The sequence below is a fragment of the Musca domestica genome, unplaced genomic scaffold (genome assembly GCF_030504385.1).
Source record: "Musca domestica strain aabys unplaced genomic scaffold, Musca_domestica.polishedcontigs.V.1.1 37, whole genome shotgun sequence".
NCBI lineage: Eukaryota > Metazoa > Arthropoda > Insecta > Diptera > Muscidae > Musca > Musca domestica.
This window is the reverse complement of record NW_026712321.1, coordinates 288,162-432,340: the sequence shown is the minus strand read 5'-3', so window position 1 is coordinate 432,340 and position 144,179 is coordinate 288,162. Positions and strand designations below refer to the sequence as shown.

Genomic DNA, 144,179 nt, shown 5'->3' with positions numbered 1-144,179 from the left:
GCATAAATCGACTCAGAATGTGATTCTATGCAGATCATCAAAAGTAACTATGGGTCTATCTCGTTTCCTTCTGCCTGTTACAAACAAATGCACAAAGACATAATACCCTGACCACCTTGTGGTGTAGGGTATAAAAAACCATATGGCTTAAGAGGGTATATATCGTTTGACACGGCCAAAATGTTCCTAGTCGAAATAACGATTTTAGACCCTAACTCTCCTTGGACCAAATCCGTTTCAGGACATTTGGAGTCGATCTAGCGTCGATGCCCGTCCGTCCGTCTGTCTAGCTGAATGATGCGCACGATAATTCTCGAGGGAGTATCCGATTTGGTCCAAACTTGAGTTCGGAGATGAGCAATAACGGTTCACTTCTCCCCCGCAAAAGCTGGAAATTTTCAAAAAATATGTTGCTGCACCGGGAGAGAAATGATAACCCTAGTTTGATCCAACTTTGCAAATTCTAATATTTCCATCTGGTGTGAAAATGGACAATATCGGTCCACTACATCAAGTACCTCGCCCCAAAGGGTCCAAATTTTGAATAATTTTAACTCTTATTTTTTGAAGTGAAAGCCCGATTATCTTCAAATTACACCCATAACAATATTTTTATTAATACAAGGTCAGGTGCGAAGATAGGATATATCGATCCACTTCCTCTGGTACCTCCCCCACAAAGAGTCAAAATTTTTAATAATCGTTAAGCTCATAAAACGCGATATTAACATCCGATTCCATTCAAACTTGGTGCAATATTTCTATCAAAACAAGATCTGGTATAAAGACCATACCTACTGGTACCTCCCCCACAAAGGGTCAAAGTTTTGAATAACCAAAACGATTATAAAATCCGAAATAAGCATCCGGTTCTCTTCATATTTCACACATCCCATTATTACTACTAACAAAAGATCTGCTGTGAAGATGAGATATATTGGTCCACTCCTTCTGGTAACTCTGCCCCCCCCCCCCTTCCCCACAATAGGGTCAATATTTTGAATAACTAACTAACTAAATAACTAACTAACGATTATAAATTACTTAATAATCATCCTGTTCCCTTAATATTTCACACATTCCATTATTTTTACTAACCCAAGGTCTGATGTAAAAATGGAATATATCGGTATACTCCTTCTGGGTAAAAATTGTGAATATCCATGAAGACCATAAAACGCGAAATTAACATCCGATTCCATTCAGACTTGATGCATCTCAATATTTCCATCAACATAAGATCTGTTATAAATATGGTAGAGATCTTTCCGATCATTCTGGCACCTCCCTCACATAGAGTCAAAGATTTGAATAACAAAAATGATCATAAAATTCGAAATAAAAATCCGTTCTCTTCAAATGTCACACATCCCATTATTTCTACTAACACAAGATTTGCTGTGAAGATGGAATATATATCGGGTCACTCCTTCTGGTACCTGCGAAACATAGGTTTTAACATTTTGAAAAACAAAACACTCAAAGAAAGAGAAAAAAACATCCAATAATAGGTCAGACAATATTGCCCGTATGGACAATGGTGGCCCTTTCCTTCGGAATCTACTCCATAGAGGGTCAACAATTTGCATAATCATACCAGAAGTAAAAATATGTTTTTAATAATCGAACATTAGGTGAGGGTATACATCTGTCGGCAAAACCAACCGATACTTCTTAATATTATTAATTTTTTTCATTTGGCATTTTCATTCCAAGAACAAAAATTGAGGCCCTGTTCAAAAAAAAACTCATTTCGATGTAAATGGCGCCTAAAAGTATGCAGCGTATATGCAACTTACCTAATACAGCATTCAAACTTGTAATATTCTTATGCTTCATTAAAAAACCCTCAAATAACATTGTTTTTTTTTAATAACAAATGTTTATGTTGCAATTTAAAATCGTGAATGTCTTCTTAAAAAAATGAAAACCGAAAATAAACACCCATGGCAGAATAAAAAACGGAAAAATAAAATAAATGACATTTGGCATTTATATGAATTGCCCAACGAAGTATCTGCTGTATTTTCTGTTTTTTTCTTCCTTACTACCAATACCATTAAAATTTAATGCCCACACTCACACATATATGTATTTTTAATCATGTTATGTGACCATATTGTCGAAACTCTGCAGACAAGGATATGCGAAGATCCTTAAGAAAAGGATTAAAGGTGAAAATGTGTCGTTATGGGGTCCATAAAGTATCATAAAAAAGTAAGAAGGCGGCAGTGCAGCATCAAAGGAGAGAGGGAGGGGGAGGTGAGGCAGATGGGGAAAGAGGAAAACTTAAATTTTCTCGATTCAGGCAGGTATTTCTTCGTTTTCACCCCCGGCACACACACACATGCTGGAGCTGTTGAATGGCAAATTGTGTCGTTTGCATGGTTTTCGGCTAAGGACAGCAACTTTTTTTGGCCAAAGACAGTTTGTTGAATAAAAGTGGTTGTTCTTTTTTTTACTTGGTTTTAAATATTTAATAGAAGATGTTGTTGGGCATAACTTGAAGGCTATGAATTTTCAATTGACACATCGTTAGTTGTTGCCTTTTATTTTGGGGGAGGTCTTTGAAAAATTTAAAATGTTCTTAAAAAAACAACCTTTAAAGACCTTATTGGTTACCAGAAAAATTTTTTAAAACAATTTTTATAAATCCCCTTTTATAGGCCTTAAGAAAACTTAAAATTTAGAAAAAATCTAAATTCAGCCAAGAAAAACTATTTTATAAATCCATATTTTGGGGTCTTAAGGTGGCCTAGGGAAATAAAAAAAAAGTATTAAAAATCAAAATCTTGAGGCCTAAACAATTTTTTTTAAATACGTTCATTGGCTTTGAAGAGGCATGAAAAAAATTATTAAAAATTGACTTTTAGGTGCCTAGGCAATTTCTTTAAAAAATCCACGACAATGGTCTTGGATAAGATCTAGGAAAATTTATTAAAAATCGACATGTAGAGGCCTAGAACATTTTTTTAATAAACCACGTTAAGAGACTTCGGCGAGGCCCGAAAAATGTTATTAAAAATCCACATATAGGGGCCCAGAAAATTTTCTCGTAAAAAATCCACGTAAAGGGTATTTGATGAGGCCTTTAATAATTTATTAAAGAAAGTGTTTGCGGCACTGCAATAATTCTTGAAAAAAATCCACATTTTAAGGCATTGACGAGGGCTAAGAAAACGTACTAAAATCGACTTTAAGTGGTCTAGAAATATTCTTGAAAAAAATCCACATTAATAGGCTGTTGATGAGGTCTGGAAAATTTTATTAAAAAACAACTTTTAGGGCTCTACAAAATTACTTTAAAAAATCGATGTATCAAAGTCTAGAAAAATGATTTAAAAATTCACTTTTTTAAGGCCTTCAATAGACCTAGAAAAAATCTTTGAAAAATTCACCTTTTGATGGCTTGAATAACTTTGTGGTTCATTTAAAATTGTTAAAAAAATTTAGTTGAGAAAAAAGGTTATTTGATGAGACCTGAAAATCTTTTAAAAATAGAAATTAAGAGGCCTAGAATTTTTTTTTTTTTTTTTTTTTTTTTTTTTTTTTGAAAAAATCCACATTAAATGTCTTTGACGAGACCTAGAAAAATTCAAGAAACAATCCACGGTCTTTAATATGACCTACAAAAATTTATAAAATATACACGTTCAAAATAATTTAATTGGTCGATTTTTTTTTTTTTTTTTTTTTTTTTGAAAATCCTCTTTGTAGTGCCTTGAATAGGAAAAATCCACGTTTTTAGGTCTTAATGAGGCCCAGAAAAAAATCAACGACTTGTGAACCTAACGGGGTCCAAAGAAATGCTTTAAAAAATCCACGACTTGAGGACATAAGACTCATCGAAGGTATTCAGAAAAAAATTAAAAAAAGGTGGAGGCCTTAAAAAATCTAAAAACCCACATTCTGGACCATGAAGATATACAGAAAAAAATATATATTTAAAAAAAGTTTCGAGGTCTCAAGGAAACCTAAAAAAATCTTTGATGAATAAACGGGGCCCCTTGACGGAGCCTAGATAAATTCAAGTCTTTAGGTCTTAGGAAAGGGATTATAAAAATTATTTTAAAAATATACGTTGTAGAACCTTGAAGGGGCCAAGATAGCTTAAAAATCCACATTGGGCGTCTGTAGGTGTTCTTTTCCTAGAAATTTTCTTTATAAAATCCGCACCTACTAAAATTGCCAAAAAAAAATCACGTTGTGAGTTTTTAAGGAAGCCTAGACCAATTCTTTAAAAAAAATCCGCAACTTGAGGACCTAAGGAGGCCTAGAAATTATTTTTAAAAATCCACGTTGTAGACCTTGGAGAGATGCAGAAAAAATATTCCTAAAAGATCCACGTTTTGAGGTCTCAAGGAAGCCTAAAATAATTTTTAAAAAATACCCAAAAACTTCCACATCTTTAGGTCTTAGGAAAGCTTAGAAATATTGTTTCAAAAATCCACTTTCTGGGCCTGGAAGAAGATTATAAAAATTAATTAAAAACCCACAGTGTGGGTCTAAACGGGTCTACAAAAATTCCTTATAAAACCTACTTTTTGAGGTCTTAATGAAGCCCAGAAAAATTAAATGAAAAAATCCACGATTTGAAGCCTTAGGAAATCCTAGAAATTTTTTTTTCAAAAATCCATGTTGAAGAGCCTTAAAGGGACCTGGGGAAATTTTTTAAATATTCTCAATGGAAGAGAAAAACGTTGGTAAAAAAATCCACGTTGTGAGGTTCTAAGGAAACCTAGACAAATTCTTGAAAAAAATCCTAGAATTTTATTCTTAAAAATCCACGCTTCGGGATATTTAGATAGTCTAGAAACTTTATTTGAGGTCCTGGAAAATTTCGTTCAAAATCCTCAAAATAACAGCTAGCAATATTGTTTTTAAAATCCCCATTGAAGACCTCTCCTCCGAAGAACTAGAAAAAATGCATTAACATTCTACGTTGTATTGCCTTGAAATGGCCTATAAAACTTGTTTAAAACTCCACCTTTTGGTGTCTTAAGGAAACCTATTTTCTATACATCCACGTTTTTAGGTCTAATGGAATCATTGTCCATCTCGTAGGGTCTTCAAAAGGCCTACCAGGTTATAGGGCCTTGAAGAAGCTTAGAAAAATTGTTCATGTTATGAGGCCTAAAAAAAATAGTTTAAAAAAAATTGTAAAAAGTCTACGTAGTGAGGCCTTGAAGGGCCCTGGAAAAATTATTTTAAAAATCCAAATTATGGGGCCAAAAAAATTGCTTAAAAATCCACGGCGTAATGCCTTGAAAAGATCTAGAAAAGATTTTGAAAAGTTCAGCTTTCGAGATATTAAGGATGCCTTGAAGTATGCTTTAAAAAATCCAAATTTGCCCTCTTCTTTTCCAAACTCCCAATTAACACCTGCTGCCAATAAAATGCCAAAAATATTCAATTATTGGAAACCAATTAGAAATCTACTTATTTCCCCCCTAACCAAAATACGATTGTGGACATTTCCACAATTTCCTCCCCCCGTTCGACCATTTAACCCTTTTCCCTAGCCACTGGTAACTACAAATGAAACAAACAAGACAATTACATTCGGAATTGAATTAGAAGTGTTGGCAGGCCTGGACAAATAAAGTTGTCAAAATCCGCTACGAAAAACTTGTAGACGGACAGCCAACCAATAAAGTTTGTGACATTTGATCAACTGAAGCATTTTACCCCCTTTCGCACCCTCTTTCCGGAACATGACAAACTTTTGAATCGCCTTGTTTATTCGTTTATTTCCTTCGTGGTTTCTGCTTGGCCAGACTTAATATTTTAGCCTCTCTTATATTTTAGCCATTTGATTCAATTATGGCCAAGGGGGCCAGCAGCATTCTTGATACAAAGGACAATTGAATAAAAAATTTTGAATTTTCGGCGAGTAAGAAGTTAAAGAAGGGGAAGGGGGTTTTAGGACTTCCATTGGTCCTTTTCGCCAGGATGCCCATAAGAAAAAGTTTTATGCGTCCAAAAGTTATTTTCTCATCGCCTTTTTTCCTCAGCCATTCCTCAATTCTCTCTCTGTCGCTTTTTATGAAACATCACCGGCCATTGTTGAAACTGCAACCAAACTGCCATCCATTGGTTGTCTGATTCCGCCGGGAAATGTCCAACAATAAATGAAAATAAATGAATTTTGTTTTTCACATACAAATGTCTTTTGGTTTTTTTTTTTTGTCGAAGTGCATTCGATAAACCCAAAATAAAAAAACGCCTCATTTTTTTTTCAGTTACTTTTAATGCCGGAACTTCTCAGCTTATCCCTGGACTGCCGTTGTATTTTTTCGTCCTTTATCGTCTTCTTCTTTCCTTTCTTCTTCTTGTGTTGGGGAAATTAAAAAAATAACGCAATACTGCTCGAAAAAATTACCCAAAATTAATTTAATATTATCCCTTTGTTGAAAGTTTATGACCGGAAGGGGAAACAGAGATTGAGTCGTCATCGTCGTCCTCCGACGGTCATAATTTTTGCCCACCGGCATTTTTTTCTGTTTTTGTTTATTTGCCGAGTGCTTTGATTTGATTTCTTATGATGGCCAGCCATTTAACTAATTTTGGGAAGGGAGATATAAAGGAGGCCTAAAAAGTGTTTTTTTTTTAAAGAAAATTTGTGGGTTCTTTCGAGGGCGAAACAAGGATTTTTTGTAAAATCTTTAAAGGCCTCGATATCTCTTCAAGGCCTCTCTAAAGATTTTTAAATAAATTCTCAGAGACTACTTTATGCTTTCAAACCTGATTTTTTTAAAACAAATTTTTAAAACTTCTTTAAGTCCTTCCAATGTTGATTTTATAGATTTCAAACTGGAGCACTGGAGCAATTTTTGCGGGTCATTTCAAGGCCTTTCATGGAGATTTTTCTGCCATTTTGTAAGGCCTTAAAACGCTAATTTTTGAAACAAATTTTCCAGATTTTCTTAGGATTTTAAAGTGTGAATGTAAAACTTGATTTTTTTTAAGAATTATTCCGGGTTTCTTCGAGGGCTTCCAATATAAATGTTTTAAGCAGGAGAACAAATCGGTTAAAAAAAAATAGACATCTTCAGGGGCTTTTAAGGAGGACTTTTTTTAAAATATCCTTCAAGGAGTCGTAAAGGCCTTCTCACAAAAAAAATTAAGCCAATATTCAAAGTATCTCCATGGTCTCATAACATGGATCTTTAAAAAATAATTCTCGACCCTTTTGAAGGCATTATAGTGCGTAGGTTTAAAAAACAAAACAATTTAGTGCACAGAAAGAAAAAGGATAATCCGATTTTGCTCCAACTTTGCAAATCCTAATATTTGCATCAGAGCTTCATCTGGTGCGAAAATGGACAATATCGGTCCACTTCATCAAGTACCTCACCTTTACCAACTTGCTATATTTAAATATTTCTCTCAACCGGAAACCTGAGATATAAATTGGATATAAATGATCGATTTTCTCGTAATTTTGGCTGAGGGTATACATTTGTCGGCAAAAACCGACTTATACTATTTAACTTGTTAAAACAAACTTTCAATGCCTCGTAACGTCCTGCAAAATGGAGTTAAAAAATTTTTCTAGGTGTCCTAAAATCCTTAAAATCTGAGCATTATAAAAACATTTTATAAACCTCCTTCAGGCCTCTCAGGGACTATTTTTTAAGCCTCATAAATGCCATTTAACTTGGATTTTTTAAAGAATTTTTATCAGACCTCTTAAAGGCCACCGAAAGTGGATTTTTTAAGCAGTTTTTCGACCTCTCAAAATGGACTTTTTAAAAAATTATTCCCTACATTCTAGACACCTCTCAAGGTGGATTTTTGAAGAATTTCTAAGGGCCTCTCAACGTGGATTTCCTAAAGGTATTTTTCCAAGCCTCTGAAAGCGTTTTTTTAATTTTTTTTTTTAACTCTCAAGGTGAACTGTTTAATTATTTATTTAAGGCCTTTTCAACACCTCTCAAAGTGGACTTTATAAGAAAAAGGTTCTAAAGACCCCTCAACATGGATTTTTCAAGAATTTTTCCAGACCTCCCACAATGTCTCTCAAGGTGGATTTTTGATACATTTTTAAGGTTGAGGGTCCTTAAAAAGATAGATATTTTTAAAGGATTTTTAGGCCTGCCAAAAAGGCTTTTCAACGTGGAATTTTAAAGAATTGGTCTAGGCCTTTAAACGGGGATTTTTTTTTTACAAAACCTTTCTAGGTCCTTAACGTGGATTTTTAAATAACATATATGGATCTCTCAAAAGCCTCTTAACGTGAATTTTTTAAACACATCTTAAAGGCCTCTTAACATAGATTTAAAAAAAATGTCTGGAACTCATAAGAGCCTTTTTTAAAATTTTTCTTGACCCCCTAACTTGGATTTCCTTAATTTTGAAGGTCTCTTTGAGGTCTTCTAAGATGGACCTTGAAGCATTTTTCTAAACCTCTTTAAGGTATCTAAACGTGAATTTCTTACAGCTTTCTTAAGATTTTTAAAGAACTCTTCAATGTCTCTTACATTAATTTTTTAAACAAGTTTAGGCCTCCCAAGAGCCTCTTAATGTGGTTTTCAAAGATTTTTTTCTGGACCTCCCAACTCTCAACTTGGATTTTCTAATTTTTTTTTTTTGGAAGGGGGTTTCAAGTTTCTACTGCGTGGCCTCTCAAAGGCCTCACAACAAGTATTTTTGTACAAATTTTCCAAACCTTTACAACATCTTTAAGGGTTTTTAAAACTTTTTCAAAGAACTTGCATGTGGACTTTAAGAATATTTTTCCGGAACTTCTTATAGGCCCCTTAAAGGTCTCCTAAGACGGCATTTTCAAGTTCTCAAAACATGGATTTTTTTAAAGATTCCTAAGATTCTTTAAGATCCAAAAAATGCTTTTTTTTAATAATTTTTCGAAGTATTTTCAAAGTCTTTCAACATGAATTTTTTAAAGATCCTCTTCAAGGTCTTTTAAAGTTGATTTTTAAAAAAATTTTCTCAGCCTCTTTAAAGCCCTAGAAAATTCGACATTTTTTCTAAGCTTATCAAGGCCCTACCAGATGGATTTTCCTACAATGTGGGATCCCTTAAGACCCAAAAAATATTTTTAAAAAATCCACGCTTTCATATGGCCTTTGAAAAAATATTTTTAAAAAATCCACGCTTTCTGATGGCCTTTGAAAAAATATTTTTAAAAAATCCACGCTTTCTGATGGCCTTTGAAAAAATATTTTTAAAAAATCCACGCTTTCTGATGGCCTTCGAAAAAAATATTTTTAAAAAATCCACGCTTTTTGACGGCCTTTGAAATAATATTTAAAAAAAAACCACGCTTTCTGATGGCCTTTCAAAAATATTTTTAAAAAATCCACGCTTTCTGATGGCCTTTGAAAAAATATTTTTAAAAAATCCACGTTTTCTGATGGCCTTTGAAAAAATATTTTTAAAAAATCCACGTTTTCTGATGGCCTTTGAAAATTATTTTTAAAAAATCCACGTTTTCTCATGACCGTTGAAAAAATATTTTTAAAAAATCCTTGAAAAAAATATTTTTATTTTTAGAGCTTGAAAAATTTTTTTTAAAAATCCACGTTTATAGATAGCCCTTGAAAAAATAGTCTCTTCAAAGCATCACACCCTCATACTACATGATGGATTTTTGGACTTTACTTGACCACTTGAAGAACTTTCAATACGGATTTTTTAAAGATTTTTTCTAGTCCTCTTCAAACTCTTCAAACCCCTTCAAGATAGGTATTACCCATCTTACATTGACTGTTTTTTAATACTTTTTTGAACAAGTCGCATTTTTTTTCTTTGGAATTAAAAAAAAATATTTCTAGGGTTCCTAAACCCCAGAAGGTGGAGTTTTTAAAATTTTTTTTATTGATTTTAAAACGTGGATTTTATTGGAATTAAGCTTGACTCTCTCCAAGCTACCAAACCTTGATTTCCAAAGATTTTTTCTTGGGCCATCAAATGTGGATTCCTTGAGGCTACTTTGCTCCCTGATAGAGCTGAACTTTCCCCATAAAAAAAAAACTAATTTGAGATAAAAATAATTTCTCGCTTAAAGTTGGCAAACGCTTAATTCCAGCTAGTTATAACTTTCAAAAGTTCTGGCATGTGAGCTTCCCAGTATGTGAGTTCGTGTGTGTGTGCTCTGGTGTTAATTCTAATGTTAGAGGCGAAACAACAAAAAACCGATTCCCCAGCTCTCATATAAATATCTTCAGACTCCTTGGGGAAATTTTGAAAATCGCACTCCATTTTCATTTGTTCATTCATTCTTTCGTTCGCTCCTTCATTTATTTGTCGAATGGTGATATTGTTGTTGCTCTTTTTGTTCCATCGGATACCAGAAAAAAAAACAAAACACTTCGAATGTGTGATGATGATGAGCATGATACGGCAATGTTTCCTTCTTCTTCTTCTCGCTTCCATATGGAAAGGATACTGGGGCCAGGACTGCTTCATTTCAATGCTGGTGTTCTACTCCAAAAACAAATCTTCTTTTCATCTGCTATTGGATATGTGTGTGTGTGCGGTTTCTGTTTCATTATTGTTATTATTGTAATGTGGTTGTTGTTGTTGTTGTTTTTTTTTTTTTTTTTTGCTCATTTGGAAGGGAGCAATTCTCCAAAAATTACCGAGGAGGAGGGGTATGTTGATAATGAGGTGTTGGATGGAAGTCTTCTTTTGGTGTTGTTGCTTCTTTGTTTACTCTCGTAAAAGTCATTTGATTTAACAAGAACAGCAAAAAAGGAACTGCTCCTAGGTCCTTTTTCTGTCCTCTCCCCCCCCCCCCTAGAATACAGTCGTGGAATGAACAGCAGCATCTCTTCTAAATGAGCAAAAAATATTGCGAAAAATAAATAACACATTCGCCGAGGTTTATTACACCATGTAAATGTATTTGTACAAGGCAGATAGATAAACAGACTGACTGACTGACGGAAGGACAGACAGACATAAAATAATCACACATTTTCTTTAGTCGATTTGTTTTACTGTTTTAGTTAGTCGTTTTCATGGCTGATTTATTTTTTCCCCAACTACCCCTGGCCTAACCCACACCGAAGTCGTCTAGCTGTAATTAAAAGAGGCGTGAAAATTGCATTTATGGCACGGGTAGATGATAATGTTGAAAGGGGGCAAAGGGAGGGGGGGGGGGATGGTTTAATGAGAAGTTGCTGAAAAATAGATTTGGATATTTATTTTGGTAACAGCTTATTTACACATCATGTTAAATTTGTATGTAAAACGAAATGTTTACAGTTTATATTAAGAATTTTTGTAGCATACTTTCAGGCGTTCTCAATAACTTAAGAAAAATAAGAAAAAAAATAAGAAAAATTACATTAGACCGAATTTATATTGGGCAAGGTTTCCAGTGGCGATTTTTTGTTTGTAGAAAAGAGAGTTAATTGAAGAAAAAATTGGTTGGCTGTTAGACCTTTTGAAAATAATCTTTAAAAAATCCACGTCTCTTGGTCCTTGAGAAAATATTCTTCAAAAAAAAATCCACGTCTCTTGGTCCTTGAGAAAATATTCTTCAAAAAAAAAATCCACGTCTCTTGGTCCTTGAGAAAATATTCTTCAAAAAAAATCCACGTCTCCTGGTCCTTTAGAAAATATTTTTTTAAAAAATCAACGTCTGTTAATTCTTTAGAAAATATCCTTTTGAAAATCCACGCCAGTTGATCCTTTAGAAAATATTCTTTTGAAAATCCACGTCTGTTGGTCCTTGAAAAAATATTCTTTAAAATGGTGGTGGTGGTTTTTTGGCAATTCCTTTGTTGTTTTTTTTATAAAATATAAAATAGCCTTAACTCGTCAAATATTTAGGCTCGAAATATACCGAATTTTATGAACAATTTTCAAATCATAGTTTTAGGCAAAAATCAAATTTCTTATAAAATATTTTAAATGCTTTTAAAAAACAACTGCAAGCTGTCCGTAATAAGTCCTAATTGTTGTTGTTCTGCGTAATAAGTCCGTTTTTAGAAAATCGTTTTTCTGAGGTCTCTCTGGGGCCTATGAAAAATATTTTAATGAATCCATAAGTCCTTCGGAGTCCTCGACAACATTTTTGAAAAACAAAAAATTTTCAAAGATCTTTAAAACCGTCCTAAAATTCATAAAAAAAATCGACAATGTGGGGCATTGAATACGACTGGAAAATTTGTGAATATTCCATTTTAGAAGACTCCAAATAAAGGAGAAAAATATTTTATAAAGAATTCCAATTGTAAGATTTTGAAGAGCCTGGGAAATTTTTCAAAAATTATACGCTGTAAGTCCCTAAAGATACTACGAAGAAATCTACAAAAAATCCTAAAAATCGTGGTCCTCTAAAGTACCCAGCTACCCAAAATATGATATCAGATATAAAACCATAAAAAATCGACGTTGTAAGGCATTGAATAACAGAAAATTTTTATAAAATCTCCATTTTAGAAGACCCCAAGAGAGAAGAAAAATATTTTACAAAGGGTCCAGAGATTTTTAAGAGCCAGGAAAAATTTACAGAAATTCTACGTTGTAGGTTGCCAAAGATTTTATTATTTAATGGTCATAAAATATTTTCTTGAGAGAAAAAAAGTTTTCGTTTTTTGGATTTAAGAAAAGGCAAATATTTTTTCATAATTTTTTGGGGGCCTTCAATGCCTTACGACAATTTTTCTAAACATGACACGTCGAAGTGGATTTTTGAAGAGTTTTTTCATGCCCAAAGCCATTTTTCAATAATTTTTTCTAGACCTCCAAAGAGGCATTTAAACGCCGATTTTAAAACGTTTTAACCCGGCCTTTTTTAAGGACTTAAATTTAATTGTTCTGGGCCTCTTCAAGGCCTTACAACGTAGATTTTTAAACAAACTTTTAGTTTATTGCCAAAAAATATATTCTGTAGAGAACAAAGTTAATTTTTTGAAATTATGATTTTTTGAATTTTTTCGGAACTTTTCAAATCATTACAACTTTGAATTTTTAAACATTTTTCTAAACATCTCCATGACATGTCAAAGTGGATTTTTGAAGAAATTTTCTAAAATTTGCCGGAACTCTTCGAGACCTTAAATCTTGGAGTTTTTAACATTTTTTCTAGATATCTCCAGAGAAGAACAATATTTTATAAAGGGTCCAAAGATTTTTAAGAGCCTGGGAAAATTTACAGAAATTCTACGTTGTAGGTTGCCAAAGAGACCATGAATAAGTTTAGCAAAATTCTTAAAAATCGGTGTCAAAAGTCCTTCGCTTATCCTTAAAGTAACCAGCTAAAATTTCAGATTAGAATGCCTCAAGTAGATTCTAGAAAAATTATTTAAAAACCAAGGTTGGAAGCTCTTAGGGGATTCTAAAAAATATTGAAAAAATCCAGGTCATAACTGGGTCCTATAAAAATATTCAACTTTTGCTTAGAAAAATTCTTAGAAGATTTAGAAGATTTCAGGGCGTTTTAAAAAATCTTTAAAAGATCCTTGTAAGTGGGTCTAAACAAAATTTTAAAAATCCATGTCAACAGAACTTAAGGAACCCATAAAAAATTTAAAAAAAATCTAGTTTAGGGGGCCTTAACTGGGGTCCAGATTAATTGCCCTTAATTTTCTCCTAAAAAGCCTTGAAGAATTAAAAAATAAATTATATTGCAAGGCATAGAAGAGGCATAGATTTTTTTTATTCTCAATCCACAATGAGAGACATTTGAAAAGTCTAGAAAATAATCTTTTAAAAATCCACATTGATAACCCTTTTGGAGGAGTCGAAAAAAATCTACAAAAAATCCACCCTGAAAACCCTTTAAGAACCCTTAATAAATTCGAAAAAAAAATTCAAAATTAAAAAAACAAAAAAACTTGTGAGGTCCTCTGATTTAAGGAATCCTCATTTTAAGGCCTTGAAGAGTAAATTCCGATAAAATTGAGAGGCCTCAAAAAATGTTTAAAAAATTAAGAGGCTGTAAAGATTTCAGAAAACAGGTTTGAGTCCTAAATTAGAAGCCTTTAGGAGGACTGGAAAGTGCTTCAAAAATTCACGTTGAGAGGCCAAAAAAAGGCCTAGAAAAACTCTGAAAAAGTCATTAAGAGGCCTTTAGAAGTCCTACAAATTTCCTTAAAAAAAAACAAATTAAGAAATTTTTAGGAGGCATAGAAAAACGCTTTAAAGCTTAAACGTTGCGAGACCGTTAGGTCCTTAAAAAAGGCATTTACAGGGCCTGGAAAAATTCTTCAAAAAGTCCACTTTGAAAAGCCTAGAAAATTCTGAGAAAAAAAGTTGAGAGTGCTTAAGAAAGATTAGATAAATTACTTAAAAAATTCTCTATGAGAAGCCTTAGGGAGGCCTAGAAAAATTCTAAAAAATCCATGTTAAAAGCCCTTTAGGAGGCCTAGAAAAATTATCCATATTTACATGCCTTAGGAGGCGTGGAAATTTTTCTTTAAACTAGAAAAAATCCGCATTGAAAGGCGTAGGAAAATACTCCACGTTGAGAGGATGTAAATATTCGTTTTAAGAGGGCAAAAAAAAAAAGAAATGGAAAGCCTAAAAAAATGATTTTCAAAAATCTACTCTACATTGTTTTTGAAGAAGTTTAGAGCTTCAATTTGAGGTCCAAGAAAAGTTTTTTTTAAATCTTCCTTAAAGGAGTTTTAGGAATCCTAGAATCTATAAATAATCCACGATGAGAGACCTTTCGGAGCCCTGGACAATTATTTATTATTACCCCATTGTAAGGCATTTAAGAGGCCTGCAAAAAAAGTTTGAAAACCCTTGTTTTAAGTCATTTAAAAGGCTTGGAGCTATTCTTTAAAAAATCCACTTTGAGAGGCCTAGACAAATTTTAAAAAACTTACTTTAGAGAGGTTTTACGGGGCTTAGAAATTTTTTTTTAATCCACACGACATTTTAAGGCTTTGAAGATGTCGAAATATTTTTTAAAACTTAAATAAGGCTTTGAAAATAACTTCTTTTGTTTTTGTTTATTTTGTTTTTTCGAATCATAAATATTCAATTGATTTAATGTCAAATAAACCTCATTGTCAATCCAAACAAGGCACAGCAGGATACCAACCACAAATTGGGTTTTATTTAACTCTCCCCCTGGTTCACTACCTTTCCGAACAAAGTCATTGTTTGTTGTGTTTTTTTATAAAAATAAAATCTCAACATTTGCTTACATTTCTTTATTATTCAATTCAAAACCAAAACATCTCACATTTGAATAAAAATTTAGTTTTGAGATTTGTCATTCAATTGTCATTCAAAATTTCGCTTCTTTTGTGGTAAAATATTTGGGAATTATGGCTAGGGCAAAAGGGGGGGTGGAGGACTCTTTGTGTCTATCCTCGTGATTGATAAAAGCACTTCGATTAGCTTTACAACAAACAGGCTATCATTTCAAGGAATACATCAATAATCGGCATGGCAGAATGCCAGACCACCCCTCACCCTAAGAATCTACGGCCACAGCGAATGGGAATCCTTGGGAAGGAGTCCATTGTTAAGAAGCGTTACTTTGTGACATGGTTACACTCAATTGAGGAAAAATTCCCAAAATTATTGAAATGAGACACAGGAATAACAACAGCAACAACAACACATTTGTCATTCATACCAAACACCCAACCAACCAGCAGATATTCAAACAACGAAACTTCCAACCAACCAACCAACCAGCCACTCATCGTTTCAGGTTTTGCATTTTAAGGTCCTTATTTTCTGTCATTTCCATGTCTTTTCTTAAGGAATAGCTACCTTAAAATGATATGGAAAATCTATCGAAAAATTTGTCACACACATCTTCACAAGGAGGACCTGAAGAAACCCAGAACATACACTGAGATTCATGGTTCTTCTTCTCCGCCATCGTTCTTTCATTCATTCATTGACAAAGTGTTTGGGGATTTGCTGTTGAATCTCAACAGGTTTTAGCTTTTAAGCCTTTTATTTGAATGTTCCTCTCCCTCCCCTCTCTCCAAACTTCACCCGTTAGCAGGCTATTTGCTTACTTACCCCCTTACCACCAATCATCAATAACATCATCGGCATTATCAGGCGGCAAGGAATTGAATTGTCATCCGTCTTCAACTGCAAAGCCTTTTGTCAAGGATAATTTTGGTATTACGGAGGATATGTGTGAGTGTGCGAGAGAGTATGTCTGTGTCAGGATGTTTCTTAAAAGGATATAGATTTATTGATCTGGGCTTTTACGGATTTTAGTGTTTGATTTTATTATTCAATGGTCATAAAATATTTTCTTGAGAGAAAAAAGTTATTTTTTTTTAGATTTAAGAAAAGGCAGATATTTTTTCATAATTTTTTGGGGGGTCGTCAATGCCTTACAAACATTTTTCTAAACATCCCCATGACATGTCGAAGTGGATTTTTGAACAGTTTTTTCATGCCCATTTCCAGGGCCCTGCAAAGCCATTTTTCAATATTTTTTTCTAGACCTCCAAAGAGGCATTTAAACGCCGATTTCAAAACGTTTTAAGGACCGACCTTTTTAAGGACTTAATTTTTAATTTTTCTGGGCCTCTTCAAGACCTAACAACGTAGATTTTTAAACAAACTTTTAGTTAATTGCCATAAAATATTTTCTGTAGAGTAAAAAAATTATTTTTTTTGATTTTATGAATTTTTGAATTTTTTTTTCGGAACTTTCCAAGTCCTTACAACTTCGAATTTTTAAAAATGTTTCTAAAAGTTTTCATGAATTAACGAAAAGTGATTTTTTAGACAAATTCCCCAGGCCCCCACAAAATCATTTTTAAATAATTTTTTAAGACCTCCAAAGGACCTCTAAACGTGAATTTTTTAATATTTTCTACAGAGAAAAAAGTTTATTTTTTTAAAGTTATTGAAAGTCATGGATTTTTTAAAATCTGCCGGAACTCTTCGAGGCCTTAAATCTTGGTATTTTTAACATTTTTTCTAGGCATCTCCAGAACCTCCCGAAGATTATTTTTAAATATTCTTTCAATCGCAATTCATGACCTTACGATATGGATTTATAAAACAAAATTTCCCAGGTCCCTACAAATACATTTTTCAATTCATTTTTCTAGACCTTTAAAGGGCCTCTAAGCGGGAATTTTTAAGCTTTTTGCCCTGCCTTTTTAAGAACATAATTTGTAATTTTTCTAGGACCCTTCAAGACCTTACAACGTAGATTTTTAAATAAATTTTTCGATAATAGTCGTAAAATATTTTCTGTAGAGAAAAAAGTTTTTTTTTTTTGAATTTGTGGAAAGGTAGGGATTTTTTAAAATTATTCCGGTGGGCTGCCAAGACTTACAACTTGGAATTTTTAACATTTTTTCTAGGCATCTCCATGACCCGTCGAAGTGGATTTTTGAAGAATTTTTCCGAGCCCATTCATGGGTTTTTAAAACAAAATTTCCAAGCCAATACAAAATACATTTTTATATCTCCAAAGGACCTCTAAACCTAATTTTTATAACTTCTGCTCTGCTATTTTAAGGGCCTTACAACCTTTCACATGGATTTACTTTCAAGAATTCTATTAGGTTAGAACTTTACCCCATGGATTTTTAATGAATATATCCACTATGGGTTATTTAAAAATTTTCCTAGGTCTCCTGATTTTTTTTAAGATAATTTCTTAACCCCCAAAAAAGGCGAATTTTTAATAATTTTTTCTAGTCCTCTAAGTAGTCTCTCAATGTAAATTTTAATGATTTTTTTTTCTCAGCCTCATTAAAGACCCTTAACGTGGATTTTTCAAATAATTTTTCTACACATCCTAAAAGCCCCTCAACGCTGATTTTTATAGAATTTTTCTATACGACGTTGATTTTGAATAATTTTTCTAGGCCTTACAACGTAGATTTTAAAACAATTTTTTAGAACTCCTGGAAGCCTTTGACAGGGATATTTTTCAAGAATTTTTCTAGGTCAGAACAATACCCTATGGATTTTTAGAGAATAGGCTTAAAATTTTACACTAAAAAGAATTATCCTAGGTCTCTTGAAAGCCTCTCAATGTGGATTTCAATGATTTTTTTCTCGGCCTCACCAAAGACATGGAAAAGATCTGGATTTTTTTAAATAATTGTTCTCCTAAAAGCCCCTCAACGTTGATTTTTAAAGAATTTTTCTCGATTTTCGTAGGCCTTTTGATTTTTTGATGAAATTTTCAAAGCCTCCACGAGGCTTTTCAGCATAAAAAGTTTCGTAGTCTTGTCTTCCCAAGGTCCTTTTAATGTGAATTTTTTAAGTATTTTTGATACCTCCTAAATGCCTCCCTATATGATTCCCAACGATTTTTTCTAGACCTTTTCAAGACCTTGAAAAGTGCATTTTATAAAAAATATTTCTGGCCACCTAAAGGCATCTCAATATGGATTATGTTTTTATTAGGAATTCTTCTAGACCCCCTAAAGGCCTCTCAAAGTAATATATTTTTTAAAAATTTTTCTAGACCTCTCAATGCCGATTTTTTAAGATTTTTTCCTGGTCCTCCTAATGGCCCCTCATGGTAGATTTTTAAAAGAATTTTTATGGGTCCCCTAAAAACCTATCCAAGCTGATTTGTTTAAAGAATTTTTCTAAGCCTTTCAATGTCGATCTTTAAAATATTTTTTTCAAGGCCTCTTAAAGGCCTCTTTTTGAAATTCTTCCAAGGCATATAAATTTGAAATTTTTAAAAAATTGTCTAAATTTTTCAATTAATTTTTCTAGGCCACTCAACGTTGATTTTTCAATACTTTTTCTATGGTTTCCAAAGGTATCTCAACGTGAATTTTGTTATAGAAATTTTATGGGCCTCTCAGAGTCAATTTTTTATAGAATTTTTATATGCGTCTCAATGTGGATTTCTTAAAAGAATTTAGCCTTCCAAAATGCGTCTCTATGTGGATATTTTAAACTATTTTTCCTAAGAGTTCTAATTTTTTAAGCAATTTTATAGACCTCGATTTTTGGGAGAATTTTTCTAAGCCTCCTAAAGGCCACTTAAAGGCCTCTCAATGTTAATTTTTATAGAATTTTTCTACAGCTCTTAACTTGGATTTTTTTTTAAGAATTTTAGGCCTCCAAAGGCATATCAGTTTAGATTTTTTTAAGAATTTTAGACCTCCAAAAGGCGTCTCAATTTGGATTTTTAAACAAATTTTATAGAATTCTTAAAGGCTAATCTTTAAAAAAAATTCTGAGCTTATCAACCTGGATTTTTTGAGACTTTTTCTAAGCCTCATAAAGGCCACTTGAAGGCTTCTTAATTTGAATTTTTCGAATAAATTTTCTAGGCATCTGCAAGGAATTATGTTTAGGATTTTTTTAGGTCTCCCAAAAAATAAATATTTTCATATTTGTATGTCTCTGTAAATATCTCTCTTATATTTATTTATTTATTTATATAAATTTAATAGATTAATGTATCTGCAGCCAGCCTATGTACATTTTATCACATATGGGCTCACATTATTTTATAGCCCCAATTAAAGCCCTTGTAACACATGAGAGTTATTTGGGTTATAATGAACTGCCACTGCAATCCGTGCCCCCCATCCATCCGTCTGTCTGCCAGGGAATGGCCAACAAATGTCCTTGCTAATGCACAAACAAAATAATGCTACCCATGCCAACAAAACAAAAATTACAACAACAATAACAGCAACAACAAAAATAAAAACATTACCGGTATAATAAAGACGCCGACTGGTAAAAAGGTCATTCGCCAGGAAAAAGGGTTCAGATAATGACACCCACATCCCACATTTTTTCAAAGGACTGCAGGCTATGTTTGGTTGGTTAGTGGTTGAGTTTTTTGTTGTTCTTTTTGTTTTTTGGAGAGGGGGAGAGAGGGTTGTCTCTAATGCCAATTTTTTGTAACTTTAATTTTTACTGGCCATCAAAGATGTCCAGTCGACATTTACACACCAACACACACATGCACATAAATTACTCAGCCATGGACCGAAAGGATTCTGATAATTTACGAGATAGGATTCGAATATGTTTCTCTGGCAAGGGTTTTTTTCTTTTTTTGTGGGGGATATAAGTTTCCAAGGTTTGCCTGGCCGAACTAAAAATGACATTTTATTTGTTTTTATTTGTTGCTGTTGTTGTTGTATTTTGTCTCAGCCTAATTCTTTGGGGAAAACCAAGTAGCCGCCTGGAATGCTTTGTTTGCCTTGTGTCATTTTTGTCCATCCAAGGACACATTAATTGTCAAAAAACCCATACATATGTAAACAGTGTAAATAAGCTGGCAGCAGTATCCTTTCTTCCTTTGGCTGGAGAGAGAGACCTATTGAAAAGCTATTAAGCCAAAGGAATTATATTTTAATGAAGATCTAATGTAAATATTAAAAGGATATTGAGATTGAAGGATGTTAAGGACACATGTATTTCAGGGGGGGGGGGTCACTTTGAGGATAACGATTGATTGCGGAAGCTGGAAGGAAAATAAATTTTGGAATTTAAAAAAAATTGGGGCCTCTCAATTTATTTTTTAAGATTTTTTTCTAGTCCTCGGAATGATGTCTTAAAGTGGATTTTTAGCGAATTTTTCTAGGCCTTCATCAAAGCCATTTTACGCAGATTTTTATATAATTTACTACGCCTCCAGATGGCCTCTCAACTTAATTTTTTAAAGAAAATTTCTGGTCCTCGGAATGACCTTTCAAAGTGGATCTTTATGGAATTTTCTAGGCCGTCTAAAAAATTTTTAAAGAATTTTTCTAGGGTTTAACAATGCCATTTAACGTGGATTTTTCTAGAGTTTTCTACACCTCCTAATGGCCTCTCAACTTCGATTTCTTCAATTTTTTCCCTGGCCTCCTAAAGGCCTTTTAACGTAGATTTATTAATACATTTTTTTATGCATTGAAACTTGGATTTTTAACCAAAATTTTCCAGGCCTCCTAATGGCTTCTAAAAAAATTTGTTAAAAATTTTTTAGACCTACTAAGGACCTCTCAATGTAGAATGTTTAAAGGCCTCTTAACGTGGATTGAACAATTTGTTAAAATTTTTCTAGACCTACTAAGGACCTCTCAATGTAGAATGTTTAAAGACCTCTTAATGTGGATTGGTATAATAATTTCTAAGCCCCTTAACGTCCTCTCAGCATGGATTCTTTTAAATAATTTTTCAGGATATTCTAGATTCGTCTCAATGAAGTTTTTAAGGATTATTTCCAGGACTCATAAAGGCCTTTAAACGTGTATTGTTTAAACCATTTTTCAAGACTTCTCAACATAGATTTATAAAATAATTTATGGGCCCCCTAAAGTCCTCTTAGCGTGGATATCTTAAAGAGTTTATATCTTAAGTACCCTTCAATGAAGATTTTTTTTGCATTTTTTCCAAGCCTCCTAATGGCCTCTACAAATAGATTTTTAAAGAATTTTTCCAGGCCTCCCAAGATGAATTTTTAATAAATTTCTTGGGCCTACTGATGGCCTTTTTTAAGAACTTGATAAGGCCTCCTAAACATTTTTTATAGACATGTTCCATGGCTCTCAACTGGATTTTTTAAGAATACTTCTAGACCTCTCAAATTCTTCTGAATGTGAATTTTTTTTCTAGGATTTCTTGAATTTTTTTAAGGCCTCTCAACATCGATTTCTAATGATTTTTTTTTAAGTCCTCATAAGGACCTTTCAACGGTGATATTTAAAAAATCTTTTAGGTATCTTCAAAGCCTACCGACGTAAATTTTTCAAAGAAAATTGTAGGCCCTCCAAAGGCCCTCTCAACATGGATTTTTAAGAATATTTTTGAGGCTTCTTAATGTGGAACTTTCTAGGAATTATCCAGACCTCTCTACTCATATTTTTAAGGATTTTTCTAGAACTTCTCAAGGCCTTTCAAAGCCAAAAAGTTCTCTAGTTCTCCTAAAGACCTCTGAACTTCGATTTTCTAACGAATTTTTCTAGGCATTTTCTATGCCTCCTGAAGGCCTTTCAACGTAAAGTTTTATAGATTTTTTTCAACCCTCTTAAAGTGGATTTTTATAGTTTTTTTTCTAGTCCTCCTAAAGTTCCCTCAACCTCGATTTCTAATGAATTTTTTAAGTCCTCATAAGGGCCTCTCAACGTGGGTCTTATTTTTTAGGTTTCGTCGTCTTACCGGCGTAATTTTTTTAAAGAACTGTTTAGGCTCTTTAACGGTCCTCTGGACATGGAGTTTTTAAGGGAGTTTTTTGAGGCCCCCTAAAGGCCTCCTAATGTGGATTTTTTAGGAATTATTTAGGCCTTTCTACGTAGAAGAAATTTTCAAGGTTTGGTCAAGGTCTTCCAGCGTTGATTAATTTTTAAAGAATTTTTAGGGTCCCCATAGAGCGTCTTAACATTAATTTTAAAAGATAATTTTCGAGGCCCCCAAAGGCTTCCCAATGTGAAATTTTCTTGGAAATATCTAGGCCTCCCAACTTTTTGAAGATTTTTTTTTTGGCCCCAAGAAAGGCCTCTAAACTTAGATTTTCTAAGGAAATTTTCTAGTTCCCCTAATGACCTCTGAACGTCGGTGTTCTAAAGAATTTTTCTAGGCATTTTCTTTGCCTTCTAAAGGCTTCTCATAGTGGATTTTTTTATAGATTTTTCTAGGTCTCCTAAAGGTCTCTCAACCTCGATTTCTAATTTCTAGAAGTCCTCATAAGGACCTCTCAACGTCGATATTTTAAAGAATTTTTCTAGACTTCTTCAAGGCCTAACGAGGTAATTTTATTAAAAAAAAAACTGTTTAGGCCCTCCAAAGTGGTTCCCAACGTAGATTTTTAAGAAAACATTTCACGGACCCCTAAAACACTCTTAATGTGGTATTTTCTAGGAATTATCTAGGCCTCCCAACTTATATTTTTTTTTTTTTGAAGATTTTTCTACAATTTCCCAAGGCCTCTCAACGTGATTTTTTTAAGAAATGTTAAGACCCTCAAAAGGCATCTATACCTGGATATTTAAAAAAAGTTTATAATTCTCCTAGCTCTCGATTTTCTAAAGAATTTTTCTAGGCATGTCTCCTTAAAGCCTCTCAACTTAGAAATTTCCCAATTTTTCCTCTCAAAGTGGATTTTTCTAGATTTTTTCTAGGCCTCCTAAAGCTCTCTCCACGAAGATTTTTAAATAATTATTTTTAGGTTTTTCAATGGCTTCTCAACCTGGATTTTTATCGAATTTTTTCTTGGACTCCCCAAGGCATTTCAAAGTGGATTTGTATAATGAGTTTTCAGGCCCTCAAAGGCCTCCATAGCTGGATTTTTAAAGAAGTTTTCTAGTTCTAACGATTTCTAAAGAATTTTTCTAGGCATCTGAGGTGATATTTTTCTTGTAGATTTTTTCAAAGTTTTTCCTCTCAAAGTGGATTTTCATAGATTTTTTTCTAGGCCTCTTTAAGGTTTCTCAACAAGAATTTTCTAAATAATTTTTCTAGACTTCTAAATGACTTCTCAACGTGGATTTTTATAGAATTTAAAAAAAAAATTTTTTCTAGTTTTCTTAGTTCTCGATTTTCTAAAAAATTTTTCTAGGCATCTGAGGTAATTTTTTTTTAAATTTTTCAAAGTTTTTCCTCTCAAAGTGGATTTTAATAGATTTTTTCTAGGCCTCTTTAAGGTTTCTCAACGAGAATTTTCTAAATATTTTTTAGGCTTCTAAATAACTTCTCAACGTGGATTTCTATAGAATTTTTTCTTGGACTCCCCAAGGCATTTTAACGTGGATTTTTAAAAGAATTTTTAGGCCCTCAAAAGGCCTTCATAGCTGTTTTTTTAAGAATTGTGCAAGGTCAAGTAGGGATTTTTCAAACAAAATTCCTGTAAACTTGGATTTTTTTCAAGGCGATTTCCAGGTCTCTTAAAGACCTCTGAACATCGTTTTTCTCAAGAATTTTTCCCGGCATCTTCTAGGCCTCCTGAAGGCTTCTCAATGTGGATTTTCTAAATAATTTATTTTAGGCTTCTGAATTCTGTTTTATATATTTTTTCTAGGCTTCTCAATGGTAACGGAGAGTTTTATAAAATTTTATTGAACTCCCTTAGGCCTTCTATCATGGATTTTTAAGGAAATTTTCTGGACTTTTTTAGGGCCTTCCATGGTCTCTCGGAGGAAATTTTTGCGAATTTTTCTGGATCTCTTAAACACCTCTTGGTATTGATATTTTTTTTTTGTTTTTCTTTTGAATCGGATATAAAATGATTGCCATTCTATTCCTTTTCTTTCCTAGACTTCATCTTTGTCTCATTTCCAAAACGTCATTCCATCTAATTAACTTTGACACTTGAATGCCAGCAACTTATTTATTATAAACACAGCAGAAAATATTATTCTCTGGCAGATATACACTCACACAAACACAACTATTGATTCTCAATACTAATAATAATGAGACCTCGCCGAGATTAGACAATGAAATGCCATTTTGAAATAAAAACCGAAATAAACTTTTGTTTGTTTGTTTTATCACCAAAGGAATTGACGCAATAATTAATCATTTCTGCAATTAATTTTTTTGGGAGAATTCGAAATCACAACAGCACCAACAAAAATTGGAATATTCGAAATGAATATTGGAAATGAGCAGAAAATTTCTAATTATAACTTCTCATGTTTGTGTGTGTATGGACGATGACTATTATAATAACCAGAACCACTACAACAATCAGGACAAAGTTTATTTACAGGTCATTGAGAATCTCAGAGAATCCTAGGGGTTGTATGACTGATATGTAAGTACGTACATATACATATGTATGTATATATGTGTGTATGTATGTATGTATGGAGAGAAGTAAAGCTGGGCGTCGAATGTGAAGTTTTGAATGAGCTTGTAATCACTACCCTCATAATTATGGCATTTTCTCACTTCATGGTGGTGGGGTGTAACGAATAATAGCCTACATGAATTGTGGGAGGATTCAGGAATTTTAACACCCTGCCTTCGGTAGTAAATTAAATGTAGATCGATGATGGATGAGCAACGCCTATTTTTTAAGGACTTTTTAGTTAATTGGAAATCTGGATGGATTTAAAATATATTTTCAGAATTTTTCAAGGTTCATTTCTTAGGCTAAAAAAATGAGGTAATTTTCAATTAAAATCTGAGTTCGATATAATTTTTCTTATAGCCATAAAAGCCATAAATTTTTAAATAGATTTTTTTAAATATTTTTTCAGGAACTCCTTAAAACCCATCAATGGAGATTCTTTAATACAATTTTCCAGGTCTATCAGTGGCGAATGTTTATATAATATTTTAGGTCCTCTTAAGACCTTGAAACGAGGATTTTCGAATAATTGTTGAGGGGCCTTTGGAGGCCTAAAACAATAATTAATAATTAAAATTAAATAATTTTTCTTCTCAGTGGAGATTTTTTAATGTGTTTTTCTGGGCCTCCTAAATGGGCGTCTCAATGGCGGAATTTTCAAATAATTTTCTAAACCTCTTAAAGACCTCTCTACATGGGTTTCAATTTTTTTCTAAGCCTCTCACAGCGGATTTGAACAGTTTTTTTCTGGACTCCCTGGCGACAGCTAGTCAATATGAACTCCCCGGCCTCCAGTTCGTCTATATTGACTCCAGCTCGACTATATGGAGCTCATATCTTTAACTTCACCTATATAGACTTCCTGCCTTTCAGCTCGTCTATATAGACTCCCAGGCTTTCAGTTCACCTATATAGGTTCCCTGGCGTTCAGCTCGCCTATATAGACTCTCCGACCTCCAGCTAATCTAAATGCACTGCCTGGCATCCAGCTCGTCTTCTTGGACTCCAGGTTCGACCTTATGGACTCCCTGGCCCCCAGCTAGTTATTATGCACTCCCCGGCCTTCAGTTCGTCTATATTGACTCCCAGGCCTGCAAATAGTCTATGAGAACTCCCTGGCTTCCAGATCGTCTATGTGGACCCCCTGACCTCCAGCTCGTCTATATAAACTCCTTGGTCTTCAGCTCGTCTATATAAACTCCATGGCCTCCAGCTCGTCTATATAAACTCCTTGGTCTCCAGCTCGTCTATATAGACTTCCTGGGACTCCCTGTCCTCCAGCTCTTCTATATAAACCCATTGGTCTTCAGCTATTCTATATAGACTCCCTGGCCTCCAGCTCGTCTATATAGACTCCCTGGCCTCCAGCTCGTCTATATAGACTCCCTGGCCTCCAGCTCGTCTATATAGACTCCCTGGCCTCCAGCTCGTCTATATAGACTCCCTGGCCTCCAGCTCGTCTATATAGACTCCCTGGCCTCCAGCTCGTCTATATAGACTCCTTGGCCTCCAGTTCGTCTATAAAGACTCTCTGGCCTCCAGCTCGACTATACGAATTCCTTGACTACCAGTCTTCTAAATGGACTCCCTGACTTCCAACTGGTCTATACGGACTCATTGGTCTCCAGCTCGTCTACATGAACTCCCTAGCCTCTAGCTCGTCTATTTAGATCCCTGGCCTCCAACACATCTATATGGACTCCCTGGCTTCCAGCTCGTCTATATAGAATTCCAGACCTCTAGTTGGTCTACATAGAATCCTTTGCCTTCCAGCTCGGCTTTACAACCTCCATGCTGTCTATATAAACTCTCGTTGATTTTGAAATAATTTTTCTAGGCCGCCTAAAGGTCTATCAATGGGGAATTTTTTAAGATTTTTTTTTGAAAAGGATTAAAACTTTTCAAGGGCCATTACCAATAATTATTTGGACCATTTTTCGAAATCTTTTCATGGCCTCAAAACGTGAATTTTTCAATAAATTTATTTCGATACTTCTTTTACAATTACGCAATGTATGACCTTGATTGGGCATAGATATTTGATTAAAAAAATCCACTTTGCATCCACTCCACTTAGCCTTTAAGTGGTCTACAAGAATTTTGAATTTTGACCTCTCAATGGAGGTTTTTTGAAGAAAAGTTTTCTAGACTTTATGATATTTGAAAGTCTACCTCAAATTATTCGAAAGAGCTGCCAGATCTTTGAAAGTTCTTTTTAGACCCTTGTTCATCAACAATTCTCTCAAAAAGCTTCAAAAGTTTCTAGAGCTTTGTAAAGCCCTCAGAGTCTTTTGCTGGACTTGTTGGCTTTTCCCCCTGACCTAAAACCAGTCGATTTTTTAAAGTTCTTAGGAATCTTGAATGTACCCTTGGAAAGCATGGGAGAGGTCCTTTATAACTTTTTAAATAAATTTCAAACTAGAATCTAGAATTTTTCTAGACTTTATAAAAATCCTTCATGTACTTAAAGGTCCAGAAGTAGACCTCCAAATTTTTTGTTGATCTTGTAGGACTCTTTAAAGTCTTTTTAGGTTGATATTTTTCAAGACGCCTCAATGTGGATTTTTTAAAGAAATTTTCCAGGCCTCATTTACTTGAATTTAAAAAAAATCCACCCTGCCTTATTATTTTTAACAGCCCCCTTTCCCGGACCATATAAATTGGTTCCTTTTTTTTCCCTAACAAAAAAATCATCTTAAAATTCAAATGAGCCATCATAATTGGCTACCATAAATTTTGCCGGCCCATTTGGACATTTTTAAAAATCGGACATAAACTGTTTAGGCATTACAAATGGAATTTGAACTCAAATACATATATGCTCTGCTTCAAAACCATATGCGTGCCTTTGGGTCATTTAAAAGCTTTTACACCTAATTAGGTCGGTAATAAAGTCTGGAAAAAAAAAGGACTCCGACACTTAATTTGGTAAATAGATACTCGTGTGCACGTTTTCATAGGTTTATGGCCTCTCCATAAATACACGTGTACGTGTAAAATGTAACACATCTATCTACCCCTTTTCCCTCTCTTTCATCCCTTACTACGAAAATAGGATAATCAAAATTAGACTTAAAATTCCTGTAAAATTACTTTAGAGGATTTTTTGTGATATGGCCTTCCTGCTACCCAACATCGAAGTCAAAAGTTACAAAAACTAAAATTATCATATCATTGCAATACCATGACGGAGGAGGGGGTGGAGAAGGGTTAGGTGGGAGGATAATGAGGTACATATGCATGTGTGGGCTCATCATCATCAGCAATGCATTTACGAGCTCTATGTTTATGACTAACTAGCTCCTTCGCACAAAGGTGTTGGAAGCAAAAAAGGTTACGAGGTTGGGAGGGGAAGGGAAAAGGATAAACAAATTAAAAGCCAAATAATGAAATTTCATCATGAGGCTTCTATGGATGAAAGAAGCCCATGGGGCCTTCTTTTGACCAGGAGATCCATTTCGGAATATTTTTACAATTTTTTTTAAATAGCTTTAACAATCTTCTGGAGCTTTCGATGAAATTATAAACCTTCAAACGTCCTTCTAGAGCCTTGAAAACATTTCTAGGTCCTGGAAAGGATATGGAGGATTATATCTCGTCCTGGCCATATTGGCCTCCCGATGTGTTCATGATTATACCATACACCACAAGGTGGTCAGGGTATTATGTCTTTGCCATTTTTTTTTTTTTTGTAACAGGCAAAAGGAAACGAAATAGACTCATAGTTCCTTTTGATGATCTGCATAGAATCACATTCTGAGGCGATTTATGCATGTCCGTCCGACCCCCATCTTTCCATGTATTTTAGTAAACAAAGTACAGGTCACATTTATAGCCAGATCCAGATGAAATTTTTTACAAGTCATTTGTTTGACCCAAGGACGGACGATTCCTATTGAAAATGGAGATAATCAGCCAAATTTGAGATATAGCTCCCAGAATACAAGGTGAGATAAAAAAAACTGTAACAATGTCAAACGCCATAATTTTTACATTTTTTTTCTAATTTTCTTGAATGAAAGCAAAAAAATGTCGGAAATAGCATCAAATTTTAGAATAAGTTTAGATTTGTTCGAATTTAGTCACCTTTGGTACGAATTGTGGCCTTCAAACGGCCAATGAAACCGTCACACGCTGCCCGAATGTTGCTCTGTGGTATTTTGGGACATTCTTGGCGAAGCGCCTGCTTGAGGTGATCGACACTTTGGTATTTTTAGTGCCAACCTTGCTTTCCAAAATACTCCAGACACAATAGTCCAAAGGATTGGTATCCGGTGATTTTGGTGGCCATTGTGCGCTGGAAATGAAGCTGGGAACCTCATTTTGTAACCGGGTGTCTTGGGTGGCTCGTGCTGAGTCCTGTTGGAATGTCCAAGGTCTGCCGTCAAAATGTTGGATTGGTATCCGGAGATTTTGGTGGCCATTGTGAGCTGGAAATGAAGCGAGGAACCTCATTTTGCAACCATTCTTGGGTGGCGCGTGCTGAGTGCGATGGTGCTAAGTCCTGTTGGAATGTCCAAGGTCTGCGGCCAAAATTTTTGCGTTGCCCAAGGCTTTAATACACCCTCCAGAATATGTTCGCGTTAATATTCGGCATTTATTCTGATGTCAATAATGTTCATAAAGATTTGGTATGAAGATGGAATATATCGTTCCACTCCTTCGGGTACCTCCCTAAAAAGGGGTCAAATTTTTGAATACCCATGCAGCTCATAAAACCAAAATTAACATCTGTTTCCATTCATTGGCACATCTCATTATCGCTATCAACACAAGTTCTGTTATAAAGACGGTAGAGATCGGACCATTCCTTCTGGCACCTCCCCCACAAAGGGTCAAAGTTTTGAATAACCGAAACGAATATAAAATCCGAAATAAGTATCAGGGAGAGCGACCATCGGTTGTTATGGCGGCCCACACTATCACCATGGCCGGCACTTGAGTTCTGGTGTCCAATCGAAGGTGCACATTTTCAGCTGACCTCTTTGGCAAGTAAACACGAGCGGATTATTTTGTTTATTTACAAACTGCTCGACAACGAATGTTTTCTCCTCGGACACCGAGAAAACCAAATTCGACAGTTCACCACTCTTGGCCAAGCGAAGCAACTCTTTAGCTCTTTGGAGGCTATTTTCTTTCAGTTTCGCAGTGTAAGTTCTTTCACTTTTTGGAATTTCAATGGCTTTACCCCGAGCTCCATTCATTTTCCACCATTTGCCGAATGGAATATTGCGATGTGTTCAGCTCACGAGCCATTTTTCGGCCACTGCTACGCGGATTACGATCAAGTCGCTTCTTTAACAATTTTCAATCCATTTCTGCTGATGTTGCCGGTTATTTTCGTCCACTTCCTTGAAGTCGGGCTACACTACCAGTATCAGTATCACGGTAACGAGCCATGGTACGAGACACAAAAGATTTATTCACATTTAAATGCTGGAGTGCTCTAACGATAGCCACTTGTGGTTCTGCAGCCAAATATAAAGAAATCACAATATCCCGCTTGAATTCCATCACGAATAACTTTTTTCTGGAAACTGCTCACCAAAATGCTTTTGCTTGTAAACAATATAATGAGCTGTCACTGGAATAATTTTAACAGCTGTCGGAAGAGTGGCTTAGAAATGACAGCAGTTTGAAGTTGGTTGCCGTTTTTTCATTTCACGCTGTATATATCTTTACATTTTATACCAAACTTGTAATATAAGCCCAATTGAGATGAAATTTAGCACTTACGACCAAATTGAGCCTAGAAACAAGTATGTCAAATTTGGTGAAAATCGGTTCAGATATAGCCATAGCTCCCATGTATATTATTCATCCGATCTGTTATATTTGTTCTCCATAGCAGTAATATGCACTGCGAAACAACGATATTTGGGGAAGTATACCAAATATAGCTCTGAAATACCTTTGCCAGATTTTATCCAGATCGGTTCGGATTTAGATATCCCATATATATCTTTATGCGATTTCATGTTAATTGTGCACCAAATACGTACTATAAGTCCGAATTGCAAAGGCCTCGCCTGACTTTAAGATTTTCTTTACTGGTTGTAAAGAAGAATAGAGTCCAATCTCCCTCTTCGATTGTCAACTCAATTCTCTATTCGGTGATGAGAAAAGAATACAACCGCTTCGTTAGGGTGCTATTTCAATTCTGATTTTATTTTTAAAATATGTTTCTTACGTACTACTGAAACTAATCTAACTTAACCTTAATTGTTCTTATCTATTCTAATATTGAATGGAGAACATTGCAGGGCTGCTTGACATCTCATTCAAGTGGTCTTGTGCATCTACCGAGTGCATCGATATGTGCGTGTGGGTTATAACCTTTATTATCTCACACATTATCGTATCACTGAATTCTTCACATGTGATATTTTATGGCGGCTGGGAAATATTTAATTTTAGAACATTTAGTTTTTATTGCTACATTTTTCCCAGCGCCTCAATCGCACTCAAAAGTATGTACAAAGTATTTTGTACACTGGTTTTTCAATTCTCCTTTTGGACCTTTGGCAACGAACCTCGTTCCGAAATCTTTATGGGTATTTGCAATGTCTGTAAAGAGCATCCACTACTTGGAATGCCATCACATCTTTCATGAGACCACAATTACCACCTTCTAATTTGCATAACATCCACAGAACAAAATTGTCCTGAGGTAAGACTTTAAAAATTGGGCAGGAAATGTGGAAAAAATTGAATTTTCTCCTTATGAATGTGAATTGCAAGTAGGTGTGAAATGGGACTAATCAGGTAAAGGCAGATAATAAAAAAAAAACAGGCAATCCTTTACAGAATTTGAACTGATTGCAAAGGACGTTAACAAAAAGGTTTGGAGAGAACCTAGAAATACTGAATATTTTTTCTAAGGACAAATATTTTAATAATTTAAAAATATTTTTGGAATATTTTAGCTCTTAATTCCTTTAAAGATTTGGAAAATGTATTTTTCGCTAATGTAGGTATTTATATATCCTCATACATCCAAAAATCGGGATCCAATTATATTCACATGAAATCATCTAAATTCCAATGTAATCCATTAGGAAGACCTGTAACCTGTTACAAAGGAATTCCAAGACTCACATCCATACATCCGGAAAAATATTAATAACCACTTAATTGTTGGAAGAAGACATTTATCTTACCTCCCCCAACCCCCCGCACACAACAAAACTCCCTTAAGGCGGGAACGTGACTCCATAGAAAAGCTATATATTTTCGATGAGTGTGTGTGTGGGTTTTATTTTTACGGAATATAAGTAAATTGAATTTATTGCTTCCTACGCACCCACATACCCCAACAGTTGGAGATATAGATCAGACCTGAGCCCATTAGCCGAATATTATGTGTAAATGTAGCTGGGAATAAAACAAATGAAAATTCATGGAAAAGAAGAAAGACATATGGCAAAGGAATGAAGAAGACAATTTTGTTGAGCACTGTTACAGGTAAGCCATATCTGATTGTAAGATATGAGTTTTTGGCAGAGCAACAGAGGCAGCAAAAAAAAAAAGAATTACGCGAAAAAAAATATAAATTTAAAATGAGTGCTCATACGTTACTTGTTGTTGTTGTCCTGTGAGAATATGGTTGTTGCTGTTGCTATTGTTTTGTTTTTTTTTCTCTTTCTTTTTTGCGGAACATTGTTTTGAACACATTATTCAAAGTTAAACACCATTATTCCCGTTTTCCATTTATGCAAGCTAGCAGGGTTGGAAATGTGAAATTTAAAAAAAAATCACGTCATCGAAAAACTATTTTGTAAAAATGTACGACTGGTTTGGTTATGCTAGAGGATGTCTAAAATCAGAGACTTTTAGGTCCAATGTGATCATCCTGCGTGCAAAAAGAAAAGGAAGTAGGAATATAAAAAGCAGTAAGTACGGCCAGGCCAAACTTTGAATACCCTCCACCATTTGGAACGAATTTGGAAATTTTAAAAAATAAAAATTCTTAAAAAATTGCCGTTATATTTGGGGTCTATACGACGTGGACCTACATAGGCATTGTTTGCCATTAGCCATTACCATATTCAAATTCGGAACTTAAAATAAACGGTGAATAATGTAGCTAAAATCAACAAAATATCGTATATAGGGAGGTACCATTATATCGGAGCTGTGCGAAGACCAGGACCAGCATAGACAATTTTCTGTCACAGGCTATAGTATACATACGATATCTCAAACAATTTCGGTGGGTATTGTACCTAAACTCGTCAAAATACCGAATATAGGGAGGTACTAATGTATGGGGCCTATACGAAGACCTGGACCTGCATAGACATTTTTCTGTCACAGACAGTAGTTCCCATTACGAACTCTAAATACGTAATTTGAAACAATTCCGGTGAATAATGGCGCTAAAATCATCAAAATACCGAATTTTGGGAGGTACCGTTATATGGGGGCTATACGAAAACGTGGACCTGCCCAGATAATTTTCTGTCATAGGCTGTAGTATCCATTTCGAACTTCAAATACCAAAGTTGAAACAAGTCCGGCGAATAATGTTGCTAAAATCATCAAAATACCGAATATCGGGAGGTACCATTATATGGGGGCTATATGAAAACGTGGACCTACACGGCCCATTTACGAACCTAATCTGCCTACTAAAAAAATAAACACGTGTGCAAAATTTTAGCCTTCTATCTCAATTCGTTCGAAAGATAGCGTGATTACAACAGACAGACGGACAGATAGACAGACAGACGGACAGACAGACGAACATGGCTAAATCGACTAAGAATTTAACGCTGATCAAGAAGTCAGTATCTCGATTATGTCAAACCTCATTTTTCCGCTATTTCGTTCATGATTTTGGATATGAATGCAGCTCTAAGAAAATCCAGCAATCTGGCATGACCCTGGACAGTAGAGTTGGACAATCTAGTTCACGAAGCGGATCGATCTTTCTCGTTCCTTTTCTCTAAAGGAACTGGAACTAAAGAGCTGCATCTAGTTCCTATCGTTCCTTTTGCGGAATAGTTCATTCGAACTAGTTCGTTTCGGAACTACCCAACTCTATCGAACAGCTTATCGAACTTCGTGCAGCCTGGTACTATGTTCGACCGCTCTTATACAGTAATTAACATCATAAAGTTAGAACTTTCATGCCTGTTTTTCCCATGTCCCATAAAATATTGTTTACTAGGAGAAGCCACAGCAGAGGCGATAAAACTCCTTCTCGCGGTGTTCCTCTGACTACTGAATTTCCTAATGGAAACCTCACCAATTGTGGAATTAATGCTTCTGCTTCAAAGCATTGCATAAATCCAGCGTATCATGGACGCTGGTTAAAGGATTTGAGTTCTACATTATTGAAGGCTCCTTCTAAGAAAATCCACGATCATAGATGGCTACGGATTTTTTTTTTAATTTTTGATGCTCACAACAATCTTATCTTGTGGTTGCAATGTAACATGTTAGAATGCAGATCGCCGAATAAGTGATATATTTCAATTTATTTTTTCTAAGCTCCTTTTTTGAGGAGTCACATCTTTGTGTTTATATCTTACAACTAAGAGTATGTTTACATTAATTATTGTAACAAATTAATTATAGGAATTCATACATACCAAAAATACTACGGATTCCCTCAACGGATTCTTACATATTGCAATATCCATCCCTGCGCTTTTGCACCCGTCTCCACCTCTTATTTTAAAATAAGGAAATCCTCCCTTTGTTTTTTTTTTTCATTTCTTCATTTATGTTTTCTGTTTTTATTTTTTCGCGAAACTGCACACAACCGAAAATCGCTGTCGGATAAGCGTTAATGCTTTGTTTGAATGAATTTTTGATTGCATTGTTTACGATTGAATTTTTTGTGCGCCATAAATTGTTTATGCTGGCAAAAATCCCACCTCTCCAGAGAGTGGGTGCAGAGTATGGCTCGCCATTCTGGTGGCTTGGGATGGGAGGGGAGGGTCGGTGGCAAATGTCTCCGCGGTAAATTGACTTTGTAAATCTCAATGCGTGGTGTACCTTTTTGGGAATTTGCATACTTTGGCGGGGTTAACAGCGATTTATGTTGGCCTCAAGGATGGCTTCCTTTTTTGTCTCCAGGAAAAAAAATATTTAAGAAGAGATGAAGAGCCAATTGGAGGAGAAGCAAGGGGGGTTATTGTTTTGCAATTTTTCCATGTATTTTGCAAGGAAATCTGAAATTCCTATCATATCCTGCCTGTATGTTCTCTCCTCTATTGCATTGGTGTTTAGTAGTTGTTTAATGTTAATGTAAACGCAAATAGGCTTTATGACTTGTCATGGCTGCGGCTGACTGGCTGGCTGTTACGCCTGGTAGCCTGCCTGCCAGCCAGCGCGCACGCAAAATACCATCTAGGGTCATATAAGCCGATAAGGATAATGGCATTGAGATTGTGATTGTTTTCACCATCGCCCAGACTCCCCTCGCAATATTTTCCACTCTCGCCTGGAATTTATGATTCCGCCAGCCTGGCGAAAAACGCATCATTGCTGCAGATTAAATTAGCGATAATTTTTCCACATGAATAAACAATTGGATAATTGAGTTGAGTATTTTTGCCAAGTGGATTTTTCTGCCTGCAGTGCAACAGCTATGTAGGGGGACGATGAGGGAGTATCCTTGTATTGGGAATATCTAAAAAAAGAAATTATGCCATTAATGGGAATTTAAAAAATTGTTTATTGTCTTTTGCCATTTACCAATTTGAAATGATAAAGTAGAACATATTTAAATCGTCCTCTTAATGGGCCATAAAATATGGATTTGAAATCAGGGGGAGAGATTTTCAAGTTATTTAAGGAATGAGAGAGAGGCGGGACATAATAAAAAAAATCTTGAAATAAATATTTTTTTAAAAATCCAAGATAAAAAGGAGCCCCAAAAATATTTTTAAAAAATTCTAAATAATAGATTATCATTGAAAAATCGATTTAAAAAAATCTCATTAAAAATGGGATGTACAAATTTTAATATCAATTTTAACACCATCTGAATCGTATATTGCTTTCTAACCCTTTTCAACAGCCTTCAACAAAACGAAATAAAATTTCCTTGCAAATCCGTTGAGTACAGAACACCTTACAATCTAACTTCACATTCTGCGATGATTACAACCTCGTCTTTACCAACAGCAGTTATGAATGTTTTACCTGTCATGTCATTTAATTTTTCAAATTGGATCAAATCACGATTTTTGCACAGTTGGAGCCGTTGCTTCACTGTGGATGTACCAGACATTGAGCTTGAATTCTCTTGATGCCGTAAACATTGTACTTGATCGTTGCTCTTTAATTTTCCCCCACGACATTCTCGAGATAAATATCCTTTTCGAAGCACTTGCCAGAAAATGTGTTCTTTGTCCGACACTTCTTTCCTTTTGAGAACGTGCAATTAATGATTTCTGTGTACTATTACCTGTCAAGGCGTCATTGACTCTTTCACGATGATCTCCGTTTTCTAAAAGCCAAATGTTCTTTTCTTCTAATATGCATAGCCCTTATTAGAAAATTTCTTCTTGGGTCTGGCACTTTTCTTTCCTCGTAAAAATTTTCCTTCTCGTTGAGAACGTGCAATAATTGCCATAGACAAATGAAAATATAGACCTTTCGTTTCTCACCGTTCATCTTCGAAAAAAATCGGGTCAGCAGATGTCGTATATGTCGTTTCAGGGGTTTGAGTGGGAATTTTGAAGTCACTCAATTGTAAAATGTTAAAAATAACAAAAACTGTAGGATATTTGTCAGTTGATAATTGTCTCATAATAAAAGAAATGTGAAAAGTACGTGATGACATCGAAAAATTCAGGAATAATCAAGCAAAATTCTTGCAAACCGATAAAATGTGTTTTCGAAGTCGAGTGGCTTGAACGCGTAAATAAGCATGTTGACTATGCAAAACATGATGAGCGCCATCTGGATAAAAAGACAAAACTAACTTTTCGTTGTCTATATCTTCATTTGTCTATGTAATTGCTTGCAATGAGCCATTACCTCCCAAGGTATCATTAACGGCTATCTCCGTCTTCTAAAAACCAAATATTCTTTTCTTCCAAAATGCATAGAACTTACTACAGGCTCCTCTTAACTTGTACGCTTTTTTCTGTTCTCATGAGAACGTGTAACAATTGCCTGCTGTGAACCATTAGCTTCCAAGGTATTATTGACGCTTTCAGAGGGCTCTCTCTCTCTTCCATAAGCTTCCAACTTCAATGCATGAAATGTCGACAACTTATCCCGAGTTTCCAATTTCTCAATAATATCTTGAAATCTGTTTAGATTTTCTGGTACGTCTTCATTCTGAGCCATCTTAAAATTCATTAATTTTTTATGCAGCATTACTTACACTGACCAGGACATTTCGGTTTATAAACTTCAATTAATTTGTTCCAAGACTCTGCAGAATACATACATTTCTTGATGTAACTCAGTTGGCTTCTTTTGACACTGAGGACTATCGTTGCTAAAGCCTTCTCATCGCGGCGTTCCCATTCGATCTTTTGCTTCGTTCATCTTAAATGCCATTAATTTCTTACACAGCATTACCTTCTGGACGGGACCTTTCGTTTTTTAAACTTCGCCTAATTTTTTCCAAACCTCTGCAGAGTACTACTTAAATTTCTTGATGTAATTCAGTTGGCTTCCTTTGACACTGAGGACTCCCTTTGCTAAAGACCTCTCTTCACGTATTTCCCATTCGCTCTTTTGCTCAGTTGTCCATCATCGATCGCCTTTTCTTGTTATATTTGTTTATTTCCATAAAATATCAACGAGCAGATTCGAAGGAAAAAAAAATAAACAAAGCACAAGTATTCTCTCTCTCTCTCTATTTTCATTTGCCATTGATTTGGCAGGGCAAGAGAGTCTCTCACCAGCACTAATGTATATATCGTGAGCAGGGCTGTCTTTTGTACCAGAGCGCTTTTCATATTCACATTACAGAAATTATACTTCACTCCATCCAGCTTCTCTATTTGCAGTAACGGCGATGTTGTCTTGAATTCTGTTTTTTTTTTATTTTTTTCAAATTTGACAGCAAAATAATTGTTCCCAACTCATCCTTCACCTCTGTTCCGATATCGGCCAGTTTCTCAATAATATCTTGAAATCTCTTTAGATTTTCTGGTACGTCTTCATTCTAAGCCATCTTAAACTTCATTAATTTTTTATACAGCATTACTTACACTGGCCAGGACCTTTCGGTTTATAAACTTCGGCTAATTTTTTCCAAGCCTCTGCAGAATACTTACATTTCTTGATGTAACTCATTTAACTTCTTCTGACACTGAGGGCTCTCGTTGCTAAAGCCTTCTTATCGCGGCTTACACATTAGATCTTTAACTTCGTTCATCTTAAATGTCATTAATTTCTTACGCAGCATTACCTTCTGGACGGGAGCTTTCGATTTTTAAACTAAGCCTAAGTTGTTCCAAGCCTCTGCGGAGTACTACTTAAATTTCTTGATGTAATTTAGTTTGCTTCCTTTCTCGCTGAGGACGCTCGTTGCTAAAGTCTTCTATTCACGTCTTTCCCATTCGGTCTTTTGCTCGGTTGTCCATCATCGATCGCCTTTTTTTGTTCCATTTGTTAATTTCCATAAACCATCTACGAGCAGCCTCGAAGAAAAAAAATAAACAAAGCACACGTATTCTCTCTCTCTATTTCCATTTGCCATTGATTTGGCAGGGCAAGAGAGTCTCTCACCAGTACTAATGCATATATCGTGAGCAAGGTTGTCGTGTGTACCAAAATGCTTTTCATATTCAAATGTCAGAAATTATACTTCCCTCCATCCAACTTCTCTATTTGCAGTAACGGCGATGTAATCTTGAATTCTCTTTTTTTTTTCTAGCCGAAATTCTTCTGCTCTTAATTTTGATCAAATATCTCTCCCGCGCTCTCCAATGTTAGATATTATGAACGGCCGGCACAAGAGTGTTGTTTACAGTTCAACCGTTTACTGAGAAAGGAAGAGAGATAATTTGTGACAAACATAAATACAGAAATCAAAGCCTACTTGTCAGATAAATTTGATTTGAGCAAGCAACAAGTGGTCACTAAAAATATATTTTGAAAAAAAATAGATAGTTTATGAGAAAATATTTTTAAAAAAATTCGAAAATAATAAAAACAACAAACATTGCTGTGAAAAAAATCTGCTAATAGAACTTGAGTTGAACTTTGAGAGTTTCTAGTGTTTAATTCGCATATGCTAATTCGCAATAAGTTCGAAATAAATACTACTTTCCAGAGAGCTACGCCTGATAAGCCGCATAACCAACGGCGAAACTCGTCGCATAATGCTAGGAACACAATTGGAGCGAACGACGAATTTCGCCCTACGCGGCGACAAAATAAGCCGCGAAAATTCGTCGTATGGAACACAATACCGACGAAATTATAAAACAGCTGATGAAGTTGTTTACTTTTTGCTCATTTGTTGACTACAATGAATTATACAAGAACACATAATTCTTTACGTTCTCTATTATAATTTCACTTATGTCCATCTTCTCTATTATAAATTCACTGATATCCATCTTCACTCAGGCGCAAGTACACAAATAAATAAACAAATTAATTATGTTTTTTTTATACGAGTAACAGATAGTAGAGTGACCATAACAAATTTTAAAGTAAAAAGTAACTTTATTTACTAAAACACATAAAATTCGTACAAGTATGGCCACCTTGTACTGTTTTGTTCGCCGGTCGCCGGCGTATGAAATAGAAATAAAGCTAATTGAGTTCGCGGCGACCGACGAAATTTTCGCCGGTGCCGTGATTGTGTGCACTTCCATATACACATATGTGTTTTATTTTTGACGACGAACATACGCCGCGAAAAAATTCGTCGTTCGCTCCAATTGTGTTCCTAGCATAAAGCTAATTGAGTTCGCGGCGACCGACGAAATTTTCGCCGGTGCCGTGATTGTGTGCCTTCCATATACACATATATGTTTTATTTTTGACGACGAACATACGCCGCGAAAAAATTCGTCGTTCGCTCCAATTGTGTTCCTAGCATAATGGTGACTGTGTGATAGTGTCTATCTGGCTTTCCTTTTCACTGCAAATCTCGAAAGAGAAACAAACACATAAATCGTAAACATATGATCTTCGCCTTAACAAGCCAAAACTCAAAAAATAAAATTTATTTTTTCAGCATTTTTTCCCTCGCCAGCATTTTTTACCTTCGCCACCAAATTTACCTGTGGCTGTTGTTTTTTTTCGGCATTAATCCTTAATTAAGTCAACTGTTTACGAATTATGTAGCAAAAAAACAGACCATCAGGATTTTTTTTTTTTTTTTTTTTTTTGAATACCTTATGAATTTTTGAATATTTCCAGTCTGTTGATTATCAAAAGCAGATAATTTGACTAGGGGTTTGGGGATAAAAAAGGGATATTAGACATTATCAAGTCATTAAAATGATACGAAAAATATGTTTATAAAAAGGGTTGAGAAAAGGGGGGGGGGGGCATTGTTAACAAAAATATGTTCAAAGGATCAAAGAGAAAGGAGAGGGAGAGTGTGCAGTATCATATTTCAATATTTGTTTTCTAATGAGTTTAAACAATTCAATTTTGAGTTTAGGAAAGAAAAATCATAATGTTTTCTAATGTTTTCTGGTTTGGATAACATCTGAACTTCCTTATTTAAAATGGATCCTAATTTCCAAAAACTATTGCAATTCGCTTTTAAAGCATAAACATTTGTTAATAAATTCTTATAATTTCCCCAATTTTTTTTATACAAACTTGACATTCTTAAAACCTCCACATACTTTTGCATGTGAATATTTGATCAAAACCTCCCCAAAACTTAACAGCAAATTTAATAATTTAACCTCCAAGATAAACTAAAGAAGTCGAAGAAGAAACTATAAACTTTTGCGCGTTTTCGCAAACTTCTTCCCCTTGCCGGGTGGCAGACAGGCATATTCCACATTCATAATGAAAAAGTTGTTCCAATTCATATTTTGCGTTTCGTCAAAAGATAAACTTTTTCCCTCTAATTGTTTTAACCTGAAGGGGAATAAGTAATACTTTTGGCCATATGATGATGCGGTGGCATTTCGCCTAAATCAATTAAAACGACCTTTTTAGGAAAGTTTAGTTAAGTTAGTTAAACTAAACTTTTCGGTTAAGCAAACTATGAATGAATATGATTTTTCTCTCTTCAGGGGTAGTTGGAAAACCATTAGTCTTTGACATGAAATTAAGTTTGGTAGCAACATGAGAAAAAAATAGAAATTATGCATATTATATGAGTTCATCTTTATTTTAAGAGTAGTAAGGATATTTTTAAACTAAAACCAATTTATTTACAAATTTTAGTTAAAATTTTAGGACTAGGATCTTCGCAGGAAAAGCTGAAGACGATGCTTTTTAGGCAGGTAAATACAACAACTAACTATATTTGACAATTCATTTTCTAATTCTATTTTCTTTTTTTACAGCTCACTTCATTAAGATCTATATGTCTTTCTGAAAATAATATAAGAATAAAAAATGAAGCCATCCGAATTATATCAAGAAATGTAAGTACTCTGCAGAGACTTGGAATAAAATAACCGAAGTTTACCAACCGAAAAGTCAGGTCCAAATCTAAACAAATTTCAAGATACTATTGAGAAATTGTCCGGTATCGGGATAGAGCTGTTGGATGAGTTTGCCACCAAGTTTAGAGAATTTTATCTTTGCAAAGAAAACTCAGGATAAGTTACCGAATTAAAACTTAAGTTTTTGGAAGAAATAGAGCATCGTGACAGAGTCAATGCCACCTTGGAAGGTAATGGTTCACAGCAAGCATTTGTTGCACTTCTCAAGAGGAGGAAAATGTCTACAGGACAACAAGTAACAGACCCAGGAAAAAATTTCCTGAAAAGTGCTACGCATGTGGACGAAAACGACATTTCCATGTCCGTTTTAAATTATTTTTCAATACCGTGAATATTTTTTAAATATTTTTCTAATAAAAAGCTTCAATTGTAAATTTTTTAAAAGGAAATTTCAATGGCCATCCGCATTTGTGGATTTTTTAAAAATATTTTTTAATAACCATCTATGATCTGTAAAACAAATTTCAAGGACCATATATAATTTTGGCTTTTTTTAAATAATTTTTTCACTCAACACTTTAAAGTGCGGGGATTTTTTTAACAACATTTTTTCAAGGACTAAGGCGTGGATTTTTTGAATACATTTTTTTCAAGGACCATTCTCTTCTCTTCAAACGCGTGGATTATTTAAATAATTTTTTTCAAGTCGTAACTAAGGCGTGGATTTTTTAAATTATTTTTTTCTAGGGCTAACTAAGGGGTGGATATTTTTAAATTATTTTTTTCAAGGACCTTCTCAGGCGTGAATTTTTTAAATATTTTTTTTTCAAAGGCTAACTAAGTCGTGGATTTTTCAAATAATTTTTTTCAAAGGCTAACTAAGTCGTGTATTTTTCAAATAATTTTTTTCAAGTCGTAACTAAGGCGTGGATTATTTAAATTATTTTTTTCTAGGGCTAACTAAGGTGTCTTTTTAAATTATTTTTTTCAAGGACCTTCTCAGTTTAAATATTTTTTTAAGTCGTGGATTTTTCATATAATTTAAATGGATTATTTAAATATTTTTTTTCAAGTCGTAACTATGGCGTGGATTATTTAAATAATTTTTTTCAAGTCGTAACTAAGGCGTGGAGTTTTTAATTTTGAAGCGTGGATTTTTTAAATATTTTTTAATGTTTATCTGAGACATGGATTTTCAAAATATTTTTTTTCAAGAACTATTTGAGGCGTGGATTTTTTAAATATTTTTTAATGCCTATCTGAGACATGGATTTTCAAAATATTTTTTTTTTCAAGAACTATTTGAGGCGTGGATTTTTTAAATATTTTTTAATGCCTATCTGAGACATGGATTTTCAAAATATTTTTTTTCAAGAACTATTTGAGGCGTGGATTTTTTAAATATTTTTTAAGGACTATTTGAGGCGTAATTTGCTTAAAATATTTTTAAGGACTATTTGAGGCGTAAATTGCTTAAAATATTTTTTAAGGACTAACTGAGCCCTGGATTTTCCCAAAAAAAAAATTAAGGACCAACAGAGGCATGGATTTCTAGAAATATTTTTTTCAAGAACCTCTTAGGAAATTTATTTTTTAATAATTTTTAAGGACTATCTATAATCTGTAATATTTTTTCCAGGTCCATTTATAAATGCGGCTTTTTTAAAAATATATTTTCAAAAGACATCCTGAATCGTGGATTTTTAAAAAAATATTTTTCCAATGACCATTCTTAATCGTGGATTTTTAGAAATGTTTTTCAAAAACAATCTATAATCGTGGATTTTCTAAAAATATTATTTGAAGAACCCTCTATATTTTTAATTTTTTAAATTATTTTTTAAGGGCCTTCAGTAATTAATTATTTCTTTAAAAAATATTGCTTCAATGACCATCTATAACCACAGTTTTTTTTAATTTTTTTCAAAACAGTGTGTAACGCATCCTTTTAATCCTTACCGTATAATAAAATATCGATTGCACTTTGTCGGTTTTCCTCCAACTGCATTTCTAAATTTGTCACTGCCAGGGCTCATGTGCCAACCGCAACACTTTCATCAATAATATTGAGTGGAAATATCCTTTTTGTTGGCTTTGCCTTCTTTTGTGTGGCCAGAAAACAGAAACCTTTTTAGAAAATTAAAAGATGTTTTTTGTGCGCATCAAGGATTCATCATATTTTTTTCTCGCTTTTTTCTCATTTGCTTTTGCTTTGGAATCCTTCAAAAGGATATACGTTGATTTATGCCCAGCCATAAAATAATGGCTGTGAAGGTAATCATTTGCTTCATCAGTTATGTAATCATGATGGTTATTTCATATTTCCATTTCAATGATGCTCGTCCTTTCTCCTGGCATATCCTGGCAACTAGTTACATCTCGAAAATGAACTACTACTCCATTTGGGGACAGTGATTAAAATACGTGCTTAGATTTAAAAAATTGCCTCGTTTCTATCTTTCCATTCTCGGGGATTCTGCTTTGCTTCGGCTGGCCAACTCAATGGCCTCAATTGATGGCAATCATCATCACAGCGCAACAAAAAGGCGTAAATCAACAACAACAATGGCAGGCAGGCGACCAGCCAGCCATCCAGCCAACCACTTGTGGATGTTTCCCGAAAAGGATGGGTTAGAATGAATGGATTGAATGTGAAGAGAATATATTTAGTTTCGGATGGGGGATGGGTGTGAGTGTTCGTTCAAAGTGTTTTTGTATTATTGTTCCAAGGAGGACGACGACAAACGACCACTTGATTTGGAGAGCGAGAAAGAGCACTTGTAGTAATTAACAAGATTGTCCCGCAGGAATTTCTTTGTAATCGTGTAGTAATCCAATAGCAATGAGTAACCAAACAACAACAAACAAACAAATAGCCTGACTGCCAGCCAGTCAATCTGACATTCATTCAATTTCAGGACAAGAGCTATTTGGAAGGGAAATTCTTAAACAATTCAGAAATAGAAGTATTTCCGAAATAATTTCTTTTTATGAAGGGTAATTATCAAACAAAAAGGATATTGAAATTTGAGTACGATGGGTTCGAAGGACATTTATTATGGGGACACACCATAATATTGATTAGTTTGGAGGACCAAATGTGGATTTTTTAAAGGACCTAATAAGGCTTGGATTTTTTAAATATTTTTTTTTTGAAAGACCAAATAAGGCGTTGATTTTTTAAATTTTTTTTAAGGACCTTCTGAGGCTTGGATTTGTTAAATAATTTTTTTTCGAGAACCCTTAAATTCGGGAATTTTTCAAATAATTATTATCAAGGACCTTTTAATTCGGGGATTTTTTTAAATATATTTTTTCAACGACATTTAAATTCGGGGATTTCTTTAATCATTTTTTCAAGGACGAACGAAGGCTTGGATTTCTTAATTAATTTTTTTAAAGGACCTTCTAAGGCGAGGAATTTTTAAATAATTTTTTTTTTCAAGGACAAAATAAGGCATGGAGTTTCTAAATAATTTATTTCAACGACTAACCTAGGCGTGGATTTTTTATATAATTTTTTTCAAGCACGAACGAAGGCGTGGATTTTTTAAATAATTTTTTTCAAGGACCTTTTAATTCCGGGATTTTTTTTAATAATTTTTTTTTCAAAGACCATAGAAGGCGTGAATTTTTTAAATAATTTTTTTCAAGGACCTTTTAATTCGGGGATTATTTTAAATAATTTTTTTTAAGGTCCTTATAAGGCGTGAATTTTTTAAATAATTTTATTAAAGGTCCTCTAAAGGCATGGATTTTTCAAATAATTTTTTTAAAGGTCCTCTAAAGGCGTGGATTTTTCAAATAACTTTTTAAAGGTCCTCTAAAGTCGTGAATTTTTAAAATAATTTTATTAAAGGTCCTCTACAGTCGTGGATTTTTTAAATATTTTTTTAAAGGTCCTCTAAAGGCGTGGATTTTTTAAATATTTTTTGAAAGGTCCTATAAAGGCGTGGATTTTTTAAATATTTTTTAAAGGTCCTCTAAAGGCGTGGATTTTTTAAATATTTTTTGAAAGGTCCTATAAAGGCGTGGATTTTTTAAATATTTTTTTAAAGGTCCTCTAAAGGCGTGGATTTTTAAAATATTTTTTAAAGGTCCTCTAAAGTCGTGAATTTTTAAAATAATTTTATTAAAGGTCCTCTACAGGCGTGGATTTTTCAAATAATTTTTTAAAGGCTAACAAAGGCGTGGATTTTTTAAATAATTTTTTTCAAGTCCTAACTAAGGCGTGGATTTTTTAAAATATTTTTTAAAGGTCCTCTAAAGTCGTGAATTTTTAAAATAATTTTATTAAAGGTCCTCTACAGGCGTGGATTTTTCAAATAATTTTTTTAAAGGCTAACAAAGGCGTGGATTTTTTAAATAATTTTTTTCAAGTCCTAACTAAGGCGTGGATTTTTTAAATAATTTTTTTCAAGTCCTAACTAAGGCGTGGATTTTTTAAATAATTTTTTTCAAGTCCTTACTAAGGCGTGGATTTTTTAAATAATTTTTTTCAAGTCCTAACTAAGGCGTGGATTTTTTAAATAATTTTTTTCAAGTCCTAACTAAGGCATGGATTTTTTAAATAATTTTTTTCAGGTCCTTCTGAGCCTTGGATTTTTTGAATGAATTATTTTTTTAGGGACCTTCTGAGCCTTGGACTTTTTAAATAATTTTTTCAGAGTCCTTCTGAGACGCGGATTTTTTAAATAATTTTTTCAGGGTTCTTTTGAGACGCGGATTTTTTAAATAATTAATTTTTTTGAGGACCTTCAGAGCCTTGGACTTTTTAAATAATTTTTTTCTTCAGGGATTTTTTAAATAAAGGTCTTCTAAAGGCGTGAATTTTTTAAATAAAGGTCCTCTAAAGGCGTGGATTTTAAAAAGGATTCTTTTCGAGGTCCTCTAAAGGCGTGGATTTTAAAAAGGATTCTTTTCGAGGTCCTTCTGAGGCATAGATTTTTTCAAGGATCTTCTGAGGCGTGGATTTTAAAAAGGATTTTTAAGGACCAATTCACCCCTCTGAATTGGAGTTTTATTCCGCTGTACTGAATTGTAACCTCATGTAACTTATATAATGTTTGATGCATTACTTCGGTAATAACCACAGCATAAGTTTTCATCATCCACCTGGCAATTAAATTAAAATCATGTAAATTTAATTCAGAGGAAAAATTGTCATGTCCTCACAAAGTCCTTACACTCTTGTCATTCAAAATAATTACAAGAATCAACGTGAAAGAATTTTCAAATCAGTCAAGGCGTCATCTTCTTTTAAATTAGATAGCCCCGAAAAAATGTCAACATCATGCCTCAGGTTCAAAGAATACCTCTTCTTTGGCTTCTGAATTTCCTCCCAACCTGATTTCCTTTTCTCCTCACAATTGTTGTTAGATAATCATCAGCAGTTGTTTATATTCTTTGGAGCTAACCATGAAAAAGTGGCTCTGAACAAATTAAACCTCAGCGCAATTCCGTAAATTAATAGCTTCCTTGGAACGTGTTCTCCTAAGCAGACAAACAGACTGACTGCCTGACTGTCTCTCAAGACCTTTGCCAGGCAAATAAGTTTTCCATCAAAGGTTGGGATAATGAAATAAAAAACCCGTACTTGAATGCCTCCTCCTTCAGAAAGGATAATAAACATGCATGATGTTTTGAATGCTTAAAAAAAGGGGGAAGAGGAGAAGCCTGAAGAAGAGTTGCGAGCTTAAAAAGTTCACAAGCACTTAATTATAATAATTAAAAACTTTCCACCACAACCGAAAGTGCGAAATGTTCGGTTGACAGTCATTCAACAGAATTCTCGAATAAAAGTCAAAATAACATCCACGCAGCTGGGAGGATGGTGGCTCATATGTGTGGGGGAGCACACACACACACAAGCCTCTTAGCTGGTGCTGATGATGCCCTCAGAGAAATATTAACATTGGGGCCAAAAGTTTATTTGAATAATTTTTGACTCTGTTTTAGAATTCCTATTTGTACGGAAAAAAACCAAACAAATATTTAAGGTTTATTTGTGTTGTTGTTGGGGGATTTTGAAAAAACCAAATATAAACAAATGTGGTGACTTTGAAACAAATCCTTGCAAATCGTGAAATGTAGCTGTTTTTTGCTAAGAACTTTTTTACGAGGGGTGGTCAGAAAAAACTGAGGAAATTCTCATTTGATCTTTGAAAACAATTATTTAAAAAATCAATGTCTTATAAGGACCTTGAAAAAAATTATTTAAAAAATTCATGCCTTAGATAGGACTTGAAAAAAATTATTTAAAAATTTCATGCGTCATAAGGACCTTGAAAAAAATTATTTAAAAATCCATGCCTTATAAGGACTTTGAAAAATTTTTTTTAAAAAATCCATGCCTCATAGGGTCATTAAAAAAAATTATTTAAAACACCTACGCCTTTTAGGGATCTTGAAAAAAAATATTTAAAACATCCAAGCCTTTTAGGGATCTTGAAAAAATATTTAAAAAAAATCCACGCCTATTAAGGATCTTGAAAATAATTATTTAAAAAATCCACGCCTATTAAGGATCTTGAAAATAATTATTTAAAAAATCCACGCCTATTAAGGATCTTGAAAATAATTATTTAAAAAATCCACGCCTATTAAGGATCTTGAAAATAATTATTTAAAAAATCCACGCCTATTAAGGATCTTGAAAATAATTATTTAAAAAATCCACGCCTATTAAGGATCTTGAAAATAATTATTTTAAAAATCCACGCCTATTAAGGATCTTGAAAATAATTATTTAAAAAATCCACGCCTATTAAGGATCTTGAAAATAATTATTTAAAAAATCCACGCCTATTAAGGATCTTGAAAATAATTATTTAAAAAATCCACGCCTATTAAGGATCTTGAAAATAATTATTTAAAAAATCCACGCCTATTAAGGATCTTGAAAATAATTATTTTAAAAATCCACGCCTATTAAGGATCTTGAAAATAATTATTTAAAAAATCCACGCCTATTAAGGATCTTGAAAATAATTATTTAAAAAATCCACGCCTATTAAGGATCTTGAAAATAATTATTTAAAAATCCACGCCTATTAAGGATCTTGAAAATAATTATTTAAAAAATCCACGCCTATTAAGGATCTTGAAAATAATTATTTAAAAAATCCACGCCTTTTAAGGATCTTGAAAAAAATTATTTAAGATATACTGGCCTTGTAAGGACCTTGAAAAAAAAAATTTAAAACATACTGGCCTTATAAGGACCTTGAAAAAAAATTATTTAAAACATCCACGCCTCTTAAGGATCTTGAAAAAAAATTTTTAAAACATACTGGCCTTATAAGGACCTTGAAAAAAAATAATTTAAAACATCCACGCCTCTTAAGGATCTTGAAAAAAAATATTTAAAACATACTGGCCTTATAAGGACCTAGAAAAAAATATTTAAAACATACTGGCCTTATAAGGAAATTGAAAAAAAAATTTAAAAAATCCACGCCTTAGTTAGGACTTGAAAAAAAAATTATTTAAAAAATTCACGCCTTAGTTAGGACTTGAAAAAAATATTTAAAAATTCCACGCCTTATAAGGACCTTGAAAAAAATTATTTAAAAAATCCACGCCTTGTAAAGACGTTGAAAAAAAATATTTAAAACATCCACGCCTTATAAGGACCTTGAAAAAAATTATTTAAAACATCCATGCCTTATAAGGACCTTAAAAACAATTATTTAAAACATCCACGCCTTATAAGGACCTAGAAAAAAATTATTTCAAAAATCCATGCCTTATAAGGACCTTGAAAAAAAAATTATTTAAAACATCCACGCCTTATAAGGACCTTGAAAAAATTATTTAAAAAATCCACGCCTTAATTACGACTTGAAAACAAATATTTAAATAATTGGAGCCTTAGTTACGACTGGGAAAAAATTATTTTAAAAATCCACGCCTTGTAAGGAACTTGAAAAAAAAATATTTAAAAAATCCACGCCTTAGTAACGATTTGAAAAAAAAAAATATTTAAAAAATCCACGCCTTAGTAACGATTTGAAAAAAAAAAATATTTAAAAAATCCACGCCTTATTTACGACTTGAAAAAAAATATTTAAAAAATCCAAGTCTTAGTTACGACTTCAAAAAAATTATTTAAAAAATCCAAGTCTTAGTTACGACTTCAAAAAAATTATTTAAAAAATACAAGTCTTAGTTACGACTTGAAAAAAAAATTATTTAAAAAAATCCACGCCTTAGTTACGACCTGAAAAAATTATTTAAAAAATCCACGCCTTTGTTAAGACTTGAAAAAAATTATTTAAAAAATCCACGCCTTAGTTACGACCTGAAAAAATTATTTGTTAAGACTTGAAAAAAATTATTTAAAAAATCCACGCCTTAGTTACGACCTGAAAAAATTATTTGTTAAGACTTGAAAAAAATTATTTAAAAAATCCACGCCTTAGATAGGACTTGAAAAAAATTATTTAAAAAATCCACGCCTAAGTTAGGACTTGAAAAAATTATTTAAAAAATCCACGATATCTCCTCCCTCGTAAAACCTCGTATGTCCAATATTGTGGGGGCGTTTAAATTTCTGCCTGTCAATTTTTTCCTTCCTCCCTCCTGTTAGCCCTGGCCACAACAATTCCACATTTCAATGGACCTCCTGCTTATGGCCGTAACATCAGCCATAAAAACTCCCACAAACTTAAGCCGCAATGGAAGTTGTCTTCTGCATTCCTACGTTGTGTGGTTGGTTGGTTGGCTGTCCGTCTGTCCATCCATCCATTCGTTTCCTCGTTGATTCTTCTTTGAATTAAAAATTACGGTCGTATGCAAAGTAAGGGAACCTGTTGAGATTTTGGGAATTCCCCAAGCAAATAACATATTCACATATTGTTACGTTGCTCCTTGCCAGGAGAGATCCCCATTCACACACACACATGTGTGTGTGTAGTCATCATCCATCCTCATTTATTTACATATGAGTGATTGGGGTTGGGGTGGTGGCAGAATTTTTGGTAAGAGGTCTTCATTTGGGATATTTGCTTATGGATAAATGGATGAGAGTGGGTGAGGGCATGTGTTGGGGAGGGGGGTCCATGTTTTTAATAGAAGTTACTTTGTGGCAGGCCATATTTGTTTATTTGCCTTGTTGTTGCTGTCCAACAAACTTTAGGCGGTTTATGATTTATCATCGCCGTTAAAATTGTTTGCTCCTGCTGGAGCACCCTGGCTGCTTTCTTCCCCACACATGTTTAATTTGAAGATGTTGTGCCCCCATCCCTTCTCCCAAGGAAAAGAGAGAGAAAAAACACACCACGAAGGATATAAATGATTTTTACCCGAATTTTGCATTTAAAATTAAACAGTTCAACATATGAAGATATCCTTGGGTATCCTTGTGTGGGTTTGTGTGTATGGGTGTATGGGATATGTCTATCAAGTTCATAGTTCAATTAATTTAATATGACAGGTTGAAGGTTGTAAGTGCAGTGTGTTCAGCTCATTTGAAATTAACAAAAACAAAAGGAATGAAAAATGTCTTGAAATTTTCCTGCCTCCACAGAGGAAAAAGGTCCAAGGATCATGGCATGGAAAAGGTAACTTGTAATGCTCTTAATTATTCCATTATTATCAATTTAAATACATAATTAAGCAGAAGGCTTGAAAGGGATAACGAAATGGCCACACAAAGGATAGTTTTCCAGGAATGGTAAAAAGGATAATTTTTCAAAGGCGTGGATGTTTTAAATAATTTTTTTCAAGGCTTAACTAAGGCTTAGGATTTTTTAAATATTTTTTTTTCAAGTTCTTACTAAGGCTTGGAATTTTTAAAATAATTTTTTTCAAGTCCTAACTAAGGCGTGGATTTTTTAAATATTTATTTTCAAGTCCTAACTAAGGCTTGGATTTTTTAAATAATTTTTTCCAAGTCCTAACTAAGGCGTGGATTTTTTGAATAATTTTTTTCAAGTCGTAACTAAGACTTGGATTTTTTAAATATTTTTTTTCAAGTCGTAACTAAGGCGTGGATTTTTTAAATAATTTTTTTCAAGCTCCTTATAAGGCGCGGATTTTTTAAATAATTTTTTCCAAGTCCTAAATAAGGCGTGGATTTTTTAAATAATTTTTTTCCAGCTCCTTATAAGGCGTGGATTTTTAAATAATTTTTTTTCAAGTCGTAACTAAGGCGTGGATTTTTAAATAATTTTTTTTCAAGTCGTAACTAAGGCGTGGATTTTTAAATAATTTTTTTTCAAGTCGTAACTAAGGCGTGGATTTTTAAATAATTTTTTTTCAAGTCGTAACTAAGGCGTGGATTTTTAAATAATTTTTTTCAAGTCGTAACTAAGGCGTGGATTTTTAAATAATTTTTTTTTCAAGTTGTAACTAAGGCGTGGGATTTTTTAATTTTTTTTCAAGGCCCTTATAAGGCGTTATTTTTTTAACTAATTTTTTTCAAGGTCCTTATTAGGCGTGGATTTTTTAAATAATTTTTTTTCAAGTCGTAACTAAGGCGTGGATTTTTTAAATATTTTTTTTCAAGTCGTAACTAAGGCGTGGAATTTTTCAAATAATTTTTTTCAAGTCGTAACTTAAGCGTGGAATTTTTTAAATAATTTTTTTCAAGTCGTAACTTAGGCGTGGAATTTTTTAAATAATTTTTTTCAAGTCGTAACTTAGGCGTGGAATTTTTTAAATAATTTTTTTCAAGTTGTAACTAAGGCGTGGAGTTTTTAAATATTTTTTTTCAAGGTCCTTATAAGGCGTGGTTGTTTTAAATAATTTTTTTTCGAGGTCCTTCTAAGGCGTGGATTTTTTAAATAATGTTTTTCAAGGTCCTTCTAAGGCGTGGATTTTTTAAATAATGTTTTTTCAAGGTCCTTCTAAGACGTGGATTTTTTAAATAATTTTTTTTCAAGGTCCTTCTAAGGCATGGATTTTTTAAATATTTTTTTCAAGTCCTAACTAAGGCGTGGATTTTTTAAATAATTTTCTTCAAGTCCTAACTAAGGCGTGGATTCTTTAAATATTTTTTTTTCAAGTCCTAACTAAAGCGTGGATTTTTTAAATAATTTTTTTCAAGTCCTAACTAAAGCGTGGATTTTTTAAATAATTTTTTTCAAGGTCCTCTAAAGGCGTGAATTTTTTAAATATTTTTTTTGAAGGTCCTCTAAAGGCGTGAATTTTTTAAATAATTTTTTTCAAGATCCTTATAAGGCGTGGATTTTTTAAATAATTTTTTTCAAGGTCCTAATAAGGCGTGGATTTTTTAAATAATTTTTTTCAAGGTCCTAATAAGGCGTGGATTTTTTTAAATAATTTTTTCCAAGGTCCTTTTAAGGCGTGGATTTTTTAAATTATTTTTTTCCAAGGTCCTTTTAAGGCGTGGATTTTTTAAATTATTTTTTTTCAAGGTCCTGTAGGGCATAGATATTTCAAATAATATTATTCAAGGATATCTTAATGTATAGAATTTTCAAATTATATTTTCCAGGACCTCTTAGGGCATAGAATTTTCAAATTATATTTTCCAGGACCTCTTAGGGCATAGATTTTTCAAATAATATTTGTCAAGGACCTCTTAGGGCATAAACTTTTCAGATTATAATTTTTCAGGGCATAGATTTTTCAAATAATATTTTTCAAGGACCTCTTAGGGCATAGATTTTTGAAATAATTTTTTTCAAGGACCTCTTAGGGCATAGATTTTTTAAATCATATTTTTCAAAAACCTCTTAGGGCATAGATTTTGAAATAATTTTTTTCAAGGACCTCTTAGGGCATAGATTTTTTAAACAAATTATTTTCTAGGACTATCCTCTGTCCACTTGACTTAGTTCCCACACTCAGATTAATAACAATCAAACATTCTAATTCAAAACGATATTTATGACATCCTTAAGGAATTAAGAACAACAATAAAAAAAGGTAAAGGACCACATCACTTATTAAAGATTATGGAGTTTTTGATGGAATTGCATATTAATGTCGGATATGTAAATCCTAACTGGACCATAACGACACATATTAAATACATTTATGACTAACACACATGCACACGCACGCATACAAACACTCTCATGTTTGGCCGGCACATTAATATTACCCGCAAAGGATTCGGACTTGTGTCCGCAGCCTTGGCTCCGGCTGCTGATTGGGATTAATGCATTTCGATGTAATGAAATTTCTCTACATTATTTATGAATTTATGTATGCAAATTGAATTAGAACACTGGTCATGAATGGTTGGGAAATTGTTACAAGCGGGATGGTGGCCAAGGAGGGGGGAGAGGATGTTTTTCCACCTCCCACATTCTGTCGGAAATGTATGTTGTTGATGGCGTCGACTTCCTGGCATTGCAACATGTATTTTCGAAATGGTTTCATAAATATATTCAAACTTTTACACACACACACATGCACAAGTACATATATGTAGTCACACAAACAGTGCTCTGATCCCTTACCCCTTGCCCATCGCTTCCCATTTGCAAAATGTTTCTGTTGTCAGTTCGACTTTATTCGGCTTGCAAATATCCTGTGTGTCTTTGTGTGAAATGGACAGGGTTGTTGTCCTGTATGTGTTGCATACATTTAGTTCTCGAAGTCTTTTGTCGAGAACAGAGACCTGAATGTGAGCAAAAACATCTTGTATTCTAATAAATGTGCAAGGACAATTCCCAGGACAAACATTTATTGTGATTATGCACAAACACACACAGAGACACACACACAAACCCAAATCCACCCAAAAAAGGCCACACATAGATGTCTTTCTAGCTGGTGTCTTACATCCTTGGAATATCCTTGCAACAACGTTGTCATTGTTTTAACATAAAAAAGGGGTTTCGAGTTGTGTTTTTGCCATTTTTTAAAGGGTCGAAGGAGAGAGGGGGAGGTGAGTTCTTCTACGACCCATAATGGATACTTCAATTCAATTTTTTCCGCATCCAAAGTGAAAAGGAAATCGCAAGGAATTACGCCATAAAAAACCATAATGGCATGCAAAGAGCAAATATTGAATTATTAAATTATTATCATTCGATTGTTGAATATGGCCTTTGTTTTTTATAAAAGCTGTCAACACAGTTCGGGGGTATAAAGGAAAGGGGGGAAATATATGATATAGTTATGAAAATTTGCCATTATATCTTTAAGGAAAGAGGGGAGAAAAAGGGGAATAATATTAAAATCCAAAATATTATTCAAAATTTTTCCCAGAAAGAAATTATTTTAAAAGTTCACTTCTTTAGCGGCCTTAAAAAAATATTCAAAAAATCCACGTTTAGAGGTCCTGAAAAAAAAATAATTAAAAAAATCCACGCCTTAGTTACGACGTGGAAAAAATTACTTAAAAAATCCACGCCTAAGTTACGACGTGAAAAAAAATTATTTAAAAAATCCACGCCTTAGTTACGACTTGAAAAAAATTATTTAAAAAATCCACGCCTTAGTTACGACGTGAAAAAAATTATTTAAAAAATCCACGCCTTAGTTACGACTTGAAAAAAATTATTTAAAAAATCCACGCCTTAGTTACGACTTGAAAAAAATTATTTAAAAATCCACGCCTTAGTTACGACGTGAAAAAAATTATTTAAAAATCCACGCCTTAGTTACGACTTGAAAAAAATTATTTAAAAAATCCACGCCTTAGTTACGACTTGAAAAAATTATTTAAAAATCCACGCCTTAGTTACGACTTGAAAAAAATTATTTAAAAAATCCACGCCTTAGTTACGACTTGAAAAAAATTATTTAAAAAATCCACGCCTTAGTTACGACTTGAAAAAAATTATTTAAAAAATCCACGCCTTAGTTACGACTTGAAAAAAATTATTTAAAAAATCCACGCCTTAGTTACGACTTGAAAAAAATTATTTAAAAAATCCACGCCTTAGTTACGACTTGAAAAAAATTATTTAAAAAATCCACGCCTTAGTTACGACTTGAAAAAATTATTTAAAAAATCCACGCCTTAGTTACGACTTGAAAAAAATTATTTAAAAAATCCACGCCTTAGTTACGACTTGAAAAAAATTATTTAAAAAATCCACGCCTTAGTTACGACTTGAAAAAATTATTTAAAAAATCCACGCCTTAGTTACGACTTGAAAAAAATTATTTAAAAAATCCACGCCTTAGTTACGACTTGAAAAAAATTATTTAAAAAATCCACGCCTTAGTTACGACTTGAAAAAAATTATTTAAAAAATCCACGCCTTAGTTACGACTTGAAAAAAATTATTTAAAAAATCCACGCCTTAGTTACGACTTGAAAAAAATTATTTAAAAAATCCACGCCTTAGTTACGACTTGAAAAAAATTATTTAAAAAATCCACGCCTTAGTTACGACTTGAAAAAATTATTTAAAAAATCCACGCCTTAGTTACGACTTGAAAAAAATTATTTAAAAAATCCACGCCTTAGTTACGACTTGAAAAAAATTATTTAAAAAATCCACGCCTTAGTTACGACTTGAAAAAAATTATTTAAAAAATCCACGCCTTAGTTACGACTTGAAAAAAATTATTTAAAAAATCCACGCCTTAGTTACGACTTGAAAAAAATTATTTAAAAAATCCACGCCTTAGTTACGACTTGAAAAAAATTATTTAAAAAATCCACGCCTTAGTTACGACTTGAAAAAAATTATTTAAAAAATCCACGCCTTAGTTACGACTTGAAAAAAATTATTTAAAAAATCCACGCCTTAGTTACGACTTGAAAAAAATTATTTAAAAAATCCACGCCTTAGTTACGACTTGAAAAAAATTATTTAAAAAATCCACGCCTTAGTTACGACTTGAAAAAAATTATTTAAAAAATCCACGCCTTAGTTACGACTTGAAAAAAATTATTTAAAAAATCCACGCCTTAGTTACGACTTGAAAAAAATTATTTAAAAAATCCACGCCTTAGTTACGACTTGAAAAAAATTATTTAAAAAATCCACGCCTTAGTTACGACTTGAAAAAAATTATTTAAAAAATCCACGCCTTAGTTACGACTTGAAAAAAATTATTTAAAAAATCCACGCCTTAGTTACGACTTGAAAAAAATTATTTAAAAAATCCACGCCTTAGTTACGACTTGAAAAAAATTATTTAAAAATCCACGCCTTAGTTACGACTTGAAATAAACACGCCTTAGTTACGACTTGAAAAAAATTATTTAAAAAATCCACGCCTTAGTTACGACTTGAAAAAAATTATTTAAAAAATCCACGCCTTAGTTACGACTTGAAAAAAATTATTTAAAAAATCCACGCCTTAGTTACGACTTGAAAAAAATTATTTAAAAAATCCACGCCTTAGTTACGACTTGAAAAAAATGATTTTAAAAATCCACGCCTTAGTTACGACTTGAAAAAAATTATTTAAAAAATCCACGCCTTAGTTATGACTTGAAAAAAATTATTTAAAAAATCCACGCCTTAGTTACGACTTGAAAAAAATTATTTAAAAAATCCACGCCTTAGTTACGACTTGAAAAAAATTATTTAAAAAATCCACGCCTTAGTTACGACTTGAAAAAAATTATTTAAAAATCCACGCCTTAGTTACGACTTGAAAAAAATGATTTTAAAAATCCACGCCTTAGTTACGACTTAAAAAAAAAATGATTTAAAAAATCCACGCCTTATAAGGACCTTAAAAAAAATTATTTAAAAAATCCACGCCTTATAAGGACCTTAAAAAAAATTATTAAAAAATCCACGCCTTATAAGGACCTTAAAAAAAATTATTTAAAAAATCCACGCCTTATAAGGACCTTAAAAAAATTATTTAAAAAATCCACGCCTTATAAGGACCTTAAAAAAAATTATTTAAAAAATCCACGCCTTATAAGGACCTTAAAAAAATTATTTAAAAATCCACGCCTTATAAGGACCTTAAAAAAAATTATTTAAAAAATCCACGCCTTAGTTAGGACTTGAAAAAAATGATTTAAAAAATCCACGCCTTAGTTAGGACTTGAAAAAAATGATTTAAAAAATCCACGCCTTTGTTACGACTTGAAAAAAATTATTTAAAAAATCCACGCCTTAGTTACGACTTGAAAAAAAAATATTTAAAAAATCCACGCCTTAGTTACGACTTGAAAAAAATTATTTAAAAAATCCACGCCTTAGTTACGACTTGAAAAAAATTATTTAAAAAATCCACGCCTTAGTTACGACTTGAAAAAAATTATTTAAAAAATCCACGCCTTAGTTACGACTTGAAAAAAATTATTTAAAAAATCCACGCCTTAGTTACGACTTGAAAAAAATTATTTAAAAAATCCACGCCTTAGTTACGACTTGAAAAAAATTATTTAAAAAATCCACGCCTTAGTTACGACTTGAAAAAAATTATTTAAAAAATCCACGCCTTAGTTACGACTTGAAAAAAATTATTTAAAAAATCCACGCCTTAGTTACGACTTGAAAAAAATTATTTAAAAAATCCACGCCTTAGTTACGACTTGAAAAAATTATTTAAAAAATCCACGCCTTAGTTACGACTTGAAAAAATGATTTTAAAAATCCACGCCTTAGTTACGACTTGAAAAAAATTATTTAAAAATCCACGCCTTAGTTATGACTTGAAAAAAATTATTTAAAAAATCCACGCCTTAGTTACGACTTGAAAAAAATTATTTAAAAAATCCACGCCTTAGTTACGACTTGAAAAAAATTATTTAAAAAATCCACGCCTTAGTTACGACTTGAAAAAAATTATTTAAAAAATCCACGCCTTAGTTACGACTTGAAAAAAATGATTTTAAAAATCCACGCCTTAGTTACGACTTAAAAAAAAAATGATTTAAAAAATCCACGCCTTATAAGGACCTTAAAAAAAATTATTTAAAAAATCCACGCCTTATAAGGACCTTAAAAAAAATTATTTAAAAAATCCACGCCTTATAAGGACCTTAAAAAAAATTATTTAAAAAATCCACGCCTTATAAGGACCTTAAAAAAATTATTTAAAAAATCCACGCCTTATAAGGACCTTAAAAAAAAATTATTTAAAAAATCCACGCCTTATAAGGACCTTAAAAAAAATTATTTAAAAAATCCACGCCTTATAAGGACCTTAAAAAAATTATTTAAAAAATCCACGCCTTAGTTAGGACTTGAAAAAATGATTTAAAAAATCCACGCCTTAGTTAGGACTTGAAAAAAATGATTTAAAAATCCACGCCTTAGTTACGACTTGAAAAAAATTATTTAAAAAATCCACGCCTTAGTTACGACTTGAAAAAAAAATATTTAAAAAATCCACGCCTTAGTTACGACTTGAAAAAAATTATTTAAAAAATCCACGCCTTAGTTACGACTTGAAAAAAATTATTTAAAAAATCCACGCCTTAGTTACGACTTGAAAAAATTATTTAAAAAATCCACGCCTTAGTTACGACTTGAAAAAAATTATTTAAAAAATCCACGCCTTAGTTACGACTTGAAAAAAATTATTTAAAAAATCCACGCCTTAGTTACGACTTGAAAAAAATTATTTAAAAAATCCACGCCTTAGTTACGACTTGAAAAAAAATATTTTAAAGGGCCACGCCTTAAAGGGTCCTTGAAGAAAAATATTTTGAAAATCCACGCCTTAAAGGGTTCTTGAAGAAAAAATATTTTAAAAATCCACGCCTTTAGGGGTCCTTGAAAAAAATTATTTAAAAATCCACGCCCTATAAGTACCTTGAAAAAAAATATTTTGAAAATCCACGCCTTAAAGGGTCCTTGAAAAAAATTATTTAAAAATCCACGACTTATAAGAACCTTGAAAAAAATACACGTTTTAGGAGGTCATTGAAGAAAAATATTTTAAAAAAAGACACACCTTAGTTAGTCCTTGAAAAAAAAAATTTGAAAATCCACCCTTTATAAGGACCTTGAAAAAAATTATTTCAAAAATCCACACCTCGAAAAAAACTGAAAAGCTTCGTTTGAATATCCTTGAAGAAATCCTTAATCCTTATTCTCATCCCTCCATCCTCTTTCCCTCCATCCCTTTTCGCTGATCTTTTCCACTTCATTTGTTGGGATAATTTATAATCATTGGAAGATAAAAACAGAGAAAGGAACAAAAAATAAATTAATCCCAATGAAGTTTAACTAACGAAATTGTAAAGACTAAATTAGGAATCATCTGACAAACACACATACAATACATACATACACACACAACTACAAGACTCTCTCACATACATGATGCAATTGGATATTTGTTGCAAAGTGGAGCCAGAAGTGGAAGTCATGTCAGAGTAGTCTGCCAGTAGCCGGGCTGTCTTTCTGTCTGATGATGAAGCTACCCTTCCCCTCACCATCACCATCATCATCCTCATCTTGCTGTGAAGTCATTCATTGATGCTGAATTGCGGTTCAATCGAATCGCTCCCCAGTGTGCAATCGCTGTGGCATGCCGAACCGAATTGAATGCCGACCGCCGCAATAGATGGGCAATAGAAATGTTGAAATTAAAAATAACAGCCTTTAAATGTGAAACCATTATAAAATCCATACAACTCCAGCAACAACAACAAAAACAACAACAAATTGGAAAAAATATCGCACAATTTAAGGGAAATTCAATAGGAAATGAAATTTTAACACCAAGAAATATGAAATGTGAACACGTTTTAAAAGTTTCAATTGTCATTATCCTGTTATTCTGTTTCGGGGATTTTGATAAGCCTAGTCGAACAAACATGACGACAGTGGAGGCATAAGCCTCACCCCCACCCCTTAATCTTGCCTTTCTTCCACCACTCATCATCTTTCAACGTCACCACCCATATGCCAGCGAGGAATAAAATATGAAACCCACAACATGTCCTTTTTTAAGCCCAAACCAAGCAAAAAAATATCCTTCGTCTAAAAAGTTTAGCCAAACATTAATCATTCCGTTAAGGGACATGACCACCGCCATTGCATTGGTCATCTTCTGCCTGCCAAGGCCAAGCGCTTAACAAAATCACTAGAAAAACGAAAAAAATGCTGCCAAATGCCAAACAAAAACTCAAATGAAATGAACGACGTGTTGAAATTTCGAAATTGTAAAAGTCAGAAAATGAATTATTTCCCTGCGCCAACAGGATACAAATTTCCTTGGAGATTTATAGGAAGGAATTTGCAACCAAAAAAAAAAACTACCACAAAAAATATAAATAAATACATTTTTAGGGGAAAAAAAACCCACGTCTGCCAATGTCTTTTCTCACAGGATATCAGTATCCTGTGGTGAGTTAAGGTGTCCAACATTGACAGCCATCAGGGGACAATATTGGCAGGGCATACCAAAAAGAGACCTTATGCTCATATGGTCTAAAATTATTTTGACACCCGGCAAAGTGCTTAACAAATTATCACCACGTCTTATCCGAAAATAAAAAAAAAAAAACGAAAACAAAACTTGAAATGGGGATTTTCAGGATTCAATTCAATATTTCATTTATCTTCTAAAGGAGGTAATAATCGACAGGCCAACTAATCAGAAACATTTTATACTTCTTAAGACCTGTCGTAGATCATATAAGGCGTGGATTGTTTAAATATTTTTTTCAAGGACCTTTAACGGGTGGATTCAAAAAAAAAAATATCGACCTAAAATACGTGGATTTAAAAAAATAAATAATCGACCTTAAAAGGAGTGGATTTTTTAAATAATTTCTTTATCGACCTTTAAAGGCCTGAATTTTTAAATAATTTTTTGGATTTTTTAAATAATTTTTCACGGACCTTTTGAGGCGTTGATTTTTTAAATAATTTATTCAAGGACCTCCTAAGGTGGGATGTTTTAAATAATTTATTCAAGGACCTTTTAAGGCGTGGATTCTCTAAATATTTTTTTTTTCAAGGACTAACCAAGGCGTGGATTTTTTAAATCATTTTTTTTTTTCACGAACTAACCAAGGGGTGGATTTTTTAAATATTTTTCTTTCAAGGACTTACCTAGGCACGGAATTTTAAAATATTTTTTTTCAGTCCTTATGAGACGTGGATTTTTTAAATAATTTTTTTCAAGGTCTATCTAAGGCGTGGATTTTTTAAATAATTTTTTTTCAAGGTCTATCTAAGGCGTGGATTTTTCAAAATAAATTTTTTCAAGGTCTATCTAAGGTGTCGATTTTTAAAATAAAAATTTTCAAGGTCTATCTAAGGCGTGGATATTTTAAATAAATTTTTTTCAAGGTCCTTATGAGGCGTGGATTTTTTAAATAATTTTTTTCAAGGTCCTTATGAGGCGCGAATTTTTTAAATAATTTTTTTCAAGGTCTATCCAAGGCGTGGATTTTTTAAATAATTTTTTTCAAGGTCCTTATGAGGCGTGAATTTTTTAAATAATTTTTTTTCAAGGTCTATCCAAGGCGTGGATTTTTTAAATAATTTTTTTCAAGGTCTATCCAAGGCGTGGATTTTTTAAATAATTTTTTTTCAAGGTCCTTATGAAGCGTGGATTTTTTAAATATTTTTTCCAAGGTCTATCTAAGGCGTGGATTTTTAAATTTGGGATTTTTTAAATATTTGTTTTTCAAGGTCCTTATGAGGCGTGGATTTTTAAATTTGGGATTTTTTAAATATTTTTTTCAAGGTCCTTATGAGGCGTGGATTTTTAAATTTGGGATTTTTTAAATATTTTTTTCAAGGTCCTTATGAGGCGTGGATTTTTAAATTTGGGATTTTTTAAATATTTTTTTCAAGGTCCTTATGAGGCGTGGATTTTTAAACTTGGGATTTTTTAAATAATATTTTTAAGGTCCTTATAAGGCGTGGATTTTTAAATTTGAGATTTTTGGATTTTTCATGGATTTTTTTAAAAATATTTTTAAGGTCCTTATAAGGCGTGGATTTTTAAATTTGGGATTTTTGGATTTTTCATGGATTTTTTAAATAATTTTTTTCATAGACCTTTTAAGGCGTGGATTTTTTAAATATTTTTTTTCAAGGATGTTTTAAGGCGTGGATTTTTTTAAAAAATTTTTTTTCAAGGACCTTTTAAGGCGTGGATTTTTTTAAAAAATTTTTTCAAGGACCTTCTAAGGCTTGGATTTTTTTTAATTTTTTTTTTCAAAATCTATTCAAGGCGTCTACCAAGGCTTGGATTTTTTTAATAATTTTTTTCAAGGTCTAATCAAGGCGTGGATTTTTCAAATAATTTTTTTCATGGACCTTTTAAGGCGTGGATTTTTTAAATATTTTTTTTCAAGGACGTTTTAAGGCGTGGATTTTTTTAAAAAAATTTTCAAGGACCTTTTAAGGCTTGGATTTTTTTTTAATTTTTTTTTTCAAAATCTATTCAAGGCGTCTACCAAGGCTTGGATTTTTTAATAATTTTTTTCAAGGCCTAATCAAGGCGTGGATTTTTTTAATAATTTTTTTCAAGGTCTATCCAAGGCGTGGATTTTTTTAATAATTTTTTTCAAGGTCTATCTAAGGCGTAGATTTTAAATAATTTTTTCAAGGTCTATCCAAGGCATGGATTACAAAATTTTTTTTTCAAAATCTATCCAAGGCATTGATTTTTTAAATAAGCTTTTTTTCAAAATCTATCCAAGGCGTGGATTATTAAATAATTTTTTTCAAGGTCTACCTAAGGCTTGGATTTCTTAAATAATTTTTGTCAAGAACCTTTTAAAGCGTGGATTTTTTAAATATTTTTTTTAAAGACCTCATGAGCCGTGGATTTTTTTAAATATTTTTTTAAGGTCTATATGAGGCGTGGATTTTAAATAATAATTTTCAAGGCCTATCCAAGGCGAGGCTTTAAAAAAATCCAAGAAACTCCGTATTTGTATGTTTATTTAAAAGAAAGTTCCTAATTTTCCAAATTTTTAATTTTCTACTTCCATGAACTTGTCTCATTTTGTAGCAGAGAATTTTAATGACTTCCCAAGGATGAATGGATGGATGCTTATTTTAATGGTCCAGTTTTGCGTTCCACTCCGTATCCTTATATTGCCATTGTTGTTGTTGTTGCGGCTGCTACTTGCACAATTTGCAAATGCAAATATCGAAATCGTTTATTTTGGCATAGAATTGGAAAAGAAACAAATCTGCTAAGGGCAGTTTTGGGTAATTTGAAGGATAATCAACCCCTCGACAAACAGCCAAACAAACAATCAGACAGTCATTCAGACAAGCACTCATACTCTCCGATACTTATTAAAACATATGTGAATGCAAATTGAAGATATGTTACGACTTTGTTGCCCACCATGTGAGGATGGTAATTTGCGAAACACACACACATACACATGCCGACATGAATTTCGTATGGTACTTCGAAAGGTCCTTTTTTGAATTAACGAAATCAAGTCCGGAATTCTGTTGCTTCCCTTCTTCTCTGCATTTTTAAGGAGGGGTGGGGCAAAGAGTGTTGGTTGTAAACGTACCAACAAATGTTAGAAAATAAGATTGATGCTCTTCAATGACGACGGGTCGTCCTGCCTTTTGACTCGTAATTTGGCCTTCGAAGTAAATTTTTAAAGATTTCATTATCAGGCCAGAATTTTGGCAAAAGAATATTTAGTTGGGTGAAAAAATACATTTTTCACAGATCTGCACTTTTTTTGATAAAAAATGTCTCTAAAAACCTAGATTGATTTTTTTCTAAATAATTGTTTTGTCCTCCGCTCATGAGGTGCACTTTCAACAGAAAACTTCTTCTATCTGTCTAAAAGTGAATTTTTCTATAATAAAATATGTCCTCCATCTGTAAAGTGAATAATTCAATAGAAAATTCTCTTTTCAGGGACCGAATCCTCATCGAGGTCAAATGTGAATTCCGTAGACAAATTGCTCCCTAGGACCTGTGGAGATCTTTTTCTCAGAAAATTTTCCGGACGGAGTCTGAAGTGATTTTCTATAAAGAACTGGGTCTCCATAAGGCACATGTTCTTATAGAAGCTCCCATCAGCCCATATATGGAGACTTCCTTCAGCTCTCCAATTGAAATCTTTCACCTCGTCTGTGGAGACTTCTTCTGGACACCTATAAACGCTCCCTTCAATTGGAAAAAAACTGTTTAGAGCCTATGGTCCTTAAGCTCATCTATGGAAACTTTCTTTTACCTGTCTATGGAAATTCAGTTTCAAATTTTTTGAAAAATTTTCCATACCGAACTTTTTATTTTATTTTTATAGAATTTTGAAATACATTTTAACAGCTTAAAATTTAAATATTTTTCTTTGTCCTAACTTTCAGCCACCTCCTTTTGGCTTTAAATAGCTAGGATCTTCATCAATTTTGGCTCCATGTGAATCATCTTCATTTAGCTGCACTAACTCCCTGTCCTTTGCCCGAGAATTATATTCATTCCATTTCTGTAACGTGGAATCGGCAAAGAGGACATAGAGGACACCACAGCCAATTAAAATGGCGCCACATATCTGGAACACCCATTTCCAGGCTTCAAAGGTTTGCTGGAATTAAAAAAACACATATTTTGTTATAAAAAAATAAATTCTAAAATTAATCATCTCTAAATAATACTCACATTCCCCAACGTCAGCACACCCACAATGTAGGGTGAGATAAAACCCGGCAGGACACCAATCGTACTGCTAATACCCATGACAATGCCGGCGAAATTCGGTGCTATATCCACCATGGAGGCCAAGGCACCCGTTGACACAGTACCATGGAACATAATGGCCAAAGAGAGTAGGACAATGGCCGTTGTAGATTTGTTTCCAAAATAGGCCAGGACCAAGACCACCATGCCCATGAGAATGCAACCTACAAGAGAGAAGGAGGGGAGAGAAAATAACAGCATAGGAGTGGCCTCTATACGTTAGTTATTGTAGTTATTGTATAACAGTGGCAAGCTACTCGAGAGTAGAGGTCTCTGGGGCCAACTGTCAACAGTAGGGGACTCTGAGGCCATCTATCATCAGGAGAGGCCTTAGGGTTTAGCTACTCAGCAGAAGAGGTCTCTGAGCCTAGTTGCTCTATTGCAGGCCATCAGAGATCAATTACTGTACAGGGTAGGCATCATCTACTGGCCAATTTGTCCACAGTAGTGGCCTGTAATGGGCATTTTCTCCACAATCGTGGCCTCTGAGGCCAATTACTACTACACCACAGTGCACATTGATGGCAGATATTTTACAGCAGTGACCTCTAGTAGTCAATTATTCTTTTACAGGGCCACTGAGATCACATACTCTACAGCAGTGGCCACTGAGGTTAGTTACGCTGGAGCAGTAGCCTTTGCGGGTCAGTTATTCTATAGCAGTGACCTCTTCTGGTCAATTACTTTAAAGCAGGGCTCTTTGAGGCCAGCTACTCCATAGCAGTGACCTGTTCTGCCCATATTTTATACAGCTGAGGCCAGCTACACTACAGCAGTGACTTCCAATAATCAATTACTGAATAACAGGGTCTCTAAGGTCAGCTACTCAACAGCAGTGGCCATTGAGGTCAGTTACTCTACAGCAGTGGCATTTTCTGACCAGCTGCTCTATAGCGGTGACCTCTACTAGTCAGTTACTCTATAGCATGAACATATGCGGGCACCTTCTTTACAGCAGTGAACTCTACTGGCCAGACTTTGTAGCAGGAGTCACAGAACCAACTACACTACAGCAGAGACATCTTCTGGTCAGCTATTCTACAGCTGAGGCCTTTGAGATCAGCTACTCTACAACAGTGATATCTACTAGTCAATTACTCCATAACAGGGCCTCTCAGGCCAGCTATCTATATCACAGTGACCTCTGCTAGTGATTTACTTTATAGAAGGGGCCTCTTAGGCCAGATACTCTTCAGCATGCCTCTTCTAGTCAATTAATCTTTAGCAGGGCTTTGAGGCCAGCTACTTTAGAGCAGTGGCCTCTACTGGTCAGATACTCTATAGCAGTGACATCTACCAGCCAGTTACTTTATAACAGGGGCCTCTAATGGCAGCAAATTTACTGCAATGAACTCTGAGACCGGGTATTATACAGCAGTGACCTCTACTAGTCATTTATCAATTTATTTGCTAGACTTAACCGGGGCTGGGAATGTGTTTTACTCACAAATTGTTGTTGCCAATTTTCTCACATTCGTTCTACTCATTTTCTCTCTCTTCAGTAAATAGTCGGCAAATATTGAAAATCCATAGGCGAAAATCATGCGCATCAAATGGGGCAAGCCGGACAATATTCCAGTCTAAGAAAAACCCAAATCCACAATAAAATCGATTGTATTTTCAAAACTCCTACTTACCGCTCTAATATCCCACTGATGTATGACCCTAAAATATGTGGGAGCCTGGGTCATCAGCGTAAATAAACCCCATATAACTCCGAATTGAGCAATGACATTCATCCATACTGGTCGCGAGAGAAAAATTTCCTTCCATGGTGTACCCACGGCCGAGGCATTTTGAACCGCCGAACCCAACGACTTTTCAATATATCTCAACTCAGAATCGCTAATTCGAGGATGTTGAGCTGGCGAATCATAGACAAAATATAGCCATCCCAACCACCAAACTGTGCCAAAAATTCCACAAAAATGATAGACCCACACCCAGGAACTCCAATGCATAATATAACCAAAGAGAGGATAGAAGAATGCTATTCCAACAGAGCTGCCCAAATATGCGGTCACAAATTTACTGCGTTCATTGGGTGGTATCCATTTGCCGGTCATAACATGCATGGCTGGCCAGGTGAAGCCCTTCAAAAATGGAAAGACATTTCAGACTGAGTTATATTCAAAATTATCATTTGAATACTTACCATAATTAGACCCTGCAGTACCCTTAGCACAATCAAGGCCCTAAAGTCCCACCGAGCCGTAGCTGGTATCAGAAAACATAACCAACAACCCAAGACATTGGCAAGACCAAATACCAACTTGGTACCATATTTCTTGGCCATAATACCACCCGGTATCTGGGTTAACCAATGAGCCCAGAAAAAGGAACCCAATACCAAGGCCTGTTGATATTCATTCCAATTGAAACGGATTGGCGCATCCGGCGTGATCTAAGAGTAAAAAGAAAATTGTCCATCCAATCAGCTGATAATATTTAAAATTCTAGAGTCTGAAAATATGCAGCAAGCCAGGATAAAATATATATAAAAGAGATTTAGAGATGATCAGTAGAACGGGAGACTTTATCGATTAAGTGAAGGGAGTCTTTGAGGCACAGCTGAATCAGGGAGTCTCTGAAGGGAGTCAGAAGGGTGTCTTTATAGACGAGCTGAAAGGAGTCTGCGTAGACGACCTGAAGGGCCTCGTTGGGGCCATTTCCCAAGTTTACTAAGGCTGACCACCACGGATGCACAATGCCTGGCCAAACCCTTCTGCAATCAATGAATTGCTTTTGCAACGATTTCAACTTGCCGTCTCTGACTGTAGCAGACTTCTTTCTTTGTTGTTAATAGTATTCCGACTTAGCACCAAAACAACCAAAAACTTCTTACCCGTAATTCACACAACAAAGGAACAGCCAATTGATCTTTTCCTTATTGCTAGTAATACTCGCTCCACAAACAATGCTCTCCAAACACACAAATGACTCTACTATCAAAAATTAATTCGATGAGCCACGGACAATATTTTACTCCAACTACATATATTGGCTCTACTTATTTGTCGAATATTCTTCACAAGTAATAATCCAACGATTGGCAATATTTTTCCTCGAGTAACATTTTTTTTATTTTTTTTTCCTTGCTCATGTATATTTAATTCGAAAAGGAAGAGTTTTTGTTCTTAACTATAAAAATGTATTTATTAAAGTTCCAATGAATATTTCTCCTTGCTTGCGAAAAAATGAATGGCAAATAAGTTTTTCTAAGCAAACAGTACGGTTTTCCGTGCACTAATGCTTCTTCTTATTTGCAATACAGCTTTACACTTTAAAATTCTATTTTTTTTTTTTAAGTTCACATTTCTCTTTCTTTCTCTGTTGTGTGATTGTTGCTATTTTTGCTCTATTCATTTTTTTATGTTAGTGACAACGGTATTGCTAACCAAGAGTGGTTTTCTTTGACAATTAGCATAACAGAAGAAAGAGAGTAAAAAAGGCGGGAGAATAACAAGGAATCGTGTTTATGTGGGGTATGTTCAGTGAAAGCTACATTGATGCTGCTGTAGTGTTTCTCACATAAAAAGGCGTCTTTAAAGAGGAGCTGAAGACAATCTTTTTAGAAAAGCTGAACGGAGACTTTATAGACGAGTTGAAGGGAGTTTTCAAAGGTCAGAAGACCACAGGAAAGTTTTCATAAACTACCGGAAAAAAACTCCTCGACTTACATTTACTGAGTTATTTCTTAGCCCTGTTGCTGACATCTCAGAGGCTTCTGGTAGATCAGCGTATGATAGAGTCTCAATTTTGATCGGCACAACCATTTCCACAATCGTTATATTCAAATTGATGCATATCATATAGTTGACGGCAAAGCCAATAAATACCAAGTGCCAGAGGACGGTGCGGGCTTGGACTGAAAGAAAAGAAATAAATAAAAAAAACAAGTAAAATAGCATCAGTCAGTTTTGCCGATAGATTTATACCAAGTTATGATTATTCAAACGGTTGACCCTTTATAGGGGAGGTTCTAAAGCAATTGGCGAATAGTAACCCATTCGCATATGACCTAAGAGTGATTAAAATATTACAACGTGCCAGACTTGGACTGTATCGATTACTTGCTATATTTTATATGAGATATGAGTAAATTCTTGGAAATATGCATGAGGTAACAGATATAGCGGGCCGAAGTATTCCATTTTCATACCTCATCTAATGCCGATAAAAATAGTGGTATGTGCAAAATTTGAAGGAAATCGAGCATTTATGTCCAATTTTATGCGAAATAATAAATTTCGATAAATAACATATTCGGATCAGATTTCTGGTTAAGAGAAATATTTAGATATAGCAAGTTGTAAAGAATCACCGACTTGTTTCGCAAGTTATGACAGATATAAGTATTGGAAATTGTGACCCTTTGTGGGTGAGGTACCATAAGGGGTTGGCAGATATATATCAACTTCACAACAGATCTTGCGTTAGCAAAAATAATTGGATGTGTGAAATTTGAGCTAGTTTTCTGTTTCGCGTTTTATGATCGTTTTGGTTATTCAAAATTTTGACCCTTTGTGGGGGAAGTACACGATATGTCCCATTTTCACAGCAGATCTTGTGTTAGTAAAAATAATAGTATGTGTGAAATTTGAAGAGAACCGGATGCTTATTTCGGATTTTATGATCGTTTTGGTTGTTCAAAATTTTGACCCTTTGTGGGGTGGTACCAGAAGAAATGGTCCGATCTCTACCATCTTTATAACAGATCTTGTGTCGATAAAAATATTGAGATTTGCCAAGACTGAATGGAATCTGATGTTAATTTCGCGTTTTAGGAGCTTCATGGATATTCAAAATTTTGAATCTTTGTGCGGGAGGTACCAGAAGGAGTGGACAGATGCATTCCATCGTCACAGCAGATCTTGTGTTAGTAAAAAATATATATATTTTTGATGAACCTAAAATTCTAAGAAGATTAAGCCCTGTCCTCCCGATATTCGGTATTTTGATGATATTAGCGAGTTGAAGTTTGGAATCGATACTAGAGCCTATGAAAAACAATTACTCATGCAAGATTACGTCTTCATATAGCCCGTATATAAAGGTTTTCATTTGAGCTGCATTTTTCGGCGGTTTTTTTTAACTTTTCAAGTTCCTTCCGAATGGTGGAGAGTATAAAAAGTTCGGCCCGGCCGAATTTTAACTGCTTTTTTACTTGTTTTTATTTTCTTACCGTTACACATATTGCGGCGGATTCTTATTTTCTTTTATTTAATTTTTCTTTTCATTTATTTTCCTACGTTTCATATCAGTCCTGATCTTATATTGATCCACAGCCACATATATCTGGGGGGCTATGGCAAAATTTATCCGCCAAATATCCACTCTTTATTTAATCACTTAATCTGAAGACAAATTTCCCGCTTGCCAATCGCCTAATCAATTCACTTTCACTTGATCTGTTCGTTTGAAATATCTCAATCCAAATGCAATCTATCTTCTTGGATTCGCTTAATAGCACCTCTTGGTATATATATATGTACATATTTACATTTGTTTGTGTTTTTGCGTGTTTTATTGCTGCTTGCAATTATGATAACGCCAAGCAGCAGAGTTCTACATTGCAACTCTCTTTATTTTAGATGTCAAGCACAGAGAGAGAGAGAGAGGAGAAACAATAAAGATTTAGTAGGCCACCTGTTAAAAGTGTCATAAAAATCAACTTAACTCAGCAACCAAACGACTTTTCTTTTACCCTACATCCAGGAGTTATTCTAATTTTCGAAAGCAAGGGGATTTAAGGATCAGCAGGATGTGAATTTGATTTTTTATAGGAGCATATGATCTGAAAGCTTAATATTTAAAGACAAATGTTCAACGATCATCTGTGGTAGAAGCGTGGATTTTTAGAAAATACAGCCTCTGATTTAAGAACTGTGATTTTAAAAATACATTTTTTTCGATTCCCCTATTGGCGTAACTTTTTATTACTCTCAATTACAGAGATAAATGCTCTCTGTATGAAGTTAAGCCAATGGGGGAATACTCCAGACTTAAGCAACTGATCAACTGATTAAAACTTCAACAATAACAAAACCAATTAACTTATTTTTATACCCTACACCACAAGGTGGTCAGGGTATTATGTCTTTGTGCATTTGTTTGTAACAGGCAAAAGGAAACGAGATAGACCCATAGTTCCTTTTGATGATCTGCATAGAATCATATTCTGAATCGATTTATGCATCTCCGTCCCTCCGTCTGTCCATGTATTTTTTGTAAACAAAGTACAGTTCGCATTTATTGCCCAATCCAGATGAAATTTTGCACAAATCTTTGTTTGGCTCAAGGACAAACCCTATTGAAATTGGAGATAATCGGTCAAAATTTAGATATAGCTCCCATATATAACTTCGTCCGATTTGCCTTTTATTGTGCACCAAACGTGTAATATCAGCCCGAATAGTATGGAATTTTGCACATACAACCAAGTTAGGCCTGAAAATAAGTATGCCAAATTTGATCGAAATCGGTTCAGATATAGCTATAGCTCCCATATATATTGTTCATCCGATTTGTTATATTTATTACCCACAGACGTAATATGCAATCCGTAACAACGATATTCTGGGAAATATATGAAATACAGCTCAGAAATACCTTTGCTAAATTTTATCGAGATCGGTTCAGATTTGGATATAGCTCCCATATATAACTTCGTCCGATTTGCCATTTTTTGCGCACCAAACGTCTAATATTTGCCCAAATATGATGAACATACGACCGAATTGAGTCTAGAAGCTAGTATGTCAAATTTGGTGAAGATCGGCTCAGATATAGCTATAGCTCCCATATATACTGTTCATCCGATTTGTTATATTTGTTACCCACAACCGTAATAGGCACTCCGTAACAAAGATATTCAGGGAAATATATGACATACAGCTCAGAAATATCTTTGCCAAATTTTATCAAGATTGGTTCAGATTTGGATATAGCTCCCACATATAACTTCGTCCGATTTACCTTTTATTGTGCACCAAACGTCTAATATTTGCCCAAATAGGATGGAATGTGGCGCATACGACCGAATTGAGTCTAGAAGCTAGCATGTCAAATTTGGTGAAGATCGGCTCAAATATAGCTATAGCTCCCATATATATTGTTCATCCGATTTGTTTTATTTGTTACCCTCAGCCGTAATATGCAATCCGTAACAACGATATTCAGGGAAATATATCAAATACAGCTCAGAAATATCTTTGCCAAATTTTATCGAGATCGGTTCCGATTTGGTTATAGCTCCCATATATATTTTTATCCGATTTTAAATTAATTGTACACCAAATGGGCAATATAAGTCCGAGATAGAAATGCTTCGGCATATTTAGTCCTTTGAACTTTAAATTATAATTATAATCATAGAGTGTATGATTGAATTCTCCCATAAAAACTTTTAATTGCTATGCAGAGCTCTACTAAATTAGCAAAGTGGTGTAGGGTATCATAAAGTCGACCCCACCCAACTTTAAGACTTTTCTTACTGGTTTTAAACATATTTTAAATTTTTTAACTCTATTTCCATAATCTATATTGCATTTATCGCCCTCATCCGTCTCTCTCTCTCTCTCTCTGTCACTCTCTCGCCTCTTGTTATATACCAATCACGATAATTGCAACGAAAGTAAAAGTGTCAAACACGGCTGCTTGGCCGGCCTTATCATTGCAAATAAAACAAACATTTTTTTGCCAACTAAGTGAAGTGCTATTAAGTGAATCCATGACAAATGGATTGGACGTGATTCTGTTTTTTTTTTTTTTTGCTTTTTTTCAAACGGTTAGATTAAAACAGCTTCGAATAGTTCCATTACTAATTATTTTTTTTTTTTTAATTATCTCAACTTGGCAGTTCTTCAAGATCGAACCTGGTGTCGTGGGAACAAGATTCGAATTAAAAATAATAATAAATCACAATAAGGTCATCCTTCTAAATTGGAGCCGACAAAAAAGCAGTGGGATTTGGAACGTCTTTCTCTGTGGTTGTTTGGTTTAGAGTCCGAGAAAATCACAACCCCAAAATGTGCGATGGTAAGTGGAAATCCCATAGACCACATTCTATGGATAACAGTCCGCCAAAACGTTTATTCTAAAAATGGAAAATTCTGGATAGGATGTCTTTTATACATAGTCGCTTATTTTCTTCCAAAGCTCTAGGATTAGGTAGCAATCATGGAAATGCTACATAAGATCCAAGGCTAGGATCTTCTCCCCCACTTTAAAAAGAAATTAATTCGGTCTTTATCAACTATTGATTGTAGTGGTTTCATTTGGAACGCATTTTTCTTTGGTTGGATGGCTGAGTATCTGATGAAAATGTGCGATGATAATTCACACGGACTATGGGTAGCACTTCCTTTATCCAGGGAAATTTCATAGATAAAGGATTTCAAAGGATCTTTCATTTTAAGAAGAACTCAAGATTGTCCAATACCAACCTTACAAATTAAAAAAATTCGTCTTTTCACTGACTGCATATAGCCGGCATTTAATTGGGTGCAAAGTCAGTAGATGGATCATATTTCTTTCATGGATATCTGACAACATCTGCAACGATGCTATCTTGAATTTTTTTTATAAACCCCAATATAATGCAGATATCTATACATGAGCCAATTTTTCAAATCTTATCACTCCGTCATTAAGATATGACACAACTTGTTGAAGCCTCATTCCGAGACTATCAGATTTATTATTTTCGAGAAACTGTAATATCAAACATTAATTTCGAAATTTAAATGAAAAATATTCAATATTTTTTTTTCAGATATTAATAGATCTCAAAAATTTTTTTAACTTTTTTTCAGAGGCAGGAGATCTCCAAATGTGGATTTTTAAATTATCTTTTTCAAGGACAAACTGAGCTCAAATATGGAATTAAAAAAAAAAAATTCAAACGCCTACTGACCTTGAAAATTAGAATCTTTAAATAATTTTGTTTCAAGGACCTACTAACCTTGAAAATTTAAATTTTTAAATATTTTTTTGAGGACTTAGATTTTTTAAATATTTTTTTCAAGGACCGACTGACCTTAAAAATTGGAATTTTAAAAGAAATTTTTCAAGGACTAACAAGCGTTCTAACGTGGATTTTTCAATAATTTTTTCAAGGACCAAAAGACCTCCAAACTTGATTTTTAATAATTTTTTTTTCAATCACCTTTGATTTTTTAAATATTTTTAAGGTATTTATTTTTTTCCTTTTCTTTTCAGTTCAAGCCCGTACCGTCCTTTGGTTCCTGGTCTTCATTGGATTTGCTCTCAATTATATGATACGCATCAATTTGAATATTGCCATTGTAGAAATGGTTATGCCAACAGATCCAAAGACTACAGGTCGGGCGCCTCGAATTGGAGAATCACAAGACAAGCTTTCGGCGATGTCAACATATGAGGAAAAATATGTTACCAACAGTTCTGAAGGTCTCTTGATTTTGGAGTTGGAAGGGGAACATCCAAAGAACACCTCAGGAGGGGTAAGTCAAAAAAGTAGGAAAAGACCCCTTCAGATGCTCTTAGTTGATTTAGAGAGACTACCATCGCCTCGTCCAGTGATACTCGTTTTATCTCGTCTTGGAAGGCCAGCCAGACTTTAGGTGGTCTATAGAGCCAGTCTTTAGCCTATAAAGAGCCCGGTCTATAGAGATAGTGAGAGAGAGACCGGCTTCAGCTGGTCTAAAGAAAGGAGAGAGATCGGCTTCAGCTGGTCTAAAGAGAGGAGAGAGACTGGCTTCAGCTGGTCTATAGAGAGGAGAGAGACCGGCTTCAGCTGGTCTATAGAGAGGAGAGAGACCGGCTTCAGCTGGTCTCTAGAGAGGAGAGAGACCGGCTTCAGCTGGTCTCTAGAGAGGAGAGAGACCGGCTTCAGCTGGTCTCTAGAGAGGAGAGAGACCGGCTTCAGCTGGTCTCTAGAGAGGAGAGAGACCGGCTTCAGCTGGTCTCTAGAGAGGAGAGAGACCGGCTTCAGCTGGTCTCTAGAGAGGAGAGAGACCGGCTTCAGCTGGTCTCTAGAGAGGAGAGAGACCGGCTTCATCTGGTCTATAGCGACAACCATCAGCTGTCCTTCATCTCGTCTATAAAGACCCTCCTTCATCTCGTCTATAAAGACCCGCCTTCATCTTGTCTGTAAACGCTGGCCTTCAGCTCCCTTTGGTCTACGTGCCTTCCTTCATATGATCTCTAAATTATTTATCCTTACATTTCCTTAATTTATTTTATTACATGCTGCAAACTTTCAGGCGCTAGAGTTGTAAACACCATCAGCTGATACTTTGTGTTTTTTCCTTAGATCTCTCCTCATGACTCAACCCGTTTCAATTGGAATGAATACGAACAAGGTCTAGTATTGGGTTCCTTCTTTTGGGCCCATTGGATAACCCAGATACCGGGAGGTATTTTGGGTAAAAAATATGGCACTAAATTGGTGTTTGGCCTTTCCAATGGCATGGGCTGTTGGTTGTGTTTTCTAATACCCACAATGGCGCAATGGGATTATAGGGCCTTGATTGTGCTAAGGGTGCTACAGGGATTGGTGGCGGTATGTATGGGAGATTTTTTATAAATTTACAATCTTGAAGTTAATATTTTTTCATTTTTTTTTCAGGGCCTAGCCTGGCCCTCAATGCATGTGTTGACAGCTAAATGGATACCGCCCAATGAACGTAGTAAATTTGTCACCGCTTATTTGGGTAATTCGGTGGGAGTGGCTGTATTTTATCCCCTGTTTGGTTATGTCATGTATTGGGCCTCATGGCCTTGGGTTTTTCACATCTGTGGTGCTTTGGGCGTTCTGTGGTGGTTGGGATGGCAGTATTTTGTCTATGACTCACCGGCCCAACATCCACGCATAAGTGCGACAGAGGCGAGTTATATTGAAAATTCGTTGGGCGCCACTGTGGATAGCAATAGAAAGGTGCAGACACCATGGAAGCCCATATTGACCTCTAGACCGGTGTGGATGAATGTCATAGCCCAGTGGGGTAGTATATGGGGCCTATTTACTCTGATGACCCAGGCTCCCACGTATTTTCGAATTTTACACAATTGGAATATTCAGACGGTGAGTTGGAGGAGTTTTTTGATTTTTTATAAATTCTCCTATTTTTTATTTTTTTGCAGACTGGCATCTTTTCGGGCTTGCCCCACTTAATGCGCATCATTTTTGCCTATTGCTTTTCCCTGTTTGCCGATTATCTTCTGAGGACAGAGAAGATGAGCCGAACAAATATCCGGAAATTGGCAACAGTATTTTGTAAGTATATGACATTTCCATCCCTGGATGAGTTTGGAAATTTATCTTAATGGCAAAAAAAACGATGGTAGAATTCAGAAGGTAACCTGATTTTTAATAGGCATATCCGGCTAAGAATTTTCTGTTATTTACCTTGTCAAATTTAGTTGCTGAGAAACCAAGTTCCCATCTCTGATGTATTTAATAATATACATTTTGACAAAATGAGATTTTTTCATACGTAAAAACATTTGATTGCAAGAGGTTACCTTCTTAATTTTACCATGGGTAAAATATCGAAATTTTTATAAATTTTACAGCATACTTTTAGGCTCGGCCTCTGACCACACTGCTGCATTTGATAATTGCATCCATATTTATTATTTTCCTCCCTTTCCTTTTAGGCTGCATTATCAAGGGTTTTGTGGTCCTTTCTCTGGCCTACTTTGGCTACAATCCAACGGCTGCAATTGTTCTGTTCACCGTGGCCACCATGTTCCATGGCGCCGTATCATCGGGATCCTTGGCCTCTATGGTAGATATAACACCCAATTTTGCTGGCATTGTGTTGGGTTTGAGTAGCATGATTGGTGTTCTGCCTGGTTTCATCTCGCCCTACATTGTGGGCCTGTTGACATTGGATAATGTAATTATTAGGAGATCACTTTTTTGAGAATTGTATCTTGAGATTAATTTTTTTCTAGCAAACCTTTGAGGCCTGGCAACATGTATTCCAAATTTGCGCCACAATGTTAATTGGCTGTGGGCTGCTGTATGTCATATTTGGCGATTCCACATTACAGACATGGAATGATTATAAATCAAGGGGGAGAGATGAGGAATCGACGGAAGAGATTGGGTAGAGGGGGTATCTTAGAACATTTTTGTGTGCTCTTATTTCATAAATATAGATTCCATCTTTTTATTTGGTTATATCTTAATTGTAAAGCATACTTTCAGGCTAATGAAATCTGGGTTGGAAAATACACATTGCTTCCTGAGTAGTTTATACAAAAAGTGGGATTTTGAAGCAAAATTTCGTAAAAATCTACCACTTTAGGGAAGGACGGTCCTTGGTCCGTCGGTACTTTTAGAATTAAAGTCTTCAAATTTCGTATGTAGATCCACTATTGATGCGAGAGACCAGGTAAGTTCGAGCTCTATTGCCGCTAAACTCTGAGGAGAACTAGTCTAAAGCAGTGACCTCCTGAGTAAATAACAAGGCCTGCTACTCCATAACATTGCCTTTGAGGCCAGCTACTCTACACATCCTTCCCTTAGACCTGAAGGACCTAAAAAAATTTTCAAAAGCCAAAAGACACTTCTGGAGGGCTGCAGTGTATTATGTGATCACAAAACTATAGCAACGCCCTCTAATGACCAGCTACTTTAAAGCAGCCCATTGGAGGTCAGCTTCTTTACAAAAGCGACATTTTCCGGTCTGCTACTCTACAGTAGTGGCCTCAGTGGTCGGCTACTATAGAAAAGATCCTATGAGGATATTTACTTGACAGCAGTGACATCTACTCATAAATATTTTTACGACATGGGTGGCCTCTGCTTGCAAGTTACTCTACATCAGTGGCCTCTACATATCAATTAACATCCAACGGGGGCCTCTACTAGAAAGCTATCCTACAGCAGAGCCTTAGAGGCTATCTATCTGAGGCTACTGACCAGATACTCTACTACTAAGACCCTCTATTCTATAGCATTGACCAAGTATAAAGACCTGCTACTCTATGGCAATGGCCAACTATTGTTCAACTACAACAGCAGCGCACTCTGAAACCAGCTACTTTACAGTAGATGACTCTGACATCAACTACTTCACAGCAGAGACATATAAGACCAGCTTCACTGCACCAGAGGCCTCTTTTGGTCAGCCGCTTAACAGCAGTGCATTCTGAAACCAACTACTTTATAGCGGAGGCCTTTGAGACAAGCCTCACTTCAGCAGTGATCTCAGTTACACTAAACACTGTGACTAGCCACTTTACAGTAGAGGTCTCTGGAACCAGCAACTTTACAGGAGAAGTCTTTGAGGACAGTTTCATTAGAGAAGTGGCCTTTATTAGCCTGTTTCCATAAAGCAACGGTCTCTATTAGCCATCTAATCTACATCAATGGCTTTTGAAACTTGTTACTCTTGTGGTGGTCCTCTGAGTCCAACCACTTTACAGCAGTTATCTCCACTATTTAATTATTGTATAGCAGGGCCTTCTGGAAGCTAGCTGCTCCATTATTCTAGCAATGGTCTCCAGGGCCAGTAACTCTACAGTAATGACCTCTACGAGTCAATTACTCTATAGCAGTGGCATTTGTAACTCAGCTACTATAGTACTGGGACACGGAGCTCATCTGCTTTATAGCAGTGACATCTGCGATCACCTACTCTACCGCAGTGGCTTCTGGTGGACAGTAACTCTACTGCAGCGACATCTACTTGTCAATCATTCTATAGCAGGGCATCTGAAATACAGCTACTCTCTTATAGAGACTCTGAGGTCATCTGCTTTCCACCAGTGTCATCTAGGGTTACCTACTCTACAGCAGTAGCCTCTGGGGCCAGTAAGTCTACATCAGTGAGCTCTACTAGTCACTAGGTACTTCGGTTACCCAGCTACTATATTATAGAGACTCTGAGGTCATCTGCTTTACAGCAGTGACATTTGGGATTACCTATTCTACCGCAATGGCCTCTAGGGCTAATAACTCTACAGCAGTGACCTCTAATAGTCAATTACTTAATAACAGGGGATTCTGTAATCCAGCTACTCTATTATAGAGACTCTGAGGTCGTCTGCTGTACAGCAGTGACATTTGGGGTTACCTACTCTACAGCAGTGTTCTCTACTAATCAATTACGCTATAGCAGTGTCATCTGTAACCCAGCTTCTCTATTTCAGGAATGTGGATGCCATCTGCGGTCACTAACTCTAGAGCAGTGGCATCTGGGGGCCAGTACTTATACAGCAGTGACCTCTACTAGTCAATTACTCAATAACAGGGGCTTCTGTAATGCAGCTACTCTAATCTAGGGGCCGGAGCCCATCTACTTTACAGCAGTGCAATCGTAAACTACAGCGGTGACCTCTACAAGTCGATTACTATATAGCAGGGACCTCTTCTATCCAGCTACACAATTGCAAGTCTGTGAGGCCAATATTAGCACACTCTAAGGCCAGCTTCTCTACAGCACTGTTCTCTCTGAGTGACTTCTTCAACTTTCAATTGAATGTCAAAGTCATCCAGGGCTGGAAATGTGTTATTGCTTACAAATTGCCGTTGCCAACAACCTTGCATAAGACCTCCCCCAATAAAATCTTAATTTGGTTAGCCTAAGGTAGCCCAAGATTTTGATAACACTTTTCCGCTATTGCCAAAAAACATTGTTTTTTATTTTGATTTTTTTTTAAACGATAACAATCATAAAAGCATTAAAAGAGCTTACTACGTCTAAAGAGAGTGTGTGTGTGGCGAAAAGTAAACGACCTACATACACACCGGGTTTCTGTTTTTTTATTATCATAATTCCCGCCTGATAATCTCCGGCAAATAGTGGGAGCTGTCATTCGAATAACACCCACCGAGAAATGGCTTATTCAAATAAAGGTCATAATCCGCTTTTAAGAAGAAGAAAAAACCAGTAAAGAAAGTCTTAAAGTCGAGCGGGGCCGACTTTATGATACCCTACACCACTTTGCTAATTTATTAGAGCTCCACATAACAATTAAAAGTTTTTATGGGAGAATTCAATCATACACGCTATGATTATTATTGTAATTTAAAGTTCAAAAGACTAAATATGCCGAAGCATTTGTATCTTTTGAATTCGGACTTGTATTGCCCATTTGATATATATTTGGGAGCTATACATGCAAATCTGAACCGATCTTGATAAAATTTAGCAAATGTATTTCTTAGCTGTATTTGATATATTTCCCCAAATATTGTTGTTACAGAGTGCATATTACGGCTGCAGAGGACTAAAATAACAAATCGGATGAACAATATATATATGGGAGCTATAGCTATATCTGAACCGATCTTCACGAAATTTGACATACTAGCTTCTAGACTCAATTCGGTCGTAAGTGCCAAATTTCATCCCATTTGGACAAATATTAGACGTTTGATGCCCAATAAAAGGTAAATCGGACGAAGTTATGTATGGGAGATATATCCAAATCTGAACCTGATCTTGATAAAATTTGGCAAAGATATTTCTGAGCTGTATTTCATATATTTCCCTGAATATCGTTGTTACAGAGTGCATATTACAGCTGCGGAGGACAAAAATAACAAATCGGATGAACAATATATATATGGGAGCTATAGCTATATCTGAACCGATCTTTACCAAATTTGACGTACTAAGTTCTAGGCTCAATTCGGTCGCATGTGCCAAATTTCATCCCATTTGGACAAATATTAGACGTCTGGTGCACAATAAAAGGCAAATCGGACGAAGTTATGTATGGGAGATATATCCAAATCTGAACCTGATCTTGATGAAATTTGGCAATGGTATTTCTGAGCTGCACTTGATATATTTCCCCAAATATTGTTGTTACAGAGTGTATATTACGACTGCGGAGGACTAAAATAACAAATCGGATGAACAATATATATATGGGAGCTATGGCTATATCTGAAGCGATTTCGATCAAATTTGGCATACTTATTTTCAGGCCTAATTTGGTCGCAAGTGCCAAAATTCATCGCATTTGGGCAAATATTCGACGTTTTGTGCACAATATAAGGCAAATCGGACGAAGATATATATGGGAGCTATATCTAAATTTTGACCGATTATCCCCGATTTCGGCCGGGGTTCGGCCTTGGGCAAAAGAAATGATTTTTGCAAAATTTCATGTGGATCGGGTAATAAATGCGACCTGCATTTTGTTTACAAAAATACATGGACAGACGGAGGGCCGGACATGCATAAATCGACTCAGAATGTGATTCCATGCAGATCATCCAAAGGCATTATGGGTCTATCTCGCCTCCTTTTGCCTGTTACAAACAAATGCACAAAGACATGAGACCCTGACCACCTTGTGGTGTAGGGTATAATAAATAAAAACACTTCTGGAATTTTTCTGTTTTTTTTTTCTTAAATTTTAAAACAAATTTATTATTACAACAATAAACAATAATAATAACAACAAAGTGTGACATTTACTTATGGCTATGAATTAACTATTTTAGGTCCCTGACTATCTTTTGTTTGTTTTGTTTTGTGTTTTCTTGTTTGTCGAACTATTTGTTTTCTTTTTCTCGCTCAAATCCCTGGCTGGCTGAGAGTTCAAGATTAACTCTCAAAATTTACAAGGTGATAAAATTAAGACACTTCTTATCAAAAACGGTTGGGTGTTTGTTGTGAAATTTGTTGTTGTTGCGAGGGATGATTTTTCATTTCTGGAGAATAAATACTGTTTCGTGTTTTTAAGTAAACAGCAGCTAAATACTTATGCATTATGTTTGTGTATACGTCTGTATGTGTGTGTGAGAGTGTGTGTGCTCATTATCTTTAGAATACCGTTAATATCACAAAAGCATTTGCAACCTGTTTGTGTTTCCTTCTTCTTCTTCTCTTTCGTCTTCTTATAACCTAACTTTTTTTTCTTTAGCTTCCATCTTAACCTGAGAGTTTTTGAACTTTTTCCTTTGCTCCTTCTTCTCCATCTCCTTCCCCATCTTCTTCTACTTTTGCCTTCACCTTCACATCAGTCTTATCCAATTCCACTTTGGGCTTAACTAAATCATCTTTGGTTAGCTGCATTAATTCCTTGTCATCCACCCGAGAGCTATAGTCATTCCACTTTTGCAATGTGGACTCCGCGAATAGGACATAGAGCACGCCACTGCCAATCAGCATGGCGGCACAAATGAGGAACACATATTTCCAGGATTCAAAGGTTTGCTGGAAAAAAAATCGAAAAAAAAAATAATTCCGGGAAATTATTACAAAAATCCCCCATAATACCCAAGAAATACTTACATTCCCCAACGTCAACACACCCACAATATAGGGTGAAATAAAACCGGGTAGGACCCCAATCATACCACTAATACCCAAAACAATGCCGGCGAAATTCGGTGCTATATCCACAATGGAGGCCAGCGGTCCCGAAGACACCGCCCCATGGAACATCGTTGCCACGGTGAGATAAACAATGGCCGCCGTTGAATTGTGGCCAAAGTAAGCCAAGGCCACAACCACCAGACCCTTGACAATGCAACCTGAAAGGGGAAGAGATATTGGTCAGGATTAAAAAGAAGTCGAAAGGGAGCTACATTTTTTTCTAAACAAGCTACTCTACTGCAGCGGTATCTACGGGCCAACTACTTCACGAAAGTGGCCTCTTCTGGCCAGTTGCTCAACTCTTTAGTCTTTGAGGCTAGTCACTCTGCAGCAGTGGTCTCTGTGAGCAGGTAGACTACCTTAGTGGCCTATACTGGCCACCAATTTTCAGGCCACTTACTCTTCAGCAAAGGCTTATGTGACCAGTGACTCTTCAAAAGCGACCTCTACTAGTCAATTATTCTACTGCAGGGCTACTGTGGCCAGCTAAACTATACCAGTGGCTTTTACTGGGCAGTTCCTCTACTGCGGGGGCCTCTGAGGCCAGTTAGTCTTCAGCAGTGGCTTCTATGAACAGCTACATACAGCAGAGACCTATATAGCCTCTGAGGCCACTCGCTCTGCAGCAGCGACCTCTGTGGGTAGCTAGACTACGTTAGTGGCCTATACTGGCCAGCAACTTTAAATCAGGCCACTTAGTCTTTATCAAAGACCTCTGTGACCAGTGACTCTTCAAAAGCGAACTCTACTAGTCAATTTTTCTATTGCAGGGCTACTGAGGCCAGCTACTCTACACCAGTGGCTTTTACTGGGCAGCTCCTCTACTGCGGTGGCCTCTGAGGCCAGTTAGTCTTCAGCAGTGGCTTCTATTGAAGAGCTACATACAGCAGAGACCTATGTGACCTCTGAAGTCGATTACTCAACAGCAGTGACCTCTTCTAGTCAATTATTCTATACCAACTACTCTATGGAAAGGGTCCCTGAAATCATCTATTCCAAAGCAATGGACTCAGAAGTCATCCACTCCATAGAAGTCGCCTCTGAGGTGAGATACTCCACATAAATGGGGCCTGAGACCAGTAACTCTGCAACAGCGACATCTACTAGTCAATTATTATAATTCAGGGCCATCTACTCTATATCAGAGGCCTTTGTGCGCAGCTACTGTACATCAGTGGCCTCTGAGGCCAGTATGTCATCAGCAATGGCCTCTGACACCAGGTAATCTACAGCAGTTAACTCTGGTAGTCGAATACTCTATAGAAGTGGCCCCTTAAACCAGTAACTCTACAACAACGACCTTCAGTTATTCTAGTGCAGGGCCATCTACTCTACATCTGTGGCTTTTGGGAGCCGCTACTTCATATCAATGTCCTCTGAGGCCAGTTAGTCTTCAGCAATGGCCTCTGATGCCAAATACTCTACAGCAGTGACCTTTTCTAGTCAATTACTCTATCGCAGTGCCCTTTAAAGTCAACTACTCCTCGGAAAGGATCTCTGAAATTAGCTACTCCGCAGCAATAGTATCTAAAGTCAGCCACTGCATAGACGTGGTCTCTGTGGTGAGATACTCCTCAAGAATGGCCTCTCAGACCAATAACTCTACAACAGCGACATCTACAAATGAGTTTTTCTATTGCAGAGCCTTATATCAGTGGCCAATGTAGAGCAGCTTATCTACATGGCCTCTGAGACCAGTAAGTCTTCAGCAAAGGCCTCTAAGGCCAGGTACTCTACAGCAGTGACCTCTACTAGTCAATTATTCTATAGTAGTGGCCTCTGAGACCAGAAACTCTACAACACCGACATCTTCTCGTCAATTATTCAACTGCAGGGTCACTGAGGCCAATTACTCTGCAGCAGTGACCTCCATGGGCAGCTATTCTACATCAAGAGCCTCTAATGACCACAAACTCTACTACAGCGCGGCCTCTGAGACCAAGAACTCAACAACAACGACCTCTAGTAATCAATTATTTTACTGCAGGGCCGCTGAGGCCATCTATGCTACAGCAGTGACCTCTCTGGGCAGCTATTCTACATCAGTGGCCTCTACTGACCGCATACTCTACTACAGCGTTCTTTGTCTCGAGCTTCTCTGTGGCGTTGGCCTCTGAGGCCAGTTACTCTACAGCAGTGGCCTCTATTTGTCAACAACTCTTTAACAGGGGGCCTCTACAAGTCAGGTATTCTATTTCAGGTCTGTTGAGGCTATCTACTCTAGATCAGTGGCCTCCGAGGCCAGTCACTCAGCAGCAGTAGCCTCTACTTGTCAATTACTCTTTGACAAGAACCTCTACTATTCAGCTGCTCTATTACAGGGCCTTTGAGTCCAGCTAATCTACAAAAATGAGCCCTACTGACCAGATTCTCCATTGCAGCGTCCTCTTTGGGCAGCTACTCCATAGCAGTGGCACCTGAGGCCAGTTACTCTACAGCAATGCCCTCTACTTGTCAATTACTTTTCAACAAGGGTCTCTACTAGCCAGCTACTCTATTGCAGGGCATCAGAGGCTATCCACTTGACAGCAACGTCCTCTGAGCTGTACTGTACCATTACTGGGTTTCTGAGGCCACCTACTCTACAACTGGGACCTCTACTGACCAAATCTTTTATTATAGCGTCCTCTGTGGTCAGTTACTATGTAGCAGTGGCCTCTGAGATCAGCTACCTCTACAGCAGTGACCTCTATTTGTCAATTATTCTTTAACAGAGGCCTCTACTAGTCAGCTATTCTATTGTAAAGCTCCTAAGGCCTCTACTAATCATATACTCTACTACAACGTCCTCTGTGGCCATATACTTTATATCTGTGGCCTCTGAGATCCTCTATTCCATAGCAGTGACATCTATTGGTCAACTAAAATGAAAAAGTGAGATCCGTGGGCAGTCACACTAAAGCAGTGGCATCTACTAGTTAATTATTCCATCACAGTGGCCTCTGAACCTAGCAACTCCACAGAAGGGGCGCCTGAGGTCAGCTACCCCAGAACAATGGCCTCAGAGGTCAGAAATTCTAAAACAGAAGCTTCACTAGGCAATTACTCTATAGAGGGGCCTGTAATACCTCTGAAACCAGTAACTCTACAATAGCACCCTCTGCTAGTCAAATACTCTATAGCAGTGTTTTAAGCCAGCTACTCAACAGAAGAGGCCTCTGTAGGCTGCTACTCAACATCAATGCCCTCTATGGGTCAAATCTTAACAGTAGTGTCCTCTATGACTGACTTCTCCAACTTCTTCTTAATTTTCAAAATCATCCAGAGCTGGGAATGTGTTTTTCTACTTACAAATTGCCGTTGCCAACTTCCTTATATTTGTTCGGCTCATTTTCTCGGTCTTCAACAAATAATCGGCAAACAACGAAAAGACATAGGCGAAAATCATGCGCATCAAATGCGGCAAGCCGGACAAAATTCCAGTCTAAAAAAAATTAAAAGAAAAGAATTTCTCAAATATTTTCAACACCTCAATCACCCTTCCCCAACTTACCGCTCTAATATTCCAATTGTGTATGACCCTGAAATACGTTGGAGCCTGGGTCATGAGGGTAAACAAACCCCATATACCACCCCATTGGGCAATGACATTCATCCATACAGGTCTTGAGAGCAGAATAGCCTTCCACGGGGTGCCCACTGCCGCGGCACTTTGGACCGATGCACCCAGCGACTTTTCAATATATCTTACCTCCGATTCGCTAATTCGAGGATGTTGAGCTGGCGAATCATAGACAAAGAATAGCCATCCAAACCACCACACGGTACCCAAAATACCACAGAAATGATAGACCCAAACCCATGAGCCCCAATGCATGATATAACCGAAAAAGGGATAAAAGACAGCTATGCCCACCGAACTACCCAAATATGCGGTGACGAATTTACTACGTTCATTGGGCGGTATCCATTTGGCGGTCAGCACATGCATGGCCGGCCAGGCAAGGCCCTAAGATGGGAGTAAAATTTTACAACAATTTTATTTTGAAAACTGTACTTTTACTTACCGTCACTAGACCCTGCAGTACCCTCAGCACTATCAAGGCCCTGTAGTCCCAATGCGACACAGCCGGTATGAAGAAGCACATCCAACAGCCAATGGCATTTGCCAGACCAAACACCAATTTGGTGCCATATTTTTTGGCCAAAATACCACCGGGAATTTGGGTTACCCAATGGGCCCAGAAAAAGGAACCCAACACCAGACCCTGCTGATACTCGTTCCAATCGAAACGTATTTGTTCATCGGAAATGGGCTGAAAATTGTAAAAAAAATATTTTTTTGAAAAATCGGGTACTATCAGATGTTATCCGAATATTTTTCGCCTAAAAGTATGCAGCACACATTTATAAATCAGACAGGAAGAAAACATAGGCCACCTTACTACAGTTTTTGTAGCCCAGCGGTTATCTCCTAAGTAGAAAATAATCTTTATGAAGAAGTGAAGAAGAGAAAATTTATAGGTGACTGGATGGTAGTCTTAATGGACGGCATGAGCAGTGCCCTACTGGTCATATCCTCCATGGCAGGGGCCTCTACATATCACCTCCTCCTCTAAAGCAGTGGCCTTTAAATTAACAACAGCAGATACCACCTATCAGTTTCTTTACAGCAGTGACCTCTACTGACGAGAAACTCTACGCAGCGGCCCTACTAAGGACATATTTTTTTCCTAGAGAAAAGCTACTCTGCTGCACTACCCTTTACTGGCCACCTTCTTCATAGCAGTGGCATCTACATGTCAACACCAGCTACTCCGAAGAGCGGCCTCCGCTTGTCCGTTTCTTTAGAGCAGTGACCTCTACTAACCAGAAACTCTTCAGAAGCAGCCTCTACTGAGGACATATATTTTTCCTGACGAAAAGCTACTCTGCTGCAGTGGCCCCTACAGTTCGCCTTCTCAACTGCTCAGCGAAGCTTTGGCCTCTACACTCTACAATTGCGACCCCTACTGGTCAGTTTCTCTACAGCCGTGGCCTCCAATAACCAGAAACTCTGCAACAGTGACCTTCAGCGATCAGTAACTCTACTATAGTTACCACTTAAGCTAGCTACTCTACAGCAATGTCCCCTACCAGCCACCTACCTTACAGCAGTGGCCTCTTGTGGTCACCAGCTCTACAACAGTGGCTTTTTCTGTTAAATCTCTATAGCAGGGACCTCTGAGGACAACTACTCTACAGTATGGGCTTCTGAAATCAACTACTCTACAGCAGTGACCTCTCAACCCAGATATTCGACAACAATGGCCTTTAAGGCCAGCTTCTCTACACCAGTGAACTCTAATTTTCAGCTACTGACCAGCAGCGGCATCTGAAGTCAGCTACTCCAAAGACGTGACCTCTCAGACTAGCTACTCCATAGCAATGGCCTCTACTAGCCAATAGTCGACTATGGGACCAGATGCTCTACACCAGTCGCCTCTAAGGTCAGTTTTTTCACAGCAGTGACTTCTGAGAAATGCTACTCTACAACAATGCTCTCTACTAGTGAATTTCTTCATAGCAATGGCCTCTACTGGCAGCTACTCTACAGCAGCGACATCTTCTTGCCAGCTATTTTACTGCAGTATTCTTTACATGCCAAGCTACTCTATTACAAGGTTCTTCAGACTAGCTATTTCATATCAGGGTCTCTACTCGTCAGCAAATCTACAACAGAGGCCTCTAAGACCAGGCATTCTACAGCAGCGGACTTTCTTGGCCATCTACTCGCAAGCAGCGCCCTCTTATTTTAAATACTCTACACCACTGGCCATCTCAGGCCATCTACTTTACACGAGCGATCTCTGAGGCCATCTATTTGACAGCAGCTTCTGAGGACAGCCACTCTACGGCAGTGACCCCTACTAGTCAATTATTCAATGGCAATGCCTTCACTAGTTAGCTACACTACAGCACTAGAGACCTGTTACTCTACAACAATGCCCTCTACTAGTCAGTTACTCTATATCATTAGCCTCTATTGGTCTGATACTCGAAAGCTGTGGTATATGAGACCAAGTACTCTTTTGCCAGTGGCGTTTTAGTTCAGCTACCCTTCAGTCGGGGCTTTTGAGGACTGTTACTCCACAGCAGCGACTAATCAGTTATTCCACATCAGTGGCCTCCATTGGTCAGCTACTCGAAAGCTGAGGTCTCTGAGACCAGGTACTCTATTGCAGTGGCGTTTTAGTTCAGCTACCCTTCAGTCGTGGCCTCTCAGCCAGTTACTCTACAGCAGCGACCTCTAAGACCATCTAATTAACATCAGTGGCTTCTGAGGACTGTTAATTTACGGCAGTGGCCTCTACTAGTCAATTACTTAATAGAAAGATCTCTATTAGTCAACAACTCTACAGCATTGGAGATCGGCTACTCTATAACAATGTCGTCTACTAATCAGTTATTTCACATCAGTGGCCTCCATTGGTCAGCTACTCGAAGGCTGTGGTCTCTGAGACCAGCTGCTCTATTGCAGTGCCCTCTCAGTTCAGCTACTCTACAGCAGCGACATCTAAGACCATCTAATCGACAGCAATGGCTTCTGAGGACTGTTACTCTACGGCAGTGACCTTTACTGGTCGATTACTCAATAGAAAGATCTCTATTAGTCAACAACTCTACAGCATTGGAGACCGGCTACTCTATAACAATTTCCTCTACTAATCAGTTATTCCACATCAGTGGCCTCCATTGGTTAGCTATTCGAAAGCTGTGGTCTCTGAGACCAGCTATTATATTGCAGTGCCCTCTTAGTTCAGCTACTCTCCAGTTGTGGCCTCTCAGCCAGTTACCCTTCAGCAGCGGCATCTGAGGTCATTTATTCGACTGCAGTGGCTTCTGAGGACAGCTACTTTACAGCAATGGCTTCTACTAGTCAGTTACTCAATGGCAATGTTTCCACTAGCCAGCTATTCTACAGCAGTGGATATCTCCTACTCTCAAAAAGTGCCCTCTATTGGCCAGCTACTCGACAGCTGTGATCAATGAGACCATCTACTCTATAGCAGCAGCCTTTAAGGTCAGCTACTCTATTCCAGGCCACCTTTAGCCAACAAATATACACAGTGGCCTCTCGGGTAACCTACTTTACAGCAGCGACCTCTACGGCCAGCAACTCGACAGCTGTGGTCACTGAGACCATCTGCTCTATTGCAGTGGCTTTTGAGGTCAGCTACTCTATTCCAGGCCACCTTTAGCCAACAAATATGCTACAATGGCCTCTCGGGTTAGCTACTCTACAATAGCGGCTTCTACGGCCAGCTACTCTAAAGCAGAGTCCCCTATCTGCCAGCTTATTACCTCAGCGGCCTCTGTGTTCAGAAGAGAATATTTGGCGACATAAAGTAACCCGAAAAAGGGAAGCTTAAGGAGCTTCACAAGACCGAATCCTAAAAATCTTCGGGTCTTGGCAAGAGGTTTCCTAAAATTATACTTTAAAATCCACTGGTCTTTTTAGAGGCATCCAAAAACGGGAATTTTTTGCTCTCATTTTTTTTTTGTTTTTTTTTTTTTTTTCTTTTTTTCGGAAATGTTTTTTTAATATTTTTTTTATTTTCCCAATTTATCTAAACCCCCGAAAAAAAAAAAAACTCCCACGCACTACGAGACCCCCAAGTTCATTGTACAGATATTTAACGTTCCGATCCGACGCATGAATCAATTCGAAAATATTCACAAATTCTATCTATTTTAACCGGCATTTTAGCAAACCCATTGAAAAAAAAACACCAAAAAACAACAACAAATGCCGGTTTAAATTTAAAACTAACCCGCTCTCTCTCTCTCTCTCTCTATCGTTCTCTGCAGGCAAGATTGATTACAGATTACGCCGCTATGAGCTGGATTAATTCTATCACGTTAAATTAAATCAGCAACGCCACACAGCAAGCACTTGACAGGTGTTAGTGTGTGTGTCAAATGTCGTGGTCCACTAACTAAGTCTCTGCCACTCAAAACCCACTCACTCTGTGATTTATTCATTCATTCATTCATCTAGTCATTTTTCTAACCTCCAATTCATTGACTTACATGCGATGATGCATTCTTCAGATCTTCGGTTTCGTGTTGTTGTTGCAATTCGAAATTCTCATGCAAACGCCCGGAAGAAGAACTTATATTAGCAGCTATTTCCTCAAAAACGCCACTAGAGGCGACAGCAGCGGCGACTGTTGTTGTGCTGCTATTGCCGTTGATTTCACCAGACATTGATGACGCTGATCGCAATGATGCCGGCAATTCTGCCAATGACTCTTCGGACGGCAAGGAGGCGGCGGCGGTTGTAAGCTGTGATATCGTCTTACTTTTTGGCGAGACCACCATTTCCACAATTGTTATATTCAAATTGATGCGTATCATATAATTGACGGCAAAGCCGATGAATACCAAATACCAGAGGACGGTGCGAGCTTCGACTGGAAATAAAGGGGAAAAATAAAATAAAATTGATAGTGATTTTCTATATTTTTGGGAATAGATGCCCAGGGTATAAGATATTAGTTATAGCTAAGTTATAAAAGTTTCAACACCTGTTTTCAGCTGTCGGTTTAACACGAATTTGCCTAAAAGTATGCAGTACGAACAGAATTTAAGGATTTAAACTAATATAAAGGGCATATTAAGACGAAAGGCTTTATGAATGACTTGAAAGAAGTTTGTACACACATGAGAGGAGTTCCGTTTGGCGACCAACATGAAAAGGTCCTTTTAGACCCGGCGAAGGGAATCTTTATAGACCCTAAACTAAAACTCATTTGGAGTATTCATTGGCGACTTAAGGAGAGTCTTATTAAGGCAGCCTCTTTAGATGAACTGCAGGAATTCTTTATAATTGAGAAAAGCTAATGGCGGATGGCGTGAGTCTATACAGACGAGACCTGAAGGACCAGGGTGCAATATCCTAGAGCTAAAAGCTGACAGTCTCTAAAGACGAGAGCTAAAGGACGAGTATCGCCCAAATAATATCCAACTATTTTTCGGCTGACGCTGGTGCGGACGCCTTCGCACTCTCAGACAACAAATCTACAAGCTCGAAGTTAACCTCCACCTCGGACTCGAACATCGATTCTAGATCGTCTGCTACCAGTCGTAAGACAAAATGAACGGGAAATCTGAGAAGCGACAATGCTCTGACCTGGACCTTATTTGAGATGTGCCAAGTCTGAATGGGAGAGGTACCAGAAAAAGTGGTCCGATATATCCCATCTTCACGGCAGATCTTGAAGATAAAAGGATGCATATTTCGGATCTTATAATCGTTCTGGTTATTCAAAATGTTAACCCTTTGTTGGGGAAGGCACCAGAAGAAATGGTCCGATCTCTACCGTCTTTATAACAGTTCTTGCATTGATGGAAATATTGAGATGTGCCAAATCTGAATGCAATCGGATTTTAATTTCGGGTTTTATGAGCTTTGTGGATATTCAAAATTATGACCCTTTGTGGGGGAGGTACCAGAATGAGTGGTCAGATAAATCCGATCTTCACAACAGATCTTGTGTTAGTAGAAATATTGTGGTGTGTGTAATTTGAAGGGAGTTGGATGCTTATTTCGCTTTCTATGAGTGTTTTGTTTTTCAAAATCTTGAACCCTATGTGGGGGAGGTAACAGAAAAATGGTCCGATCTCTGTCATCTTTATAACAGATCTTGTGTTGATGGAAATATTGAGATGTGCTAAGTCTGAATGCAATCGGATTTTAATTTCGGTTTTTATGAACTTAGTGGATATTAAAAATTATGACCCTTTGTGGGGGAGGTACCAGAATGAGTGGTCAGATAAATCCGATCTTCACAACAGATCTTGTGTTAGTAGAAATATTGTGGTGTGTGTAATTTGAAGGGAGTTGGATGCTTATTTCGCTTTCTATGAGTGTTTTGTTTTTCAAAATCTTGAGCCCTATGTGGGGGAGGTACCAGAAGGAATGTTCCGATCTCTAACATCTTAAAAACAGATCTTGAGCTTATGGAAATATTGAGTTGTACTAAGTCTAAATGGAATCGGATGTTAAATTCGCGTTTTATGAGCTTAGTGGATATTCAAAATTTTGACGGTTTGTGGGAAGGGGTGGACCGATAAATTCCATCTTCACGCCGGACCTTGGGTTAATAAAAATAATATGATCTGTGTATTTTCGAGACAATCGGACTCTTACATGACATTTTATAAGAGTTATAATTATTCAAAATTTTGACCCTTTGTGGGGGAGGTACTTCATGGAGTGGACCGATATTGTCCATTTTCGCACCTGACCTAGCAAAAGTGTATATGTATACATATTTTTTGTATACATACAAACATAATACATAATACATACATAATATTTTATATTTATTATTATTTATACAAAAAATTATTTATTTATTATTATTATTAATTATTTATTTGATATATTAATTCATTTACCTATTTATATTTTATAATCTTCAATTATTATTATTATTATTATTATTATTATTATTATATTATTATTATTATTATTATTATTATTATTATTATTATTATTATTATTATTATTATTATTATTATTATTTTATTATTATTATTATTATTATTATTATTATTATTATTATTATTATTATTATTGTTATTATTATTATTATTATTATTATTATTATTATTATTATTATTATTATTATTATTATTATTATTATTATTATTATTATTATTATTATTATTAGTATTATTATTATTATTATTATTATTATTATTATTATTATTATTATTATTATTATTATTATTATTATTATTATTATTGGTATTATTATTGTTATTATATTATTATTATTGTTATTATTATTATATTATTAGTATTATTATTATTATTATTATTATTATTATTATTATTATTATTATTATTATTATTATTATTATTATTATTATTATTATTATTATTGTTATTATTATTATTATATTATTATTATTATTATATTATTATTATTATTATTATTATTATTATTATTATTATTATTATTATTATTATTATTACATATAAATATATATTACATTACATATAATTATATTAAAATAAGATTTTGTATTTATTATTACTTATATTATTATGTTATTCATAGTATTATAATATTTATATTTATTAGTACTTTTGTTATTATATATATTCTAATATTTTTTTATTATTACCTTTTGTTATTTATTAATTATAATCATTATTATATTTTTTAATTATTATTATTATAAAAAAATATTATTTATTTATTCTTTGATTTAATTTTCATATATAATTTATATTTTATATATTTATATTTTTATATATAACTTTTAATTTTTTTTTTTTTTTTTGTAATCTTCAATTATTATTTTTTTCAATTATTTTTAATTACCTATTATTATTTCAATTATTATAATTATGATTATTTTCATATATATTACTAACTATTTATTATTTATTTGCGCTTTTACCCATTATTATACATTGTATTTTATTATTTGTTTATTACTTACTATTTGTAATTTATTTTTAAATTATATTTTAATTTTTTTTTATTTTTTCAATTGTTTGCTTAAGCCCAGTGTCCTTTAATTACCCACTCCATAATCCATAATCCCAAAAACACTTACCGTTAGACATTTTGATTTGATTATTTGCAAATTCCCAATAGCTGGCTAATAAATTAGATTTGTGTTTTGAAACAAAATTTCTGATATGACTGGAATATTTTTCATTTATTTATTCGATTTTATCGGTCACACAATCTGGAACATTTAGTATTCTTCTTTTGTTTACGTTCCGCGGACGATCGTCAATATTTGAAAAAAATGCCAGTTATTTACAAGAGAAAATTAAAATTGAACTATTTGTTCAATACTATCCCGCTTTGTTACTTATCATCCGTTTAATTATTCAAATACGTTGTGGGTTGGTGGCTGGAACACAATCTTAAATTCGCCTACGATTGTCGATCAAATAATTATCATGATGACGCTGGTCTTGTGTCTTGGGTTTTAATTTAATTTTAATTATTATTTTTTTTCCTTTTTAAATTTTTCTCATTTGCCGTAGTAACGCCGTAAAATAGCCTCATGCAACAATCTCGAAATACTTAGATACGCCAACGACCGACCCAACCTTAGCAGGTGGTGCTGTGATGAAAGCTAGTTGCTGACTGAAAAACCCAGAAATCCTAACCCGCCAACCAGACACGGAGAGAGAGCGCCCGAAAATAGTTACTAGATCTGTTCGTTTTGAATATCCCGACTAGAATGCAATCCATTTGCCATGGATCTGCTTAATAACACCATAACGAGCGTTCTCCCATGGAACAACAAAATCAACGGCAACAACAACAACAAATATTTGTGTGGTTTATTATTATTATTGTTGCTGTTTGTTTGGCAGTGATAACACAAAAACGGCAGCAGCAGCAGCGCTCGGCTTTACTTTCTTCCAGTTCGTTGTGATCGCCTCTCTCTCTCACACGCTTCGTATCTATGTTAGGAAATTTTACTAGGTTTTTGTATGTAATAAAAGTTAAGAACAACAGCAACAACAATAACACAATACGCTCGTAGGCTATATTTATATCTGGGCTTTTTATAGATTTATATCCAGCCGCGACCAGCCGTAAACAACGTGATGAGAACACGATGCCAGTGATGGATGGATAGGTTCTAAATTTAAGACGCCCTTATCATTTGGCAAACAGACAAAGATGATGGGATGAAATCACTTAATATTGACACATACAATATCGGATCAGATTGGTTTGGTTTAGTGATACACAGCTACATGGAAATCGTCCAATGCTTCACTCGGAGATGTTAGATTCATTGTGTTCATCCTAGCAAGTAAAAAAAGAAATAGCAAGTAAAAAAAGAGCTAATGGGCCGAACTTTTTATACATTCCACCGTTCGGAAGGAATTTGAAAATTTAAAAAAAAAATCCATTAAAAAATACCGCTCAAATGAAATCCTTTATATAGAGGCTATACAAAGACGTGGACCTGCATAGACAATTTTCCGTCATAGGCTGCAGTACCCTTTACGAAGTTCAAATACGAAAACTGAAAGAATTCCCTTAAATAAATGTCTCTAATATCATCAAAATCCCGAAAATCGGGAGATTCCGTTGTATGGGGCCTATACAAAGACCTGGACCTGCTTAGACAATTTTCCGCCATAGGTTGTAGTACCCAGTAAGAACTTCAAATACGAAATTTGAAAGAATTCTGTTAAAAAATGTCCTACAATCATCTAAATACCGAATAAAGGAAGGTTCCCTTGTATGGGGGCTATAGAAAGACGTAGACCTTAATAGCCAATTTTCCTTCATAGGTTAAAGTATCTATTACGAACTTCAAATATGAAATTTGAAAGAATTCCGTAAAAAAGTGTCGCTACTATAATCAGAATACCGAATAAAGGGAGGAACCGTTGTATGGGGGCTACACGAAGAGGTGGGCCTGCATAAACAATTTTCCGTCCTAGGTTGTAGTACCCATTACGAACTTCAAATACGAAATTTGAAACAATTCCGGTGAATAATGTCGCTAATATCATCAAAATACCGAATAGAGGGAGGTACCGTTTGAATGGGGGCTACACAAAGACGTGGACCTTCATAGACAATTTTTCCGTTTAAAAATGTCGCTAATATCATCAAAATTCCGAATATCGGGAGATTCCGTTGTATGGAGGCTATACAAAGACGTGGACCTGCACAGACATTTTTCTGTAGTAGGCTGTAGTATCCATTACGAACTTCAAATACCCAATTTGAAACAATTCCAGTGACTAATGTCGCCAACATCATCAATATTCCGAATATCGGGAGATTCCGTTGTATGGGACGGAACCTTAATAGACAATTTTCCGTCATAGGCTGTAGTACCCATTACGAACTTTAAATACGAAATTTTAAACAATTCCGAGGAATAATGTCGCTAATATCATTAAAATATCGAATAAAGGGAGATTCCGTTGTATGGGGGCTACACAAGAACGTGGACCTGCATTGACAATTTTCCGTCATAGGATGTAGTATCATTTACGAACTTCAAATACGAAATTTGAAAGAATTCCGTCAAAAAGTGCCGCTAATATCACCAAAATACCGAATAAAGGGAGGTACCTTTGTATGGGGGCTACACGAAGACATGAACCTGCACAGACCGTTTTCTGCCTTAGGCTGTAGTATTTATTACGAACTTCGAACACGAAATTTGAAGCAATTCCGGTGAAATATGTCGCTAATGTCATCAAAATACCGAATATCGGGAGGTACCGTTGTATGGGGGCTACACGAAGACGTGGACCTGTACAGACAGTTTTCTGTCTTAGGCTGTAGTATTCATTACGAACTTCAACTATGATATTTGAAAGAATTTCGTTAAAAAATTTCGCTACAATCATCAAAATACCGAATAAAGGGAGGTACCATCGTATGGGAGCTACACGAAGCCGTGGACCTATACAGATAATTTTCCGTCACAGGCTGTAGTATCCATTACGAACTTTAAATACGAAATTTGAAACAATTCCGGTGAAAATTTTCGATAAAATCATGGAAATACCGAATATCTGGGGTTACCTTTTAATGGTTGCTATCCTAAAACCTGGACCTATATAGACAATTCCCTTCCCGGGCATAAAGTACTCAAAGGGAACTCCTTGTGTGGATTTTCAGGCAATTTCATTGAAAAATTTGGCTACAATTATCAGAAAACCGAATATCGGGAGGAACCTTTATATAAGGGTTATACGATATCGTGGACCTATATAGACAATTCTCTTCGAGGCGGCTAAAGTCCTCAAAAGGAACTCCTTGTGTGGATTTTCAGGCAATTTCATTGAAAAACTTGGCTACAATTATTAAAATACCGAATGTCAAGAGGAAACTTTATATAAGGGTTATACGATATCGTGGACCTATATAAACAAATCTCCTTCAGGGGGTAAAGTACTCACAGAGAACTCCTTGTGTGGATTTTCAGGCAATTTTATTGAAAAATGTATTTAAAATCATCGAAATACCGAATATCAGGGGGTAACATTGTATGGGGTCTATACGATATCGTGGACCTATATACACAAATCTCCTTCAAGGGGTAAAGTACTCACAGAAAACTCCCTTTGTGGATTTCAGGACAATTCCATTGAAAAATGTGGCTAAAATCATCGAAATACCGAATATCGGGCGGTACGATTGTTTGGGGGCCATACGATATCGTGTACCGATATAGTCCATCTTATAAATTTACCTGCCTGCATACAAAAGACAGATCGGTGCAAAATTTTAGATTTCTATCTTTATTATTCGTTTTGGCTCTGGCGTGATTACAACAGACGGGACTAAATCTTAGTTCCTAGTCTTACGCTGATTTTACGCTGATCAAGAATATCTGTACTTTGTTGGGTCTAAAATTATTATTTCGATGAGTTACAAACGGAATGACGAACTTAATATTCCCTCCATATTATGTATGGTATACCCTCCATCACACATAAGATGCAGGGTATGTTAAGTTCGTAATTTCGTTTGCAGAAGAAAGGATTTATGGAGGGAGTCCATAACAGCATCAGGGGAGTCGGTAACTGCTTCACTCAATGACCTTTGTGTCCATCCTAGGAAGAATTCAGTTGTAAGGGTTTGGAGATATAGAGAATGAAAAGGAATGGTTTATCAGAGAAGTATAGTTACCAGAATGGTCTGCTTAACCAGGGAATGCTTTTGCCACACTTCAAGTTGATGATGATGGGATCTATGTTTGAGAAGGTTAAGGTCGCAATTTCCCACCTGCCAAATGTCGCTTATTGGATAACATCCCAGCTAACACTTTTTTCCGAGGGTTCTGATCATGGTGGAAGAATACAGATAGTCGCATCGACAAGGCTGCTGGGACAATGAACTGTCAAACCAATTTTGGAATTGGAAAATTTTGAATGAAAAAATTATGAAAAAAATCGGAGGAAAACATAAAAAATCGACTTATTTTTTGAAAAAATATTTTAACAAATTTTGACATATCTATTATTCTGTTCCGGAACCTGCAAAAATCTACTCGATATTATAAAAGGAAAATCGTATAAAAACTTTTACTTTCTTGCCGTTCTGGAACAGACCAAATGTTCGTCCCCAAGCGTTGATGCATCTACCTGTATTTTTTTATCTGGTTCTAATTTTAGATTCTTTTCCGAGATTTCTAATCCTTTTTTTTAGAAATTTGCCTATTTCCCTAAATTTCTTCTAAAAATTTTAACGATTTCTCTTCCTCGCCACTTTAAGTTCTTGAACTTGAATTCCAAACAATTTAAAATCAATTGAATTGGTACTGACCAATAAAATTGTAAATGTTTGGTCTTTCGTTGAACACGTGTTCCCTTAAATCATATTTTTACATAATATGCCGATAACTTTCCCTTCTTCCGTATTCAAATCGTATAGGGACGAGGAATGTATATGGTCAAACCAAAAAAAAAAAGAATTATAAAGATAAAACTCAACAAGAAAAAAGGTGTAAATATTAAGATAAAACCAATTGATTGATATCTCAGCACAGGTAACAAGAATTTTTTTATCACAATTATCGGGGTATTTTTTTAGTATGGCTACACTTCTTGTTTTATGATACATTTTCTCCCCCACAAGACTAGACAGATAAGCAGCGAATTCCATATTGAAAAAATATTAATCAAATCTACAAAATTGTAAATCAATACCTAGAGACATTTCTCATTATTTTTTGTTTTTTTTTTTTTGTTTGTTTTAAATATTCACATTTATTTTTCGTTCCGCCAAATTAGAAATAACTCAATTAATCATAATATCCAAATGGATAGGTTAGTAATATAATTGTTTTTAATTTATATACTAGGTATATTATTTATAATAATAATCATATAAATGTATATAACATAGATGTATGTATGTATATTAATTTTGTATTGTAATGTGTTTGTGTGTGAAGGAGGGGGAGGAGTCTGTAGTTGTGGTAGTAGTATTAGTTTACATCCGCAATAGCTATTCCAACAAAATGAAGGGAAAGAAAATGATTTGATAAAGTTAGTTTGCAAAAGAAGATCATTGGGGTACTCTCTAGACAAAAGCGGTTTTGCAGGTCTTATATCAAAATAGCTATTCCAACAAAAATAAAAGAATAGAATCCATAAGACAAATAAACGATCAATGGGTCCTCTGTGGACAAACGATGTTTCGCAGATATTATATCAAAATCTTCAAGGGGTCTTCTAAAGAACTGCAAATCTTCCAGAGGTATTCTAAAAACATAAACTTTTCTTTACATCCACAATAGCTTTTCCAACAAAAGTGAGATTAAAATAGAAAATAGGAAAAGGTAATTTGCAAAAAATAAATAGAAGATCATTGGGGTCCTCTGTGGACAAACGATGTTTCCCAGATCTTATATCAAGATCTTCAAGGGGTCTTCCAAAAAACCCGTGAATCTTCTAGAGGTATTCAACAAAAATAAACTTTTTTTTTACATTCGCAATATATTTTCCAACAAATGGTCTTTTCCAGAACCTGCAAGAATCTAGTATTTTTGCAATATTTTTCGATATCGCAATGGGAAAATCGGCTTTCGTTGTAAAAATGTTTATATTCTTGCAGGTTCTGGAACAGACCAAAAATTGGAATGGAAAATGACTTGAAAAATGTCTTCAATTTCCAAAAGATAAATAGAAGGTCATTGGGGGTCCTCTCTCTGTGTGAAGAAAAAAGTTTATCAAGTTTATCATATCAAGATCTTTACATCCGCAATAGCTTTTCCAACAAATGGTCTGTTCCAGAACCTGCAAGAAACTAGTATTTTTGCAATATTTTTCAATATCGTAAAGGGATCGGAAATCGGCTCTTAAAATTTTTTATATTCTTCCTGTCCTGGAACAGACCAAAAATTAGAATGGAAAATGACTTGAAAAATGTATTTAATTTCCAAAAAATAAATAAAAGGTCCTTGGGGGTCCTCTCTCTGTGAATAATCGAAATTTTGTAGATCTTATATCAAGATCTTCAAGGGATCTTGTAAGACCGTCGATCTTCTAGAAGTATTTCACAAACAGAAGACCTTTTACAGACAGAAGCTCTTCGAGAAGACATCTGTATATAAAATACTGTCTAAAGATCTTCTATAGGTGGATAAATCTTTCGTTTATATAAAACTTTCTATATTTTAGAGGCCTTGCATATACTAGCTTATATATTAGGGGACTTATATGGATAGGAAACCTTCTCTAGGTCTCCAAAAAGTAGGAGTTTTTTAGGTTTTCTGCACATAAAAGAAAATCTAGAAAATCTTTTAAATACTTTTGTAATTTGCATAAGAAAAATATGGAGGTAAATGGTCTTCTATTAGCAAAAGATCTTTATATTTTCTAGAGATATTAAAGGGGTCTTCCACAAAAAGGTGGAGCATCTAGAGCGCTTCTTTGGGAAGGCAGCAAACTATAGGTCTTCTACAGACCAAAGACATTTTGGAAAGAATTTATAGTTAAAGACATTGTATAAATAGAAAAACCTTCTACGTAAAGGTCTTCTATAGGCAAATTACCTTATATTATTCTATACATAAAAGAGCTTACATATTAGAGGTCTTGTGTAGATAGAATACTCCCACTGGGTCCCAAAAAGACAAAAGAGAGAATTGTTAAGACTTCCTTGTCATAAAATTAAAAAGAAAATCTAAAGGCATTTTTAAATAAAGGAATTGTTCTACAACTTTTTAGATATAACAAATTATATAAGTCTGCTAAAAGAATTACATCTTTCACAGACCTTATCTATTTATCAATTACAGAAGAGCGGAAGATCTTATATTTATAAAAGAAGATCGTTCACATATTAAAAATCTCAAAGGTATTTTTAAAGAAGACCCATAAATGATTCCCTATTTAGATACTAGCAATTTAAATAAAGAAGTTTTGAAAAATAATATCTTTTTTGGGGAATAGCTATGGGGCCAGTCGAAATTCACACACAAGGGGGGTCATAAAAGAAACCTTTTGAGAGGACAAATGGGGAAAAATAAAGAAACCCAAAGTCTTTACTTATCTTCTCCCCTTTACCCATAATACAAAGTTTTCTTTCATAAAATTTCCTGTGAGCGATTTCCAACCTATATAAACTATTTAAGTGGTTATATGTATATATATATGTGTGTGTGTCTGGATGTCGATATTACAAAAAAATCATATATATCATTATGTGAAAAATTAAAAATGAGAATAAAAATTATTAACGTAATTCCAAGTTATACTAGATTTACATATACATTAACGACAAATTGTTACTTCTTTAGTTTTTTTCTCTTCTTTCTGTGTTTTGTTTTTTTTTTTCTCGTTTTAGAGCCTATTCAGCTTCACTATTATCTAACAAAGAAACGTTTAATGGAAATCGACCTGCCTCCCAGGCAGCTTCCCATAAACGACTCCACATTCATCCCACATTCTCGTACGACATGGCAGGACGATCGCTTGTCATGCCACCAGCTGTTGTGGCGGGATTACCGAAAATCGATGGTGGATGATGTTGCGTTTGCTGTTGGTGATGCTGGGATTGCTGTGGCTGTTGGGCATGCGGATTGTGGGCATGATGTTGTTGGCCGCCAGCACCACCGCCACCTCCGCCGGGCTGTTCGCTGCGTATCTGAGGCAATGGAAACATTATGCCGTGTGTCATCTGGGGATGATGTAAATGTTGTTGCTGTTGTTGTTCATTGGAAGGCGGTGGCGGAGGTGGTTGCTGATGGGCACTCTGATGCTGTTGATGGGCAGCCTCAACATGTTTGCGCTGATCGTTTTGTTGGTGGACCTTTTCGGCGGCCGACTCTTCGTATTTCTTTTGCAGCTGGAACAGGGTGTGGGGTATTTGTTGTGGAGCATGCAGCGATGCCACACTGCCAGTGGCAACGGCAGCAGCTGCGGCCGCCGCCGCTGCCACCTGTTCCCTTGAATGCTGCTGCACACGATCCACTTGTGATTGGGGTGAGGGTTCCTTCTCACTCTTATCGTATTTCTTTTGCAATTGATACATGCTGTGCGATAATTGGGTATGTTGCTGTTGTTGTTGTGGTAGCTGGATCTTCTCATTGGGTGTTGTGCTGCCCGACGATTTGCCCGAACTAGATGAAGATTGTGCATGAGTATGATTGGTTTTCTCCTGTTTTATGGGCGACTTTTTCTGATAACGTTTCAGCACCTGGATCAATTCGCTCTTCACATCCAGGCGTATATCCTCGGGTACCCGTTTGATTTCCTCGTAGAGTGATAGCAGAAACAGCTTATCGGGATCACGGCTCTTTCGTTTTTTACTCTTTTTCGGAAAGGCATCCTGCATAAACTGCAACAGTTTCTCCTCAAATGCAGCCTCTCGGTGGAAAGCTGCCGTGGCCTGGTGTTGGCGCCGCATCAAGTGTGGATGTAGACCCCCTGAAAAGGCAGGATGATTAGGCAAAATATTATGCTGTTGCAATGTACCCGTAGAATTTGAATGATCACCATTTTGGCCAGTCATTTGCGATACATTGGCCTGACCGAAGGGGCCAGCCTGGGTATCGGCATGATTTGAAGAGCCAGGAGCATCATTCGTCTCACCATCATTGGTATGATGATCTTGCTGCTGTTGCTGCTGGGCATGTTGTTGTTGCTGCTGTTCCTTTTGGTGTTGCATATGCTGTTGGCCACTGGACACAGCGGCGGCGGTGAGTATGGCATCACAAAAATGTTCGGGGACATAATCAAAGCCGGTTATGAAATTTTCCGGTTTCAATTCGCCATTCATTTCTTCGTAAAAATATTCTGTGCCGACAATATCAATAATATCATTGTCCTCTTGGCTCAGTTCTATGCCGGGTGGGGGGGAGCCACCGGCCATTTGGCAACGTTTTAGTTCGGCAAGCTTTTTGCGTGTCGTCAAACGCATGTCACGCCAGCACTGCAAAAAAAAGATGATAAGTTATATGACTCTCTTCATTTCTGGGAAGAACTCACCTTTTTCCATTGTATGATGGTCTTTTTGGGACCGATTCTATTCAAGGCCTCCTGTATCTTTTCCCAATACCATTCTTTCTCTTTTTTCCCCTCCATGAATTTCGTCTCCCTCAACAGGGTAATGAGCATTTTCTTCTGGGGCTTTGTGACACGATCCTTGAATAAAATATTGAAAACCTTGAATTAAGAAATTAAAGAAATGGCAACAAATCGGAAAAATATTCGCACACACAAACAATATTGGAGTTTTTAACAAAGAAATAGATGCACGGAAATGGTTGCGAATTGGGGGCTTTCTAAGTAAGTCCTTTATATGTTGTTGTTTAAATCGGTTGCTGCATGAATTTGCTATAGCCAATTGCACACCCTTAAAATATCTCTGTCAAATTCCAAGGCGCCAAGAAACTTCCTGGCCAAACCGTTTCTCCCTTTATACTTCATTGGTAATTAGTTTATATTTTTAAATAAAAAAACACTACTCTACAATACATATGTTGATCTTTTTAAGATAAAGTTATTTAAAACATTTAACTTATTAATTTTTAATTGAATTCCATCAATTCTAACGTTTATGACAACTGTCTGCCTAGTGTAAAAACGCCCATTCACTCTCCTCTAAAAACTAGCTCTTTCTCTCACACAAATTCCCTACGCTCAAGGTTGCCATATGAAACATACGAAGTTCTGCTTCTTCTTTCTTTGTAATGAACTGTTATTGATATCACACTACACCTATTGTCGCCTAAACGGGGCGGCGGGCAGAGGTACAACATCAAAGAACGACGTCTACGACGACGACGACGGCGACAACGAAACCAACCATTTCTTTTGCATTTATTTCTTGTTTAATTCCAAACAAAACATTAATTTCCATTCACTAAACTCACCATTTTGGCAAATTATTAATAGTTTTCTAACGGAACGAACAATTTTCGGTGAATTTAGCAAAACCGAAAGTAAAGAAATTGTTGAATTTTTTTTTCCTTCTCAGACCAAACGCTGAATTTTCTCACTGTTGTTCATTTTCTTCTTGACTACTGACAACGACCGAACGACGACTGACGAACTGACTGTGACTGCTGTTGTGTCTTGTCGTCGTTCTCGTTTATTTTTGTGTGCTACATTGTCGGGCCGTCTCACTCGCTCACACTGCAAATGTCAAAATCGTTGTTGTTAAATCACAATGACCCAATGGTAACTTATTGGGGGGCTGGTTATTTACAGGAAACTTTTAATATTTTTGGCGTATTTCAGATTTGGATGTAAAAATGAAATAATTTTATATTTTATTGATAACAAAATTTCGAAATATATTAAAAATATGGTCTTTTGGTCTTTGTTTTACAAAACATAGTTTTTGACTTATGTTGTATTCGTCTCTAAAATTTATAGACGTGGAAAGCGTTAATAAGAAAGGTTGAATTTTTCAATTTTGGAAAAAAACGGAAACAGTTAAATAAAAATTTGGGCATTAATGAATTTATTTTTCGAATTGTTGCTAGATATTTTAATCGGAACTTTTCCGTTCTTATTTTCTGTGGCGCTTTCCTTAAATAAAGAAAATTTACAATAATTTTTCAAAAATTATTAAAATTTGGGACATATTTTTAAAAAATTCAACATATTAGCTGAAAAAAAGTAAAATAACAGTTATTTATAACTAATAATTTATTTGTATTGCTTATATGCCATTAGAGGAAAGTATATAGGGGCCAAATTTGTAGGTCTATCCCCAAAAGTACCGAAATACCACAGAATAATTTTGGAAATTGTGGCTGAAAACTTTAAAAATCGAAAATGGAATCATGAGTAGGGTAATTTTGAAATAACCAAAAGTTTTGGAAAAAATACACATGAATTGCGTTCGCATTCACTTTCGAATTGCCATACAGTAACAGATCCTAAAACCATCCATTTGGTGGGAGAATACAAATCTTACAATACGTTTTCAATAACCCATAGAAGACATCAGCTGTTTTAACAGGATATGGGCAGACAGGCAGCTAGAGCCTTGATTTACATTATTCATTTCTACTTATTTAAACCTTCATTCAAAACCAATTAAAACATGAAGAAAATACAATAATTAAACTCTTAAATTATTACTTTATTTAAAAAAAAACAGTGCTTATATCTACATGCATATGCAACTTAACATCAAACAAAATGCTAATAATACTTCTCTATTTACGCCCCAGTTTTGGATTTACGGTACGTGTAACAGCTGAAACGCCCTCTTCGAATTTGGTACGGAACAATACGTTGGCATTATTGAACATACCATCCTTAAGCGACACAATTATAAATTGCGAGGCGGTGAAATGTTTCTTTAACATATTGCCAATATTTTGCGTGTGCGACATATCCAAAGCAGCATCAACTTCATCGAGGATATATAAAGGAGCGGGGGAGAATTTCAACATAGCCAAGACCAATGATAAGGCTACCAGCGAACGTTGACCACCCGACAATTCACCCAGAGATTCTTTCCACACGCCATTGAAGCCCACCTTAATTTCCAAACCGGATAGATGACCATTTTGTTTAACTGGATTCAGACGAGCCTGGGCTCCCTGCAACAATGTACTAAAGATGCTGCTGAAATTTTCATCAACAACCTTCCAGGCTTTTTCCACTTTTTCACGTTTCTTTTCGTCCATTTTGCAGATGATGTCCTTGATCTTCTCCTTGTCTTGCTCAACGATTTTCTTGCGACGCATTGTCTCTTGATATTGCTCCTCTTCGCGTTCCAGCAACACCATGGCCTTGAGATTAATGTGACGTTCCATTTTCTCTTTTTGTTCAATCATTGACGACAATTTTTCGCCAGCTTCTACGGGGTTCTCTTTGGAGTAGTCGTAGCGGGTATTTTTTGTACCAAAGAATTCCTTGTCTTCATTTATCCAGGGATATTTGCTTTCAAGATTTTCCAATTTCTTTGTCGAGTCTTTGCTGTCGGATCGTACCTTGTTTACCTCATTCTCTCGTTTCTTTATGTCCAAGGTAAGCTCTTGGTTGTGTTTTTCCAGCCTATCTCTCTTTACATACATGTTTTTCAGTTCTTTATTTTGCGAACTTATTTTATCCTTTTGATCCTTAATGCGTCGTCTCAGCTGGGCCACCACCTCGGCAGCTTCTTTAGATTTGGCCCGCATTTCTTCCAGTCCCTCCTTAAGGCTGGCAATATTAGCTTCTATAGTGGCACGTTGCTCCTTGGCACTGGCGATATCCTTTTGCAAGGCTTCAATTTCCATTTGCAATGTTTCATAACCCTGTTCATGTTTCTTCCAGTTGGCACTGGACTTTTCGGCTTTGATTTTGGCCTGTTTCATGGCCTCGGAGGCTGCCTTTAATTCGCGTTCACGAAAACCTTTGGCGTCAGCCAATTTTGCTTCAATATCCTTGGCCTTTGCCTGTGAAGATTTTTGTGTTTCTCGCGCCTTTACGAGATCTTCCTCAAGAGATTTTATTCTCTCCTTAAGTGACAGTATTTCCTCCTGATGTTGCTGGAATGTTGTTTGTCCCAAACGTTGTTTACAGGTGTTGATCTCATGCTGTCTCAATTCCAAGGTTTCTTTAAGTTTATTATAAGTTCTAGCTTTGTTCTCCACATTATTTAAATCTCTATCGATTTGTTGCATTTCTTGTTTGCGTGCTCTTATTTCCCTTTCCAAACGTTTAATTTCGGCAAGTTCTTGTAGAATGTTGCCACCCTTGGGTTTGGAACCACCAGACAATGTACCCTCCGGATCAACAACATCACCTTCCAATGTCACCGAACGACAACGTACCTCACGATGATAGGTTACCTAAAAAAGAAGAATTAATAAAACAATTTTAGGGATTTTAGGTATTTCTCCTTACCTGTTTGGCCACATTCAAATCGCGACAAACTAAGGTATGACCAAAGACAAATTTCATTACTGGGTCATAGTAGGGATCATAACGTATCAAATTCAATGCTGAATCCACATTTTCCTTGCCTCCTATACGTTGGGCAGCCTCCACAACTTTGGCGCTAATGGGATGGGATGAAATTTTGTTTATGGGTATAATTGTGACACGTTGTTGCAGCTGGCCCTTCTGTAGAATTTTCTTGCTGGTAACATCATCGTCAGTAACATGGCTGTATAACTAAGGAAATACATACAAAAGTGTGAAAAATAGACTTTGGAGTAAATTCCATTTCCTACTTACACTTCCCGATGCAGTCATCATCAATGCCAAGCAATTTTTTTCATCAATGACATCAAACAGTTTGCCCACCATTCCACGTACTTTACTGCGATCAAAGCCCGGTTCAGGATCTCTATACTGTAACTCATAACGATAGGCATTGCGACGATCCAACTGTTGTTGTAGTTGTCTAATTTCATTATGCAGAATATTTTTACGTTCCTGCAGACGTTCAAATGCCCCATCTTCATAATCGATGGATTGCAGTTTTTGTTCTATACCCTGGATTTCGATGGTGAGATTGTCCAGTAGATTTTTATCCTTGTTATAGGCTGCATCATTGGATTGGGTTTCGCTTTCCTTTTGCTTCAAAACAGTACGACAATGGCGTAATTCCATATCCGATGTTTTTATGGTTGTCTGAGCTTCACTCATTGCCTTTTTGGCCTCTATAAAATGAGAAGAAACAACATTAGAATGCACTTCCACATTAAAAAAAAACTACTAACGCATTAACTGATCCTGCAGTGATGAAGCCTGACCATCTTCACTCGTAGTCAGGCCCTGAGTAACGGCCTCAAATTTCTTTTGTGCCTCTTCATAGGCCAGAGCATCCCGTTCATCAGCTTCCTTAAGCCCTTGAAATAAATCCTTCACCTTGGCCATCTCAGACTCTTTGGCTTTTAGACTTTTCTCATCGTCGGCCATACTTTTTAACAGTGCCTTCAGTTTCTTCTCTTCCTGATCGACGGCTCCCTGGCCAGCCTTGAGATTACCCGATGATTTACCTTCATGTTGCAATTGGACTTCTAGTTCCGACTCGATTTGTTTTAACTCCCCACCACTTTCAGTATCAATTTTTTGTTGCAATTCCTTGGCAGCCTCTGTCAATTTCTCCCGTTCAGCATCATTTTCAACAATATTTTGTTTGTCCGCCTCAATGCGTTTCGTGAGTTTTTCAATATTAGCCTCTATTGATTTTAGAGCCTCATTATATTTCAACCAGCGATATGAAATATGGATTCTAGTCAGATACTCAATATCACGACATATTTTTTGAAAGTCCATATAAGCCGCTCGTTCTCGGCGCAATTTATCCAGTTTCGGCTCGACTTCTTCCTGCAGCAGGGTGTTGGTTTCCCGCACTTTGGCATCTTTCTTTTCAATCAACTTGGTGGTGGCTTCACGTTTTGTTTCATACATACTGGTGCCAGCAGCCTCCTCAATCATAGACAAAATCTGCAAAATAATTCATGACAAAATGTGTAAATTCTAATAAAAAATTATTTCTTACCTCATGTGGTTTCATATTCAACACCTTGGTAATGCGTCCCTGCATAATCAAGAAATTCGGATTGTTCACATTCAGCTGAACGGAACAAAAGAAATCCGACACCTTTTTGTTCTGTACCAATTTGCCATTAATTAAATATTTGTTCTTGCCGCCAACCACAATTTGTCTAGTTACCGATATCTCACGGCACTTTTCATAACCCAAAGGACATTGGTTGGGATTTGTGTTGTCAAAAATCAATGTAACCGTCGCCTTGGTTATGCCAGCCTGACCACTCTTGTACACCAAATCTTGCAGGGAAGCTGCTCTCACCTGGCCCAAATTCATAATGCCCAACACAAAGCAGATTGAGTCGAGTATATTTGATTTGCCGGTTCCATTGAGACCAGTAATTGCTGTAAATTCTGGATCGAAACCATGAATTTCTGTGCGACGACCATAGGATTTGAAGCCATCGATGACCACGGATTTGATGTACATGTTAAATTAATTCTTTTATCAGTAGTCCGTTGGAATTTAAAAAATGTTACTCTGCGTTTCTATTTTGCTTCTGAAAAAATTACTTGTTTTCCATAAAAGTTTAGAGACCAATTTTTATCCTGAAATTTCCACTGAAAGAGCTGTTTTCTTGGTATTGACAATTGCTTCACTATTTCTTTATGTTGGAAGGCAAAATATTCTGTTTTTTAATTCCTTTAGTCCTTTAGTGGAAGAAAAGACGCGCTACAACAAATAGCGTCCATTTGTGAGTACAGAGTCGATTTAATAATATTTGCCGTGTTGGACAATCACTTTCAAATGATAACATATGATGTTCACCTTTAGTACTGGATTTGCATTAAAAACATGAATTTATTGGAGCAAACATTTTTTTTACCAGATACTTTGAAGAACAAACCCCACAATTCCATAAGTAAACTAGGTTTTATTTCATGAATTCCATATTTAAAAATTGATTTGCTGCTTTAGGTATTCACTTTGAAATGGTAACATATTTTTGTTTACATTTACCGCCAGAGGTGGAAAATTGAAAAGGGTATATAAACATATTTTTCAATTTATCTATAGAATAGGTTTAATAAAAATATAAGAAATAATTTTACATAAAATAAACTTTTGGGCCAAAATCTGGAGGGAATGCTTTAAGGAATTTGTTTTACCTTAAAATATAGCCACTCTACTTTCTTGTGGCATATTCGTATATTTTACATACCGAAAGTTTTGTGATAAAAATTTAGTTGTTAAGTGTTTAAAAAGTTCCCAACGCTGGTGTCAAAAATGCAATTTTCTTCTGAAAAAATTGAAAGCCGAAAAAGACGACTATTTTTGACAATAAACACTGTACTATTAGCTCTACTATGATTTGAATTTCATTGAATTTCAAATCACAATTATGTTTTTGCCAAACTTATATAGGCGCAATAAGAAATATTAAACATTAGAATGTCAAAATTTGTTTCCCTTTCTTGGCTACTTGTTTTTCATTTGTCGATTTCAATCCCAATACTACATTCTGATCATGGTAGAAGAATATAGGTAGACGCATCGACACAGCTGCTGGGACAATGAACTGTCAAACCAGTTTTGGAATTGAAAATGTTGAATGAAAAATTATTTAAATTTGCAAAAATTGTTGAAAAACACGAATTATAATAACCTTCGAATGACGCCGTATAAGAAAACATTAAAATCTACTTATATTTTAAAGAACATTTAAATTTTTTGACATATCAATGCTCCAAAGCGTTGATGCATCTACCTGCATTCTTCTGCCATGATTCTGATATTTAATTTCGTAGTCAGCTGGTTTCGATTGGGGACCTAATAACTGGGCCACGGTAATGGCCTTGCTTTGATGCAGAAAAAACTGCGATCAAATGCAGTAAAAATAAATTGCCGATCTTGGTATTCACATTGAACTGATAACATATTACTGTAAACATTTCCTGCCAAAGGTATAAAACCGGGAAAGGGCAGAAGATAAACATTGCGAATATATCTGATTTTAGTCTGTATACTTTGTAATATTAAATTCACATAAATATAAATTTAATTTTATGGAGTTTAACAAAATTCTGTATTCCTAGAGCTCCCATCCATGGTGCTCACCCAGGACAATCTCTTCTGTACAAAGACTAGAAAATAAATCAGAAGTTCTGGATACCTTGAACCTTTTTTGAATAAACTTGGATTGGACAATATTCCACCCAGTAGGCTTGTATCTCCCCAACCCTCTTCCCATTCTTTCTTTTTACTTTTTGTTTACCAAAAATTAAAATAGATTTTCTTTCTAGTGTAAGTTTCTTAAACAAAAATTTCTTTTATTAGTATTTGCTATAAGCAAAAACATACACGACAAAATAATAGGCCATATGATCTTAACGGTATGATTTTTGGTAGCGAGCACGGGCACCTGGACCACCGAATTTCTTGGGTTCGCAGCGACGTGGATCACCAACCAACAAGGTTCTGTCGTATTGGATCAAAATGTCTTTAATTTCCTTCTTGGAGGCTTCATCGACATCTAAAATAGAAAACAAGAAAAATGATTTTAATTAGTAGTCATTAATCGGGGATATTAGTGTATCATAAATAAAACTGGATTTAAATTCTATGCAAATGTCCTTGGTGCATTTTATTGTAACTAGCTCAAATAGGTGCCAGCTTCAAGCAAAAATACCCAGCACTTTTTCTATTGCCCAGGTTTTGAACTCGTTTAAAAGGAATAAGTAGTTTCCAAACAAACATCTGGCAAGGGCTTATTTCGTGGACCAAAACTTGTTTAAATGTGCTTACAACATCACCCAAATTGTTTAGGGAAAATTCAAAATTTGGTTGGTAAATGTTTAACCCCTTGGTTACAAGGTTTGTCTACCTTTGTTTCTATCTTTCATTGAACACTGCTGCTTTTATTTAAAAAAAGTGACACTCAACAAAAATCTGGTACGAACAAGGCTTTAGGGATACTAGCTTAATTGTTTATTTGAAACATTTCAGTTGTGGTTCCAACATCACCCAAATTGTCTATGAAATGGTAATCGAAATTTGGTTGGTAAATGTTTAACCTTTTGTTTTAATCTACCTTTGTTTCTATCTTTCATTGGACACTAACAAATTATTTAAAATGACATCCAACAAAAATCTGGTATTAACAAGGCTCTTTTTGAGTTACTAGATAATTTTCGCAAATGTGGCTAACGCAACACCCAAAATATGTTTGAGAGCGACATTTTTGGTTGGTAAAATGTTTAGCCATAATTTAATCTGCCTGATAGGTATCTTTCAAGGGAAAACTTTTTTCAATTCCAATGAAAATCTGGAACAACAGGCACACATTTTAATTAAACACATAAACCGAGAATTATACTTACATTTTTGATAGAAAGCAATCAAAGCCTTGGAGATGGCTTGACGGATAGCATAGATTTGGGCGACATGACCACCACCGTTAACACGGACACGGATATCTACACCATCAAACTTTTCCTAAAAAACACAAACAAAAAAAGAGCATTAGACACATTCACATCTTCACAAACAACAATTTTATTGGGGCAATAATCTTCTCAGTTAGGCATAAAATTCTTTTCATTGGGAAAATCAATTTCGGGATAAGTAATAATCATCATGAAAATGTCACTGGCATATTTTATGCTTCACCACAACGTTTCTTACCTTGCCAAGCAACAACAAAGGTTCTTGCAATTTGTATTGCAAAACTTTGGGTTCAATTTGTTCCAAAGGACGGCCATTGACGCGGAGTAGACCACGACCGCGTTTGCAGTAGGCTACAGCGGTGGCAGTTTTCTAAAAGAAAAACATGAAACGACAATTAGTAAGCATGCTCGGACACAGACACGTTTGAAGGAAAACACATCACGTTTCATACACACTACACCGCCTTTATTGAGGAAATCTACACACTAAAGCCAGTCACTCAATTAGCATTAATGGCAGACATTTTTTTTCTCTTATCATCTCTCGTTTATTAAGCACGTGTGTTGTGTTGTTGAAACCATTGCTTGTCCTTCACTCGATGTACTTACTTTGCGTCCAAAGACTTGAACAGCATGAATAGGTTCCCTGCGCTGTAAAGAAATTTCCACAAATCAGTTCATTTTTGCCACAATTTCTTTATAAATTCACTGAAACTCACTTTCTGTTGCATTTTGCTTGGCGACCTAAGTAAAAAAGACCGGAAACACACACGAGGCCGCTGAACAGTAATTTAACGAAACTTTAGCCTGAAACGGACGAAATTTATCAACTGTGCTTCGTTAAATTGTACAGGGTTGTAGTTTGGACATGTTTAGAGTTGCACTTGGGTATTAAGGGTACTCACTGAATGGCGTTATTTAATAAAATATGCAATTTTAATGATTCATGGTAGAATGAGGAAGCAAAGCAGCTCTGAAAAAACTTTAACAAAATGCGAGACAATTGAGTTCATGAATTTATTATCAAAATACCAAAATTTGTCTCTGTCATGTAACCATACTGACAAATTGTCAATGAAAAGCTTTGATTGTATTAATCTTTCGTTCCGTATTGCTGTTCTTTTATTTGTCATCATCATTTGCTCTTTTGTCATCATCATCTGTTTTTTTAATATTTGGGGATTTCAAAAATTGTTAACATTTACTGTCGTTAAAAAAACTTGACGGTGAATAAAAACAATCGAATCAGTGTGTATATGGTTGCAAAATACAACCCTGTTTCGAAGTATTTTATGGAAAAACAAAAATAGGTAGTTTTTATATACAAAAAATATTTCCTTATGACGAGTGGGATATTTAAAATATTAATAAATAATCTGTTATTTTCGGCATTCCTTGGCAGGTAAAAATAATTCTATGTTCCATATCTTAGGAAGACGAATTGCATTTATATTTTGTTGAAATTGAACAGTTGGCGAATTCAGACCTTAGTTTTTCTCTTACTGTCAAATTTTTTTCTGCGAGAAATTGATATAAAATTGATGAATTTAATAAACCGAACCCCCCGGTAACTCCCTGGAAACATTACCATCTTCCTCCACTAATAAACAAACGTTGTTTTTATAAAAACTACTATAATGGGATTAAGCCTGACTATTTTGCAAAAACAAATGCTACGGTATCCCGAACAAACATGCCAACACTATTCTATACTAAAAAATGTTAACAAATACAACGGCACGTAAAAACAATCTTCCATATATTAGGAAGACGAATTTTATTTATCTTTTCTTGGTATTGAACGGAAGGCGAATTCAGGACTTAGTTTTTGGCATGGTACAATAAAAAGGTAAGGTAGAGCCATCAGCTGTTTACAATTTTTTTCTAAGTGTGCCCGACTTCTGCCAATTTTATGTATGTATTAATTGTTTTGAAAAATGAAAAAAAAAATATTCTTCCTCTTCGCAATCACTCATTTTTATTTATGTTTTATTTTATTTATTTTTTTTCTTGTTTTGTTTTATGATTATGTTTTGTTTTCGTTTCTCTTCTTGTGCTCAGCTTATGTATGTGCTGCTTCACCAAAGTCAAGACATAAATGAAGAAAACACTGAAGTTGGTACAACTTGCCCTCGCACGCAACAACAGTTGGCCCAACTTACGAAATTATCAAAAATTTTTGATATTTCCATCCAACTTCAACCAACTTTCGAAAAAGTTGTACAACTAGCCCTCAGACGCACCAATAGTTGTACCAACTCGTCACAAGTTGGCCTAACTGTTGGTGTGCCTGAGGGCAGCTTTAAGCATATGAAAATATAGTTTTTAAACCTTTCATCTTTAGAAAACTGCCACGGTGATGTTGGTTTTTAAGAAATCTTTGAAAGAGGTTTAATTTTAAGTCAGTCTTTATGGATCAAAACCCCAGAAATAACAGGTGAAAAATGTTGCCAATACTGCTTATTGATTCTGTACTAAAACGAAAACTCAAACTGGATGACTTTTTACCAAAAAACGGCGCGAATTCTGAAGACATTCTCAGATTTGAAATTTAGAAAAAAAATATTATTTTTGCAATGTAATATTTAATCAAATCATGTAGCAAAAAGGGGGGATGCATTATACAAAAACTACAAATGACACTAATTGCACATGGGCCCACATGCCACGAAAACTTAAACAAGATGTGGCAACACTGATACATACATTTCATCCGATAATATCGATAGAAAAAAACTGTTAATCGATACCCCTCTTAAAATACAGTATCGATATTTCCATCTCTAGTTCTGAACTTATGAAAGTCAAAGTCGACAAAAAAAGAAAAAAAAGAACCTTTTTATCTTTTTTTTTTGAGAATTGAAGTAATCAAAGTGTAGCATATATAGAACAGCACCAAACAAACCAAACCTCTACGTCACAACACCAAACAAAACGTTTTTGGCCGTCGAGTTGAAGGAACTTACTCCCCCGGTTCATTTAATGAATGTGGCCAGCGGTTCGATTTCCTCATGTCTCATTCGTAAACAACAGAGGTCCCTCGGGGATTTTGCTTTCTCGTTCTTTTTTATCGGGCATTTCTTTTTGATTTCTTATGTGGCGTTTCCACTGCACTTGATTCGCTCTCTATTCGTTGTTTGACCCTTAACTATGAAAAAACTACCTAATTCTTCACACAAAATTTCCTGAGTGAACACTCATATTTGTACGTTGTTCAAATCAAATCACTCTCAGAACAACGAAAAAATATGTCCCATCCCTAACAAATGAGAGCATTTATCGAAAAAATAAATTATGACTTTTAAAGATTATAAATAGAAAAATTTAATGAAATTTTAAAAATTTTTGGGAAGACTGAAAATTATGAATGAAAACTACAATGTTGAATGGCGTATGTACATTCAAACGAAAGTAAATTTTGCTTTCTCTCTCATTCGAGGTACGCATTTGGTCCACGAGTTAAAATTTCTACAGAAAACTGCAAACAAAATAGTCAATATTTTCAAAATGTTTCTATCGGCAGAAAAAATGTTTGACAAGTGTCTCTTCAGCAGAATTTAAAAATGGAAAAACACAAAAATATGTTCAAAATGTCAACATTTACACAAAAAGTTGAAAAAGTGAATGAAAATTGTAAAATTAATGATATAATAAATCTTTGGGAGAAAAACAATAATTTCTTCTATTCATATTAGTGAGAATTTTATGTATTTTCGCATACATACCCTTTAAAATCAACAAACAATTTTTTTGAAAAAAGGAATTATTTTACTATGAATTACGAATCGTGCCGTATGAACGGGTTAATTCGTGTACCTAATTCTGAGAGCGAACAACGTTGTTCGGTTTCCAATGGAAACATGCTATTATTTGTTCCGTTGGGGACGTCTTTCATTTTGGTTTCCCACGAGACAATAGACACCCCTATCAAAATAAATTATCGATACTTTCGATAGTGCCATCTCTAGTTCTGAGCTTATGAAAGTCAAAGTCGACGAAAAAAAAGATTCTTATACCTTTTTTCCTTTTTTTTGGGGAATTGAAGTGATCAAAGTGTAGCATATATAGGATATATAGGACAGAAAAAATGAAATTAAATGAACCATCTAGCCTAGGAATTGAAGAGGGAGAAATTGTGGACGAATATGAACTTATTTCCTCGGATGAAGAGGTTGGCATGAGGGAGCGAATTCGAGAATTGGAGGAGAAAAATGCTGAAATTGAATTCATATCGCAGATTTCAAGAAGTTATGGTAAATATATGTAACACTTGCAAGATAAGGTTTCATCGAACGGACCGATTTAGATAAGTTTTCTTAAGTTGGTTGGCCCCCAACTATGAAAGCCAAAATAGATTTTTTTTATCTATACCTTCCCTCCCTGTTGCAGATATTGAACGTGCTGCACGCATACCCACAGACGTTTCATCGATATCATCGACAGAATTTAAGACTCCCAAGAAGAGGAAACGCCACAAAAACAAGGAACACAAAGTGAAATGTCATCACCACCGCCATCACAGTAGCAGCACACATCATCGACATCATTCTACGCAAATTGATAAGAAATCGTCAAGGTCAAGAAAAACACGTTGTAAACGAAAAGAAAAGCTCTTGCGGAAAAAACATGCAAAATATGCATATCGAGATTATGGCGATAATCTTAAATTGGGCTTGGTGTCGCCAGATTCCCTGGGGACGGATTTATCTTCTAGCCTATCGGATAGTGAAGACTCCCAACGCCTGGATTCGGGAGCGGAAGACTTTAGAGATGATTACCACTATAGGGAAAATATTAGGGATACACTGCGTTTGGCCGTTTCCAGACATAGGAAAAATTCCACACGCCAAACTAAACATAAAAATGGTCTAATGGAAAAACTAATGCGAAGAGACGAGATGTTCAGTGAAAATGTTAATAGTTTCCAGCCAGATGATCAAAATATTGATATAGTTGAGGATGCGGACGCAGATGAAGCTGATACAGTTGAAATGTGTCCACCACCACCACCAAATGAAAATCTACACAATGTACCTGAAGATTCTTGCGATTCCTTAGAGGAGAGGGAGTTGCGTCTTATTGCTCTAAAATCGGCAATTCTCAAGAAACACATGGAGCGCAAGAAACGTAATGCCGAGGCGGCGTACTCTCCCACAGATTTTGATGAAATAATAATGCCCGAAGAAAAACTGGATGATATAGAGGTTATCGATTTGGAAGAAGACGATGATTCACAAAATGCTTGTGCCACGGTAAGCCCCATAACTTCCCCGCAGCTAATGTTACTCGATGGTCCGGATGAGAGTTCTCAAATTGACTGTAAACCAGTCGATATGGACATTGCAAATAGTGATAGCGATGAGGCAAATGATAATTGTTGGGGTGTTGTTCCCATGACGCAACCGATGTCTTTTTCTGCATTCGCCCAGCAAGACATGGCCAATCTTTGTGCCTATGGGAATGGTGAGTTTTATATTGGAGAGTTTCCTGTGAATACCTCGAATCCTCCTCCACCTGGTGTGGATGATTATGAAGACATTAAGCAACCTGACATTTCATTTGACAAATATCAAGACAGTGATGGTCAAGATATGGAATTAGATAATGAATTTGAACCCATCGAATCATATCCCAGTCAAAACCAGAACATGGAACCAATTTCTGTGCCAGAAGTGAAGACAGAATTCCGAGAAGAAGAAGAAGAAGACAGAACTAAGGAAGATGACCTTCAAGAGGAGGAAGAAGAAATGGCTTTAAGGGCTCTATTATTGGCCAAGTTCCAATCGCCCAAAAATCAACAAAAGAAGCCTAACGTTGTCGAGAGAGACACTAGCTCGAATATGGATGTAAAACCAAAAATTGCAAAACCCACTGAAGCCATTCTCAAAGAAGCTGTCAAACGTCTACAAATTCACTCACAACTGGAATGTCGTCAAGAGTCAGGGTCGCATGAAGCCCACATAAAAACTGAACGTGATATTTCAAGACCTTTATCCTGTGATCCCTTGCACAGAAAGAATGATGTCCTTATTTCGTCACAAGATAATTCAAGAGATTCGGAATCTCTGGCCTTGGTAACTTTACAAAGAAAGGCAAAACAACTTAAATGCCACAATGAAATAAAGGAAATATCAAGTCACAGGGCTGTGGATGAACGAAGGCAGGATGATGTTATGAGTAAGGATCGCGATTTTGAGAGCAGATATGGGATTGGAGTTTATGGAAAGGAGGAAACGCTTATGACCCGCAATGAGTATGTGGATGAAAGAGGTTGTGATTTTGGTCACAATGAGCATCAGTTTAATGGTGTTCCAAATCAGCATAAATATAGAAGTAAATTTGATGAATTTGCGGAAGAATTGGACCATGTTCAAGAGCCACCAGCACAGCCAGATTCTGCTGAAATAACTGAATCAGCAGTAACTTATGCAAGTAATGACCAAACCGAAAACATTCCTGTTATGGATAAAGATATTAAAAGACGTTTACAAAAACTTAAAGACGAAATTTTGTCGGCAACAAAATTGCAGTTGTTGGATGCTAATAAAGAAGCGGGCAATGCGGAAATGAGTATCTCAATAAAAGGAAATCAGGTATCTAAGCATTTAATAGATGAAGTGCGAGAAGAGCATCCAACCATGGAAAAGGAGGAAACAGAAAAGGCTGTGGTAGTTCAAAAGGATACTATTGATAAACCACCCACTTCTATGGAAATTGAGAAACCCGGTGGTGAGGAAAGGGTTACAAAACCTCTTCCGGTTTTGGCCAATGATAATACCAACCATCCAAGAAAGAAGGAAATCAGTAAAAATAATACTGCTCTCAAAGAAAACAATGTAAATAGTGTGAATAAAAAACCTGTGGAAAATATTAGTTCAAAACCTGAGCAGCCGTCGGCGGTCAAAAAAGCTACAAAAACAATAACAAAAACAATAAATTCCATCAGTGCAAAACAAACAAAATTGAACCCATCCAAGGCAGTTGTTATAAATAGTAATACAGTTACGCCAAATGTCTTACCACAAATTACAGTTACGGCCACAGTTAAGCCACCAACGCTACCGCCAACCTACTCCGTCTTACGCACCACCAAAATAGTCAAACCCAATAAGGTTATAAATCGAAATATTGATACCACCAAACGCAAAGTTATTCTCATAAAATCTGAACAAAATTCTGTCCAGACCAGTCAAGCAACGCCCGCGAAACAAATCAAATTGGAGCCATCTATCATTCCTGCCAACAAACCTGCGGATAATTCGCGTTTAATTACATCCATGGAACAGGTGAAACATATGTGCAATGTTGCTCAACTAGTTATAAGTGTCCAGAATTCATCGAACGAGTCCAGCGACGAAGAATGGCCTAATTGTGATAGTTTTTACAAACCTTTAATTGATTACAATGATAATGCCAGCCCACTGAGTTTAAATATGGAGAGTCCCTGTCTAACGCCAATAAGGTCACGGTCACCAATTGACATGGCCCAACAGAATACGGAAGAAGCGAAAACAACTGGAAAACGTTCTCCTGTTGTATTGAAAAAACCAGCTGCCCGGACAATGTCACCAAAAACTCCCATTACTGGAGTGGACAGTAAAACGAAGACTGATGGCAATCTAAAAACTCCTGTGGTAGGTTTAAAAATTATTAGCTATTGTCTTGTAGTACTTTTCATATCTTTGTTATTTAGGCTGTAAGACATTTGCCTCCCGCCGCCCAAGATGAGTATCGACAACTGGTCCACCGCATGAAGTTATTGGAAAATCAGAGAAATAAAAAAGACAACAAAAAAGCAAGTGAAAATGACACAAACCCCAATGTATGCAGTGATGATACGACAAAAATGGAAGAGGAACAAAATTTACAAATCGATAAGAAATCAAGTCTGGTGAAAAAAGTTCTATTGAGAAATGCCAATAAGCCGCAGCCGGGGACGGTGGTGACTAGCAATGAAAACCCCCCAAGCAAGGCAACCACAACACCTCACCATTCTAAAACCCATAAAACCGAGGTTTTGCGTTCCTATGAGAATTTATATGCAAAAATTGGGTAAGATATCATGTCATATACGGTAGAGAGGGAGAGAAATTCATTTTATATTTTTTCATTCGTTTAGATCTGGAATTGTCAATAATTTGGATAAGTCTCTAAAATTGGTCGAAGAAGCCAGAAAAGCCAAAGTCAATAAATTGCAATTAGAAGAACGCCTTCGAGAGTTAAGAGCCGAAATGGATTTGCTACAGACTAAGCACAAGGAAGAAGAACAAAAGATATCACGCATTTATCCAACAATATGTTCGACAAATGAGGTCATAACCTCGTTGAAACAAAAACGTAGCAAGGTGTTTAAGGCGGCCATTGGATTGGGAAAAACTCTAAAGGGCGAAGAATATAGGTAAGCCGCCGATCTTCTTAGATTTTTACTTATCAAATTTACAGCAAGCAGGGGATTCACCGATGTAGCTGAAAAAATCATTCGAAACGATTTCGGGTATAAAAATGGCGTTTTCAAGCAAACTTCTGTAAATTTCGGAGGCCCCCTGACTATGTGGGTGCTTGGGTTTATATCAATAAATTCTCCTCGTTAGAATTGAATGATATTTCCAAAGGAAGTTCGCTCTTCCTAGAGTCTTTCTTATTTATTTCTTATTATAAGGAAACCCATTTGTATTTTTAATAGAAAAGTTGTTGCCTTTTCTGTTAGAACTAGAATTTTTCCCAAAGAGACTTCATTCATCCTCTTCTATCGTTAACGAATAAGGCCAATGCAAACAAACTGTAATAATCTTTTTTTGTTTGTCTTTTCCAATTATAGACTGAATAATGATTTAAAACAAAATATAATTAATAAAACAAAACTATTGGCGGCTGAAATTAAAATAGTAAACTCACTGAAGGCTGAAAACATAAAGACATTACTTAATGAAAAAACGGGATTAATGGAAAAGACAGATGCCCTAATTGAAGCAGAAGAAGAAGAAGAAAATAAAGACGAAAAGAAAACACCTCCTTCCGATGAGGACACCTCAAAGAAACCCTCAACACCTGCCATAAATAAAACTGAAATCAATGTTGACACAAGAATTGATGCCTCCAAAATACTTGGCGGTTCCACAGAAGTGCGTTTAAACAACAAGACAACAGTAACTTGCCTATATATTTTAACATAATAATATCTATAAAACATAGTGATGATAATTCTTTTTAAAAAAACGGCTTTCTAAACAAATCACGGCATAAAATGATATTAACACATTCTATTAACATTATTTGTTGAGTTAGTTTCAGGATACGGCTAATGCTGCTGTTGCTGTCGATGATGCTGTTGCCGGCGGACCGCCAAACAATAATTGTGATACAAATTCCATTAGTGAATATGAAACCTTTTGCAGTGATAAACCAGCCAGCGCCAATCAAGATGAGGAGCCAGCGAACAAAAAAGATGAAGACGAGGAAGAAGATACCGGGAAATCGTTGCCATCGTATATATCACCATTGGACCACATACGCTGTAGCAATGAAGGGTAAAATCATATCTTTCCATTTTTTTTAAATTTTAGTTTGTGGTACTTTTATCTTGATCTCTTCGCAATTTATATTCCAGTACTTTGGATCCGAATGGCGTTGTGTGTCCCTATGATCTCATGGGTAATTGTGAGGACGTTAATTGTAAATATGTACATATATCCTCGAAGGATAACAAACAGCCAGAAAAGCAAATAGTAACAACCTCCTGAATGTGGTCGTGTCTTCAATGTGTGATGGCCTGGGGAATTGTTTTGGGTAAGTTCTTACAATAACCTTAAACACCTTAGCCTCTAACGTGTAAGCATTTAACATGAAACAAAAAAAAAAAAAAAAGAAAATAAATCACAAGGCTTTTCCTATCCTGCCTTATTATACCATGAAATTGAATCCAAAAAAATATGTTGATACAAAAACACAATTCGTCGTTGCTATAAAATCAGTGTCTTTCTTGTTAGTTGACATGTTAGTTAGTTTATTTTATGGTTTTAAATTATTACTTGGAAATTATTTTGCCCTCCCCCTTTTTGTTTGTTGTTATGTTTTGCTTTATTTTTTTCTTCATATATAAAAAATCACGTTAAAAAAAATATGAAAAATTTAGGTGCCATTTTAGAGAGAGCAAGATTTTTTAATTATTATTATTATTTCATCCTTGTTGTACACACCCCCCATATCATTTTACTTATCACAAAGAAAGACACTTGATTTCCAAAACAAAAAAAGAAAGAAGAAAACTAAAACCAATTACTATATATATATTATCTACATTGAATGATTTAATATTTTGTAATGTTATGTTAAGAAAAAAAAATATTCTAAGTTAAAAAAAAAAAAATAAATAAAATAGAAAACAAATTTTCAAAAATGATGATAAATATTTTTGCTAAAAACAAAAATGAAATAAAATAAAAAAATGCAAAATTTGAATACTTATCAAAAAAATAAACGTTGTTTTATTGTGGGATTTTTTTTTTAAGGATTTCTTTTTCTCATTTTTCTTTTTCTTATGTTTCTAAAGAGTGGACCTAATACATATAATATTTGTTCATAAATATAATAGTTAAAAAAAATTTGTTCTATCACAGCCAATTCAATAACTTAAAAAATAAATAGGTTTCATTCCTTCAGCATCTATAAACAAAACGTCTTGTTCTTTTAAAATATTCCCAATAGTCTACAGTTGGGGCTCCACCCGGTAATAGACATAGGCATAACACCATTCCTTTACACCCTCAACATTGCCACAACACAGTGGATAAACTGTCGTCGATTTGGTTATTTTTGCACAGCGCATACACAATTCCATGGCAGTTTGATCCTCCTCGCATTGACGTACTTGTTCTTTGGTTTCTTCATCCAATCGCCCATTGTATTCACCACTGTGATCATCATTTAAATAGTCTTCATCGATGGGCATACTGTGCGTCAGCTTAACGGCGGGTAATAAAATTGCCACAGCCAGCAGGACAATTAGGGTAAGAACAATCTGAAATTAGAACAAAAAAACATTTAATTATTGAAATGTTTTATTACAACTTAACTGAAGTGCAGAGTTATAACAAAATATTCAGTTAATTGGAGTGTTTCAATAAAAACACGTCATAAACTTAAATATTTCTTCCAAAACAACAAAAAATGGTAAAAAATCCCCTGTTTTAATAATATATGAATGTCATTAAATGCCTTGTTTACATCGACGTCTTAATTATCTGTTCAACGAACATTCGTCATTTATTTAACGAATATACCCATAGACAAATAAAAATATAGACAACGAAATGCTCTCACCGTTTATCTTCCAAAAAAATTGGATCAACAAATTTCGCGTATATCGTTTCAGGGGTTTGGGTGAGAATATTGAAGTCTGTAGAATATTTGTCAGTTGAAAAATGTTCCATAATAAAAGAAATGTGAAAAGAACGTGATGACATCGGAAAATTCCGGAATAATCAAGTGGAATTCTTGGAAAACGATAAAATGTGTTTTCGAAGTCGAGTGGGTTGAACGCGTAAATCAGCATGTTGACTATGCAAAACATGATGAGAGCCACCTGGATAAAAAGACATCTTAATTTGTCTATGATATACCATGGTAGAAGAATGTAGGTAGATGAATCAACGCTTGGGAACGTTGATATGTCAAAATTTTTAAAATGTTTTGTCAAAAATAAATAAATTTTTATAAGTTTTCTCATACGACGCAAAGTGGAGGTTTTTCTGATATGCATTTTTTAACAATATTTACAAATGTGAGTATTTTTTCATTCAACAATTTCAATTCCAAAATCGGTTTGACAGTTCATTGTCCCAGTAGCTGTGTCGTTGCGTCTACCTGTATTCTAACCCGTTCTACAAAAATTGTTCGGTGTAAATGAGGCTTAAGTATAAAACACTTTTGATAAAATTGCGTCGTAAAACGAAGTATTTTATTAAATCCCTTTATAAACTGATGTGATTTATAAAAAACGTCGTATTTTTAATTAAAACAATTCATGGCAAATTAATTACGCAAAGGCTAAAACCATGGTAGAATTACGAAGGTAACCCTGTACACTCATCTGTTTACAGTTTTGCAAAATTGTTTCTTTGAGGTCTTAATGTCAAAATGTACATTCATAAATTCTTGCTTGCATTTTATGCAGTTCAATTTGAGAGAGGGAGAGAGAAAGAGAGAGAACTGCAGAGCTTGATGTCCTAATTCGCTACTGTAAAATAATAGTTTCGTGGGCCAGAACATAAAACGCCTTCAAAATTATACAAAAAACGCGGCTTAAATTAAAGAGTTTTAGCAAAAACACGTCGTAATATAAGGGCTCTATCAGACGAAATGTTTTTTAAATATATATTGTGTAAAATTTTCATATGTAGAAGTTGCATATATCGTGTGATACATGAACGACCATACATACCATGTTGAAAAAAATACAGCTAGTCGCATCGACACAGCTGCTGGGACAATGAACTGTCAAAACAATTTTGGAATTAAAAATTTTCTAATTATAAATTATTGAAATATTTGAAATTTTTTTTAAAAATGCATATGATAATAACCTCCGATTGGCTTTGTATAAGAAAACACATAAATCACTTAATTTTGAGAAATTTTAAAAAAAGATGCATTAATGCTTGGGAACATTGTAATGTCAACATTTTTAAACGATTTTTCAAAAATAATTAGGTTTTTATTGAAGTGGTTAAGAAATGCATTTTTTAAAACGAATTACAAGTTTAAAAGATTTTCATTTAAAATTTCAAAAATTGGTTTGGCAGTTTACTGTCCTGTATTATTCTACCATGGCACATATGTAGTTTTTCGATAACAAAAGATTTGTTTTTTTTGTCATGAGTAAAGTATTTCCATTTTTAATGAAATGCAATAAAATCACAATGCAAACAAAGGAAATAAAGAGACATATTTGCAAGTGTGTAATAGCAAAAACTTTGAGTCATATGTAAAATGGCAATTTTGACATAGACACTGAAATACACATGGATAATAAAAGTGACAGCACATATGTAAACATACTATTAAATGCTATTTTACAAAATACAAAAATAAGTTCCAAGCGTGGTAAAATTAAGAAGGTAAAGTCATTTCAGCATACTTATCACTGCATTTTCTGTAATTTACCTTGTCACATTTCACTACATTGTGTATGTACAATGGATTCATAAATACAAATTTTGACAATGAGATGTTGTCAAATGAATAGTTTTTGAAAAAATGTTAAACATATGATTGCATGACTTTACCTCCTTGATTCTACCATGGTTCTAAGGACCATTAATATAATTTATAAGAAACCTAATTTACACCGACGCGTCATATATTTGATATATATTAAATGGAATTGACAATGTTAAAAAATCGTTTTATTAAAAATTATTCGTTATTAATAATATTTCCTGTTTTAACAACGCATTTGGTTGCATTGCAAGAACACTGATATTTTATTTGTTTATTGAAGAATACATTTTTTCTTTCAATGTTTCTATCAACCACAAGAAAAAATCCTCTTTTTTGGTAATTAAAATATATATTTGTTTGACATCTAACCCAGTTGTTTATGTTTTCATGCTGTATTATTGAATGAAAAGGTTGTGTTTGACAGTTGATAATCAGCCGGCCTTGCTTTGGAGTCATATAATTGGTTGTTAAAAAAAAAAAAAAAACAAAATAAACCCAAATTATGCGTTTTACGAAAATTTGTCATCTAATGTAAATAAAGCAATTTATTAAAATATGTTTGGTGTAAAAATACTTTATTAAACTTTGTCAAACCACAACAAAACATCTATTCAGGAAGTTGTCAATACAAACTCTTCATAAAACTTCATGGATAAAACATTACAGAGACAGAGACAGATTGATATAAACCTCTCATTAGTCATCTAATTTGTACTGGAATCAAAATTTTGGGTCATACATCCATTATAAAAATATAAATTCACAATAAAAATTAGTATGAAATTAAAACAATTTCAATACAACAATAAAAAAGAATACTATTTCAGAAACACACTGACTGTGTTTATCAGCTTTTTTTTGTGCGCTATTCAAATTTAACTCTCTGCGACCTTTGATTAAGAGCAAAGACAAACGGCGATTTCTTCGGAAAACATATGGTAATTGCCAAAAATGTTGTTGATAGTCGGCATGTGTGTCTGAACGACAACAGACACGACTTATCTCTATTCTACTATATATATATATATGTATATATATATATTCAAATACAATGTCTAGGATCTAAACATGTTTTCTAATTCTTGTTGTTTTGTCTGGAGAGAGTTTTTACCCTTGCATATAGTATATGGGAAGTACAGTATTTTTGGTGTGTGTGACACAATTCAGCAAATCGGTGATTTTGTAAAGAAAGTCTCAAAATTTAAATCATTTTAGAAAAAATCTATATAGTTCTATGCGCGACTAAACAAAACGTGTAGATTGAACTTGTTGATGGGAGACAAAAATGGGTTGCACGTTTTTTTTCGGTCTCACGCATTGACTGGCGCTCTCATATAAAAATGAAACACGCTATTACTCAGTACCGCTGTTCTCATCGTCCTATTGGTTCTTTTTAATCAAGTAGCAACGCAAAAAATCGTATATAGAGTTGATTATGTTCTATTTCTTGATTATGCTTTAATTGAGTGACATAATTAATAATAACAAATCTAATGTCGGAAATCCACAGGCAAAATATCGCTTTGTTTGTTTAAATTACACATCTACGGAGATTCGTTAACTATTTGACATAAACCCATAGGAATTGACAATCTTAATTACGCGTTTTTTGAAAATATGTTCGGTGTAAACATGGTAGAAGAATACAGGTAGATGCATCAACGCTTGGGAACATTAATATGTCAAAAAACTATAAACATTTTTCAAATATAAGTAGATTTTTATATGTTTTCTTATACGACTTCATTCGGAGGTTACTATAATTCATGTTTAAATAATTTTGCATTCAACATTTTCCAATTCAAAATTGGTTTGACAGTTTATTGTCGATGCGTCTACCTATATTCTTCTACCATGGGTGTATAGAGGTTTTATATGTATACATTATCGATAACATAATTAAACAAGGCTTATAGTACGTTTACATGTTATCGAATTCAGTAAACCCTGCAATTTTAAATTGGTAATTTGCTTGCATTTACTGCAAAAAATTCTTCATAAAGGAGGTTAAGTGGTCAAAACTTTAATATGAACGTACTATTCCGTGCATGGTAGAAGAATATAGGTTGACGCATCGACACAGCTGCTGGGACAATAAACTGTCAAACCAATTTTGGAATTGAAAATGTTGAATGAACAATTATTTAAATTTGTAAAAATTGCTGAAAAACGCGTATTACAATAAGCTCCGAGTGACGTCGTATAAGAAATCATATAAAAATCTACTTATTTTTAAAAAGACATTTAAAATTTTTTGATATATCAATGTTGATGCGTCTACCTGTATTTTTCTACCATGATTCCGTGGCTTGCTTATGTCGTGTAAACACGGCAATTACAAATGACAAATCCATTGTTAAGGAATACAGGTATTGTAAAAAAAATCAATAATTATGTTCGTTAAAAATAGTAAAAAAGCGAAATTTCAAAATCTCACTGAAAGAAATAAAATCCGTTCGAAAGATTTTAGTCCTATACCCTGAAATTTAGCAAATCTTGTTGGCTTTTTTGACATGCAATTAAATCAAGTTAACATAAATTTAAATAGTAATACCCAGCTCTACATTTTTCTGTGATATAATTTGATTGTTTTTCGATATCAAAAAAGAAAAATATTTAATATTTTTGATTAAATAACAGCTACAGGAGGACGGATTTCGATACTGAACATTTCCTTTCTTTTGTCGATAATGTTTAACCCGAAAAATGCCTCAACGTGTGCATTCTGTTTATCCATTTAGATTCTTATTTACCGGATGTAATATTATAATATAATTTACCGGATAAATACATAGGAGAATTTCTTTTAGCAAAATCATGAACTGGCTTTAAAATTCATGATCATGAACTGGCGGATACATTCGCCGTCGGCATTTTTTGTTGGGAATTTTTAGAAAGAAAACGAATCAGGAAGTGGTCACTTAACGCTATTTCCAGTGAAAATTTGTCAAATAAACGTCGTGGAAAAAAATATTCGTTTTAGATGTGAATGTAAAGGTGAGAATATATAAAACGCTTTTTTGACTGGTTTAAGTCATCGGCTGACTTCTTCGTAAAGGAGCAAAGAAGTTTTAGGTTGACTTAGTTCGATTTTGGTCCTATGCTCCTTTGTTCTTTTCCAAAGAAGCCAGTCAATGAATTAAACCAGTCAAAAAGCGTATTAAGCATTCTCACCTTAATTTCTAAAGAGCCTAGTCTCCAGAGTTTTATCGCCAATGTCAATTTCGACAAAAAAAAAACACCAAAGTTAAAACACTGCAGTTGCTGCAGTAAAATCATAGCAAGAATTTGTTTTTTTTTTAAGAATTTCGTTTACAACAACAAAATTTCGTTAATATTTATCCTTTTATTTTTTTTTTTTTCAAAAAATTTGCGATAATTACATTGAAAAAGTTTTATTTGTATTTTTTTATTAAAAATTATTTTTTATTAAAAATTATTTTTATTCATTTATTTATTTTTTTATCTATCATATTTTATGTTAAATCTTGTCTTATATCGCTTCACATTTGATTTTTCCACAATTCACTTACATTTCTTTTCATTTTGTTCTCTTTATTATTTGGTAAAGTCAATGAATATAAATTATAATAATATCCGATAATTTTAAGCGGCGTTTAGTTGCTTCAACGCGAACGTTTAAACTGAATTTGAAAATATGCGAACGGATTTTATATATAACATTCGATCTTTTTAGATACGGGAAAATGAGCGTTAAAGCACGCTACGAATTGCAGCGCTTGAGGGCGGGCAAACCAATCAGCCAACATACATGACAGAGGGCTACCATTTCCTTTTATCTAATCACAGGCGATATTTGAATCACCTTGTTTTTGATAGAATATTTATCTAATCAATCAATCGGTGAAGCTGAGTCGCCATGTGTTTTTCATGCAAACTAAAGCTGGTTCATATTTTAAAGCTATTAACATAACTGGCACTTCAACATCAGCCAAATAATTAATAAACTAATAATCTATTTTGGATTTTCCAAAGATATGCAAAAAAAAAAAAAAAGATTTTCTATTTATAGGGTAAGTAATGTGTTTATACAACTAAATTACTTTTCTCTCTCCCACCTAACGGCTTTCACATTGTTGTTACTTTGCTCTCGCCTATCTCACAGCAGACACGAAAGAAGTACCCACAACAGACGATTGTGGTAAATTAAAATACGAACGGTAGACCCGAACATTATCTCGGTTTGTTTGTTTCTTTCTTCTTTGAATATGCTAGAGCCGAAGAAATCACCGTTATGCAGCAGTTTAAAGTCTAAAGGCAAAAGCAGAGCAACACGACTTCGTGCTTTTTATTTTGAGGGGGAATCTCACAGTAAAACTCCTCCATAACGTTATATCATAGACAAATGAAGGTATAGACTAAAAAGTTTTAAAATTTTCCCTTCCGGCAGATGTCACTATTGTTGATCTTGGGCCAGTCAAGTCACTCAGGGCTAGTGAAGTCACTCGACTTCGAAAACAATTTATTCACTTTTCTGCTATTTAAATTCTATATTTTTATATTTCACGACATATTTGGATAATGTAAATGTAAACAAAGTTACCGTTTCGATTTTAATTGATAAATAATACAGAATCATAAAAATATTCAATATTTTGTAGTTTGAGAGAATTGAGTGAGTCTACTGAATCTCTCTCACAGCATGAACGACATCTATTGAAGCACTTTTTTCGAAGATAACAGATGAGACAACTTTTTAATCTATACCTAATTTGTCTATGGTTATATGTCAAAAGGTTAACATTCACATGCACAAATTGACAAACATACAAATGCATAGCAATTAATTAAAGAACACTGCAACCAATTTGGATTTTCTTGGGAATCTTGGGATGTTGGTGTTGTTGTTGTTGTTGTTTGGTGCTTGTTTGTTTGGGCCGCAGTCATATAAATTAATGGGAATATTGTTTTTATTTTAAGACCAATAATCTATTAAAAAAGAACAACCATTCAATTACTTCGGACTGCATCGTAAATCTGGTGATAAGAACACCATTTTTTTTTTGAGAACAAGAGAATAAAAGGCATCGTTATTCTTTGTCATGCACGAAGTTGCATGCAATGCAATATTTACACCTACAAAAGTTATTCTCGGACCAACAAGAGATAATGAAGTAGGTGCCATATATATAAATAACTTTATTATAGAATATTGGCACATACATATATCTGCATATATAAATTCATTTGTTTTTCGAATGACCCTATAAAAATCGCTGTGTCTGTTGTAGCTCAGTGTTTGTTGTAAAATATTGAGTGTGGCAAACACTTATCAGTCATCCATCCATTTTAGCATCCATTTCATTTGTTTGTTTTCTTGGTTCTTTTACCATCAACCAAATCGAAGGAGGAGCTTTAATAGTTAACACTTCGTAGAGGGGAAACTCCACCCACATCACACTTACCACAATCAATATACACTTTTACAAACTATAAAAAAATGTTGTTTTAATATACAGTAGACATATTAGGGTGATTCCAATAAATGATTTTGGAAATGTAGAACTGATTTCAATATCTGAAATCAGTAAGGTGAGAATACATAAAACGCTTTGTTGACTGACTTAAGTCATAGGCTGGCTTCTTCGTAGAGGAACGAAGCAAAGACCTAAAATGGTAAAGACTGGACAAAATTAATTTTGACAAATTCCTTGTGTCTAGAATACATAGAGTAACAGTTCATGAATGACAAACAAAGATGTGAAAAATCCAAAAATGTGGTTTCAAAATTCTATTCCATAGACCTTTCCAAAATGTTGCATATTGCCTTAGCGGTTTAAATCAATTAACATTGGTAACTATGTTGCTACCATGGCAGAAGAATACAGGTAGATGCATCAACGCTTGGGAGCATTGATATGTCAAAAAAATTTAAATGTTTTTTCAAATATAAATAGATTTTTATATGTTTTCTTATACTACGTCATTCGGAGGCTATTATAATTTGCGTTTTTCAACAATTTTTACAAATTTAAATAATTTTTCATTCAACATTTTCAATTCCAAAATTGGTTTGACAGTTCATTGTCCCAGCAGCTGCGTCGACGCGTCTACCTATATTCTTCTACCATGGTTGCTACGATATCATAACAAGAGAGGTATTTTCACAGGGTTGCCATATGTTGAGTCTGTTTTGTCCTATCTTTACACTTCTATGTCTTTGTTTACTAAGTTTTAGGTTTACTTAGTTCGATTTTGGCCATACGTTCCTTTGTTCTTTTCCGAAGAAGCCAGCTGATGACTTAAGCAAGTCAAAAAAAAAACTCATTATGTATTCTCCTTTAGGAGACATAGTCCTAAAATGCAATGGTAATAATATGGGTAGATGCATCAACGATTGGAAACATTGTTATTTCGATTTTTTTTTAATGTTTTATCAAAATTAATTAGATTTTAAAATGATTTTTTATATGACGCAAATCGGAGGTTGTTATAATATGCATTTTTCAACAATTTTTCCAAATTTTAATAATTTTTCATTCAACAATTTTTCCAAATTTTAATAATTTTTCATTCAACATTTTCAATTCCAAAATCGGTTTGACATTTCATTGTCCCAGCAGTTGTGTCGATGCGACTACCTGTTTTCTTCGACCATGTAAAATGCCAAGACTTTAAGTACGTTCACATATAAATCTTTATTCTGATTAACCACGATTATTGACCAATCCCAATAAATTTGACTATGATAAACATATGGTATTATTATTGTGATTGGTCATCATATCACAGCTAACCAAAGTAAAATTTTGTATGTAAACGCGCTATGTGTTTGACATAATGAAAGGTTTACACAACATTTTTAATCGGATTGACCTTCATTATTAGGATTTATTCAAACATATTCAAAGTATATTTACCCAGAATATATCCCATGCATTTCCACTGCCAATTTGATTGCATAAACTTCAAATCTTATATATACTGGATTATATTTCACATCTACGCAATGGAATTGACAGTTGAAATGCTCTAAATATATTTCATGTAAACCATGCAAAAATAGATCTATTTATGATCTGAAATCGAATGGATCTTATTAGATACATACAAAATGACATTAACAGTTAAAATCCACCGGATTTCTAATGTGTGAACATGCCTTTACCATATTTAAATAGATCTGCTCATATCGACCCAGCTGTTGGGACAATGAACTGTCAAACCAATTTTGGAATTGAAAATTATGAATCCTGAATTATTGAAATTTTTAAAAATTGTTGGAAAATGCATATCATATCCCCGATTTGTATCGTATAAGAAAACATATGATCTACTCATTTTTGTCAAAACATTTTAAAATTTTTTACATATCAATATTCTCAAACGTTGAGCATCTACCTGAATTGTTCTACCATGATATTATTCTAGACCATGTTTGCACGAAAATAAATTTTAATTTATTTGACAAAACCAAATATCTTTCCCACTTTTGCGCTTCTTTAAAAAAATCATAAAGCTTGCAGGCGAAACGTCAAATTCGACTATTGCGTTCACACATGGACATGTGACAATAATAGTTGCGACAAATTGAGGTTTTTCATTTTTAAACATTTAAACTACATCCTAATACACGCAATGAGTGTGCGACAGCCATTTTTTGCCATCTCCATGGCCTCATGTTTGTTGGCCTCAATACAAGTGTCAGACCGCAAATTGAAATTCGATCCGAAATGTTGTGGTATGTTTGTGTTTGTTTGCTGGCAGCCAATTGGTTATTACACAAAAAAGATGAATTACTGAAAACTACAATTTGACTTTATATTATTTGAGTAAACTGTACTTTTTTTATTGCCAAAGTTACGAATGGTGGAGGAGTATGTTACTATTTATAAGCAATCGCAATAGATTTTGTAAATTATTCCAAGAAATAATCTAAATCTGTCTATGGCTATAATTAAAATGCGTCGCATACATCACACACTGTCTATGTCTGGTTGAGTTGCAAATATGGTAATTTTGTTAGGCGCTTGCTATAGAGACAAAAACATGGTCAGCAAATATCTAGAGATGTGTATGAGCATGGCGACAGAATACAGGTAGATGCATCAAAGCTTGGGAACATTGATATGTCAAAAAAATTTTAAATTTTTCTTCAAAAACAAGTAGATTTTTATAAGTTTTCCTATACGACGCCAATAGGAGGTTGTTATAATATGTATTTTTGAGCCATTTTTATAAATTTGAATAATTTTTCATTCAAAAATTGTAATTCCAAAATTGATTTGACAGTTCATTGTCCCAGTAGCTGTGTCGATGCCATGTATTCTTTTACCATGTGTATGAGTACGGACGATGACAGCCTAAATAGATATTACTTTATTTGTAGTGTTTATACGTGACATGATTTAAATTATTTTTGTATATTTATATTAAATTTTAATAAAACGCCCCATTTACATTTACTCTGTGCGTCTATACACAAAATACTTTATATGATCCAGCTATTACTTTGATTTTATCAAATGAAAGACTCCGCAGTCTAATGGTAAAGGAATATAGGTAGACGCATCGATTTTAAATTTTAAATGTTTCTTCAAAAAGAAGTAGATTTGTATGTTTTCCTATACGACGTCAATCGGAAGTTTTTATGATATACATTTTTTAGCCTTTTTTACAAGTTTTAATAATTTTTAAAAATTTTCCATTCCAAAGTTGGTTTGACAGTTCATTGTCCTAGCAGCTGTGTCGATGCATCTACCTGTATTCTTCTACCATGATGTAAATGAATGCTTATAGTACGTTTACAGTTTATCGGATTTGGTAAACCCGGTGGATGTAAATTTTCAATTACATTGCATATATATAAAAGAAATCCTAATAAAGAAGGTTAACTTTAAAAAAACTGCAATGTAAACATACTATAACCGTCTTTAAACTAATAAATAACAATTCTACATTAAAATAAATACTATTCTCTCACTTACATTTTATTTCATATTCATAAAATACATTCACCCACTCTATTACATGTACATACTTATGTATGTGCATAATTACAAAAAAAAGAAGCAAATACAAATAAATATTATATTTATGAGCATATAAAAAAGCAATTAACATATTATTGTTAATCGCGTTCGTAGACACGAATGTAATTTGATAATGTTAATCTAATGTTTTGATAATGCTATGCAGCGATGCGGTGACGGCAGGACAGATATGTCGTTCAGTGTCAATGTTATGAGTAAATCATTGTAAATAATGCATCATTTCCGGATAATCTCATGTGCAAATGACTACACATGTATGTCAAATCATAAATAACTTGACTTAAAAAGAACAAAAAAATTGTGAACGATTAAAAAAAAACTTGGGGGTATTTTCGAGCATGTGATTGTTGTTGATTCAAAATTGTTTTACTATTTCAAATTATTTAGGCAAATTTGACAGTGATGATGATTTCAAGATTTTACCACCTGCATTTCAATGAACGTATATGCGATTTCATTGAAATCAACATGGAAATTACATTAAAGAACATTTAAACTTATTAAAACGAGTGGATTTCAACTGTCTTCTCCATTGCATACTCGTATACGTCAAATAAAATCACTGGATTTAAGAGCCGATTTCTTTTGACATATATGTAATGGAATCGCCACTACAAACCCACTCGATTTAGTAAGTCTAAATGTACTCTTACCTGTAACTGTGATAAAACATACCAAAAGGTGTTTAGACTTAAAGGCTCCATCAGACGATATGTTTTTTTCATATGTAGTGTCAAATTTTTACGTGCATGGTAGAAGAATGTTGAATGTTTTTGTCAGAAATAAGTAGATTTATATATGTTTTCCTATACGACCTCAATCGGTGGTTGTTATTATAATAATTTTTATAAATTTGAATAATTTTTCATTAAAAATTTTCAGTTCCAAAGTTTGACAGTTCATTGTCGATGTGATTACCTGCATTATTTTGTCATGGGTATATGGATACACTCAAGGCAGAAGAATACAGGTAGATGCATCAACGCTTGGGATCATTGATATGTCAAAAAAGTAAATTTTTTTCAAATATAAGTAGATTTTTATATGTTTTCTTATACTACGTCAGTTGGAGGCTATTATCATTCGCTTTTTCTTTCAAAAAATTTTACAAATTTAAATAATGTTTCATTCAAAATTTTCAATTCCAAAAGTGGTTTGACAGTCCATTGTCCCAGCAGCTGTGTCGACGCGTCTTCCTATATTCTTGTATCATGAATACATTACAGTTGTCAAATACATGAGTAAAGTACATAGCATGGTAGAAGAATAAAGGTAGGCGCATCAACGCTTGAGAACACTGATATGTTAAAATTTTTAAAATGTTTTGACAAAAATAAATAGACTTATATCAGACAAATCGAGGGTTGTTATAAAATGCATTTTTCAACAATTTTTACAAAATTTCAATAATTTTTCATTCAAAATTTTCAATTCCAAGATTAGTTAGACGGTACATTGTCCCAGCAGCTGTGTCGATGCGACTACCTGTATTCTTCTGCCATGGTAGTACATACGTACCTTTTCGATCACAGCGATCCCTATTCTCATCAGAAAAATTAAATTAGAATTCAATTCACAAATTATAATAATTTTCAAACAACACAACATAATCACAGTGTGGTCAAAGGAAACATATGCAAGGGTGTGATACCAAAAATTATGAGTCATCTGTAAAATGGAAATTTGGATACATATGCAAAAAAAGTGACAGCACATATGTAAAACCCATTCCATCTGAGAATGCCTTTAAGTTAGCTGTCAAAAATCAAAAAAGATTAAAAGGAGGTAGAACAGTTTCGTTTAACTACAAAAATACAGCCCTGAGGCTATGCCCGCTTCCATTCAAATTTGAATGCAATAAGTTGTTTCCATTTGTTCAATATTTTTCCTCATTTTTAAAATCAGTTAAAGAGCGAGAAAAATGTTGAAACGTCTGGATATTCTATCAAAAAGCTGATCCTAACAGTTCTAATTGTTAATTGTTTTCAAAACAATGAATACATACACAAAATTGGCAGAAGTCGGGCACACTTAGAAAAAAATTATAATCAGCTGGTAGCTCTACCTTACCTTTCTGTTGTACCATGGGAAACGTCAAAACAGTATTAGAATTAAAAAATAAATATGTATACATCCGTAAACAAAATCATAAAAAAGTCAACAACTACAATCTTTTTGAGGATTTCGGAACATAAAAATTAGAAAAGCCAATTTTAAACATTTATTTATTCTAAAGGTATGGGAACATAAGCAGCTTGAAGTCTTCGCATGACATATTTTGTTACATATCATAAATGGATGCCAGAGCCGCACTTGACTCCTGCCGCCGTTTCCCCTCATTATAAGACATTAATTTGTCTAGTCATGACGCCAAGATGATCATGTACCCTCAACCCCCTCAGGTCTTTGTAGACCGGACATCTATGACGTTTCCTTCGTCGGAATTTATCAAATAGTATTAATTTATTATAAATATTGCACGCAAATGTGTATCTTTTCTTAATAATAAACAACAACGCCCGATCCAGACATAAACAATTCCTTATTTGTACCACGTTTGTGGTGAACGCCACTTGCGCATTGTCGTTGTTACCAACTGTTAGAATATTTAGAACGTCACAAATTATACGACGAGTCTGTCGATTTAATTTATTTCAAATTCACACACGAATGCATAAGGGCCACGATTTCCTATTGTTGACACATGTATCTATCTAGTTGCAGTTTGTTGTTCAAAGTATTCAATTTCAAAAAAAAAAACCTCAAAACTATTCATCATTTGCTGAATAACAATTCACGTCACTGCTCTACACATCTTTAAGGGAAATTTTACATGTAGCTTGGCTAGCGATTCTTGGAAAATGGGTATGCCCCTTTACACAAAAAATATACTGAAACGTAAATAAAATATTACGATATGTAAACAACAATCATAATTATTATTAAAAACGCAATATTGAAAAAGGTATAACAAATATCAGCATAGTATCACATGATAGAACATAAATAATGAAGATTAGCCCACTTAAGTAGATTTAGTGATACAATCATGGTAGAAGAATATAGGTAGGCGCATCGACACAGCTGCTAGGACCATGAATGTTGAATGAAAAATTATTTAAATTTGTAAAAAAATTGAAAATCGCGAACTATAATAACCTCTGAATGACCTCGTATAAGAAACATATAAAAATCTACTTATATTTGAAAGAACATTTCAAAAATTTTGACATATCAATGTTCCCAAGCGTTCCAAGCATCTACCTGTATTCTTCTACCATGGAGTCAATCTTATGTGTTTATATACACTTTTATACAACAATATAAATGTGCCTTAAGAGCACGTCTAGACTACTAAATCCACTTAATTTCAAATGCCAATTCCAAAGCGTATACCATGATAGAAGAATACAGGTAGTCGCATCGACACAGCTGATTGGACAATGAACAGTCAAACCGATTTTGGAATTGAAAATATTGAATGAAACATTATTGAAATTTGTAAAAATTGTTGCATATCATGTCTACCTCCGATTTGCGCCGTATAATAAAACATACAAAAATCTACCTTTTTTGAAAAACCATTTCAAAAATTTTGACATATCAACGTACCTTACTCATCCATTTACCAACTGAAATTTCGTTCATGTATCACTTGATATTTTAACTTCTACGTATGGAAAATGTAGAAAACATTTTGTCTGGCTGTATTTCAGATTTCCATATCCGACTACCCTGAGTTGTTATCGAATAATTGGTCCAAATCATGACACAATCAATGGCTATTGGATTTAGCTGATCATTACGATGAGTTGTCAAAATAGTTTATTATGATTAGAACCCCAGTACAAAAGATAAACAAAACGTAAACAAATTATGAAATTTCGTGTGATTGGTGCAACACCTGTGTTTACCGCAGCTGACCGGCTAGACTGATCACCTAGATTAGTTGTCAAACATTTATTGTGATTAGAATCACAATACGAAAGATAAACAAACCAAAAAAAGTAAACCAATTATGACATGTCGTCTGGTTGGTATATTGCATTATGGTTTACATCATGACAAAATCAATAGGTAAAATAATAGAGTGTCACACCAATCTTACAAAATGTCAAAATTTGTTTTTGTGATTCCAATCACAATATATGTGTTTGACAACTAATCTAGATGATCTGCTGCTGTAAGTGGAAAGAGAATAAAGAGAAAATCGGATATCGTAGTAAAAACTTGTACATTCTTTCAGTTCTGGAATAGGCCACAGGTCGTGTAAGCACATGAAAACTAACATTGTGACTGAAAATCCCTCATGCTGTCAACATTTTTGTTTCATATTTGGACGCATTTTGACAGTCCGGATGAAATCAGCTGGTGTAGTAGATAGGCCATGATTTATATGTTGAAGAAAATATAGCATGTTCAACGACCTCTTTTGAACTCTTGCAAAGGAACACGTGAACCATTCTATCATCATTATATGGAGTCACTTGTATTGTATTTTGCCTGGCTGTGGAAAGGTGGAAATTAAGTATTAAATGTTTCCTCAAAAATAAGTAGATTATATATAAGTATATGTTTATGAATATGTACGACGCCAATCGGAGGTTGTTATGAAAAACATTTTTTTAACAATTCTTATAAATTTGAATAATTTTTCATGCAAAAAATTCAATTGCAAAATTGGTTTGACAGTTCATTGTACCAACAGCTGTGTCGATACAATTACCTGTATTCTTCTACCATGGCAGTATCCATGGTGGAAAGTTGTCACACCAATCAGATTAAATGTCAAAATTTGTTTATGTTTTGTTTACTGTTTGTTTATATTTCGTACTGTGAATCCATTCACAATAAGTCTTTTCACAACTAATCTACACGGAAAATCCAGTACCTATATATCGTGCCATGGCAGTATCTGCATTTATTTTGACATTTAACAATAATATTTCATTTATTTAATTTTTAGGTAAAAACAATAAAAATATTTGTCTTTCTTATTTGGCGGTGTGTTGTGTTATCCAGTTTGATTTGCACAAACGTAAACAATTCGTCAACAGCTGACTGATTTTCGGCGGCGTTGCCATATGTAATTTGTTTAATGCAGTATACATTCAGTTTCATTTCGTAAATTAACAATGGGGATAAGGTTGTAAGTACTTAAGAAACTTGAAGTCATGGCTAGGCATATTTTGTGACATTTTATAAAGGGATTACAGAACCGCATTAAAATCATGCCGTGGTTTTCTATTATAATTTGACATTAATATGCCTAGCCATGACTTCAAGCTTTTTATGTACTTGCACCTTAATGCTAGGAACACAATTGGAGCGAACGACGAATTTCGCCCTACGCGGCGACAAAATGAGCCGCGAAAATTCGTCGTATGGAACACAATACCGACGAAATTATAAAGCAGCTGATGAAGTTGTTTACTTTTTGCTCATTTGTTGACTACAATGAATTATACAAGAACACATAATTCTTTACGTTCTCTATTATAATTTCACTTATGTCCATCTTCTCTATTATAAATTCACTGATATCCATCTTCACTCAGGCGCAAGTACACAAATAAATAAACAAATTAATTATGTTTTTTTTATACGAGTAACAGATAGTGACCATAACAAATTTTAAAGTAAAAAGTAACTTTATTTACTAAAACACATAAAATTCGTACAAGTATGGCCACCTTGTACTGTTTTGTTCGCCGGTCGCCGGCGTATGAAATAGAAATAAAGCTAATTGAGTTCGCGGCGACCGACGAAATTTTCGCCGGTGCCGTGATTGTGTGCACTTCCATATACACATATGTGTTTTATTTTTGACGACGAACATACGCCGCGAAAAAATTCGTCGTTCGCTCCAATTGTGTTCCTAGCATAATGCACGAAAATTAAAGGTAAGAATACTTAAAACGCTTTTTTGACTGGTTTCTTCGGAAAAGAACAAAGTAGGAAAGGAAAGGTGGAAATTAGAGATTCAACTCAAGTTTACACAGGGCTTTTTTCAAAGGATATAATTTAGTATGAAAATATAGTTTTATCCTCAAATTGTTTTTAAACCGAGAGCATATTATAAAACAATTACCAATAATAACTAATAAAAAAGGCAAATTTATAGCAAATCACGTGATTTCATATCAAAAGTACTAAATATCGGGTTTTCCCTATTTCTTTATAACATTCAAAACACCTGCAAAACTCTCTAGGTGCAAAACATGCTTCAGTTAGTGTGAACTTGTACAAGAAATTTGCCCCGCCCACTTTTTTACAAAAAAACACACACATGGAAGGGCAATAAAAAACTAAAACCTCATTGTTTACCACGATAACCATAGTTCCCCCCATGGTAGAAGAATATAGGTAGACGCGTCGACACAGCTGCCGGGACAATGAACTGTCAAACCAATTTAGGAATTGAAAATGTTGAATGAAAAAGTATTTAAATTTGTAAAAATTGATGAAAAACGCGAATTACAATAGCCTCCGAATGACGTAGTATAAGAAAACATATAAAAATTTACTTATATTTGAAAAAACATTTAAAATTTTTTGACATATCAATGCTCCCAAGCGTTGATGCATCTACCTATATTTTTCTGCCATGGTTCCCCCTACAAATATCATTGCCTTTAGTTGCCATGGGTACACTTGAAAAATTTCGTCATCTACTAGCTTACTAACCCAGTCTAGTCTTGCAAAGACAAACAAACGTAGACGTTCAAAGTTCACCAGCCATAATCTTTTTGATAAGACCAATGGGGAAGCCGAAAATTTCTAACAATATTTTGACGACAACAAAAAAAAAAATTGCTATCTTCAACAATGTTACACAATTAGAAGAAGTTTTATAAATAACATTGTTTTCTTTACATATTTACGAGAAAAAAAAAAAACATGTGACACTTGATTAGATGTCTACTTATGTTGAAATTGATGTTAGTTTATATGGTAATAATGGTTATATGTTTAATGAGCTGAGGTGGTCAGTAATTGTTTTGCACAAATTAAAAAAAAAATGCCAGCACTAGTCAACAATAATTAATAAAGAATTAAGCTGCTGGATTTATTAAATCCAGAAACAAATCTGAACTGTTTAAATATACCTTCAATGGGGATGTAACTGTCAATTTTGGTTGACAGTTAATGTCAATTGTCACGATAATGTTCATATTGATTGATTAATGGAAAAACATGTTAAGATATCTACGAAAGCATTGAAGAAATCTTATTTCTAAAAAAATCCAAGTATATTTTGAAATTTGTTTACATTTTGTTTATCTTTCAACAATAATACCCAAACAGAGTTAATGTGCATTAAAAACCTCATAAAGTGCATTTCATTTTTCACTTCACAGACTGCAGTGTCATGGTAGAAGAATACAAGTAGATGCATCAACACTTGGGAATATTGATATGTCAAAAATTTTAAATGTTTCTTCAAAAATAAGTAGATTTGTATATCTTTTCCTGTACGACGCCTATCTGCATGTCAAAATTTGTTTACGTTGTGCTTACTGTTTGTTTATCTTTCGTACTGTGATTCCATTCACAATAAGTCTTTTGACAACTAACGTACACGGAAAATCCAGTATCTATAGATCGTGCCATGGCAGTATCTGCATTTATTTTGGCAAGTCGCCGTCTTTTGACATTTGGAAATATAATATTTTATTTTCATTTTTAGGTAAAAACGAGAAAAGTATTTGCCTATTTTGCTTGGCCGTCTCTTGTGTTATCCAGTTTGATTTTCACAAACGTAAAAAAAAATTGTCAACAGCTGATTGATTTTCGGCAGTGTTGCCATATGTATTTTGTTTAATGCAGTTTAAATTCAGTTTCATTTCGAACATTAAAAATGGGGATAATGCACGAAAATTAAAGCTGCCGTATGCTGGGGTGTAAAAATGAGAATGCATAAAACGCCTTTTGACAAACTCCTTTGTTTCTCTACGAAGAAGCCAGCCGATGACTTAAGCCAGTCAAAAAAGCGTTTTATGTATTCTTACCTTAAGAATTTTAACAGCTCAAACTACGTTTACATAGAATCCTCTATAAGGGTTAGCCCTGATAAGTGTCCCATTGCAAATAATTTGCATTTGGGAAATATAGGTTAAATTTATTTTGATTGGTCAATTATCATTGCTATGTAAACAGGTTATAATATCTTGATCAGCTGTGATAATTGGAGTGACTACTTATGAGCGTCATTTACATTGCAACCATGGTAGAAGAATACACGTAGATGCATCAACGCTTAGAAACATTGATATGTCAAAAATTATTTTTTTTTGTAAAAAATAAGTAGTTTTTTTATATGTTTTCTTATACGAAGCAAATCAGACGTTTAAATAAGTTTTCATAGAAAATTTTTAATTCCAAAATTGGTTTGAGAGTTCAATAACCCAGAGAGAGAGAGAGTTGTCAACAACAGGGATGTTGACACTTTCTTGGCAATTTGTATGTCTTTGGTTCTGTGATTCCAATCTCAATAATGGATTTTGTCATTACATTTAGTAGTCAGCTGGCTTGGTGGGGTATAAGGCCATGATTGCAACATTTTACCCGAATTAAAGTACGTTTACATACAAAAGCTCCACACAGATTATCCTTGATGAGATTTTGTCGATGCATACGATGAAATAAACATTTTGAAAACATCCGAATTTGAATGTTTTCTGAACAATTTTTTTGTTATTGAAAAGAAAACACATACATAAACAAATAAAAATGACATATTAAGCCAAAAAATAAAAAATTGAAATCATATGGTATCATAGCCCTACCTTGATATCATTGTACCATGATTTGACGTATACGAAATGAAAATCCACTCGTTTTGATAAGTCTAAAAGTATTTTTAATTCGCATGTATTCAACCAGATTTGAGTCATGTTTAGACGAGCCCTAATAAATCGACTTGATTTGTAAATCATGCAAATAAATCGAAATTGTTTAGACTATCACTAAAATGATAAAAATGGCAGTCAGCTGTTCTTAGCTAAGGTTTACACACCCGGTTTATTAAAGCCATTATTCATTCAAGAATTTGATGCAATGTTTATATACAAATGGAAAAATTCATAGAATTTTCAATTCTGATTTTGCAGTGGACTTCGAAATATCAACCACTCAGTAAGTACATGAATTAAGAACCATACTTAGTTTTGCCCTTAAAACATATTTAGCTTTTAATGTGTTTTGTCGCATCGACACAACTGCTGGAACAATGAACTGTCAAATCAATTTTGAAATTGAGAATTTAGAATGAAAAGTTATTCAAACTAGTAAAATTTTTTGAGAAATGCAAATAATTCTGATTCTTTTCGTAAAAGAAAACTTATAAAAATGTACTTGTTTTCGAAAAAAACATAAAATTTTGACACATCAATGTTCCCAATCGTTGATGCATTTTCTTCTACCATGGATGTAAATACATAGTAAAATTAAGAAGATCGAGTCGTTTCGAAAAATCATTCCCATCTCTGCATTTTCTGTAAAATTAGTTTGTCAAATTTCACTGCATAGAAACCCGTCTCCCATCTCCGATACATTGGATTTATAAATATACATTTTGACAATGAGATTTTGTCAAATGAATAATTTTGAAAAATATTCTAAACATATGATTGCCTGACTTTACCTTACCTTCTTAATTCTACCATGTGTAAATATTACGTCACGTCCAAATGCATTTATGAATGAATATTGAACGATTTCCCTTACCATGGAAGAGCGCACTACAACATTTCCAAATTATGTTAAATTGTGTTAAATAATTTATGATTTTATAACACGAGCATAATTAAGCCATTAACGATTATGGTGATAGTGATTGTATTTTTCCGTATAGCCCGTCCTTATCTAAAATTCTATAAGTACAGAACTATAAAACCATTAAGGCGATAGAGTTTATTTTCGTATACAGCGTTTCGGTAACCTTAATGTGTGAAGTGATTTATGGCCGAG

The 144,179-nt window shown here is 34.7% G+C and overlaps 8 protein-coding genes and 1 long non-coding RNA gene across 12 annotated transcripts; 2 read left to right on the top strand and 7 right to left on the bottom strand.

Annotated features, from left to right (window-relative positions):
* Positions 1-64,399: 64,399 nt before the first annotated feature.
* Positions 64,400-70,080, bottom strand: LOC101888051 (vesicular glutamate transporter 1-like). Its single transcript, XM_005176824.4, has 7 exons — positions 69,977-70,080; positions 68,472-68,659; positions 66,947-67,195; positions 66,429-66,884; positions 66,239-66,371; positions 64,714-64,955; positions 64,400-64,639 (listed from the first exon to the last, which is right to left on the bottom strand). The coding sequence occupies exons 1-7, from the start codon at positions 69,984-69,986 to the stop codon at positions 64,418-64,420; spliced, it is 1,500 nt and encodes a 499-aa protein (XP_005176881.1). The 5' UTR covers positions 69,987-70,080; the 3' UTR covers positions 64,400-64,417.
* A 2,741-nt stretch (positions 70,081-72,821) lies between these two features.
* LOC101888234 (sialin-like) lies at positions 72,822-76,900 on the top strand. The gene is made up of 7 exons (XM_005176825.2): positions 72,822-72,831; positions 74,014-74,276; positions 75,089-75,337; positions 75,404-75,859; positions 75,919-76,051; positions 76,435-76,676; positions 76,735-76,900. The coding sequence occupies exons 1-7, from the start codon at positions 72,822-72,824 to the stop codon at positions 76,891-76,893; spliced, it is 1,512 nt and encodes a 503-aa protein (XP_005176882.1). The 3' UTR covers positions 76,894-76,900.
* A 4,241-nt stretch (positions 76,901-81,141) lies between these two features.
* Positions 81,142-94,588, bottom strand: LOC101900465 (sialin). Its single transcript, XM_005176812.4, has 7 exons — positions 93,684-94,588; positions 90,138-90,520; positions 86,132-86,380; positions 85,618-86,073; positions 85,416-85,548; positions 82,041-82,282; positions 81,142-81,962 (listed from the first exon to the last, which is right to left on the bottom strand). Exons 1-7 carry the CDS (start codon positions 93,691-93,693, stop codon positions 81,678-81,680), a joined length of 1,758 nt encoding a protein of 585 aa, XP_005176869.1. The 5' UTR covers positions 93,694-94,588; the 3' UTR covers positions 81,142-81,677.
* Positions 94,589-97,351: 2,763 nt separating this feature from the next.
* LOC109614478 (uncharacterized) lies at positions 97,352-98,073 on the bottom strand. Its single transcript, XR_002195567.2, has 2 exons — positions 97,763-98,073; positions 97,352-97,686 (listed from the first exon to the last, which is right to left on the bottom strand). It is a non-coding gene; the product is annotated as an uncharacterized LOC109614478 (long non-coding RNA).
* Positions 98,074-98,876: 803 nt separating this feature from the next.
* Positions 98,877-104,313, bottom strand: LOC101900644 (uncharacterized). Of its 4 annotated transcripts, none has more exons than XM_011297989.3 (4): positions 103,956-104,311; positions 103,069-103,245; positions 102,673-103,012; positions 98,877-102,507 (listed from the first exon to the last, which is right to left on the bottom strand). In XM_011297989.3, exons 1-4 carry the CDS (start codon positions 103,956-103,958, stop codon positions 101,516-101,518), a joined length of 1,512 nt encoding a protein of 503 aa, XP_011296291.1. In that variant the 5' UTR covers positions 103,959-104,311; the 3' UTR covers positions 98,877-101,515. The 4 variants fall into 4 exon arrangements, with proteins under 4 accessions (XP_011296291.1, XP_011296290.1, XP_011296288.1 ...); XM_011297988.3 differs by having other exon boundaries at positions 102,577-103,012; positions 103,956-104,310; XM_011297986.3 differs by having other exon boundaries at positions 98,877-103,012; positions 103,956-104,313.
* An 841-nt stretch (positions 104,314-105,154) lies between these two features.
* On the bottom strand, positions 105,155-109,308 carry LOC101888404 (structural maintenance of chromosomes protein 2). The gene is made up of 5 exons (XM_005176826.4): positions 108,539-109,308; positions 107,754-108,483; positions 107,266-107,693; positions 106,933-107,202; positions 105,155-106,877 (listed from the first exon to the last, which is right to left on the bottom strand). Exons 1-5 carry the CDS (start codon positions 109,016-109,018, stop codon positions 105,252-105,254), a joined length of 3,534 nt encoding a protein of 1,177 aa, XP_005176883.1. The 5' UTR covers positions 109,019-109,308; the 3' UTR covers positions 105,155-105,251.
* Positions 109,309-110,834: 1,526 nt separating this feature from the next.
* On the bottom strand, positions 110,835-112,812 carry LOC101901000 (small ribosomal subunit protein uS9). The gene is made up of 5 exons (XM_005176814.4): positions 112,695-112,812; positions 112,585-112,626; positions 112,214-112,345; positions 111,910-112,024; positions 110,835-111,062 (listed from the first exon to the last, which is right to left on the bottom strand). Exons 1-5 carry the CDS (start codon positions 112,704-112,706, stop codon positions 110,917-110,919), a joined length of 447 nt encoding a protein of 148 aa, XP_005176871.1. The 5' UTR covers positions 112,707-112,812; the 3' UTR covers positions 110,835-110,916.
* Positions 112,813-115,981: 3,169 nt separating this feature from the next.
* On the top strand, positions 115,982-121,848 carry LOC101900824 (uncharacterized). Its single transcript, XM_005176813.4, has 7 exons — positions 115,982-116,228; positions 116,365-119,609; positions 119,669-120,027; positions 120,095-120,373; positions 120,794-121,097; positions 121,261-121,502; positions 121,583-121,848. Exons 1-7 carry the CDS (start codon positions 116,063-116,065, stop codon positions 121,713-121,715), a joined length of 4,728 nt encoding a protein of 1,575 aa, XP_005176870.1. The 5' UTR covers positions 115,982-116,062; the 3' UTR covers positions 121,716-121,848.
* Positions 121,849-122,433: 585 nt separating this feature from the next.
* LOC101901173 (uncharacterized) lies at positions 122,434-128,874 on the bottom strand. The gene is made up of 2 exons (XM_005176815.4): positions 128,727-128,874; positions 122,434-122,992 (listed from the first exon to the last, which is right to left on the bottom strand). The coding sequence occupies exons 1-2, from the start codon at positions 128,736-128,738 to the stop codon at positions 122,681-122,683; spliced, it is 324 nt and encodes a 107-aa protein (XP_005176872.1). The 5' UTR covers positions 128,739-128,874; the 3' UTR covers positions 122,434-122,680.
* Between the last annotated feature and the right edge of the window lie 15,305 nt (positions 128,875-144,179).

Bases quoted from the DNA above. Each gene is read 5' to 3' on its own strand.
- LOC101888051 (XM_005176824.4), bottom strand. The intron at 67,196-68,471 runs GTAAGTCGAGGA...TTTTACTCTTAG, and splicing joins TAAGAAATAACTCAGTAAAT to ATCACGCCGGATGCGCCAAT. The intron at 64,640-64,713 runs GTGAGTATTATT...TTTTAATTCCAG, and splicing joins GTGTGCTGACGTTGGGGAAT to CAAACCTTTGAAGCCTGGAA.
- LOC101888234 (XM_005176825.2), top strand. The intron at 74,277-75,088 runs GTAAGTCAAAAA...TTTTTTCCTTAG, and splicing joins CAAAGAACACCTCAGGAGGG to ATCTCTCCTCATGACTCAAC. The intron at 76,677-76,734 runs GTAATTATTAGG...ATTTTTTTCTAG, and splicing joins GCCTGTTGACATTGGATAAT to CAAACCTTTGAGGCCTGGCA.
- LOC101900465 (XM_005176812.4), bottom strand. The intron at 86,074-86,131 runs GTAAGTAAAAGT...CTCCCATCTTAG, and splicing joins TACTGCAGGGTCTAGTGACG to GGCCTTGCCTGGCCGGCCAT. The intron at 81,963-82,040 runs GTAAGTATTTCT...TTTTTTTTCCAG, and splicing joins GTGTGTTGACGTTGGGGAAT to CAAACCTTTGAATCCTGGAA.
- LOC101900644 (XM_011297986.3), bottom strand. The intron at 103,013-103,068 runs GTGAGTTCTTCC...TTTTTTTTGCAG, and splicing joins CCATCATACAATGGAAAAAG to TGCTGGCGTGACATGCGTTT.
- LOC101888404 (XM_005176826.4), bottom strand. From the start codon at position 109,018: ATGTACATCAAATCCGTGGTCATCGATGGCTTCAAATCCTATGGTCGT. The intron at 108,484-108,538 runs GTAAGAAATAAT...ATTATTTTGCAG, and splicing joins TGAATATGAAACCACATGAG to ATTTTGTCTATGATTGAGGA. The intron at 107,694-107,753 runs GTTAGTAGTTTT...CTCATTTTATAG, and splicing joins ACTGCAGGATCAGTTAATGC to AGGCCAAAAAGGCAATGAGT.
- LOC101901000 (XM_005176814.4), bottom strand. The intron at 112,025-112,213 runs GTAAGAAACGTT...TGTGTTTTTTAG, and splicing joins CTTTGTTGTTGCTTGGCAAG to GAAAAGTTTGATGGTGTAGA. The intron at 111,063-111,909 runs GTAAGTATAATT...TTTCTATTTTAG, and splicing joins GATTGCTTTCTATCAAAAAT to ATGTCGATGAAGCCTCCAAG.
- LOC101900824 (XM_005176813.4), top strand. From the start codon at position 116,063: ATGAAATTAAATGAACCATCTAGCCTAGGAATTGAAGAGGGAGAAATT. The intron at 120,028-120,094 runs GTAAGATATCAT...TCATTCGTTTAG, and splicing joins AATTTATATGCAAAAATTGG to ATCTGGAATTGTCAATAATT. The intron at 120,374-120,793 runs GTAAGCCGCCGA...TTCCAATTATAG, and splicing joins CTAAAGGGCGAAGAATATAG to ACTGAATAATGATTTAAAAC.